The 144,179-nt window shown below is 43.7% G+C and overlaps 1 protein-coding gene across 1 annotated transcript; it reads right to left on the minus strand.

The window, feature by feature from the left end:
* Window positions 1-40,781: 40,781 nt before the first annotated feature.
* Window positions 40,782-115,493, minus strand: LRRC32 (leucine rich repeat containing 32). The gene is made up of 3 exons (XM_082246171.1): window positions 115,356-115,493; window positions 75,791-75,881; window positions 40,782-43,055 (listed from the first exon to the last, which is right to left on the minus strand). Exons 2-3 carry the CDS (start codon window positions 75,875-75,877, stop codon window positions 41,166-41,168), a joined length of 1,977 nt encoding a protein of 658 aa, XP_082102297.1. The 5' UTR covers window positions 75,878-75,881; window positions 115,356-115,493; the 3' UTR covers window positions 40,782-41,165.
* Window positions 115,494-144,179: the final 28,686 nt, after the last annotated feature.

Genomic DNA, 144,179 nt, shown 5'->3' on the forward strand with positions numbered 1-144,179 from the left:
GAGTGTCTACTTTGCAAAATGGGGTCATTTGGGGGGGTTTTGTGCCATCTTGAAATTTCAGGGCCTCTGAAACTGTGACGGGTAGTCAGGGGTAAAATCAGCAATTTACGCCATTAGAAAACCTGAAGATGTGGATTGGTTTTCGGGGGCGCGTACACAGCTAGGCTCCCAAAAAGTCTCACACATGTGGTATCCCTGTACTCAGGAGAAGCAAAAGAATGTATTTTGGGGTGTCATTTCACATATACAACAATTATATTCCCATGGCATGCATGAGCAATATATCATTTAGTGACAACTTTCTGTAAAAAAACAACAAAAAAAAAAAAAAAATAATAATTTTCCCGAAACTTGTGGCAAAATATAAAATACTCCATGGACTCACCATGCCTCTCAGAAAAAAGCTTTGGGTGTCTACTTTTCAAAAAGGGGTCATTAGGGGGGTGTTTGAACAGTTCCGGCATTTTATACTCAATCTTATCCACACATCACCCACTCTTCTAACCACTTGAAAACCAAGCCTTTTCTGTGCCTTTTTGTTTACATGAAAAAATATTTTTTTTTTACTAGAAAATTACTTTGAACCCCCAAACATTATATATTTTTTTAAAGCAGAGGCCCTATAGAATAAAATGGTGGATGTTGCAAATTTTTTTGTCACACGGTATTTGCGCACAGATTTTCCAAACGCAATTTTTGCGAAAAAAATACATTTTTTTTTAATTTATTGCACAAATACACTATATAATTCCAATTTTTTTGGTAAAATTTAAAAGATGATCTTATGCCGAGTTCATAGACACCTAACATGACATGCTTTAAAAATTGCCCATGCCTGCGCAGCGACAAAAACGTATGTACATTTTTGAAAACCTTTAAAAGTCTCTACAGGTTACCACTTTAGACTTACAGAGGAGGTCTACTGCAAGAATTACTGCACTCGATCTGGCGATCGCGGCGATACCTCACATGCATGCTGCAATTGTGGTTTACATATGACACTAGACCACCGCTTGCGTGCGCCATTGCGCACAAGCACCGGGGGTAAGGGGGGGGGGGCTCAATTTTTTTTTTTTTTTCTTTTTTCTTTTGCTTTTTTATGTTATTTTGACACCTTTCCTTTAATTTTTTTTTTTTAAATCATTTTTATTGTTATCATAGTGAATTTAAATATCCCCTATGATAGCAATCTGTAGTGACAGGTACTCTTTTTTAAAAAAATTGGGGTCTTTTAGACTCTAGATCTCTCCTCTGACCTTAACGCATCTGACCACACCAAAATTGGTGTGATAAAATACTTTCCCAATTTCCCAATGGCCCTGTTTATTTCTGGCGAAACAGAAGTCATAAAATGCTCGTAGCCTCCGGCATCTTAGGCCATAGAGATGATTGGAGCCATTCTCATCTCCAATTAGCTCTATGGTTAGATAATTGAACCACCGGCTGCACTCTCGGGTTAACCGGTGGGACAGGAGAGCCCGAGAAAAACCATGGAAGGCTGCGGAAGGCGGCGGTGGGGGGGGGGGGAGGCCCCTCCCACTGCATGTAAAAGCAGTCTAGCGGCCAATTACCTGCTAGAATTGCTTTTACATGTAAGCCGACCGCTGGCTGTAAAAAACGATACCAAGATGATGCCTAAATCTGCAGGCATCATCCTGGTATAACCACTCAAAGTCCAGCAACGTACCAGTACATTGCTGGTCCTTGTTTGGCATATAGGTTTTTTTTTTTTTCATGCAGCCTGTGGGCTGAACGGAAAAAAAGAGAACCTATCAGAAATCAGCACAGGAATAATGCGTAGTATTACTCATCATTAACCGCCCAAACAACCACCCACTGAATTTAATGATGGGTATACACGACACTATCCACGTATACCAAAATAGGATTTTAACTGCAGTGCTGAAATCAGAAAATCACCACAGCTGCTATCAGCAAAGGTATCCATATATGCTGAGCGCAAACGCTGTTTGTGTCAGAATATATAAAATCAATGCGTGGTAGCCGACGAGGGACCTGCAAGAGAAACAGGTCACAAAAGAATGAAAAAACAAACAAAGGACATTGAAAAAAAGTATAGTAGGAAGGAGTAGAAGGACATATAAAATGACTGACAAAAACAGTTTTTGGATCTTCATCATTAACCGCCCAAACAACCACCCACTGAATTTAATGATGGGTATACACGGCGCTATCCACGTATACCAAAATAGGATTTTAACTGCAGTGCTGAAATCAGAAAATCACCACAGCTGCTATCAGCAAAGGTATCCATATATGCTGAGCGCAAACGCTGTTTGTGTCAGAATATATAAAATCAATGCGTGGTAGCCGACGAGGGACCTGCAAGAGAAACAGGTCACAAAAGAATGAAAAAACAAACAAAGGACATTGAAAAAAAGTATAGTAGGAAGGAGTAGAAGGACATATAAAATGACTGACAACAACAGTTTTTGGATCTTCATCATTAACCGCCCAAACAACCACCCACTGAATTTAATGATGGGTATACACGGCGCTATCCACGTATACCAAAATAGGATTTTAACTGCAGTGCTGAAATCAGAAAATCACCACAGCTGCTATCAGCAAAGGTATCCATATATGCTGAGCGCAAACGCTGTTTGTGTCAGAATATATAAAATCAATGCGTGGTAGCTGACGAGGGACCTGCAAGAGAAACAGGTCACAAAAGAATGAAAAAACAAACAAAGGACATTGAAAAAAAGTATAGTAGGAAGGAGTAGAAGGACATATAAAATTACTGACACCACAACAGTTTTTGGATCCTTTTATTTTTCTTTCTAACTGTTCCTTTACTTCTTGATTTGGGAGGGACTGCGATCATCTGCGATCTTCTCTTCCAGCTTGGGTCTCTCAAAATGTCGATGGACATCCAACATCCTTCGAGACCCTGTGTTTATGTGCCCTACACTGTGTCGTGCTGTACCCTACGCTAATAATCCACTAGTGTATGGTAGCGCTCGAAACATTCCCCGATGCAGAGACCAGGTTGGTCAGGACATTTGGGACAATAATAACGGGTGTCACGCCTAAATCCGCGCTTGCTACAGACACGACATCTTCTTTGGGGCCATCTTTGGGTAGGGGTACTCGGGAGGACATGTGAAAAATGCCTCTCATGCAGCCGGCTCACTGCATCTGGAAGGGGAAGTTGGGCAGGCATGCCTCCTGGGTACAGGTAGGCAAGGATGATCTCTTCCTGGAATTCCCGGAAAGATCCAGTTCATCCTGACGCCCTGTATAGGACAAAGGCGTTCAGCATAGCCAATTGGTATAGGTAAACAGACACTTTTTTGTACCAGCGTCTGGCTTTACGGGCAACTAAATACGGCGCCAAAAGCTGGTCGTTAAGGTCCACCCCTCCCATGTTAAGGTTATATTCGTGGACACAGAGGGGTTTCTCCATAACGCCAGTTGCCGTAGGAATTTGGATCGTCGTGTCTGGGTGAAGGGAGGACAGAACATAAACATCCCGTGTATCCTTCCACTTCACCGCAAGTAATTTGTCCGTTTTCAAGCAGGCTCTCGCCCCCCGACTAAGACGGGAATCTACAAGCCGTTGGGGGAAGCCCCGGCGATTAGGTCGCACGGTGCCACATGCGCCAATTTGTAAATCGAGAAGGTGACTAAATAGTGGCACGCTTGTATAAAAGTTGTCCACGTACAAATGGTACCCCTTTCCGGATAAGGGTGACACCAAGTCCCAAACGATCTTACCGCTGCTCCCTATGTAGTCTGGGCAGTTGGGGGGCTCCACACAGCTATCTTTTCCCTCATAGACCCGGAAACTAACTGTATAGCCTGTGGCCCTGTCACACAATTTATACAGTTTGACCCCGTACTTGGCACGCTTGCTGGGGAGGTACTGTTTCATAGCAAGGCGGCCAGTAAATTTAATCAGGGACTCGTCAACGCAGACAACTTGTTCGGGGGTAAACAAGGCTGCAAACCGCTGATTGAAGTGGTCTATGAGGGGCCGAATTTTGTGGAGCCGATCGTATGCAGGGTCTCCCCGAGGACGACAGAGTTCATTGTCGCTGAAATGCATAAATCGCAGAATTTGCTCGTATCTCGTCCTGGACATAGAGGCAGAGTACATGCGCATATGGTGAACTGGGCTAGTGGACCAATATAGCCGCAATTCACTCTGTTTAGTTATGCCCATGTGAAGGGAAAGGCCCAGAAAGATCTTAAATTCGGAAACCGTTATAGGTTTCCAGCCGAATTGTCTGGCAAGGTGTGAATTTGGGTTGGCGGCGATGAACTGTTGTGCATATAAATTTGATTGATCCACAATAGATCTGTAAAGATCTTCCGTGAAGAACAGCTCAAAAAAGTTCAGGGGCGTAAAACCAGCTGTCTCCACGTGGATTCCAGGTTGGGCGGTGAATGGGGGAAGTACTGGCGCTGTAGTATCAGTGGGTTGCCAATTAGGAAATGCCAGCGCATCAGGGAGGGCACTATGGGCTCTACGGGCCTGTCTTCGAATACGCGGTGGCCGCGGGCCACTACTTGTGCTAGTCACCGCACCAGCTTCAACTGCACTTAGGGGACTCGCCACGTCACCAGGTCTTACTGCAGTGCTGGTTGTACTAGGTCCAGGTTGTACTAGGCCGCTGGCGCTTGCCAGGTCGCCAGAAGGATGAGCGGCACTAGTACCCACACTCTGCTCCATACGAGCACCCTGCGATTCCTGCATCACAACAACTTCAGAATGGGGTCGGGTACGCCTGGGTCTAACAGGGACCCATCTGTCGTCGGAGCTATCTGTCAGGGAGCCGCTGCCGTCATCAGGTTCATATACTGACACTAATTCGGTCATTGTAGCTTCCCCTTCGCTATCAGATGACTCGGTCAGCATATAACTGAGAAGCTCTTCATCCCTGTACGAACGTTTGGTCATTTTGGTAACTAAATTTACTCGTACAGTGATGCGACTCACAGGTAATAAAAGCACCTGGTTGTCGAAGATTATTTCAAGCGCTACAAAAAAAACTGCTAATGCTAGCAGGGATCAGGCCTGACTCTGCTAACACAGCGGTTTTGTGTGTTGTGTTTTTTTGCAAGTGACAGTAATCTATTGATTACTACACTTGCCTGGGTGAAAGGGTTAAACGCAGGTGCTGGCCGGAATCAGTACTGATCGTGCAAACACCGCGTTTTGGGAACCCTAAACTATGGGGGCGCTAGTATAGTTCTGATCAGATCAGATATTGATCTGTTCAAACACTATACTAGAAATGGAAGTGTAGGTGCGTGTGTGCGTGCGTGCGTGTGTGGCAATCAAGCGGTTACTTCTAAACTATGCGCTGGGGATCTGGGGGGGGTGGCGGGGACCCTAAACCTCCTTTGGGAAAGAAACTAGCTAGCTAGCGCAACCTCAAGTCACAATGACACCAATACAAAATACAGTAAAAACAGTATATTATGTGTGTATTAGTGCTAATGTGACAGAGGGTGTAGGGGTTAACGGGATGTGATCAGGGGGGGATCAGGGGTTTAAATCTTTATTGGAAGGGACTGGCGGGTATCCTAAGGATAAAAGGAACGGTGGCAAGCGCTAAACCTGGTCACAAGTCACACTTATACGGGTATATAGAAAATGCTATATACTGTATACAGTGTGTGATGTGGCAGGGGGTGTAGGGGTGATCAGGGGGGGATCAGGGGATTAAATCTTTATTGGGCGGGTGGCGGGGACCCTAAACCTCCTTGGGACACAAACTTAGTCGCCTGCGCTAATTCTGATCACAATCACACTAATACAAAAATACAAAAACACAGTATATTACGTTTGTATTAGTGCTGATGTGACAGAGGGTGTAGGGGTTAACTAGCGGTGATCAGGGGGGGATCAGGTGGGATCAGGGGCTTAAATCTTTATTAGGGGGGGGTGGCGGGTAATTCAAGTGGAAAAAGGGGGGTCGCAAGCGCTAGACCTGACCACAAATCACACTTATACGGGTATATAGCAAAATGCTATATACTGTATACGGTGTGTGTTATGGCAGGGGGTGTAGGGGTGATCAGGGTGGGGTCAGGGGCTTAAATCTTTATTGGGCGGGTGGCGGGGACCCTAAACCTTCTTGGGACAGAAACTTAGTCGCCTGCGCTAATTCTGATCACAATGACACTAATACAAAAATACAATAACACCGTATATTGCGTTTGTATTAGTGCTGATGTGACAGAGGGTGTAGGGGTTAACGGCGGTGATCAGGGGGGGGTCAGGGGAGATCAGTGGGTTAAATCTTTATTAGGGGGGGGTGGGGGGTAATTTGAGTGGAAAAGGGGGGGTCGCAAGGGCTACACCTGTTCACAAATCACACTTATACAGGTATATAGGTATATGCTATATGCTGTATATAGTGTGTGTTGTGTCAGGTGCTGTAGGGGTTAATTGGGGGGGCGATCGGGGGTGAAATGTGCCTATCTAACTGTGTGTGGGTGCTTGGTGCAGTACTCACAGTAAGATGTGCTCTCCTCTCACGCTGGATCCAAAAAGACCGTTGTGGGGGGAGGGCACATCTCCTCTAAGCCTGTGTTTACATTTCACAGGCTTAGAGGATGATCTGATTGGGCAGGACCGATCAACAGGTCCAGACCAAAAATGATTGGCCTGGACCTGATGACTGATCGGTTCTGAACCCAATCGAGTCATCATCGGCGGCGGGGACGCGCGGGAGCGCGCACAGGGCCGGCAAATTGTGCTGACGTAGGCCTACGTCAGTTTGCCTGGCCGGGGCTGAGTGCCGACGTAGATCGTCGTGCGCCGGTCGTAAAGTGGTTAAGGGATGATAACTTGGATGGGGTAAGGGATTATGGGATGCCCAGTGTGACAACAATTAAACTTCAGACACACTTACTTTCTATTTACAGACTCCTCTTCTTCCTTCCACCTGCACAAACTTTGTTCCTCTTTGCACAGCTTCTGTTGGTTCACTCCTGAGGCCTGGATCACACCTATGCATTTTTTAGTGTGTATTCAGTTTTGCAGAAACATACTACAGTCCATTTAACATGGTTTTCTATGGGTCACGTTCACATCTGTGCATTTTATGGAAAGGACCGGGGACTTTTTTCTGGTTTTCAGTTCCAAAGACTTCAATGGGTCAAAAACATGTATTGAAAAACGCAAAATGCACCTGGAAAATGCAACCTGCAACCTGCATAGGTGTGAACCAGGCCTGAGGTAACTGACAGGCTTTTTGTCCGTACAGCAATAGCCCATTACAGGCAGGAACTCGCAGTCCCTTTGTGAAGTAGCACATGTGGTGTGAAACAGCATATCACATAACCTTCTGCTTCCCTGTTGCCACTGATCCCAGTTCCACTGCTTGCAGAAAATGCTAGCCTGCCTGGCTGCCACCAGCCGAACCTGGCTGTCTTCCTCTTCCCAGTCCTCCTGAGTCCTGGCTGACACACACATGGAGATTCCCCAGGGCAAGGCTGGATGAAGACTTAGCACACCGCTGTCTTCAAGAGAGCACTGCTACAGCTGGAAGTCTCTCCCCTTGTCTGTTCCTGCACTGTGCTGATCTACTTACTGTCTCTCCTTGCTCTCTCTGCTGCCTCTCAGGTTTGAATCCCACTAACTGCCTCTTGTGGTGGCCTTTCAGGCCAGCCCCCTGAGCTCCAGCCTAAGGTAAACCCCCCACCCCTGGTGGGGGTCCCTTAAGGGCTACCGACAGCCTCCCTCAGCACTGCTTCTCTCCATCTTCCACCTGGGCTCTCTGCTGACATTACTCATGTCTATTTAAGGGCTTCTTTAGCTCCCTTCCAGGCCCCCAAAGGCCCCTAAAAATTCAAGGCAACCCCCTCCTAGCCTTCCTCCTACTATCTTCTAGAACATTCTCCAACATTCTAGAAACAGGGGGAGGCACCAGAGAGCTGCCAGGATTAGTCATCCAGCCTCTAATAACCCTGTCCCAGATTTAGTGACTCAGGTTTATTCCAGAGCCTGGCTTTTTTTTTACCTGCACTACACTTCTAGTAGCACACACTAGAGGGTGCTACATTTTTATTAGAAAGTATGAAAATTCAATGTAGTGCAACTTTAATGTGACTTTACACTCGATTTACACTCGCGTAGCATCAAAGTCGCATCAAAAGTAGTGCAGGAACCTTTATGCGTCCAAAGTCGCATGTTAGGGTTAAGGGATAGAGTAGGGTTAAGGACTAGGACTAGGGTTAAATTTTAGGGTCAGGGTTAAGGGCAAGAATTACATGTTAAGGTCAGGGTTAAGGGCTAGGGTTAAATGTAAGGGTCAGGGTTAAATGTTAGTGTCAGGGTTAAGGGTTAGGGTTAAATGTAAGGGTCAGGGTTAAATGTTAGGGTCAGGGTTAAAGGTTAGGGTTAAATGTAAGGGTCAGGGTTAAATGTTAGGGTAATGGTTAAATGTTAGGGGCTAGCATTACATGTTAGGGCCAGGGTTAAGGACTAGGTTTAAATGTTAGGGTCAGGGTTAAGGGCTAGGGTCAAATGTTAGGGTCAGGGTTAATGACTAGGGTTAAATGTTAGGTTCAGGGTTAAATGTTAGGGTCAGGGTTAAGGGCTAGGGATAAATGTTAATGTCAGGGTTAAATGTTAGGGTCAGGCTTAAAAACTAGGATTAAATATTAGGGTTAGGGTTAAGGGCTAGGGTTCAATGTAAGGGTCAGGGTTAAATGTAAGGATCAGGGTTAAGGGCTAGTGTTAAATGTTAGGGTCAGGGTTAAGGGCTGGAGTTACATGTTAGGGTCAGATTAAGGACTATGGTTAAATGTTAGGGTCAGGGTTAATTGTTAGGGTCAGAGATAAGGGCTAGAGTTACATATTAGGGTCAGGGTTACGGACTAGGGTTAAATGTTAGGGTTAGGGTTAAATGTTAGGGTTAGGGTTAAGGGCTAGAGTTAAGCGTTAAGGTCAGGATTAAGGACTAGAATTAAATGTCAGGGTCAGGGTTAAGGGCTAGGGTTAAATGTTAGGGTCAAAATTAAAGACTAGGGTTAAATGTTAGGGTAAGGGCTAGGGTTAAATGTTAGTGTCCTGGTTGAGTGCTAAGGTTACATTTTAGGGTCATGGTTAAATGTTAGGGCTAGGGTTAAATGTTAGGGTCAGGATTAAGGACTAGAATTAAATGTTAGGGTCAGGGTTAAGGCCTATGGTTAAATGTTAGGGTCAGGGCTAGGATTAAATGTTAGGGTCAGGGTTAAGTGCTAAGGTTACATTTTAGGGTCAGGGTTAAGGACTAGGGTTAAATGTTAGGGTAAGGGCTAAGGTTAAATGTTAGGGTCAGGGTTAAATGTTAGGGCCAGGGTTAAGAGCTAAGGTTAAATGTTAGGGTCAGGGTTAAGGGCTAGGGTTAAATGTTAGGGTCAGGGTTAAATGTTAGGGTTGGGGTTAAGGACTAGGGTTAAATGTTGGGGTCAGGGTTAAGTGCTAAGGTTACATTTTAGGGTCAGGGTTAAGGACTAGGGTTAAATGTTAGGGTAAGGGCTAGGGTTAAATGTTAGTGTCCTGGTTGAGTGCTAAGGTTACATTTTAGGGTCATGGTTAAATGTTAGGGCTAGGGTTAAATGTTAGGGTCAGGATTAAGGACTAGAATTAAATGTTAGGGTCAGGGTTAAGGGCTAGGGTCAAATGTTAGGGTCAGGGTTAACGACTAGGGTTAAATGTTAGGTTCAGGGTTAAATGTTAGGGTCAGGGTTAAGGGCTAGGGATAAATGTTAATGTCAGGGTTAAATGTTAGGGTCAGGCTTAAAAGCTAGGATTAAATATTAGGGTTAGGGTTAAGGGCTAGGGTTCAATGTAAGGGTCAGGATTAAATGTAAGGATCAGGGTTAAGGGCTAGTGTTAAATGTTAGGGTCAGGGTTAAGGGCTGGAGTTACATGTTAGGGTCAGATTAAGGACTAGGGTTAAATGTTAGGGTCAGGGTTAATTGTTAGGGTCAGAGTTAAGGGCTAGAGTTACATATTAGGGTCAGGGTTACGGACTAGGGTTAAATGTTAGGGTTAGGGTTAAATGTTAGGGTCAGGGTTAGGGTTAAGGGCTAGAGTTAAGTGTTAAGGTCAGGATTAAGGACTAGAATTAAATGTCAGGGTCAGGGTTAAGGGCTAGGGTTAAATGTTAGGGTCAAAATTAAAGACTAGGGTTAAATGTTAGGGTAAGGGCTAGGGTTAAATGTTAGTGTCCTGGTTGAGTGCTAAGGTTACATTTTAGGGTCATGGTTAAATGTTAGGGCTAGGGTTAAATGTTAGGGTCAGGATTAAGGACTAGAATTAAATGTTAGGGTCAGGGTTAAGGCCTATGGTTAAATGTTAGGGTCAGGGCTAGGATTAAATGTTAGGGTCAGGGTTAAGTGCTAAGGTTACATTTTAGGGTCAGGGTTAAGGACTAGGGTTAAATGTTAGGGTAAGGGCTAAGGTTAAATGTTAGGGTCAGGGTTAAATGTTAGGGCCAGGGTTAAGAGCTAAGGTTAAATGTTAGGGTCAGGGTTAAGGGCTAGGGTTAAATGTTAGGGTCAGGGTTAAATGTTAGGGTTGGGGTTAAGGACTAGGGTTAAATGTTGGGGTCAGGGTTAAGTGCTAAGGTTACATTTTAGGGTCAGGGTTAAGGACTAGGGTTAAATGTTAGGGTAAGGGCTAAGGTTAAATGTTAGGGTCAGGGTTAAATGTTAGGGCCAGGGTTAAGAGCTAAGGTTAAATGTTAGGGTCAGGGTTAAGGGCTAGGGTTAAATGTTAGGGTCAGGGTTAAATGTTAGGGTTGGGGTTAAGGACTAGGGTTAAATGTTGGGGTCAGGGTTAAGTGCTAAGGTTACATTTTAGGGACAGGGTTAAATGTTAGGGTCGGGGTTAAGAGCTAGGGGTAAGGGCTTTTATTAAATGTTAGGGTCAGAGATAAATGTTAGGGTCAGGATTAAGATCTAGGGTTAAATGTAAGGGTTAGGATTAAATGTTAGGGTCAGGGATAAATGTAGGGTCAGGGTTAAAGGTTAGGGTTGGGGTTAAATGTTAGGGTCAGGGTTAAAGGCTAGGGTTAAATGTAAGGGTCAGGGTTAAATGTAAGAGTTAGGGTTAAATGTTAGGGTCAGGGTTAAAGGCTAGGGTTAAATGTTAGGGTCAGGGTTAAATGATAGATTCTGGTGCAAGGGCTATGGTTTAGGGTTAAGGGCTAGGACTAGGGTAAATGTTTACCAAAAATATGTAGCAGAAAACAAATTGGCCTAAAATGTTAAAAATTTTTGATTTTTGCATTATTATTTTTTTTGAGAGTGTTATATAGCAGAATGCGAAAAAATATGTTCTTCTTTTTTTTTTAGAATCGTCGCTCTTTTTTTGTTTATAGCACAAAAAAAATCGCACAGGTGATTAAATACCCACTTTACGTCTAGCCACGTAGACCTACATCGGCTGGCTTTGCGTGGTTATACCGGGATGATGCCTCTAGCTAGAGGCATCATCCTGGTACCCTTTTTTAGAGCCGGCGGTCGGCTTTTCGGCGGTAAAGACCAATGCGGCTCAGGAGCCGCTCGATCGTTACCCTGGCGAGCAGGAGGGGACGTCCCCCCCCTCCCGCTGCCTTCCGTGGCTTTGCCCGGGTCTCCCGTCCCACCGGGAGACCCGAGCACCCAGCCGGCACGTCCGCTGGCTGGTTGGAGTCCCGATAAAAGCTGGAAGCGGCTTCTCTGATGACGTAACCTGGAGGCGGCGTCCATGATGTCACTTCCGGGTTACTGTGCTGCTAAAGGCGGCAGATTAAAAAAGTGGCACTATTCAAAAATGCAGTTTTCGGCGTTTTGCATACATGGAAGTGTAGTGGAGGGGTCCGATCCCTCCATAAAGTGTACCTGTCACTGCATATTGCTGTCACAAGGGATGTTTACATTGCTTGTGACAGCAATAAAAGTGATCAGATTTTTTTTTTTTTTTAAAACCTGTGTTAAAATAAAAAAAAAATAAACTAAATAGGAAAAAAAAAAAATTTAGCCGCCCCCGTCGCCGTTAGCTCGTGCACGGAAAAAAACGTATATATGGAAGTCGCGCCGCAAATTAAATCGATGTTCAAATCACACATGTGAGGTATCCCTGCGATTGCCAGAGCGTGGGCAATAATTAAAAAAAAAGAGCTACACTCTAACTCTAAACTGGTAACCGTTAAAAATTTTTAAAGCGTCGCCTATGGAGATTTTTATTGACCGTAGTTTGTCGCCATCCCACGGGGGGGCGCAATTTTTAAACATGTTGGGTATCTATTTACTCGGCGTGACATCATCTTTCACAATATACAAAAAAAATGGGCTAACTTTACTGTTTAGTATTTTTTAAATGCAGTGAAATGTGATTTTTCGTAATTTTTCCCCCTCAAAAAAATGACGTTTGAAAGACCGCCACGCAAATACCACGTGACAAAAAATATTGCAATGACCGCCATTTTATTCTCCAGAGTCTTTGCTAAAAAATATATATAATGTTTGGGGGTTTTAAGTAGTTTTCTAGCAAAAAATACTGATTTAAACTTGTAAACAAAAAGTGTCAAAAATAGGCTTAGTGGTAAAGTGAATACCACCAAAAGAAAGCTCTGTTAGTGGGAAAAAAAGGACGTCAATTTTATTTGGGTACAGCGTCACACGACCGCGCAATTGTCCGTTAAAGTAACGCAGTGCCGAATCGCAAAATATGGCCTGGTCACTATGGGGGAAAATCTTCCGGTCCAGAAGTGGTTAATACAAAAAAACAAAAAGTATATCGGATACCAGATCCAATTCAATGATATATAAAATAATGACAGGATTCTCCTTTAAGTGTAGCGCACTCGGACTGCCATCATCTTTGACAGACGCCCAGATGAAGAGTTCCCATGCACACCCCTGGCTCAGCCAAGAGTTTGGCTCGGATAATTCAGTCTTACAACAGCTGTCAGCTGCCTTGTATTCCCTGTGGTCTGTGTCTGTAGATCAGTGCATCCCCTCTGTGCTCCTCCTGTCACTGCACCCCTCCATCACATCCCCCAACCAGCAGAGCTGGAACTGTCCATAAAGATACAGAAGATTTATAACTTGTATATACAGTCCATGATCAGCAATAAAGACCACTGACCCCATTCAAAGGCAGATCACAGACCCCTATAAACTGTGTCTTCTTCCAGGAAAAAGTCATAAAATGGGAAGATATCATTTTCCAGATTCCTGGATTTTATGTACTGAGATTTTCATCAAAAAGAATAGCAAGGCAAGTCTGAACCCTTTAGCTGCCAGAGCCGTTTTTGCGTGTTTTCTTTTTTTTTTGTACATGTTTAACCACTTCTGGACAGGAAGATTTTCCCCCTTACCGACCAGACCATTTTTTGGGATGCGGCACTGCCTTAATTTAACTGATAATTGTGCGGTCGTGCAACATTGTACCCAAATAAAATTGATGTCCTTTTTTCCCCCACAAATAGAGCTTTCTTTTGGTGGTAACTCTCTAACTTTCCTACAGACTAAATAATATACACTGATTTGGGTTATTTTCACCAAAGAAATGTAGCAGAATACATTTTGCCCAAAATGTATGAATAAAAATTATTATTTTTTAAATATTTTATTTATTCAAAGACTGATGTGCCAGTACAGATAAATACAGCAGTGAAAAAGTTCTCAATATACGGGCATACCATGTAAACAAAAGATATGTAACAATTAACCACTTGCCGACAGCCACCCGACTATATAAGGCGGCGGTCAGCCCCTCCCAGGCAAAGTGACGTACCGGTACGTCACTAGCCTGGGAGCGAATAGGGGGCGAGCGCGCGCCGCCGGAGGCGCGCTCCCGCCCCCGCTCGTACCCGACGTCCGCCGGTCACTCGTCGGGCAGAGAGGGAGAAAGGCAGGCGGCTAATATAAACAAAGCCGCCTGTCATTCTCCCCTGTGTAAAAACACCGATCACTCGGTCCTGCTATGTCGGACTGTTGATTTGTGTTATTACACCACTAGCCACATCCAATGACAGTTAGAAACACGCCCCTAGGGACACACTTAACCCCTCCCTCTCCAATAAAGTTAACCCCTTCCCTGCCAGTGTCATTTTTACAGTAACAGTGCATATGTATAGCACTGATTACTGTAGTAATGTCGCTGGTACCCCCAAAAGTGTCAAAAATGTCAGTCAAGGGTCCGATCTGTCCGCCGCAATGTCGCAGTACCGCAAAAAAATCACAGATCGCCGCCATTACGCGTTAAAAAAAACCCACCAAAAATTACAGAAATCTTTCCCTTAGTTAGTAAACGCAATAACTTTTGCGCAAACCAATCAAAATACGCTTATTGTGATTTTTTTTTACCAAACATAGGTGGCAGAAAACAAATTGGCCAAAAATTTTAAAAAATTTTGATTTTTACATTTTTTTTTTTGGGTGGAATTTCATATAAAAAAATGTTAAAAATATTGTTATTTTTTCAAAATAAACGCTCTTTTTTTGTTTATAGCGCAAAAAGTAAAAATCACACAGGTGATCAAATACCACCAAAAGAAAGCTCTGTTTGTGGGAAAAAAACGACATAAATTTCGTTTGGGTACGGCGTCACACTACCGTGCAATTGTCAGTTAAAGTCGCACAGTGCCGAATCGCAAAAAGTGGCCCAGACGTAAGACAGCAAAATCCTCCGGTGGTAAAGTGGTTAAACAGATAGGCAAAAAGAAGGCACGGGCTTTCAAGGCACAACAGTATAACAACTATGAAAACAAATGATTTATTTGCAAAATTTTATAACAGAAACAAAGAAAAACACTTTATGTTTTCAAAAACTTTGGTCTTTTTTTGTTTATTTTGCATAAAAAACCTCAAATAATAATAAAAAACAAAAAACAAAAAAAACCCCAGCGGTGATTAACCACTTCTGGACGGGAAGGTTTTCCCCCTCATTAACCTCCCTGGCGGTATGATTCTTTTGGATTTTAGGTGCTGAAAGCGGTACCATTATTTTGCATGTAATTCTTGTGAATGAGCAGCCCAAACCAACTATATACATTTATTATATATATAATGTATACAGTTGGTTTGGTTTGGGCTGCTCATTCACAAGAATTACGTATATATATATATATATATATATATATATATATATATGTGTGTGTGTGTGTGTGTGTATGTGTGTGTGTATATATATATATATATATATTTACATAAAAAGTACAGTAAAACTGCAGGAAAGGGCACTGGGGGGCAATGTAATGTGAATTTTTTTTATTTTGAATGGTATCAGTGTGTTTGGTGTGTTTTACATTTGAATTTGCCACCGGTTCCACCCCCAGCAAACGTCGCGTCGCCGGAGACGGAAGCCGGGGCTCGCAGACGATCGGGAGGAAGCTCCGCTGCCGCATACCGCCCGCATTCTTCGCTGGATCCCGGAGAAAAGGTAAGTAAAACCTCTACCAGGATCCAGCGATCTTCCTAGCGGTAACCCGAGTGTGGCTCGGGGTTACCGCTTTTGGCTCTAAAATCTAACCCTGAGTCACGCTCGGGAATACCGCTAGGAAGGTTAATGACCAGTCCATTTTTTGTGATTCGGCACTGCATTAATTTAACTGACAATTGCGCGATCATGCAACACAGTGCATTTGCCTGCATCGGATATGGTATAGATGCACCATGCGATTCAGTCATGTCCTACTTTTGTGGCTGTCCAGTGTGATTTCAGCTCATTCAAATGATTAGGCTGAAATCGCACTGCAACCTGGATCTTATGTGAATTTTACAGGAACGTATTCCTGTGTGATTCATAGTGTGAACCAGCCCTAAGAGAAAGGGGGGGATGGGGAGGAATCAGGGGAGCACACCCATGACTGAAGGTCCACTTTAACATACAATGCAAAAAAATTCAAAATTTTTAACCCTTTGTTAGGACAGAGTGTGTTCAAATCTAGTTTACAGCTGATACTGAAGAACTGCCAGCACAGTGCAGACAGGGCTTATTATGCTAAACATTACTCCACAGCCCCCTCCTATACATTACAGAGCAGGGAGAGCATGGAAGGATTTTTAACCACGTCATATGACATCCTGGGGTTTAAGTGGGGATATCTGAATGATGGGTGCAGCTGCAGGCATCATTCAGATTTAATTTATTTCAGTCGGCGATTCCCTTCACCATAAGAACCAATTATAGCGGCTATTCAGCCACTTGATCGTTCTTACAGGCGACGGGAGGAGACATCTCACCCCTCCCGCCGCTCTCCGGTGCTTCTACCGGCTCACCCGTGCGAGCCAAAGAAGGAATCGGCCGCCGGCGGAAGTGTCACCATAGAGACTGCGAGGACCAGATGGTCCCCGCAAGTCTCTATAAGACTCTTGGAGGCCCGGGCGCGATGTGATGACGTCACGCCCGGCCTGGCAGTTGTCAATACTGCTCTGATCTCGGCTGACTTATCGAGATAGTTTTTTTTTTTTAATTTCAGGCTTTTTAGCCTGTAGGAGAGATCTGAAGTCTTATTGACCCCAAATCTCCCCATAAAGAGGACTTCACTAATAATATTACAAGGGAAGGTCCCCGCGAGTCTCTATAAATCTCTCGGAGGCCCGGGCGCGATGTGATGACCTGGCAGCCGAGATCGTTTTTTTTATTTATTTTTTTTATTTCTGGCTTTCTAGGCTGTAGGAGAGATCTGAAGTCTTATTGACCCCAAATCTCCCTATAAAGAGAACCTGTCATTCACTATTTCTTTTACAAGGGATGTTTACATTCCTTGTTCTAGGAATAATAGTGATCAAAGAAAAAAAAAAAATTAGGGGAAAGTGTAAAAATAAAAAAAGTGCCCCCGTCCCCGTGTGCTCGCACGCGGAAGCGAACGCATGCGTTCGTCGCGGCCACATATGTAGACAGCGTTCAATCCATACATGTGAGGTATCGCTGAGAACGTTAGAGCAAGAGCAATAATTCTAGCCCCAGACCTCCTCTGTAACTCTAAACTGGTAACCTGTAAAAAATTTTAACCACTTAAGCCCCGGAAGATTTTACCCCCTTCCTGACCAGGGCCTATTCGGCACTGCGTGACTTTAACGGACAATTACGCGGTCGTGCGACGCTGTACCTAAACAAATTTGACGTCCTTTTTTTCCCACAAACAGAGCTTTCTTTTGGGGGTATTTGATCACCTGTGTGATTTTTACTTTTTGCGCTTTAAACAAAAAAAGAGCATAAATTTTGCACAAATAACAATATTTTTCAAATTTTTTTATATGAAATTCCCCACAAAAAATGTAAAAATCTAATTTTTTTAACATTTTAGGCCAATTTGTTTTATGCTACATATGTTTGGTAAAAAAAATTGCAAAAAGCATATTTTGATTGGTTTGCGCAAAAGTTATTGTGTTTACTAACTAAGGGAAAGATTTTTGTCATTTTTGTTGTTTTTTTTTTAACGAGTAATGGCGGCGATCTGCGATTTTTTTTGCGGGACTGTGACATTGCGGCGGACAGATCGGACCCTTGACTGACATTTTTGACACTTTTGGGGTTACCAGTGACATTACTACAGTAATCAGTGCTATACATATGCACTGTTACTGTAAAATGACACTGGCAGTGAAGGGGTTAACTTTTTTTGAGAGGGAGGGGTTATGTGTGTCCCTAGGGGCGTGAGTCTAACTGTGATAGGCTGTGGCTTGAGGTGTAGGAACAGTGATAAATGGTCCTACATAGTAGAACTGTATGATCACTATTCATACACAAGGGAGAATGACAGGCGGCTTGTTTACATTAGCCGCCTGCCTTTCTCCTGCTCTAACGGACGATCGCGAGTGACCAGCGGTCATCGGGTCCACCGGGCATACGTGCGGGGGGGTCCGTGACCGTGTAGGAGCGCAAGCGCGCCTCCGGCGGCGCGCGCTCTCTCCTTAGACCCTCGCAGGCTAGTGACGTACCCATACGTCGCTTTGCCTGTGAGGGGCTGACTACCGACGTAAATAGTCGTGCGGCAGTCGGCAAGTGGTTAAATCGTCGCCTATAGAGATTTTTAAGTACTGAAGTTTGGCGTCATTCCACGAGTGTGCGCAGTTTTAAAGCGTGACATGTTAGGTATCTATTTACTCGGCGTAACATTATCTTTCACAGTATAGAAAAAAATTGGGCTAGCTTTAGTGTTTTTTTTTTTAAATTCATAAACGCGTTTGAAAACATCCTGCGCAAATACCGTGTGACATATGAGCTGGGGGAGGAGAAACAGGAGTGCACTAAGCTTCTCAGTAAATGGCTGTGCGGGGGGGAGAGGGGTGTGTCAGGAAAAGTCTGATCATTGGAGCAAAGCAGGCCGAGTTCCCAGCACAGCTAAAGAACTGACCACAGTGTGTTCTCTGGGTAGCATGGTCAGTTTTTAATAGAAAAGCAGAGGGACTGGCAGGAACACCAGGGATTTCACACAAAGGAAGCAATACAAAGAGAACAGGAGACTTTCTCATACAAGTACATGGTATAAGGAATATAACATGTTGGGGTAACATATTCTTGAATAAATGAGACAAAGCTTCACTTTGCAAAGGATACCCAATCACATGCACGAAAATAATAATAATAATTTGCATGCGCATTATAGGATTTTGGAAGTCAGCAGAGCTTCCCCTAATTTACTAAGCTCTGGAGCAACTGCACTTGCAAGGTGCATAGTCACTTTGCCTTTAGTAAATTAACCCCTATGTTTGAAATATTGAGAGCTTTTTTTTTTTTTTGTTTGTCTCTTTCCTGCAATGATAGACAGTTCAGCAGTGCTGTGTCCAAGAAATACATTCTATTTTATTTATTTTGTTTAACCACTTTAGCCCCGCCTCACGACTATTTACTGCGGCACTCTGCCACTTACAGGCAAAGCGGCGTAGACCTACGTCTCTTGCCCATGAGCCTGTAGGGGTCAAGCGCGCGCCGACGGTGGCGCGCTCCCCCCTCCGATCGTTCTCTGGGGAGCCAACGCGTGTGATCAGCGGGTCTGATGGCTGCCGGCCACTCGCGATCTCCGCAGGAGAGGGAGAAAGCAGACGGCTGTGTTTACATCACATTCTCCCTGAAGTAAGCACAGAGGCTATGCGATCCTGCTATATAGGATCGCATGTCTCTGTGGTTACTTCACTAGCCACGCCCCCTGACAGTTAGAATCACGCCCCTAGGGACACACTTAATCCCTTGATCACCAATAAAGTTAACCCCTTTCCTGCCAGTGTCATTTTTACAGTAACAGTGCATATTTATAGCACTGATTACTGTAGTAATGTCACCGGTACCTCCAAAAGTGTCAAAAATGTCATTCAGGGGTCCGATCTGTCCGCCGCATTGTTGCAGCCCCGCAAAAAAAAGTTGCAGATTGCCGCCATTACTAGTTAAAAAAAAACCCAATAAAAATGACATAAATCTTTCCCGTAGTTAGTAAACCCAATAACTTTTGCACAAACCATTCAAAATAAGCTTATTGCGATTTTTTTTTTTACCAAAAATATGTAGCAGAAAACAAATTGGCCTAAAATGTTAAAAAATTTTGATTTTTACATTTTTTTTTTGAGAATTTCATATAGAAAATGTGAAAAATATATATTTTTTCAGAATTGTCGCTCTTTTTTTGTTTATAGCGCAAAAAATAAAAATCGCACACGTGATCAAATACCACCAAAAGAAATCTCTGTTTATGGGAAAAAAAGGACGTCAATTTCATTTAGGTACAGCGTCGCGCGTCCACGCAATTGTCCGTTAAAATCACGCAGGGCCGAATCTCAAAATAGGACCTGGTAATTGAGCAGCCAAATTCTCCGGGGCTAAAGTGGTTAAAAATGTCCTTTTTTTTTTATTGTAAATTGTTCATAGGTAAAGACAATGATCTGAGGCCTTATAGTAAGGTGGCACAGTTCATAGGTGCTTAGAAAAGCAAGGTTGTAAATGCTGTCGTGATTGCTCATGTCTGAACTTAGATGTCCCCAATATGGTCATCATGGTCATCTTTGAGAAGAGAAATCTGCTTCATCACATCTGTGTGTCACTTCCTAATACTTACAGTACTTCAGCTTTTCTGATTGAGCTTTTAAGTCAACAGTTCATGTATGGGTCAGCTTTATCCAAAAAGACGGCATTGAAGACTTTCCTTTTTGCTTATCCTGTTATTCTCTGACTAGCTGGGATATTCCGTATTATTGTTTTCATGGGCACAGAACTTAGGGCGCCAGACCTCGCTAATGAATGTTCTGAACAGGAAAAACGCTCCTTCTGAGTTCCCAAGATTCTTTTTTCCGTGTTTACCATTTAATGTTATGACAACGTATTCCAGAAAAATATATGTAAGCCATTCCTGGCCATTGGTGGTCTACTTCTGAGTTTCAAAACCAATTCTATTGGTGTTCTAGTGCAGCCTTTTTTAACCAGGGTGTCCAGCACCCCGGGGTGCCTTAAGGTTTCTTCAAGGGTGCCTTGGCAAAACGCCTAAAAACTGCCCAATAGTTGTATACAAGCCAGCGTGTGGAAGAAGCCTGCCTTTTAATTACACAAAGCTAGAGGTTTTCATTGTGCACCATTATAACCTTGTAGATCCTAACGACCGATGGAGTATTCTGTCCAGTTCTGGTCGCCAGTCCTCAGAAGGGATGTGTTGGAGCTGGAGAGAGAGTCCAGAGAAGGGCAACTAAACTAATTAGGGGATTGTAGGACCTTAATTATGAAGAGCGTCTGCAATCGCTTGATTTATTCTCCCTGGAGAAGAGACGCCTGAGGGGGGACATGATAGCAATTTTTAAATATCTCAATGGGGATCTCAGCTTAGAAAAAAAGCTGTTCAGTCGAAGGGATTGCATGAGGACTCGGGGGCATACAATGCGATTAGAGGAGAAGCGTTTTAATCTCAGGCAATGTGGAGGGTTCTTTACGGTTAGGGCTACAAGATTGTGGAATTCTCTACCACAAGAGGTGGTTTCTGCAGGTAGTATGGTGGCTTTCAAAAGACTATTAGACTTACATCTCAAGGATCAGAACATACAGGGCTATGTGAGATGATTACAGCCACAAACACCTACACAGGTTGAACTGGATGGACTATTGTCTTTATTCAACCTCACCAACTATGTAACTATGTAATGGCATCATTAGTTGATATGGAGGATGTCAGTCACCTGCACAGCATCCTTGTTTGACCCTCCCTTGCCCCTCTCTATCGGCGTTGAGGTAACATTAGCTGAGTGCTGGAGAAAAACTGAGTGAGAAGAGAAACATTGGAATACTAGTCAGTACCAGTTTGTAAAAGTGTAAAATATACAAAAGATACATATGCGGTACATCTCTGCTGTATAATTCCCTGCCTTTTATTCCTTTAAAGACCTCTGCAAGCACAAAAAATACCTGTTGGTTTGCCAGAAATCTGCTCATCTGTTAAACCCTATTACATTGTTACAACATAGTCAGGTTAAAAAAGACACACGTCGTCCATCTCGTTAAACCAACGGAATATATAATTAAATAAATAAATGGAAAACCTACTATACAGAATCCTATACTCTCCTTTCACAGTGCCCCCTCATTACACTGCCCCCCTCTTATGACACTGCTTCCCTCTTATCACACTGCCCCCTCTTGTCATACTTCCCAGGTACCCTTTTCCTGCCACACTGCCTCCTCTTGTCAAAATATTCCCCTGTCATACCGCCCACTCTAACACACTGCCCCCCTGTCATACTGCCCCCCATCACACTCCCCCATCATACTGCCCCCTTCTTTCACAGTGCCCCCTCTTATTACACTTCCCCTTCCTGTCATATTTCTCAGATACCCTTCTCCTGTCACACTGCCCCCCCACCTGTCACACTGCCCAACCCACCTGTCATACTGCCCTCTCCTATCACATTTCCCCCATCACACTGCCCCCTTGTTACACTGCCCCCCTACTGTTACAAAACCCCCCATCATACTATTTATCTGTCACACTACCACCCCTGTCATACTTCCCACATCTTGTCATACTACCCCCTTCTTGTTACAATAACCCCCTCCTTTCACAGTGCCCCCCTCCGGCCCCTTTTTTTTTGAATGGACACAGTGAGTGATCAGTACCGCATTTACTGTGTCCATTCATACACAGTTTTGAATGAATAGGAAGCTCTGTACAGAGCTATTCCTGTCCCTTCCTTCTGTTCAGCTGAGGCTGCAGAGATGGAGATTGAGGGCCCCGGACTCGGAGAAAAGGGCCTCTGCCTGGGTCGGGGGCACTTCATGGTTTCTTGCACCGGGGCCCTGAAGGTTCTAGTTACACCTCTGCTACCTATGCTGGTGACAATGTTGTCCCTAGACAGGAAGTGGGGAGAAAATCTTAAGCGGGAAACACAGCAATGTTAGTTGATGGCTATAGCTATAGCTGAGGACTTTAGTCCTTTCCTGTGGACCTCTTTAACAAATGTAATAAAAAGGTATGTAACATGCCTCTAGTCCACTATTTAAACAGGTTCATCTACATTGTAAGCCTCAGAATCCTGCAAGTACTTCTTTAGAACAGTGGTTCTCAACCTTCAGCCCTTGACTCACTGCTGGGCTGTAGTCTGCCCACTCCTGGGCCTTCAGCTAGCTACAGATCTCCTAACCTTTGTACAGCAACATGTATGAATTTAAAAAAAGGTTGCTTTTTCTTTCCTTCACCCCTGAGAGAGACGGTGGCAAGATGAACGACAGGGTCACTATTCAAATCTGGATCTTGGCATGTTACTGGCAGAGTTGTATAAAGTACTCAAAACCCATACTTGAGTAAAAGTACAAGTGCTCGATCAAAAAGTGACTTGAGTAGAAGTACTAAAGTATTCAACATTTTTTGTACTTAAGTATTGCAAGTAGTTTTTTTAAAAATGTTGCTACTCAAGTACTGAAAGTAAAAGTACAAGTACTGTGTTATGTAGTTATTAAAGAAAGAAGTCAAAAGTTTGAACATCATATTGTTTTTTATTATTTCAATTGCAGCTTTTATTTATACATACAGTAGCATTTATTTTCGTATATAATAATATATAATACACATGTTTTGAGCTTCATGAAACCTGCCATCTACTGTTCTGGCAGTGGTAATTTTTATAATTGTAACGAGTAACTATGCAGCACAAAAAAAAAAATATTGGAGTAGAAGTATTGAAATCATCGAAAAAATGTAGTGAAGTAAAAGTGGAAGTAGGAGAAAAAAATTCTACTCTAGGAAAGTACAGATACCGCCTTTCGGTGATTAAGTACAGTAGTGAAGTAGTTCTACTTAGTTACTATACATCTCTGGTTACTGGCCATTGTGTTGATCTTGACGGTTGTACTCTTCATTGTAGTTGTTTTATTGTGTATATCATATGCAGGGACCAGAAGGTGGTGGTGGATTCCACCGCAATTACCTATATGGTCATCTACAAATAAGCATTATTTTGTCTTATATCATTCCATCATGTTAACCACTTCCCGCCCGCCCTATAGGCAAATGACGGCGGGAATGTGGTTGAGTTATCCTAACCGGACGTCATATGACGGCGGCAGGATAACTCCGCTCTGGGCGCCCCCCGGGGGCGCGCAGAGCGGCGATCGGTGATGCGAGGTGTCAGTCTAACACCCTGCATCTCCGATCTCGGTAAAGAGCCTCTGACGGAGGCTCTTTACCATGTGATCAGCCGTGTCCAATCACGGCTGGTCACATAGTAAATAGGAACAGCCGTTGATCGGCTTTCCTTAGTTCGTGCCTGACAGGCATGAGTAAAGGAGCGCCGATCGGTGGCTCCCCTGACAGGTTGGCAGCCCATTCAGATTGAATGGGCCACCCTAAAGCAATGCACATTAATGTGAAAATTCCGCATCCTAACATGCATGCAATAATGTACCACAATGACCTTGCAAAGATCTGAAGGGACCATAGGAGTTGGCCATGAGTCCTGTTCAGTGGTTTGTAGCCAGCAGTGTTAGTGGTGTCAGCCAAGAAGGTGATCTGTGACAGGTTTTGGTGCATCTTTAATGGCCATACACACTATAAGATTCTCTGAAGACTTTTTCCTTCAGATTTACCTTTTCTATGTAGTACAAGGGCCTGCCAGATTGCATACAAATTGAAAGTATTTAGGTTTGACCTCATATTATATGGTTTTGGTAAATCTAAAGGAAAAAGTCTTCAGAAAATCTTATAGTGTGTATGGCCCATTAGTCTTGTGCTAAACATAAATGCCTGTGAATGCTTTCGGATTGGTGGACTCACATTTTCGCATGTATTGCCTAATAGATTTTCGGGGCCTGATCCATAACAGAGATACATGTCAGAATTTCTAAGTAAATACATATTGACTGACAACACAACTTGAAAATCTGCTCTTGCGAAACTGCAATCCACAATCCCTAGACTCCGATGCTACACGCCAATGATGTAGGACATCTGTAGTGTAATGACTTAAACAAGCAGTCTGAACAATTATCTTCGTTTTTATTTTCTGCTGGACTATATTTAGCAGGAAAACTTTCCCATGAATCACACAGAGTCTGTATTGTCTTCTCTTCATCCATTTTTAATGTCAGAAAAAATTCTGTATTCGCAATATGGCTGATGTTTGTCTGGGGCGTCCAACCAAAATAAACATGTCCGCATTTTATAATCAAAGGCCAAAGAGATATTTGCAAAGTTTACATTTAAGTGTTCTATGTCAAGTAAGTGGGAAAATGACTGATTTTCTGGTGTACCTGTAAGTTGCTTTATTTCGTGCAGTGTCTGTTAGCATGTTGCTTCTGGCATTTATATCTAGAAATAGGAATTCTAGTAGATATACTATATATATCTATATATATATATAGATATATATATATAGATATATATATCTATATATATATATACACTCACCGGCCACTTTATTAGGTACACCTTGCTAGTACCGGGTTGGACCCCCTTTTGCCTTCAGAACTGCCTTCATTCTTCTTAGCATAGATTCAACAAGGTGTTGGAAACATTCCTCAGAGATTTTGGTCATGAAAGCATCACACAGTTGCTGCAAATTTTTCGGCTGCACATCCATGATGCCAACCTCTCGTTCCATCACATCCCAAAGGTGTTCTATTGGATGAGATGTGGTGAGTGTGGAGGCCATTGGAGTACAGTGACCTCATTGTCATGGTGGAGAAACCAGTGGTGAGATGATTGGAGCTTTGTGACATGGTGCATTATCCTGCTGGAAGGAGCCATCAGAAGATGGGTACACTGTAGTCATAAAGGGATGGACATGGTCAGCAACAATACTCAGGTAGGCTGTGGTGTTTAAACGATGCTCAGTTGGTACTAAGGGGCCCAAAGTGTGCCAAGAAAATATCCCCCACACCATTACACCACCACCAACCTGAACCGTTGATACAAGGCAGGATGGATCCATGCTTTCATGTTATTTACACCAAATTCTGACCCGACCATCTGAATGTCGCAGCTGAAATCGAGACTCATCAGATCAGGCAATGTTTTTCCAATCTTCTATTGTCCAATGTTGGTGAGCCTGTGCGAATTGTATCCTTGGTTTCCTGTTCTTAGCTGGCAAGAGTGGCACCCGGTGTGGTCTTCTGCTGCTGTAGTCCATCAGCCTTAAGTATGGATGTATGGGGGGGGGGGGGTTCAGAGATGGTATTCTGCATACCGTGGTTGTAAAGAGTGGTTATTTGAGTTGCTGTTGCCTTTCTATCATCTCAAGACCGTCTGCCCATTCTCCTCTGACCTCTGACATCAACAAGGCATTTTCGTCCACACAACTGCCGCTCACTGTTTTTTTTCAGACTATTCTCTGTAAACCCGAGAGATGGTTGTGTGTGAAATTCCCAGTAGATCAGCAGTTTTTGCAATATTCAGACGAGCCGGTCTGGCACCGACAACCATGTTCAACGTCACCTAAATCCCCTTTCTTCCCCATTCTGATGCTCGGCTTGAACTTCAGCAAGTCATCTTCATCACGTCTAGATGCTTAAATGCATTGAGTTCTGATTAGCAATATATGTTACCAAGCAATTAAACAGGGGTACCTAATAAAGAGGCTGGTGAGTGTATATAAATATATATACCAATCAGCCATAACAGTATAACCACTCATCGTGACCCATTGAGGCATGGCCATTGACTCTATAAGGCATGGCCATTAACCTATGGTAGTTAGCTGTTGTTTTTGGCACCAAGCCAGTTCCTTTAAGTCCTGTAAGTTGTGAGGTGGGGTCTCCATGGATCGGACATGTTTTTTCCAGCACATCCCACAGATACTCATTTGGATTGTGATCTGGAGAATTAGGAGGCCAAGTTAACACCTAAAATTGATTGTTGTGTTCCTCAAACCATTCCTAAATTGATCAGACCAGGTTACCTTCTCCCATTGCTCTGTGGTCCAGTTCTGATGCTCATGTATCCATTGTAGGTGGTTTTGGCTGTGTACATGGGTCAGCATGGGAATCCTGACCAGTCTGCAGCTACGAGGCCCCATATGTAACAAACTGCGATGCACTGTGTGTTATTCCACCTTTCTAGTAGAACCAGCATTAACTTTTTCAGCAATTTAACCTACAGTAGCTCTTCTATTGGGTTGGACTACACAGGCCAGCTTTTGCTTCCCACGTGCATCAATGAGCCTTGGCCACCAATGTCACTGGTTTTCCTTAACTGGACCATTTTTGGTAGATTCTGATCACTGCAGAGCGGTAAAATCCCACAAGAGCTGCAGTTTTGGAGTTGCTCAGACCCAGTTGTCTAGCCATTGCAATTTGGCTCTGTCAAAGTCGCTCAAATCATTAAAGTTAGGGTTAGGCCCACCTTTCAGCACATCAAGTTCAGGGACAACATATTCACTTGCTGCCTAATATATCTCACCCACTTTCAGACTTTCAGATGCCATTGTCATGAGATAATCAATGTTATTCACTTTATTACAGTGTGTATATATATTTATATATATTTACATATATACTGTATATATATATATATATATACACACACACACATTATATTACCAAAAATACTGGAATGCCTGCCTTTACACGCACAGAACTTTAATGGTATCCCAGTCTTAGTCTGTAGGGTTCAGTACTGAGTTGGCCCACCCTTTGCAGCTATAATAGCTTCAACTCTTCTGGGAAGTCTGTCCACAAGGTTTAGGAGTGTGTCAATGGGAATGTTTGATCATTCTTCCAGAAGCGCATATAGGGAGGAGGTTGTTCCTTGTTCTGAACATTTCCAATTTTGTCATCCCATGATTCCTACCCCATCCAATTTTTTAACCCCTAAACCAACAAAACAAGCCAAGGATTGCTTTCTGCGTTAGAATGTGTGAAGGAAATGCTATGTGACTGACTGTGCAGCAGTGGGGAACCGGGACACTAGCGACGCGACTCCTACGGGGGTAGTGCTACATATGAATACACTGTATATATTCAGTATATACAGTATCTTACAAAAGTGAGTACACCCCTCACATTTTTGTAAATATTTTATTATATCTTTTCATGTGATAACACTTAAGAAATGACACTTTGCTACAATGTAAAGTAGTCAGTGTATTGTCTAAACCGCTGGCAACAAAAGTGAGTACACCCCTAAAGTACACATAGGGGTGTACTCACTTTTGTTGCCAGAGGTTTAGACATTAATGGCTGTGTGTTGAGTTATTTTGAGGGGACAGCAAATTGACACAAATTGTTATACAAGCTGTACACTCACTACTTTACATTGTAGCAAAGTGTCATTTCTTCAGTGTTGTCACTGAAATATATATATACAAAAATGTGAGGGGTGTACTCACTTTTGTGAGATATTGTGTATATATATATATATATATATATATATATATATATATATATAGCTATTGCATCCTCAACGGCCAGAGTTTGGTGTAAACAGCATGAAAGCTTGAATCCAGTGGTGGCCGGTCTATAGGGGGCGCAGGGGCGCCGCCCCCCAATCTGTGGCCAAAGAAATAAAAAAAAATTTACCATTTTCAGCCCACTAGGGGCGCCGGACATACTGGTGGCTATGGGGGGGGGGGGTGGTGGAGTTTTGCACCCCACGTGCGCCAGGCAGAGGCGACGATTGGCGGCCTTCTGGGGGTCATCAGGGCGTAGAGCAATGCGCCCCGACACTCCCCACTTTAGTGATGTCCTGGCTGTGATTTGTCCAGACTCCAGCCTGGACCAATCACACAGGAGGACATCCCGGGTGACGTGACGCGTGGGGGCGGTGCGTGCGTCAGTCACTCACCGTCCCGGCGTCACATCATCACCTTCCCGCCCGCCGGCGCCGTCAGACCAGAGAGGAGAGCCGGCGCGTGAGGAAGAAGACAGAAGAGGGACTCGTCTCGTGTTCTCGTCTGCGTCTCACAGTAGTCCCGGGCCAACTCCCGTCAGCAGCAGCACGCGGTGACGGCACTAGTGTGAGTGAGGTAAGTGAAGTGATGCCTCAGGTGGGGGGGCCCACACACTGCTTTGAAGGGGGCACGCATATACGCTGATCTCTGCATTGAAGGGGGCACGGCATGCTGTTCACTGCATTGAAGGAGGCACGCACGCTGATCTCTGCATTGAAGGGGGCACGCACGCTGATCTCTGCATTGAGGGGACATGTACGCTGGTCACTGCATTGAAGGGGGCATGTACACTGGTCACTGCATTGAAGGGGGCATGTATGCTGGTCATTGCATTGAAAGGGTGCATGTATGCTGATCTCTGCATTGAGGGGGGCATGTACGCTGGTCACTGCATTGAAGGGGGCATGTACGCTGGTTACTGCATTGAAAGGGGGCATGTATGCTGGTCACTGCATCGAAAGGGGGCATGTATGCTGGTCACTGCATCGAAAGGGGGCATGTATGCTGGTCACTGCATTGAAGGGGGCCTGTACGCTGGTCACTGCATTGAAAGGGGGCATGTACGCTGGTCACTGCATTGAAGGGGGCATGTACGCTGGTCTCTACATTGAAAGGGGGCATGTACGCTGGTCACTGCATTGAAGGGGGCATGTACGCTGGTCACTGCATTGAAAGGGGGCATGTATGCTGGTCACTGCATTGAAGGGGGCATGTACGCTGGTTACTGCATTGAAAGGGGGCATGTATGCTGGTCACTGCATTGAAGGGGGCCTGTACGCTGGTCACTGCATTGAAAGGGGGCATGCACGCTGGTCTCTGCATTGAAAGGGGGCATGTACGCTGGTCACTGCATTGAAGGGGGCATGTACGCTGGTCACTGCATTGAAGGGGGCCCGTTGGTCACTGTTTGGAAGGGGGCACACTGGTCACTGTGCATTGAAAGGGGGCACGCTGGTCACTGTGCATTGAAAGGGGGCACGCTGGTTACTGTGCATTGAAAAGGGGCACGCTGGTCACTGTGCATTGAGAGGGGGAACGCTGGTCTCTCTGCATTGAAAGGGGCACGCTGGTCACTGTGCATTGAAAGGGGGCACGCTGGTCACTGTGCATTGAAAGGGGGCACGCTGGTCACTGTGCATTGAAAGGGGGCACACTATACCTTAATTACTGAAGGCCCCTTTCACACTTTTGTGACCTCAAAGTCATGCAATTTTTTACAGTGTTTTTTGCCGCAAAGCAATGCCTATTACATTTTTCTGTTTGCGCCCCCCCAAAAATTTTGAGCACCAGCCGCCACTGCTTGGATCCATCTTGCCTTGTATCAACGGTTCAGAGTGGTGGTGGTGTAATGGTGTGGAGGATATTTTCTTGGCTAACTTTGGACCCCTTAGTACCAAGGGGCTTTTAAATGCCACAGCTTTCCTGAGTATTGTTGCTTACCATGTCCATCCCTTCATGACTACAGTGTACCCATCTTCTGATGGCTCCTTCCAGCAAGATAATGCACCATGTCACAAAGCTCAAATCATCTCACCACTGGTTTCTTCAACATGGCAATGAGGTCACTGTACTCTGATGGCCTCCACACTCACCAGATCAGGTCACTGTACTCCAATGGCCTCCACGCTCACCAGATCTCAACCCAATAGAGCACCTTTGGTATGTGGTGGAATGGGAGATTCCCATCATGGATGAGCAGCCCACAAATCTGCAGCAACTGTGCGATGCTATCATGTCAATATGGAGCAAAAATCTCTGAGGAATGTTTCCAACATTTTGTTGAACCTGTGTCACAAAGAATTAAGGCAGTTGTGATGGCAAAAGGGGGTCCAACCTGGTACTAGCAAGGATTACCTAATAAAGTGGCCGGTGAGTGTATATATCTCATAGCCCAGAGATAAAATTGATGTATAATGACACAAAATATATTAGTATTTAGGCAATGCTGTTTAAAGCTGAACTCCAGCCATCTCTTCAGGTTTGCACATTTATAGAGGCTCCTTTACTGTACTGTAAGTTACTTATTCTGATTTCACTGCACACTGTGAGCTTTCTACAATGTGCTTTAGCATGCCTCCTAATTGCCCTGGATTCCATGTGACTGGAGCCCAGTGCTAGAAAACACTTGTTTTGGCACTCAACTCCACTACTGTATTATACAGAGTGACACTGGTGTAGCACTGTCCACCAAAGGGCTTGATATGTGTTGACTTCTTGGGCCGCCCTCTGGTTACCTGTAGACAGTCACTAGGGGGGTTTCCTCACACATCCCTCCTTACTCCCGTTTGCTCATTCCTCAATAAACAGTCCAGGGTATTTGGTTTTGTATTTATTGTGGAACTTGGATGGGAGAAGGGAATAGTGGGATACTCCAACTGAACTAATTTCAGTAGATAAGGACAACTCTCACTTGGCCTCACAAGGTTATTTGTGGAAGCAGACATACTGCTTTAACCATACTGCCATTTGTATGGAAGAATTAAGTCTTCTTGCTCTCTCTATAGCAGCAGACTTGATGCAACAACATTATCTTCAGGACACTCTCTACCATCCCCTTGACTGACACCTGTCCAATGACTATTCCACGGAAGGGATGGCCCTCACATGAAAGGCCCCATGACACAGATCTGTAGGCAGAATCAGATTCTTTCCAGTGTCTTCCTTCCAGTCAGCTCTGCAGGACCTCTGGGTTCAGCTCCTATCTGACTTTTAGGCCCTCAGGTCGACTACCCAAGGCCACATGGCAATTTCTATAGAGGAGGGGCAGCTGCCCCCTCCCTCCAGGACCCCGCTCTCCAGCCGAAGACCCAGAACACATGTGCCCCTGGCATTTATATAGTTATCTAGTATGAAACAATGCACTTTCCTCTGCAAATTGCCAGGGCTGTAACAATGCCTGTGCCCTCACTTGTCAGGTTTCCTCCCACTGTTCAATATGCCTCCCTATTGGACCAGTGTGAAACATTCAGACAAGCTGAGCTGCACCTTAGCACCATGGGCCAACCCTACGAATGGATCCTGCTCCCTGGGAGGCACTCTTCCTGGTAAGCAGAAAGACCCAAAAAACATACTCTCTTCTAGCACCTACCTAGGAGGGTGCTACACTGGGAAAGATTGTCCCCTCCCCACTCAGGCCCTGCCCCATGTAGACAATACTGGCCACTACAGTCACTATTAAGCCACACCCAATATTATTGGGCTTTATCAGGTCAATGACGTCACAAGCATCCCTGACCCTTTGTGTATATGTAGCTAGGGACAGGGAATATCCCAGCTGCAGCTTATTGGCACAGGAACGGCAGTTGCCTTTTGGGTTCAGCTTAACGCAACTTCGGACCATACCCAGGCTAATCATTATTCAAGACAGATATAAAACTAAACAAAGCAAGTGAAAGCATCAGTCAGATACCATTTTTAACTGGCAAGACAAAGCCTCTCAAGTAAGTCGGTATCAGTGACATAGTAGGAGGTAGGCTGGGAAGATCTTCAAGTCTATAGGATGTCCATAGCCTGCTGTAGCTTCAGATGAGTGTGACCTATGCAAAAACCCCCAGTTATCTATCCCCCTTCAGACACAACTCTTTCATTAAGATCCAGCCAAACACATACAATTACTTTGGATCATTAGAAGAATAGGTTGAAGGATTCTACTATGTACCGAGCAGTCAAGAGCCCCTGCCACTATGGCTCAAGGGACATACATCTCTACTCCTCGGGGGCAACTAAGTGAGTGCAAAAGCTGAAACATATCCACAACCTATGTAATGCAAAGCTTTGTAAACTAAGCGCTGGACTGTATATACATTTTCTGAAATATGCTAAGCTGGCATTTCTCCAGTCAATTCTCTCCACATTTCATGTCAGATATGTATACACAAGAATAAAGTCAGCCCCTCTGGATTGCAGTACATAGGCTGCCTGTGCCCTGGAAATCTCTGAAACCCATCAAGCTGTCTTACGGTTTGTTTGTGTTTCTCTTACACTTCTGGTTGGTTAGGGATCAGAGGGATTAAACTATGTACATAACTGCAAAGGTTTGTGATGGTCTGGTGGAAGGTGGCTGGATCACTGAATCTCTTCTAAAGAGATATTTCTCTTACAATAAATAAATGCGGCGGGTTTCCCCTCACTAGCTTGACAAAGTTGGCTGCTCCTTCTAGGAAATCAAAAGTTCAGGGTTTAAAGTGCACCTCTAATTTTACCATAATAGGCAATGTAAAAGGTTTGAGAGTAGTGGGTACTAACTTTTAACCTGGAAATTGTTCTGAGCTCGTAGAAAAAACTCAATGGAATGCTCTAAACTACACCCCCCAGGCAATAACAATTGGGCTTATTATTAGCATTTATGGGATTTTACAGGATTTTACAAAATAAAGCAAGTACAGTTACAGTACAATTCAAGACAAGACAAGAGGGTTAGGAAGGCCCAGCTTGTAAGAGCTTTTAGGTGGGGTGCACCATGGTGCAGCGGCAATAACACACACAGTTTAATTGCAATTTAAGAACTTGTTTTGAAATAATGCAAAGACAGTTAACAATAAATCCAGTAGGAAGACAGTTCAACCGGGAACACTCATGGGTCCAACAGCATGTAGAGAGCAGGTTTAAGCCAAACTGACAGTGCCTGTTAGGAGGTGCAGAATTTGGCCTGGCCGTCTCATGCCCAATGGGAAGACATCCAGAGAGGTTGAGAGCCCTACACTTTCCCTGGTTGTCAAGAACCTTTCCTTGCTGCCAGTTCTGTCCCTACCAGGCGGCGTACCTGTCCCTACTCTACCCACTCACAAAAATGAGGGGCAAACCTGAGACCAGGGCCATAAATAGGCTCTGCCTTGCCAAAGATGACTGCTAGATTCACGTGGAGTGGCAGCATCCAACCATATAGCTTCTCCAGTGACCCAGGAAACCATAGAGGAACCATGTTGCTCTTGGCTTCCTCTCCAACTGCAATGCCACTGCGGATGAAGGCCATCTACAGTGGAGAAAGTAGAGTATACCTGCCTACAAGCTTGCAATCTAGATACTGTACTTACCATTTCCTTTGCAGGCTTGCGGAGGACCTTCTGGCCATGGAAAGGCCATCCACTGTCTACATTTGTATGTATATAAAAATTGCTATTTGTAGTTTAGTCAGTTAGGGTGGTTTTACCTTTACATAGTTACATAGTTACATAGTTTGTGAGGTTGAAAAAAGACATCAGTCCATCCAGTTTAACCTATGATGTGTGTGTGTGTTTGCTGTTAACCGTACATTGTATACCCCTGTATGTTGTGGTCTTTAAGGTGCCCATCTAATAGTTTTTTGAAACTATCGATGCTCCCTGCTGATACGACTGCTTGTGGAAGAGAATTCCACATCCTTGCTGCTCTGACAGTGAAGAACCCCTTACGTATTTTAAGGTTAAACTGTTTTTCCTCTAGTTTTAGTGAGTGGCCACGTGTCTTATTGTATTCCCTTTCTCTGAATAGTTTGTTCCTTATGCTAGGGTCACCAGTACAGTATTTGTACATTGATATCATATCCCCCCTCAAGCGTCTCTTCTCCAGAGAGAATAAGTTCAGTGCTTGTAGTCTTTCCTCATAGCTGATGCCCTCCATTCCCTTAATTATTTCTGTTGCTCTTCTCTGGACTCTCTCCAGTACCAGCACATCCTTCCTGAGGACCGGTGCCCAGAACTGGACAGCATACTCCAGATGTGGCCGGACCAGAGTCTTGTAGAGTGGGAGAATAATCTCTTTATTTCTTGTTTTAAATCCCCTTTTTGATACATACCATTATTCTGTTGGCTTTGCTTGCAGCGGCTCCTAGGTAGGTGCTACAGAGAGAGTAAAGTTTGAATCCTGTCTGCTTACTAGAGGGATTGCAGGTACATCTATATTGTTCTCTGCCTACCAGAGAGCAGGATCTGCTAGTGAGGTCTGCTCAATGTGCTCAGGTGCAATTTAGTCTGTCTGCAGAGTGTTTCACACTGGTCCAATAGGGGGGCATATTGGACAGTGGGAGGAAACCTGACAAATGAGTGCACAGCCATTTAGTACAGCCATGGTGATTTTGCAGAGGAAAAGTGCCTCAGAGCATGCTGGGATACTGTATAAATGCCAGGAGCAAATGTGCTTGGGGTCTTTCATCTGCTTAGCGGAGTCCCAGGGGGAGAGGGCGGCTGCCTCCTCCTCTGTAGAGGTGACATGCGGTCTCAGGTAGTTGACCTGAGGGCCTTAAGAGCTAGAGAGGAACTGAACCCAGGGGTCCTGTGGAGCTGACTGAGAGGGGAGACATCAAATGATCTGGTTCTGCAGTACAGTGAGTACAGATCTGTGTCAAGGGGCCTGACCTGAGGGGGGCAACCCCTGCAGCTAGAAGAGTCAGTGGACGGGTGTCAGTAAAGGGGATGCTAGAAAGTGTCCCAAAGAGAATGTAGATTACCAAGTCTATTGCTGAAGAAAGAGCAAGGAGACTTAACCCTTTCCATACAAGTGGCAGTATTGTTTAAGCAGTGTGACTGTTTCCACAAGCAACCTGGTGAGGCCAAGTGAGAGTTGTCCTTATCCAATGTACATAGTTCCAGTTGGAGTATCCCACTATTCCCTTCTCCCATCCAAGTTTAACAATAAATACTAAAAACCAATAACCCTGGACTGTTTATTGAGCAACGAGCCATTGGGAGTAAGGATGAATGTGTGAACTGTACCCTAACTGACTGTTTGCTGGTAATCAGAGGAGGCCCAACAAGTCATCATACAGCAAGACTTACGGGGACAGTGCTATATTAATGTAAATATCATGTATTTTTGTGCATTTTTAACACTTTAACCTCTTCAGCCCTGGAAAGTTTATCTCCCCCCTCTTCATGATCAGGCCATTGTTTTTAGATACAGAGGTGTAAAACTCACATTAAGAACATGGATAACAGGCAAATAAGGAAGATCCGGTGGTCGGAGGTTGCACTTGTCTGCCCTGCATCCTGCCGGCCAGGACAGCTCCACCAGCGGTGAAAATGGCCCTCAGGGTGGACAAGTGAAGCCTCTGACCACCGGATCTTCCTTATGTGCCTGTTATCCATGTTCTTAATGTGAGTTTTACTCTTCTTTCTCATTATTAAATATAGAACAGTCTACACTCAGGGGCTCCTGTCTTTCTTCTTTTTCTGCATGTCTGGAGACCGCTTCTGCTCCCCTCCCAGGCTGGCCCTGAGTTCCCTGATTGCGCATAATACATCCCATCAGCAGAGCTAGCAGCCCTAAGGATTGATGATGGACTCTGCTTTGCACTAAACGCACTCCTGTTTGCGCCACTATCTATATGTTTGTCCATTTTTTGCCATACAACACTGCGTTATTTTAACTGACAATTGTCTTGTGACGTTGTACAAAAATAAAATTGGTGTCCTTTGTTTCCCATGGATATAACTTTCTTTTGGTGGTGGTATTTGATAACCTTTGCGGTTTTTATTTTTTTGCGCTATGAACAAAAAAAGCCATCAATTTAGAAAAAAAACACAAAAACATATTTTTAACTTTCTGCTATAAAACACATTCATTAAAAAAAATGGAAAAAATTGAATTTCTTCTTCAGTTTAGGTCATAATATTTTCTGCTACATATTTTTGGTAAAAAAAAAAAAATCTCCCAATAAGGGTATATTGATTGGTTTGCATAAAAGTTACAAAATATGGGATATTTTTATGGATTTTTCATTTATTAATTTTTTTTACTAGTAATGGTGGCGATCAGCGACTTATAGACAAATCGGACACTGGGTGACACTTTTGACACTTTTTTGGGGACCAGTGACACTAATACAGTGATCGGTGCTAACAATCTGCACTGTCACTGCACTAATGACACTGGCAGGGAAGGGGTCAACATTAGGGGCACTCAAAGGGTTAAATGCATCCCTAAGGAGTGCTTTAGAACTGTGTGTGTGTGTGTGTGTGTGTGTGGAGGGGGGGGGGGGTGCTTGTACTGTAAGAAGACAGAGATCCGTGTTCCTGCTTACCATAGACACAAGATCTCTGTCTTCTCCTGTCACACAATGGCAATCTGCCCTGTTTACATAGGCAGACCGCCGTTCTGTCTGCCTCACGGACCCGTCCTGCTGATTGGTTCCCGCTGTGTCCAATCACAGCGTGCGTGCGCGCTCCAGATCAGGAAGAACTAAATCACATAGAGGTACCTGATTTCCTGCTGAGAGGCCGTCCCACTGCAGTAAATGTATGTGGGCCATTCCAGAAGCAGTTAACACATCAGTAACATTGAAAATCTCCATTCTGGATTATTTTCTCCAATAGATAAACAAAATGTACAAAAATGTGTGCTTCAGCCTTCATCCAATATACACTATTGATCTTACCTTTGCCTTCAAATCATTAAATAAAACTCTGGATTTTACACCCAATTCCCTGAATCATTAATGATTTTATTGCATAAAATAATTCTGATTTTTATTCCATTTAAAAAATAAATATCTTGACATGATCACATTTTTGATAATTGCACATTGTTTCTTCCATGTCAGGAGGAGACTGTTAAGACATTTGTGACAATTTATACTATAGACATATACATTCAGCTAAAGGAATGTCTTTAAAGGGTCAGTCCAACCCAAAATATTATAGATGGAGCCTGGTGGGCTGAGTTGGCCCCTTTCTTCTCTGGGACACTCCAACGGTGAGCCCTTCCTGCTGTAATTCCCAGCTCAGTTCTGGGAGTTTCTGGTGTTTCTGACCATCTTTGTATGTTCCAGCTCCTCCTTTTACAGTCTCCATAATATAAAATAATTCAATCATAACAGATACAAAAGGCTTGCAGACCCGGGAACTCATCACAAGAAAGTGCAAGGGGTAATCCTTTCACCATCTTCCAAAAACTGAAATATCAGCTTTGGGCGGCTTTTTAGAACAAACCCATCAAAACAATTTCTTTTATAGCAATGTTTTCTAATAGGTACCACAGTGAGAAGGCATGTTGTGTTCATAAATGATCATTTGTATGGTTTGCAATATCTCTTAATCCAACTGTGCTCAGCGGTTAGGGCTCGGAGTGGCCTCCAACTCTGCTATACCCCCATACATTCTTATTGTCCAATGTCTCTGCTCGGTCACCCAAACACACTGCAGCAGGACAGGGGCGCACACTGCAAAGCAGGTAGAATTGCCTCCAAATTCCAATCAGCTAAGAATTGTCCTAATCTCTGCAACACCCCCTTACCCTGTACATTCTCATTGTCCAATGTTCAGGTGCCACATTGCAGCATGGCAGATGCATGCGCTCCAAAGCAGGTAGGGCTTGGAATGGCCTTTAACTCTGCTACCCCCCATACATTCTTACTGTCCAATGTCTCTGCTTGAATACCTGACCACATTGTGAGATGGCTGGGGCACAAGCTCTAATGGAAAGCCAATGCCCTGTTCTCCAAGAATCTCATACAGCTAAGAAAATTAGTTTTTACAACTTATCTGAGAGGCAGAAATTGCCCATTTCTCAAGGAACCCCTAGCAACCTCAGGAGGAACCCTAGGGTTCCACGCATCCCTGGTTGAGAAACCCTGCTTTACAGTCTCCAATGGAGGAGCGTGTGACAGGGTGACAATGAAGTAGTATCTGGGAGATGGAGACAGAACGTTGTCATCCCATAAAAGGAAGTGGTTGAACAAGCATCTGCATGGCAAAGATTCTTTTAATGAAAGCTGCAAAATTCCAAAGAAAGAAAATATCAAAGCTTATGTGAAATTTTAGTCCACATCTACTTTAGGCTTAGTCGTCCTTTAGAAGACATCTCTGTCTAAAAGTGATATTTCAACTTTGAGTGGTTGTTGGCAAGTTGGATCACTTGCTGGCTACAGTTATATCTCAGGGACTTTAGTTTCAACAGTAATTCCACCAGAAATCCCAACTCCAGCCAAATGCCGTGGCCAGCAAAAAAAAAAGCGTTGGTGTCCCACTGGATTGAATATTCCAGAACAAATTGTGGGGTGGAAACTTAAAGGTCCTATGGAAAGTTTGTGCCAGTTTAGTCTATGATAAATCAGCATATCAACACACCACTGCCCAGCCAAAACTGAAATATCAGTTTTGGTCACAGTTGCCCTTTATGGTATATGTCAAAGGAATGCATTATAACAGCTTCAAGTAAGGTTTGGTTATCTTTGGTTTAACCATGTTGGTTGCATGTATGACAGCATTAATAGGGTTCTGCATACTAAAGAAATTAAAGTGAGCATTCCATGTCACACCAAAGATCCAGTCCCCCCCCCCCTCCCCCCCAACACAAAAAGCCAGCTGTAAACATATAGATCATTTGGGAAATAAAAATTACCTACCTCTGCCCTGACCTCAGATGCTTTCAGGAGACAAGGGGTGATGTCTCCATGCCTCGCCACTGCCTTCTGGGATAGCTGGGTGATTTAAATTTTATGGGAATCCATCCTTGCAATAGGCCAAGGGTCTTCAAACTATGGCCCTCCAGCTGCTCAGGAACTACAATTCCCATCATGCCTAGTCATGTCTGTGAATGTCAGAGTTTTACAATGCCTCATGGGATGTGTAGTTCCGCAACAGCTTGAGGGCCGTTGTTTGAGGATCCCTGCAATAGGCTGTAATGTACATTATTGGAGGATTTCAAGCTCAAAGCTCTGCAGTGAGGCACAGGGATTATTTTCCTAAAACTGGAGAATGCAAAATCTGGTGCAGCTGTACATGGTAGCCAATCAGCTTCTAACTTCAGCTTGTTAGATTGATTTCTATGCAGAGCTGCACCAGATTTTGTACTCTCCTGTTTTCGTAAATTAACCTACAGTGACATCACCTGCACCTCCAAGAAGTGTCAAAGGCCAGGGCCAAGGTAGAGCAAGTAATTATTTTTTCAGGGCAATTGGTTTGACATTTTAGACCACAGGTTCACAATGCCGCGACTTCAAAGCCGACATCCCAGCGTGACTTCGGCACGACTTGCATACGACTTCTTTAACAGAGGTCAATGTAAGTCGTGCCGAAGTCGGACCAAAAGTAGTGCAGAAAACTTTTTCTAAGTTAGAGCGACTCAAGTCACTCCTATTAGAATGGTTCCATTGCTCTAATTGGGGCGCAACTTCTTATGCGACATGTGCTCTCAAAGTCGGAGCGCATGTTGCATCAGTGTGAACTGGGGCTTAAAGCCGTTTGTGTTGGGTCGACAGGGGACTAGCGAAAAGGAACCTCCACTTTTGGCATGGGAGGTTTGCTTTTAAAGAGAATAATCTTTTTCTACCATTAAAAAAAATCACCTTAGATACAGTCAGGTCCATAAATATTGGGACATCGACACAATTCTAATCTTTTTGGCTCTATACACGACCACAATGGATTTGAAATTTTACAAACAAGATGTGCTTTAACTGCAGACTTTCAGCTTTATTTGAGGGTATTTACATCCAAATCAGGTGAAAAGTGTAGGAATTACAACAGTTTGTATATGTGCCTCCCACTTTTTAAGGGACCAAATGTAATTTGGCTGCTCAGCTGTTCCATGGCCAAGTGTGTGTTATTCCCTCATTATCCCATTTACAAGGAGCAGATAAAAGGTCCAGACTTAATTTCAAGTGTGCTATTTGCATTTGGAATCTGTTGCTGTCAACTCTCAATATGAGATCCAAAGAGCTGTCACTATCAGTGAAGCAAGGCATCATTAGGCTGAAAAAACAAAACAAACCCATCAGAGAGATGGCAAAAACATTAGGTGTGGCCAAATCAACTGTTTGGAACATCCTTAAAAAGAAAGAACGCACCGGTGAGCTCAGCAACACCAAAAGACCCGGAAGACCACGGAAAACAACTGTGGTGGATGACCGAAGAATTCTTTCCCTGGTGAAGAAAACACTCTTCACAACAGTTGGCCAGATCAAGAACACTCTCCAGGAGGTAGGTGTATGTGTGTCAAAGTCAACAATCAAGAGAAGACTTCATCAGAGCGAATACAGAGGGTTCACCACAAGATGTAAACCATTGGTGAGCCTCAAAAACAGGAAGGCCAGATTAGAGTTTGCCAAACAACATCTAAAAAAGCCTTCACAGTTCTGGAACAACATCCTATGGACAGATGAGACCAAGATCAACTTGTACCAGAGTGATGGGAAGAGAAGAGTATAGAGAAGGAAAGGAACTGCTCATGATCCAAAGCATACCACCTCATCAGTGAAGCATGGAGGTGGTAGCGTCATGGCGTGGGCATGTATGGCTGCCAATGGAACTGGCTCTCTTGTATTTATTGATGACGTGGAAGCACATCTTGTTTGTTTCATTTCAAATCCATTGTGGTGGAGTATAAAGCCAAAAAGATTAGAATTGTGTCGACGTCCCAATATTTATGGACCTGACTGTATGTGGAATGTTATTTAGGCCCTTTTTGCAGAAACTTGAATTGTTTTTTATAGATCTTAAAAAGGTATAGATTGACTTGATTCAGCCCTTATAAACCAGGTTTGTTGTTTTGTATAGCTTAGCTTCAACACACAAAGATTAGCACTTGGTCCAAAACTGTAGGAATTTTATAAAATCATTTTAATTTTTTTTTCTTTAAACAAATGTTTCTTTTATTTTGTTACCTGCCATAGGAAGTACAAAATAAAGTCAAAGGCGTCCAAGAATGCCTTTTTTTGCCTCATCATTATTAGTCTCACCAACATTGATGAAAATTAGATTTGAAATTGATTTTCTTTTATAAGTGTGTATAAATGAAAAATAAAGGATAAACTGTTGATTTTAAAACTGTTTAGGCTGAAGAATGTTCATTGAGTCCCGTTGGTTCATTTTCTTATGCATGTTGTAAGTCCAACAGAGCGAGAAACTGACAAAAAAACAAAAAAAAAATCCTTTATGCTAAGCCTTAAATTGCTGCTTAAGTTTTTGCCTACAGTAACAGGCCAAAGATCCGATGCCTACAACAGTCACCAATGAAACCAACACCACTGTTAAGATTATTACTGTATTCGTATTTTTTACATCATTTTTTTCACAGTTTTCCAAACTTTTCTGCTCCAGCATTATCTCCTCCTTGTGACCATTAGAGTTATGGCACGTTGTGGCATTAAGAGCCATGATAGTTACTGTGTTTCTTCGGACCATGTGGATGATCCAACCGTTTTCACAACAACTTAAAGGATTCCCAGTCAAAGAAAGAATCCGCAAGGTGTTTTCCAACACAGGAATATTGCTGTCTTTTAGATTACTGAAGCTGTTGTTGCTCAGGTCGAGCGTTTCTAATTGACAGTTTCTCTTCCACGTAGGCAACCATGTTAAATGGTTTCCTGACAAGTTCAAATATCTTAATTGGACTAGAAGAGGAAGTTCAATGTTCAAATAAAATATAGCATTGTCTTCTAAATGTAGAACTTCTAGAGAATTTTCTAATCCCTTCAAAGCATTTTTTGCTATAACAAGGCCAAGGTTCCTGGAGACATCCAGAAAAGTCAACGAGGTGCCATAAAATGCACGTTCAGGTATGACTTGTAGCATGTTCTCTCTGAGGTTTAAATGTTGCAGAGATGATATGTTGAAAAATGATATGCACCGCTGATTCTCCATATTTTGTGTGGGCATTTCCCTGTTCAGACCACACAACTCAACATTATTGTTTTGAAGATTAATATAGACAATGCTGGGTAGTCCTTGGAAGGTTCTAGATTCTGTGAAGTGCAGTTGGTTATTTTGTAGATGAAGTATTTTTAAATTAGGTAGGGAGAGTGCAGCGAGTGACATATTCTGCAAGGAGTTGCCACTTAAGTCAAGTTCTTCCAAAAAGTTCAACGTAACGTGTCCAAATGTAAAATATTCTATGCAATTCTGGCTCAGGTTTAAGAATTTAAGCATTGGCATACTACTAAAGAAATCTTCCGGTATGGAATTTATATTATTGTAACTTAAGTCTAAATGGGTAAGTGTGAGAAGATTAACCATAGTAGTGTTCCTTGATTCTTCTTCTTCCAACCATGCAAGTTCAATATGAGATGTGTTTTCATCAAAGCTTATAAGATTCATTGATAAATTTAATGTAATGAGATTGTTAACAGTTGGCAAAATAGGAAAATGTACAAGTTTGTTGTCACTTAGGTCGACATGTTTGAGATGGTATTCTTCTTCTGAATCTGACGTGTGGAATGTCTGAATACTATTTTTGCTGAGGTTGAGGCTTTCAAGCTGACGAAGGTTAAATCTGGATATGCAAGTGATGGAGTTCATGGCTAGATTAATTTTCCTGAGATGTACAAGGTGGTCAAAAGAGCCCTCCTCGATGTCCATGATAATATTATTGCGAAGGTCTACTTCTGACAAAAGAGGGGCTCCTGGAAAGGTTTCTGGATTAATCATTATGATGCTGTTACCTGCTAAAGAAAGGTAGCGAAGGTGAGGGGCATTTTGTAAAAAATACCACGTCACGTCTGTGTATAAGCTGTTTCCTGACAGGTCCAATTTTTGCACGTTTGGTAAAAGTCCTATTCCTGGTGACTTGGAGTAGTCAATCTTGTCCAAGTTGTTGTTAGAAAGATTGATTTCCTTCAAGTAGATCATGTTTGCGAAGGTGTGAGGTTCAATGAAACTTATTTTGTTGCTGCTAAGGTCCAGGATCTCGAGAGAGGAATAATAAGACAATGGGTTTTTAGTGATGTTCTTCAAGTTGTTCCTTGAAAGGTTGAGGGAACGAATGCCTAGTTGAAGCTCCACTGGAACCTGTGACAGGGACTTGTTCTGACATGATGCTACCATCTTTGTCTGGTTGGAAACAGAAATATGTAACAGTTAAAGCAACGCAATAATGACAGAATGCGTATGACAAATAATTTTATGCACAAATAACATAAAGCTGGACAGTCTGCAGAACGATGAAACTCAAAATTCTTCATTGTCTATATTCCGAAATTACACAATTCCCCTGTGACAAGACACATCACATATTCATCCAAATAAAGAACCAACACATCACATATTCATCCAAATAAAGAACCAACACATCACATATTCATCCAAATAAAGAACCAACACATCACATATTCATCCAAATAAAGGAGAAATCTATCCTTTTATCAGATATTACCTTTCCACTAGATATGCATTCTGGAGGAAAGAAACGGGTTTTCCCATATTAGGGGTTAGAGCTGGTGTCAGGAGGAATATTGGGTCTAGTAGAGGTTACAACTTCTTTGACCCAACATCAGTAGTGTAGCAGCTTTTAACCACTTTACCACCAGAGGATTTTGCTGTCTTATGTCTGGGCCACATTTTGCGATTCGGCGATGTGCGACTTTAACTGACAATTACGCGTTCATGCAACGCCGTACCCAAACAAAATATACATCCTTTTTTCCCACAAACAGAGCTTTCTTTTGGTGGTATTTGATCACCTGTGCGATTTTTAGTTTTTGCGCTATAAACAAAAAAAGAGCGACAATTTTGAAAAAATAACAATATTTTTCACATTTTTTTATATGAAATTCCCCCCAAAAAATGTAAAAATCAAAATTTTATTATCATTTTAGGCCAATTTGTTTTCTGCTACATATTTTTGGTAAAAAAATCGTAATAAGCGTATTTTGATTGGTTTGCGCAAAAGTTATTGCGTTTACTAACTAAGGGAAAGATTTCTGTCATTTTTGGAGTTTTTATTTTAACGAGTAATGGCGGCGATCTGCGATTTTTTTTGCGGTACTGCGACATTGCAGCGGACAGATCGGACCCTTGACTGACATTTTTGACACTTTTGGGGGTACCAGAGACATTACTACAGTAATCAGTGCTATAAATATGCACTGTTACTGTAAAAATTACACTGGCAGGGAAGGGGTTAATTTTATTGGAGAGGGAGGGGTTAATGTATGCCTGGTGCTTACTGACGTGTGTGGGGGGAGGTGACTGAGTGACACTGGGACAGATCGAGGGTTCAACTATGCTGAACCCTGCAATCTGACCCTGCCTGACACTTAGGAGATCTGCCCGCTTGTGTTTACACAAGCAGGCGGATCTCCACACTCGATTCCCCGACGATCGGGGAAGAGCGGTGGTGATCACCTACGGTGGCGGATTTACGGCCCTTTGTTCTAAGAACGTAATGAATAAAATATGTTTTTTTTTAGCAAGTAAAAAGTACTTTTTGTATGCCCGAAAAAGTGGCATTCCTCCAAGGATTCTGTGATAGTCAGCTGCATTCCTAAAATTTGCTGACTGCCCTGGATGTAATTATTATTGTGTTGTAATCATCATTTGCTGTATGTACCATCATCTGCTATCATGTGCAGCTAAGGGGCAGTAAAATCAGGCAGGCCACATTTAAAGCTTTTTTATTTATTTTTTGGACCCTGCAAGGTAATGTCATAATGTGCTAGTATTAAGTTAAACTTACCTTAAACTGAAGCATTCCAGCGCCGAGATGTCAGAGCTGCAGGCGCTCCCATCTTTACCCATCTTGCTTCTGGGTTTGCGGACTCCGGCTCTGTGACTGGCCGGAGGCACTATGACGTCACTCCTGTGCATGCGCTGGAGCCGCCTGTTTATGGCACCGGGCTCTTCAGAGAGCATGCGCCAGTGATGTCACTGGCTGCATGCACAGTGAATATCTCCTAAACGGTGCAAGTTTAGGAGATATTTACACTACCTAAAGGTAAGCCTTATTATAGGCTTACCTATAGGTAAAAGCCAGAGATAGAAGTTTACTTCCACTTTAAAACGGTTGTATCCCCTGTCTAAAAAGAAAAAAAAATGAAGGCCAATGGCATAATGTGCTAGTATGTATCACATACCAGCACATTATGAAATACTTACCTTTAGAACGAAGCCCCCACACGGTCGCCAGGACACCGCTGAGGGAGCTGACATGTTCCCTCAGTGTCTCTTAAGGGTTTGCATGCAGGGTGAATATCTCCTAAACCATGTAGGTTTAGGAGATATTAATTTTACCTATAGGTAGGTCTTATTATAAGCCTTATTATAGGCCTACCTGTAGGTAAAAGTTAAAAAGCGGAGTATACTACCGCTTTAAGAGGATAAAATCATTGTATTCACTGGGTTTGATTTACTAAAGACAAATAGGCTGTTCACCTTTAGGCCCCTTTCACACAGGCGGACCGTTCAGTTCTGCCTGTCTGTTTTTTTTTTTGTCATGCATCTCTATGGGGCATCGGATGTCAGCGGAGACATGTCTGCTGACATCCTATCCGATCCATCAAATCTGGACCAATCAATGGAAACCCTATTTTCCATTCCCATCCGATTCCCCCATAGAGATATATGGGGAACTGACCGCTGTGTCACAGTGCGGAGAACAGCTGTCATCCTCCTGCTCAGTGGGGGATCGGCGGATCTATCCTCCGCTTAGATAAACGGAGTCTGTCCGACGGATAGTGTGAAAGAGCCCTTACAAGCGGATTTATGCCTTGCAAGCGAATATTCTCCTAGAGCCTAGTTGATTAGATGAAGCACTGCTGGCTTCCATCATCCAATCATGTGCAAGCAAAGAACACTATTTTTTTTATTTTTCTTGCATGTGATTAGGTATTCTTTGCAAAGTGCATTTTCACGTCATTCACTTTATGGAGAAAATGCCATTGTAAAGGAAACAGCCTATTTACAACCCCATTACTTGATACTAAGATATAAATGAAGAGGATGTTTCGAGATACAATATATTACCAAAAGTATTGGGATGCCTGCATTTTCACGCACATAAAGTTTACTGGCATCCCAGTCTTATGCCTCGTACACACGTACCGATCGTCGGCTGAACGATCGGCCGTCTTTTGTCCAGGGCTGTCCTGTCTGTTGAAAACTGCAAAAGACTGCACACGAATTTTGTCGGCCAACAACAGCCGACTGCAGAAGTGATGTCATGTGATGGTTAACTTTCCTTGTCTTTTTTCTTTTCTGAGCATGCCCAGTCTTGCAAATCTGCTGTCTGTCGGCCAAAATCTGTACTGACTGGTGAACAATCAGCCGTTCTGGTGTTGGCCAACAAAAATTTTAATGCTTGCACGACAGATTCTGTTCGGCCGAAAGTGCGATGTCGGCTGTCGGAAGCATCATACTAACAAGCCTACTATCGGCCGATCGGTCGTCAGCCGAATATTTACGGCCGACAATCGGTACGTGTGTACGGGGCATTAGTCCGTTAGTTAAGCCCCGTACACACGTACCGATTGTCGGCCGTAAATATTCGGCCGACGGCCGATTGTAGGCTTGTTAGTATGATGCTTCCGACAGCCGACAGTGCACTTTCGGCCGAAAAGAATCAGTCATGTAGGCATTAAAATTTTTGTTGGCCGTCACCAGAACGGCCGATTGTTCGCCAGTCAGTACAGAATTCGGCCGACAATCAGCAGATTTGCAAGACTGGGCATGCTCAGAGAAGAAAAAACACACGGAAAGTTAACCATCACATGACATCACTTCTGCAGTCGGCTGTTGTTGGCCGACAAAATTCGTGTGCAGTCTTTTGCAGTTTTCAACAGACACGACAGCCCGGGACAAAAGACGGCCGATCGTTCGGCCGACGACGGGGCTTTAGACATCCCAGTCTTAGTCCGTAGGGTTGAATATTGAGTTGGCCCACCCTTTGCAGCTATAACAGCTTCAACTCTTCTAGGAAGGCTGTCCACAAGGTTTAGGAGTGTGTCTATGGAAATGTTTGTCCTTGCTTTGTGCACTGGTGAGCAGTCATGTTGGAATAAGAAGGGGCCATCCCCAAACAAAATTGTCCAAAATGTCTTGATATGCAGACAATTTAGAGTTCCCTTCACTGGAACTAAGGGGCCAAGAATAAACCCTGAAAAACAACCCCACAGCATAATCCCCTCTCCACCAAATGATTTTAGACCAGTGCACAAAGCAAGGTCCACAAAGGCATGGATGAGCGAGTTTGGGGTGGAGGAACTTGACTCACCTCAACCCGATAGAACACCTTTGGGATGAATTAGCGCGGAGACTGCGAGCCAGGCCTTCTCATCCACATCAGTGCCTTACCTCACAAATGGGCTTCTGGAAGACTGGTCAAACATTCCCATAGACACACTCCTAAACCTTGTGGACAGTCTTCCCAGAAGATTTGAAGCTGTTAAAGCTGCAAAGGGTGGGCCAACTCAATATTGAACCCTACAGACTAAGACTGGGATGCCATTAACCACTTTAAGATCGGAAGGATTTGCCCCCTTCCTGACCAGACCCTATTTTGCGATTCGGCACTGCGATACTTTAACGGACAATTGCGCGGTTGTGCGACGCTGTACCCAAACAGAATTTACGTCCTCTTTTTCCGACAAATAGAGCTTTCTTTTGGTGGTATTTGATCACCTGAGCAATTTTTATATTTTGTGCTATAAACAAAAAAAGAGCGACAATTCTGAAAAAAACAATATTTTTCACATTCTGCTTTATAACATTCCCCCAAAAAAATTTAAAAATCAAAATTTTTTAACATTTTAGGCCAATTTGTTTTCTGCTACATATTTTTGATAAAAAAAAAAAAATCGCAATAAGCGTATTTTAATCGGTTTGCGCAAAAGGTATCGAGTCTACTAACTACGGGAAAGATTTATGTCATTTTTATTGTTTTTGTTTTTATTAGTAATGGCGGCGATCTGCGATTTTTTGCTGGACTGCGAAATTGCGGCGGACAGATCGGACCCCTAACTGACATTTTTGGGGGTACCAGTGACATTACTACAGTAATCAGTGCTAAAAATATGCACTGTTACTGTAATAATGACACTGGCAGGGAAGAGGTTAACATTATAGGTGATCAAGGGGTTAAATGTGAGCCTAGGGGAGTGATTCTAACTGTGGGGGGAGTGTGGCTTCTGAAATGACCATAGAAACCTGTGATCCTATATAGAAGGATCACAGGGGCTCTATGCTCATTCTATGGAGAAGGACGGTCAGCTGTGTTTACAACAGCTGACCGTTCTTCTCTGTCAGCGGGGAGCGATCGCAGGTGTCAGGCGGCAATCGGAGCCACCTGCCCACTGCATCGGCTTCCCCGCTGACGAGCGGGAGCGACGCGTGCTAGCCCCCTAGCCTCCTGAGAGCGAGCGCCGTACATGTACGGTGATTCGCCCAGGAGCGGCTGCCTGCCGCATTATAACTGCGGCGGGGGGTCGTTAAGTGGTTAAAGTTCCTGTGCGTGTAAAGGCAGGTGTCCCAAAACTTTTGGTAATATAGTGTATATTCCTTCCCTCTTCAACATGTCTTTTCACTGATTCTGTTGTGTTAGGTAAAAAAAACAAGGATTGCACCCTTTGACACCCAGTAAGGGTGACTTCTCCCTGCAAAGTGCAGCTAACCCCCGTTTTCATGCGGTTAGTTGCGCTTTCCCATTAGCTTCTATTATGCCTTGCAGTTTTTGTCTGCTTTCTGAAAGCGAAATGCAGGACATAATTAAAGTCTATGGAAAAGCTCTTCGAACCTGCATGAGCACCATGAATTAGCTGCACTTTAGCCAAAGCACAGCGGAGCGGGATGAAGCCGTCCTACGTCTAGTTTTATTTTATTTTTTAAACATTTCAATGACATTGCGCTCTCTACAGAGGTTTTGCGTAATATGTACCATGCTGTATGCTTGTTCTTTAGTTTAACTTATTAAAATATTGCAACCAGGGCAGTTCTCCTTCCAAACACTCTTTTTAAATGTTGCGTTAATCTATGACGGGCTGATCATCAGTGCGTCGTACATCTGGAAGTGCCACAAAGGGACGGGTGAAATCCCGTGACTAAAGCTGGGGGAGCTTGTGCTAATTGTTGTAGCATTCTGCGAACATCTGTTTCACATGAATGCTCAGCACATGGAAGAGGAGCAGATGTTCTTGCGTAATGCAATCACATGTCTTACAGGGGATTTGACATTTTGCTGCAAAATGTAACAAGAAAAACAAGATGTATACAATTTTTTTGCTTGCACAGTGTAAAAAAGCAAACAAAGGCTTATTAAATGCATGTGCAGGAAAAAATAGTAAGCCATTTTAGACTGAGGCTAGCCACAAGATGGCCACAGACCGGCATGGGGGACTACCTATTCTTGGTTGCCTGAGTGTACCTGATTAGTTGAACAGAAAAGGGAGAAGCATATCTTTATGCAGAGAATGCAGTGGAGGGAAGGATTAATAGGGATCAGAGCAGGTTTTTTTTAATCCTGCAAGAGGGCTGATCAGTTGCCTTAGCACTGCAGTTCACACCTGCCCTAAACATTAAAGGCTAATTAGACTGCTGGACATTCAGCCTGTAACTAATCAAAAGGTTATGGGCCATACACACTATAAGATTTTCTGAAGACTTTTTCCTTTAGACTTACCAAAACCATATAATATGAGGTCAAACCTAAACACTTTCAATTTGTATGCAATCTGGCAGGCCCTTGCACTACATAGAAAAGGTAAATCTGAAGGAAAAAGTCTTCAGAAAATCTTATAGTGTGTATGGCCCTTTAGTTTGTCCGCTTATGCCCTGGATCCAGGTCTGCCTGACCTTATCTGTTCTTGCCCTGGAATGCTAATTAAAATAGTTTGGACTATGGTTGCTTATCTGTGCTTATCCTGGAGCTCAGTCTTTAATCCCTGAGATGGTCAGTCATTGCTTTGTCTACCTATCTGGAATCTGTTACTCTGCGGTTAGCTGCTGCCCCTGATCACACAGCGGATCAATGGGTCAAACTCTGTGATACCATTACCTGGTGTCTATTGGTAGCTACTGGCAAAAAAAAAAAAAAAAAATGCTTTAGCACAATGTGACTCTTGACTTACTTTTTATGTAAAAGTGGATTTAAAATACTCTCTGAGGGTGTATATAAAGAGGGGTTAGCAACAAAGGGTGTATATAAGGAGGTGTTAGTATCAGAGGGTGCATATAAAGAGGGGTTAGTATGGGGGGCACATATAAAGAGGGATTAGTATCAGAGGGTATATATATATATATATATATATATATATATATATATATATATATATATATATATATATGTAGCAATATTTTCAGACGTTGGGCCTGAGGTGGGTCTGCCATTGTTACCGGTAACACTTCCAACACATCTAAGTTGAAAACCCAAGTGTGAGAGCTGAGACAATGACCATTCCGGCATCTTTGGTTTGTTTTGTTTATTTTGTAATGGGGATGGGAAAAGGGAATGAGTGGGATACTCCTCTGGCTCAACAAGGTTTAACTGGGACACTTTGCAGAAAAATGCCTGTTAGCGCTGTCTTGAAGCCAGCTGGATGCCGACCAACGCTTCCTGGCGCTTAAAGATTCTGTTTTGCTGAACTGTGCTAGAACTTCGACTTTAACACTATGGTTAACTCAGAAGATCCAGGACTGTAGTACATTTGACTACTGATACTCTGTTTAGCTCAAAAGTCCAGTGAACAGCTCCCTCCAGCCCTTCACTGACTGAGGTAGCTCCTTGTAACTGCTTGTGCTGCTGCAACTCTTAACAATGTACACTTCACACTGCACACTGTACACTTTTCAGGGCCCAACTGTTGGCACCCCCTTTACACTTCAGGGTCCTCTGACTAGGCACCCCCTCTAACACTTCAGGGTCCTCTGACTAGGCACCCCCTCTAACACTTCAGGGTCCTCTGACTAGGCACCCCCTTTAGGCTAAGTTCACATGTAGGCATTTTGGGGCGTTTTTCTGCTCTAGGATCAGCTCAAAAAACATCCAACAAGACAAATCCTATTCATTTCAATGGCCCCTGTTCACATCTGAGTGTTTTGAGCTTCTTTTTGGGCAGATTACATTCATTTTTATTTTTTTCCATTGGTCACTTGTCAACCTAAAAATGCCTGCACAAAAACGCCTGCACAAAAACGCCTGTAAAAACGTCTGAAAAAATACCCATAAAAATGCCTGAAAAAACGCCTGTAAATAGCAATGCCAAGATGTGAACATAGGCTAACGCTAGCTGGCTCCTGGATCCCTGGGACCTTCACCGGAGTGGTCCCCTCTACACTAGGCAGACCCCTAGGGGCAGTTCACAGTACTCACGAACTTGGAATGCTTTCCTGGAACTGAACCCCTCTTCCTCCGCTGGTCCTCAGCGCACCGGATCCTCTCTGCAGCTCAGCTCAGCTCTCTCTGGACTCTCATGCAGCCAGCCGAGACACCCGATCCTTCTGACAGGAGGAGAGACAGCCATACTCTCCCTCCTGGGACTCTGCTTCCCGCCAAAGACGCTGCGTCATGTGCTCCCTTCAAACTTATACCCACTCCCAGAATCCTCTGCGGCAGAATCTGCCTTCTAGGGTAGTTACAGGCCTGAATGTGCCTCTGATTGGGTTTACTCCACTGCCCAATGAGAATCCTCTCATGGAGCACAGTGGGGAGACTCACCTGGGAGACATGACAGCCTAGCTGAAAATCCTGGCCCTTCTGTTAGGCAGCCAATGTCCACTATACTTTTACCTAACACCTACCTTGTAGGGTGCTACATATAAAAAATGAGTTAGTATCAGAGGTCACATATAAAGAGGGGTTAGTATCAGAGGTCACATATAAAGAGGGGTTTGTTTCAGGGGCACATATAAAGAGGGGTTAGTATCAAAGGGCGCATAGAAAGAGGGGTTAGTATCAGAGGGTATATATACAAAAGGGGTTAGTATCGGGGGGAGGGGGGATATAATAAGAGGTTAGCATCAGAGGGTGCATATAAAGAGCGGTTAGTATGGGGGCACATGTAAAGAGGGATTATAATCAGAGGGTATATATAAAAAAGGAGTTAGTTTCAGGGGCATATATAAAGAGGGGTTAGTATCAAAGGGCACATATAAAGAGGGGTTAGCATCAGAGGGTATATATACAAAAATGGTTAGTATGGGGGGGAATGAGAGGTTAGTATCAGAGTGCACATATTAAGAGGGGTTAGCATCAGAGGGTACATATAAAGAGGGGTTAGTATGGGGGGCACATATAAAGAGGGATTAGTATCAGAGGGTATTGTAAAAAAGGAGTTAGTATGAGAGGTCACATATAAAGAGGGGTTAGTATGAGAGGTCACATATAAAGAGGGGTTAGTATCAGAGATCACATATAAAGAGGCGTTAGTATGAGAGGTCACATATAAAGAGGGGTTAGTTTCCGGGGCACATATAAAGAGGGGTTAGTATCAACGGGTGCATATAAAGAGGGGTTAGTATCAGAGGGCACATTTAACCACTTTACCGCTGCTCACTAGAGCTCTACTGCGGCAAAGTGGTTTGATAACGCCTGGCGACGTAGACTTACATCGCCAGACATTCCCCTCTCTCACTGTATTCAGTCACAGCGGGAGTCGGGCCAGGGGAGGAGCAGCGGCGATCACCGCTGCTCTTCCCCGATCGTCGGGGTATCGAGTTTGGAGATCCGCCCACTTGTGTAAACAAAGCGGGCGGATCTCCTAAGTGACAGACAGTGACAGATTGCAGGGTTCAGCATAGCTAAACCTGCGATCTGTCCTTGTGTCACTCAGTCACCTCCCCCCACACACATCAGTAAGCACCAGGCATACATTAACCCCTCCCTCTCCAATAAAATTAACCCCTTCCCTGCCAGTGTCATTTTTACAGTAACAGTGCATATGTATAGCACTGATTACTGCAGTAATGTCACTGGTACCCCCAAAAGTGTTAAAAATGTCAGTCAAGGGTCCGATCTGTCCGCTACAATGTGGCAGTCCCGCAAAAAAATCGCAGATCGCCGCCATTACTCGTTAAAAAAAAAAACACCAAAAACGACAGAAATCTTTCCCTTAGTTAGTAAACGCAATAACTTTTGCGTAAACCAATCAAAATACGCTTATTTCGATTTTTTTTTTACCAAAAATATGTAGCAGAAAACAAATTGGCCTAAAAGGATAAAAAATTTTGATTTTTAATTTTTTTTGGGGAATTTCATATAAAAAAATGTAAAAAATATTGCTATTTTTTCAAAATTGTCGCTATTTTTTGTTTATAGCACAAAAAGTAAAGATCGCACAGGTGATCAAACACCACCAAAAGAAAGCTCTATTTGTGGGAAAAAAAGGACGTAAATTTCGTTTGGGTACGGCGTTGCATGACTGCGCAATTGTCAGTTAAAGTCGCACAGTGCCGAATCACAAAAAGTGGCCCAGACGTAAGACAGCAAAATCCTCCGGTGGTAAAGTGGTTAAGGAGGGGTTAGTGTCAAAGGGTGCATATAAAGAACATTTAGAATCAAGGGATGCATATAAAGAGGGGTTAGTATCAGAGGTTATGTATACAAAAGGGGGTTTGTTTCGGGGGGGGGGGGGGATATAATGAGGGGTTAGTATCAGAGGGCACATTTAAGGAGGTGTTAGATTTAAAGGGTTCATATAAAGAACATTTAGAATCAAAGGGTGCATATAAAGAGGGGTTAGTATTGGGGAACACATATACAGTGTATATATTATGGTATATGATGACTCTGCCATAAATATACTCAGTAGAGTTGACTTACTAAAGTATGAGTAACTTTGCAAAGTGAATGCTTAAAACTGAAAAGTAAATCTATGCTCACAGGTTTACCCACTGACTCAGGAGGAAGTTTAAACAGCAGGACTATAACTAGCACATTAGATTGATTGAAGCTTATTTACTCAATAAGGAGTCTTAATAAATGAACTCCATTAGGTTTACCCCTCATACGCCTAAACCATGTGATATGAAGCGCACAACGTCCTTTCCTTCATACGAGTCCTGATTTCCCAGCTCACAGTGCTGGAGGTATGCCCCTTTCCACTAGGAATTTCTCCCAGTTGGTTTGAAATCCTGTGATGGATTTAAATGTTACTTTATGTTCCAAGCTAAAATATTAATTGCTGTACTTTGTGTTGTGGGGGTGGGGGGGGGGGGGGGTGGGGGGCATGGGTTGGCTGAGATTACAGCACATAAAACACATTCCCCCGGTCAGTGTCTTCCTTGGGTCTTTGAAGTTCCTCGATGGAGTTGGCCCCATGGGAGCAGATGCTGGGAGAGAAGCAGCAGTGGCTGAGGAATGGTAAACATTTCCATTAGAGAAAAAAAAAAATCAAATTCCAACAGCAACACTTCCTAATGTACTCTCCGAAGAGATGATTGTGCACTTTCACAGGGAATTAGAATTGCTAGAAGAAGCTGTTAAATTGGAGATTATAAATGGTGTAAATGTCTCCTGCGCTCAAATGTTGCGTGAAAACCAAAGAGGAGATGGCTAAATAGTTGGCATCTTAAGTCTTGCTGCCCTCTCAGGATGATGGGTATCCACACAAACTGACAGCATAAAAAACAAGAGAAGGGCGCACTGACCTAGTGCAATACCATAAAACATTTATTGGAAATGGTTAAAAACCACAACATACATTATACTCACAAAAGTGTGCTGTGTATAGGCATAGAACCAAAGAATTCCTTCGGCTATCCAGAGACCTCAGGACCATATTCCCTAATTGTAACAAGCAAACTTGAATGTCTCCATATAGTTAGAGACCTGTATACAGTGCCTTGTGAAAGTATTCAGCCCCCTTGAACTTTGCGACCTTTTGCCACATTTCAGGCTTCAAACATAAAGATATAAAACTGTAATTTTTTGTGAAGAATCAACAACAAGTGGGACACAATCATGAAGTGGAACGAAATTCATTGGATATTTCAAACTTTTTTAACAAATAAAAAACTGTAAAATTGGGCATGCAAAATTATTCAGCCCCCTTAAGTTAATACTTTGTAGCGCCACCTTTTGCTGCGATTACAGCTGTAAGTCGCTTGGGGTATGTCTCTATCAGTTTTGCACATCGAGAGACTGAAATTTTTGCCCATTCCTCCTTGCAAAACAGCTCAAGCTCAGTGAGGTTGGATGGAGAGCGTTTGTGAACAGCAGTTTTCAGTTCTTTCCACAGATTCTCGATTGGATTCAGGGCTGGACTTTGACTTCGCCATTCTAACACCTGGATATGTTTATTTGTGAACCATTCCATTGTAGATTTTGCTTTATGTTTTGGATCATTGTCTTGTTGGAAGACAAATCTCCGTCCCAGTCTCAGGTCTTTTGCAGACTCCATCAGGTTTTCTTCCAGAATAGTTCTGTATTTGGCTCCATCCATCTTCCCATCAATTTTAACCATCTTCCCTGTCCCTGCTAAAGAAAAGCAGGCCCAAACCATGATGCTGCCACCACCATGTTTGACAGTGGGGATGGGGTGTTCAGGGTGATGAGCTGTGTTGCTTTTACGCCAAACATAACATTTTGCATTGTTGCCAAAAAGTTTGATTTTGGTTTCATCTGACCAGAGCACCTTCTTCCACATGTTTGGTGTCTCCCAGGTGGCTTGTGGCAAACTTTAACCACTTGCCGACTGCCTAACGCCGATCTACGTCGGCAGTCAGCCCCTCACAGGCAAAGTGACGTAGGGCTACGTCACTAGCTTGTGAGGGTCTAGGGAGCGAGCGTGCGCCCCCGGAGGCGCGCTCCCGCTCCCGCGTGGTCACGGACCCCCCCGCGCGTGTGACCGGCGGACCCGATGTCCGCCGGCCACTCGGCGATCGGCGGGGGAGAGGGAGAAAGTCAGGCGGCTTGTGTAAACAAGCCACCTGTCATTCTCCTCGGTGTAAAAACACTGATCACACGGATCTACTATGTAGATCTGTTGATCAGTGTCCTTACAGCTCAAGCCACAGCCAATCACAGTAGAAAGCACGCCCCTAGGGACACACACAGCCCCTCCCTCCCAAATAAAGTTAACCCCTTCACTACCAGTGTATTTTTACAGTAACAGTGCATATGTATAGCACTGATTACTGTAGAAATGTCACTGGTAACCCCAAAAGTGTCAAAAATGTCAGTCAAGGGTCCGATCTGTCCGCCGCAATGTCGCAGTACCGCAAAAAAATCGCAGATCGCCGCCATTACGCGTTAAAAAAAAAAACAACAAAAATGACAAAAATCTTTCCCTTTGTTAGTAAACGCGATAACTTTTGCGCAAACCAATCAAAATACGCTTTTTGCGATTTTTTTTACCAAACATATTGGCCGAAAATGTTAAAAAATTTTGATTTCTACATTTTTTTTGGGGGAATTTTATATAAAAAAATGTGAAAAATATTGCTATTTTTGCAAAATTGACGCTCTTTTTTTGTTTATAGCGCGTGATCAAAAAATCGCACAGGTGATCAAATACCACCAAAAGAAAGCTCTGTTAGTGGGAAAAAAAGGACGGCAAATTTGTTTAGGTACAGTGTCGCACGACCGCGCAATTGTCCGTTAAAGTCACGCAGTGCCGAATCGCAAAATACCCCCTGGTCAGGAAGGGGGTAAAATCTTCCGGGGCTTAAGTGGTTAAACAACACTTTTTATGGATATCTTTAAGAAATGGCTTTCTTCTTGCCACTCTTCCATAAAGGCCAGATTTGTGCAGTATACGACTGATTGTTGTCCTATGGACAGAGTCTCCCACCTCAGCTGTAGATCTCTGCAGTTCATCCAGAGTGATCATGGGCCTCTTGGCTGCATCTCTGATCAGTCTTCTCCTTGTATGAGCTGGGAGTTTAGAGGGACGGCCAGGTCTTCGTAGATTTGCAGTGGTCTGATACTCCTTCCATTTCAATATTATCGCTTGCACAGTGCTCCTTGGGATGTTTAAAGCTTGGGAAATCTTTTTGTATCCAAATCCGGCTTTAAACTTCTCCACAACAGTATCTCGGACCTGCCTGGTGTGTTCCTTGTTCTTCATGATGCTCTCTGCGCTTTAAACGGACCTCTGAGACTATCACAGTGCAGGTGCATTTATACGGAGACTTGATTACACACAGGTGGATTCTATTTATCATCATTAGTCATTTAGGTCAACATTGGATCATTCAGAGATCCTCACTGAACTTCTGGAGAGAGTTTGCTGCACTGAAAGTAAAGGGGCTGAATAATTTTGCACGCCCAATTTTTCAGTTTTTTATTTGTTAACAAAGTTTAAAATATACAATAAATTTCATTCCACTTCATGATTGTGTCCCACTTGTTGTTGATTCTTCACAAAAAAATTACAGTTTTATATCTTTATGTTTGAAGCCTGAAATGTGACAAAAGGTCGCAAAGTTCAAGGGGGGCCGAATACTTTCGCAAGGCACTGTATATGGACACTTTCAAGTTCACTTGTTACTATTAACCTCCCTGGCAGTATTCCTGAGTGTGGCTCGGGGTTAACTTTTAGTACCAGAAGCGGTAACCCCAAGCCACACTTGGGATTACCCTAGAATGTTACTCACCTTCCCTGCGCTCTCCCACCGTCCTCCCCGGCATCCTCCCTGGCGTCCTGACACTCTCTCCCCGCTCTGTGCATGGCCGATTGCCGGCACTTGCCTTCCGGTTCCCTTCCCTGCAAGCGTTGGGACGAAGGGGGTGGAACCAGCGGCAATTGAAAAAATGTAAATACACCAAATGAGATGATACAAAGCTGTGCCCTGCCTGTGCTTTTCCAGTTCTTCGTGCCTGGAAAATTGAGAATGACCATGGCGTCCAAAAAGCGTTCTTTTTGCGGAAAAGTGCTTTTAGACGAACTGGAAAACAGCGACAGCGAAACGGAGTTACTTGAAGAACTGAGCGATAGCGATTCGTGGGAAAATTCGTCATCAGGTACGGAAAGGGACGACAGCGACGATTCTGATGTCTCTTTCTGGCACATCGCTTGTGGAATTTGGGAAGAATATCAAATGATTCTTCGGAATTTCCAACGGAGCGATGTGCCAGAAAGAGATATCAGAATCGTCGCTGTCGTCACTTTCCGTACCTGATGACGAATTTTCCCACGAATCGCTATCACTCAGTTCTTCAAGTAACTCAGTTTCGCTGTCGCTGTTTTCCAGTTCATCTAAAAGTGCTTTTGCGCCCAAAGAACGCTTTTTGGACGCCATGGTCCAGGCACAAAGCACTGGAAAAGCACAGGCAGGGCACTGGAAAAGTCACCAGGTGAAATCCTGAGGTATAATGGCATGATACAGTGTAATCCGTTAGGATCACAGCTTTGTATCATCTCATTTGGTGTCTTTACATTTTTGAAATAGCTGCCGGTTCCACCCCCTGCGTCCTAACGCTTGCAGGGAAGGGAACCGGAAGACAGGTGCCGGCATCTGCTGAGCACACAGCAGGAGGACAGCAGGAGGACAGCAGGAGGATGGCGTGGGATCGCAGGGGAAGGTGAGTTTTAATATATAAAACAACAGATTTCCATGCAAAACAATGTACCGCTTTGAGCACAGAAATCCGGACATAATCAGACCGCCAGGGAGGTTAAGGAATATGGTCCTGAGGTCTCTGGATAGCCGAAGGAATTTAGGAGTATAATGTATGTTGCATCTTTTAACCATTTCCAATGAACGTTTTATGGTATTACACTTGGTCGGTGCGCCCTTCTCTTGTTTTTTATGTATTATTATTCAATTATTTCGATATATAAAAAGTTTAACGTGTGTTTTGTCCTTGCAAGTTCACTTTAGATCCCGACTGAACTTTTAGTTTAAGTTAGCCAGCTAAATATAATTGCGGAACCATTAACCGCTTGCCGACCGCCGCAAGTACATATACTGCTGCGGTCAGCCCCGGCCAGGCAAAGTGACGTGTATATACGTCACTAGCCTGTCACCGGCTTGTGAGCCAATAGCGGGCGTCGGTAGAGAGGGAGAAAGGCAGGCGGCTAATGTAAACAAGCCGCCTGTCATTCTCCCCTGTGTAAAAATGGAGATCAGATGGTTCTACTATGTAGGACCGTTGATCTCTATTTTTACAGTAGTAGCCATGTCCCATCACAGTTAGAAACACGCCCCTAGGGACACACTTAACCCCTCCCTCTCCAATACAGTTAACCCCTTCCCTGCCAGTGTCATTTTTACAGTAACAGTGCATATGTATAGGACTGATTACTGTAGAAATGTCACTGGTAACCCCAAAAGTGTCAAAAATGTCAGTCAAGGGTCCGATCTGTCCGCCGCAATGTCGCAGTCCCGCAAAAAAAATCACAGATCGCCACCATTACTCGTTAAAAAAAAAAAAAAAATGACAAAAATCTTTGCCTTTGTTAGTAAACGCGATAACTTTTGCGCAAACCAATAAAAATACGCTTTTTGTGATTTTTTTTTTACCAAACATATGTAGCATAAAACAAATTGGCTGAAAATGTTAAAAAATTTAGATTTTTCCATTTTTTTTTGGGAATTTCATATAAAAAAATGTGAAAAATATTGTTATTTTTGCAAAATTTACGCTCTTTTTTTGTTTATAGCGCATGATCAAAAATCGCACAGGTGATCAAATACCACCAAAAGAAAGCTCTGTTTGTGGGAAAAAAAGGACGTCAAATTCGTTTAGGTACAGAGTCGCACGACCGCGCAATTGTCCGTTAAAAAAAAACCCTGGTCAGGAAGGGGGTAAAATCTTCCGGGGCTTAAGTGGTTAAAACAAAATGTGTGCAAAGTTTTACAATTTGTTTCCTTAAAAAAACAAAACAGTCACAGCCTGGGTAGAAAAGCCTGTCCCTCGCCAGCATGCTACAAATTGGGACCCTTTCTCCCTGTGTGGGAACAGTGGTCTTTCTTCCAAGGTCCAACACACCCACTACTGATGTGTATATAATGGAGAAACATGGACTTTTTAGGCACACATGTAAAATCCCAAAAAGTTTATTCAAAACAAAACAAATTTCACATTGATAAAACCATATAAAATCAGATAGGTGTAATTGATTGAATAACTGACCAAACCACATGCTAACACTAGCTAGGGTCAACTGGCAACCCAGGGCCCTATGGTGATAGCCAACACAGTTTGGATTGGTCAGCATCAATGATAGAAGCTCAACATGTTTCGTGATTTTTCGCTTCTTCAGGAGATCATTTGATTATTCTAGATTTATCCATCTAGAATTTCACAACTGACTGTTATTTTACTGCATTTTATTTGCCGTTATTTAAATCTATTGAATTGACTCCTATGTCTCATGTAAAATTTTGACATGATGTAAGAAAAATTATGATTGGAGGTCTGAGGGGAGGTATCCATGAATGTAATATTGGGGAAATACTGTATATGGGGGCTTTACTAAAGTAATGCAAAAATGGGGGGGGGGGGGGATGGATTCTGTGTTCCTGCAAAGCCGGGACTAGAATCCATCTCTTCTCCTAGTGAAAGCAACACACTGTGTACACAAAAAAAACTGGCTAGGCACACAGTTAACCCTTTGATCACCCTAGATGTTTAACCCCTTCACAGCCAGTGTCATTAGTACAGTGACAGTGCATAATTTTTAGCACTGATTACTGTATTAGTGTCACTGGTCCCCAACAAGTGTCAAAAGTGTCTGTTAGGGTCAGAATGTTCGCCACAATATCACAGTTCTGCTATAAGCCCCCATTCACACTGGGGCGACCTGTGAGGCGACCTGGTCGCCTCACAGGTCGCCGCAGGTCGCCTCCCATAGGGAAGCTGCGGACCCGTTCTGATAGGAGTGACACAAGTCGCTCCGACTCAGAAAAAGGGTCCGGAGCTTCTTTGGGGCGACCAGGAGGCGACCGCCATAGACTTCAATGTTACGAAGTCCGTGGCGGCCGCTCCGAGGTAGCGGCGCGCTGCTCGCACCGCGACCTCGGAGGTCGCGGTGCGAAGTAGCGTCGCCCCAGTGTGAATGGGGGCTTAGTCGCTGATCGCTGCCATTATTAGTATAAAAAAATAAAAAAAATAAATACAAATTCCATAAATATATACTATAGCCTGTAGACACTATAAGGTTCACGTAAACCAATCAATATACGCTTATTGGGATTTTTGATTACTAAAAATATGTAGCAGAATACACATTGACCTAGGTTTATGAAGACATTAGATTTGTTTACATTTTTTGATTGGATGTGTTTTATAGCATAAAGTAAAATATATATTTCTTTTCAAAATTGATGTTTTATTTTTCTGTTTAGCGCAAAAAAAAAAAAACAAAATAAAAATACCACTAAAAGAAAGCTCTATTTGTGGGGGGGGAGATATACATTTTATTTGGGTACAGCATTTCATGATCGCGCAATTTTCAGCTAAGTTAAAGTAGTGCGGTATTGCAAAAATTGGCCTGGTCATGAAGGGGGTTAAATCTTCCAGAGGTCAAGTGGTTAACTAATATATATTTTTGTTTAATTCTCCTTTAATGGGGCGTAGCAGGGGGTGTGTCCTATAGCTACATACTTTTGCTAATAAGAGTCCCTTCGCTCCCATCTCAAAAAGTTGGGAGGTATGGAATTACATGGTTAATCAGGTTGAAATAAAAGACACAAGTCCATCTAGTCTAACCAATAGAAAAAACAAGAAACAAATAGAAAACCTCCTTTAAACCTCCCTGGTGGTCTGACAGTATTTTTGAATGTTAAAGCAGTACATTGTTTTGCATGGAAATCGGTTGTTTAAAGCGGAGTTCCACCCTGGATTTTTTAATTTTTTTTTTAATACCCCCGGGACAGTCAGGGCTAGTACATTCCACAATGGCTAGCCTCTGATCTGTCCCGGGTTGCACTTACCTGTTAGGACAAATACTTACCTTGCAAACGTCTTGTCCAGCGCTGCCATCTCAGATGTGGGCAGCTTGAAGCCAGCGAGATCCCCTTCGGCGTCTTCTTCCGCCTTCTTTGGTCCCACGATGCTCTGCGCCGGCCCCGACGTCACTTCCGGGTCGCGCGCGTCATCCCTCTACAGCTTCTGGGCATGCCCAGAAGCTGTTTAGAAGGGGATGACGCGCGCGACCCGGAACTGACGTCGGGGCCGGTGCAGGCGCAATGATTCCTGGGAGCTATGACGTTCAGCTCCCAGGAATCATTGCAGAGCCAGGAAGTGACGACGGGCCGCGGCCGAGGAAGGAGGAAGAAGGAAGTAAGGTAAGTATTTTTTCTTCGCTACGAGGTAAGTAAAAAAAAAAAAAATATGCGATTATCCATTTCTTTTTCAGGTGACCCGGAGCGAGAAGATGGAGGTAAGTATAAAAATAGGGTGGAACTCCACTTTAATATTGTAGGCCTTAGGAATAAAACAGTAAAAAAGAAAAAAAAATTATAACTTATAAATAAATAAATTTATAAATAATTAATAAATTAAATTAATAAATGAATTAATACATTAAATTATTAAATTAATTAATAAATTATTAATAAAAACATGTCATGTTTTGTTTATTTTTTTAAATTTTTTGAATTTAAATTTTTTTTAATTTCAGGGAAGATGGATGCCGACATCGGCTGGAGGACACAGCAGGAGGACATCAGGGGATCGTAGGGACAAGGTAAGTTTCACTACAGGGGTAACCCCGAGTGTGGTTTAGGATTACCGCTTTTGGTACTGAAAATTAACCCCGAGCCACACTCTGGATTACCGCCAAGGAGGTTAAAGTACCGTACACCCACAGTTGATCCAGAGCAAGTACAGCAAAACCCTATTAAGCATGGTCCAATTTGCTCAATCGGGTAAAAAAAAAATTCTTCCTGATCCCCTAAAAGTAATTAGATATTACCTGGATCAACAATCTCTTATTGTGAACCTGGGAAGTAAATGCCTCATCTATGGCCAAGCAGAGTGCACTTTAAGGCCTTTCCTGCATTCTGACAACCTTTCAGCGTGTTTAATAAGATCTCTTTCCCAGAAATCATGACGTTTTTTTTTTTGAGGTTCTCAAAGTTCTCCAGGCGTGACGGTTTTTTGGCATTTGTTTTCCATGTCCGAGTAAATATCTCTTCCACGAAAAGCGCACTTCATAATTTCTCAGGTCCTGGTGGATGGCTGAATTGTTCTGCTCTATAAAAAGCTGCAGCATTGCTGTGGAGCCGAACTTCCCAGAGGAAAAACTCCCCTCTCTTCCAGATTCTTGCAGGAACTTGGCACCGGTCAGCGTATTGTTATCTGCCCGACTTTCTCCGCTTGGAGATTCTCATCGAGAGGTCGCCGCAGATATGAATGGATATGTTCTGCCCAGCTTCTCCCCTGCTCACGTCAAACTTACTGCAAGATGAGCCTAAAGGGGTTGGGACGACTTCTGTCATAAAAATAATACTATTAAAATAAAGGCTTGCCAGGACAACTGCGTACATGCTACGGAAAACGGGGAAAAAAAATAATAATTAGCTTTTTCCAAGATGTTCTTGTGTGGAACAGAGCCAAATCTGAATCACAAAAGCTGCAAGACGTTCATTGCAACTTTGATTCTCTCCTTTATATCCACTTTCCAACCAGCGACGTACATTGCTAGAATGATTATACTGGGATGATGCCTGCAGCCAGGGCCACTGATAAGGCAGTACAACCAGCCCTCCTGTACTGGGACTGGACTCATCAATTCAAAAGGGGGGCCCTTCTGAGCAGGAGGGCCAGCTGTACTGCCTTACTGCAAACACCGATCCTCTTCTGCCTTCCCCTGCAATGCTGCCAACTTCTACTCCTCTCCCTCCCTCCCTCCAGCTGTGCTGCAGGGGGATCAGTTCTAGCATCCGCATCCTGAGTCAGCACGCCGCCGTGCCCCAGGACGTCATATGTGACGAAATGCGTCGGATCATGATGTGCTGACGTCACCTCAGTGATCCCGGAAGGATGGGCAGAGCTGCAAGCCAGCCGGCTTTATTCTACTTTTAGCAAGATTTCTTATACACAGTGTAAGTGCAATTTTAATTTCTTAATAAAGCATTAAAGGTTTTTACACTATGAAGCCTTTTTTTTTTCTTTGTGGCTTTCTAATGGCGAGTTTTGCTTTCTTGAGTGCGGGATGAGCATTGCACTCACCTTCCTCCTTGTGGCACCTCCACCTCAAGGCTCCCCTTATCTCCTCCATTCGTTGTGGACAATCTACAGGGTCGCAGGATTACCTGTTTATAGGATTGGTTCCTATTATCTTCCCCATATGGCCATTTGACTCTTTGTCTTTTTTATCTGGTAAGCAGAATTTATATACGGTGGCGGATTGAAACACTGGCGGTGGAGGATATCACATCACATGTGATTATTTTTTGTTTGAAAGAATATTTCCCATTTCTCATTAGTTGAGTTTATAAGAAGATTTGTAATTCACTTTTCACAACTTCTGGGACATTTTTTAGACACTTTATTTGTGTTTGATTGATTTATCATATTTTTTTTTTTACTTATGTAGCACCCTACAAGGTAGGTGCTAGGTAAAGTATAGTGGGCCTTGGCTGCCTAACAGCAGGGCCATGATTTTCAGCTGGGGTGTCATGTCTCCCAGGTGTGGCTGTTGAGACTGGGGAGTCTCCCCACTGTGCTCTTTGAGAGGGTTCTCATTGGGCAGTGGAGGAAACCCAATCAATGGCACATTCAGGCCTGTATCTACCCCAGAAAGGCAGATTTTGCCGCACAGGGTTCTGGGAGTGGATATAAGTTTGAGCGGGAATGCATGACGCAGCGTCTTTGGCGGGAAGCAGAGTCCCAGGAGGGAGAGGACGGCTGTCTCTCCTCCTGTCAGAAGGATCGGGCATCCCGGGCGGCTTGCCTGAGGGGACAGAGATTAGAGCTGAGCTGAGCTGCAGAGAGGATCCGGTGTGCCGAGGACAAGCAGAGCAGAGGGGGTCCAGTTTCAGGAAAGCATTCCCAGTTTGTGAGTACTGTAAACTGCCCCTGGGGGTCTGCATAGTTGAGAGGGGACCACTCCGGTGAAGGTCCAGGGGATCCAGGAGCTAGCTAGCGGTAAAGGGGGTGCCATTATTGACCCTGAAGTGTAAAGAGGGTGCCTAGTGAGAGGACCCCGAAGTGTAGAGGGGGTGCCTCGTGAGAGGACCCTGAAGTGTAAAGGGGGCGCCAGCGGTTGGGCCCTGAAGTGTTAAAGTGTACAGCGTGTAGTGTACAGTGTTAAGAGTTGCAGCAGCACAAGCAGTTACAAGGAGCTAACTCAGTCAGGAAGGACTGGAGGGAGCTGTATCCAGGACTTTTGAGCTAACCAGACTGTCAAGAGTCAGTTCTCAGTAGAGTCCAGGACCTTTTGAGCTAACCAGAGTGTCAAAAGTCAAGTCCAAGTACAGTTCAGCAAGTCAGTAGTTTTCAAGCACCAGCAAGCGTTGGTTGGCATCCAGCCGGCGTCAAGACATCGATGAAAGGCATTTTTTCTCCAGAGTGTCCCAAGTTGTATCTAGTTGAGCCAGAGGAGTATCCCACTCATTCCCTTCTCCCATTGCCATTATCAAATAAACAAAACAAACAAAAGATGCTGGAATGGTCATTGTCTCCAATCTCCCACTTGGGTATTCAGCTTAAATGGGCTGAAGGTGTCATGTCACCGGTAACCATGCCAGACCCACATCAGGCCCAATGCCTGGAAAACCTGCTACACTTATTTACACATTTATATGTAGTCTTGCTTATTTTTTTATCACTATTTTAGCGCAACTTGTATTATTATACTAACAGCAGCCCCGCCTGCAGCTGTACCGTATTTTTTTCCGGCAGTCGTCTCTCTTTTAAAAGTAATTCTAGCGGCTAACTAGCTGCTGGATTGCTTTTACAAGCAGTGGTAGGGGACGACCCCCCCCTCTTCTAGCCATCTTCCACAGCTTTACTAGGATCTCCTATCCCACCAGGACTTCCGATTGAACAGTTGGCGCTTCCCCCAGATGATTGGAAAACCGAACAAAGAACGGATCGGCTTTGTTCGGCTCTCAGCTATGGTAACCTGGGAAGTGATGACTTCACGTCGCTTCCGGTTTACCCGGATGTCAGCGGCGCCGTTTTGAAAAATCAAAAGCATTCAAACACACCGATCTTAATGTGATTATATGCTTTTAAGGGTAGAAGAGGGATTTGGGGTGTTGTAGACCCCAGATCTCTCCATAAAGAGTACCTGTCACATGCCTATTGATGTCACAAGGGATGTTTACATTCCTTGTGACAGCAATAAATGTGATTAAAAAAATTGAAAGCGACAGTGTAAAAAAGAAAAAAAAATGTAAGTGCCCCTGTGCTCGTGCGCAAAGACTAACGCAACTGCCAGTCCAGCACACATGCCTACAGCGATCGTCCTACACATGTGAGGTATCACTGCAAACATCAGTTCATTGGCAGTAATCCTAGAACCAGACCTCCTCTGTAGATATAAAGTGGTAACCTGTAAAGGCTTTAAAAGCATTGCCTATGGATAGTAAAATGTACCTTGTTTGTGGCTGTTGCACGGGCGTGGGCATGTTTGGTATCTATATATTTACTCAGGGTGGCATGTTTGGTATCTATTTACTCTTTTATATTTTACCAAAAAACTTTTGGTTTTGTATTGTGTTTTTTTCAAAAAAATGTTTATTCTCTAGGGCCTCTGCTTTAAAAATATATATAATGTTTAGGGGCTCAAACGAATTTTCTAGGAAAAAATACTGATTGTTACATGTAATCAAATTTAATGAGATAAAAAGGAATAGACCATTAAAAGATAGAAAAGCTGACTTTGGCTGAAATATTCAACTTCCATCCAAAGATTTCCCCACAGTAGGTTTCTTATCTGCCACTAGATGTCCTCATTCTGATGGCTAGCATCATTCACCCACTTCCTCTGAGCACAGGTCGTCCTGCCCCTAGCCTGTGACTGGAAAGCAGCACAGTGATGAGCTCACTTTTCTATCACCTCCTATCAGCATGCTTCTTGTAAGCCCATGAATTGATTGGCTTCTTGCGCTGTTTGTTCCTCTCATGCTCCAGCCCTGCTGTACACGGACTGCAAGAGGCTGATGTCAGGTCTGTCCTACCAAACATTACATTTTTGTTGCAGGGGATGCCCAATCTCTGATTTGTATCTTAGTGCAGGAAGATTAGTAGGCCAATCACAGAAGCAGTGCGTTCACTACGCACTCCCAGCACCCTGACAAAGCTTTCACAGACAGCTCTTGATCACAGCTTCTTATCTGGAGCCTGCTCCGGTACGCTATACAACTATTTACGCGAGTACCGGCATATACCTGAGCACAGCCGCACACAGTCATTCATGACTATGGGCGGCTGTGCGCAACACCTAGACTTCATGAATGGGAGAAATACGTTGAATATTGGGTTGGAAGTATTAGGAGTTTTTGATAGATTGAGTTTGAGGAAGTGGGGTGGCATCCAGGCTAATATGTCTGTTAGTAAATTAGTGATGTGAGGTGGGAGACTGATGACGTGAGCTGAGATAGATTTAGGTGTCGTCAGCATAGAAATGATATTGAAAGCCATTGGAGGCTATCAACTGACCCAGGGAGGAAGTGCAGATTGAGAATAGGAGAGGTCCAAGAACCGAACCTTGGGGGACCCCAATGGAAAACGGAAAAGAAGAGAAGGCAGAATTCTTATTGGCACCGAAGATATGGTGGAATAGATAAGATGAGTATCAACATAGAGTCCAGTCATGGAGACCAAAAAAGTGGCCTTTTTTGAGGAGGAGAGGGGCTGGTCAACTGTATCAAAAGCAGCAGAGAGGCCCAGGAGTAGAAGTACAGAATAATGACCATTCATTTTAGCTGTTGGTAAATTGTTTGTGAGTTTTAAAGGAACAATTTATGTGGAGTGTTGAGGTCAAAATCTAGACTGAAGGGGATCAAGAAGGTTGTTCTTAATAAGGTGTTCACTCAGTTGGTTGTAGACCAGACATTTTAAGATTTTGGAGGTAAAGGGGAGCAGAAGTTGGGGTGTAGTTTGTTAAGGTTGATGGGATCCAGTGAGGGCCGTTTAAGTATAGGGATGACTAGTGCATGTTTCAGAGAGCTAGGGAAGATCCCAGACGAAAGGGAGAGATTGAAAATGTGAGTTAGCAAGTGCGGGATAGAGCCAGGATAGAGCCAGAGAGTAACTGTAGTATTTCTGGGGGAACAGGGTCTAAAATGTTTAGCAAACCCATCTATAGTGGCAGGGTTGAATGAGGGAAGTGGAGATCTCATCACAAATTGTATCAATCTTATTTTTGAAGTGATTGGCGATCTCCTGGGCAGTGATTGCATTGGTGGTTGGAGCCAGTGGAGGATAAAGTAGAGAGTAAAGCCTCGTACACACGCGTCAAAATTCAGCCAGGAATTTTCGTCCGACGACCGATCCGCCGATTTTCGGCTTGTTAGTATGATGCTTCCCACAACCGACTCCGACTCGGCCGAAAAAATTCTGGTGTGCAGGCTATATCATTTTTGTCCACCGTCAAAACATGGCTGATTTTCATGCAGTCAGTACTGATTTCGACAGGGAAAAAATTGTGTGCAGTCTAGAGCACATTCCAACCAACAGACACCACTCTGGACAAAAGACGAACGACCGGTCGGCGGAAATTCGTTGCATGTGTACGAGGCTTTAAAGGTAGAGAAGAGTTGACAGTGACTGGATGAGAGGGTGTTAATGAGATAGATACTGTAGAAACAATATTATTGATAGGCTGTATATTGAGCTATAAGTATGGAAACTATTGAAATTTCTTTTTTTTTTTTCTTTAGACTGGAGACCCCCTGTAATTTCTTTACACCACCTAGAACTTGGTACATATATTTTTTTATTTTAGTTATATTTTATGTGTAATAGTCTTTTAATAATGAGCAGGTAATCAAATGCCAAACTCCTGTTACAAAAGCACATTTATATTCTATTCATAGTTCAGTTGCGATAGATCAGTTACCAGTCAGTTTCTATGCTATATAACTGTCCCCCCGAGGGAAACCAATATAAATGATAGTGTGCCTTGGAATAAATCACACAACAGACAGTATGTGCAACGAATATCCCACTGTGCTGACAATGAACTGACTAAGGCATGGTTTATATTATCAATCTCATCACTGTGTCCTAAAGAGACTCTTTAGTCAATGAAAAGAATTTAAAAAATATTGTTATCAAAGTGCAAAACCCTTACATTAATCAATGTATATGTAACCACTTGCCGACTGCCTAACGTAGGTCTACGTCGCTAGCCTGTGAGGCTCTGGGGAGCGAGCGTGCGCCGCCGGAGGCGCGCTCCCGCTCACTTACGGACCCCCCCGCGCGTGTGCCCGGTGGACCCGATGTCCCCCCCCCCGTGCGTGTGGCCGCCGGACCTGATGTCCGCCGGGCACTCACGATCGTCCGTTAGAGCAGGAGAAAGGCAGGCGGCTAATGTAAACACAGCCGCCTGTCATTCTCCCCTGTGTAAGAATGAAGATCATACGGTTCTACTATGTAGGACCGTTGATCTTTGTTCTTACACAAGTAGCCACAGCCAATCACAGTTAGAAACAAACCCCTAGGGACACACTTAACCCCTCCCTCTCAAATAAAGTTAACCCCTTCCCTCCCAGTGTCATTTTTACAGTAACAGTGCATATGTATAGCACTGATTACTGTAGTAATGTCACTGGTAACCCCAAAAGTGTCAAAAATGTCAGTCAAGGGTCCGATCTGTCCGCCGCAATGTCGCAGTCCCGCAAAAAAAATCGCAGATCGCCGCCATTACTCGTTAAAAAAAAAACAACAAAAATGACAAAAATCTTTCCCTTAGTTAGTAAATGCAATAACTTTTGCGCAAACCAATCAAAATACGTTTTTTGTGATTTTTTTTACCAAACATATGTAGCATAAAACAAATTGGCCTAAAATATTAAAAAATTTAGATTTTTACATTTTTATTTGGGGAATTTCATATAAAAAAATGTGAAAAATATTGTTATTTTTGCAAAATTGATGCTCTTTTTTTGTTTATAGCGCATGATCAAAAAATCGCACAGGTGATCAAATACCACCAAAAGAAAGCTCTGTTTGTGGGAAAATAAGGACGTGAAATTTGTTTAGGTACATCGTCGCACGACCGCGCAATTGTCCGTTAAAGCAACGCAGTGCCGAATCGCAAAATAGGCCCTGGTCAGGAAGGGGGTAAAATCTTCCGGGGTTTAAGTGGTTAATAATTCAAATACTAATAATAATAATAGTGGTGATAATAATAATCATCACGATAGAAATAATATAATAATAATAATAATAATCATCATCATTATAGTGATAAAATAATAATTATAATAATAATAGTGATGATAATAATAATAATCATCATGATAGTAATAATAATAATTATAGTAATAATAATCATCATCATCATCATCATTATAGTGATAATATAATAATAGTGATGATAATAATAATCATCATCATGATAGTGATAATATAATAATTATAATATTAAAAATATCAATATTATTATAAAAATATTATAATAAATATCAGCCTGAAGTGATCTAGCAGGACTTAAAGGACAAGTTCATTGTTCTGAAGACTCCTGTTATAAACTCAGGTTTTTACCTCATATCGCGCTTGTTACCCCTGTAGGGGTGCATAGCTCCGGTGAGTGCGGGCATTACTGAGAGGGGAGCACTTGTTTCCTCACCTGCACATCCAGATTGGATCACCTCAAGATTCACCCAATTAATCTTTTGGACTTTATATCAACAATCACTCTATGGACTCTTGCTAATTAATTATTTATCACCCCAGTCACTTATCCCTTCAGTAGTTATTTTACCCATCACTAATCAAGTTTGGTTGCCTTAACTGTGTAAGCAGTTGCATATACACTGGTTTATGTTGCACCAGTCACTTTATTATTTTTCTATTAATGAACTATTTTTATTACCTCACATTATTTGTGGTTATTTATGCACTGTGGAATAATAGGATATTCCACCAACTGAGCTATTTATTTTATCCAACTACCTCATTTTTCACTTTGTGTCACATTTATTCTTATATGTGTAGCACCCTACAGGTAGGTGCTAGGTAAATGTATAGTGGGCCTTGTCTGCCTAACAGCAGGGCTGTGATTTATTTAGCTAGGGTGTCAGGGCTTCCAGATGTGCCTGCTGAGGGGAGAAGTATCCCCACTGGTCCCTGTGAGAGGCTTCTCATAGGGCAGTGTGGGAAGTCCAATCAGGGGACACAACCCAGCTTGTAACTACCCCAGAAGGCGGATTATGCTGCAAAGGATTCTGGGAGTGGGTATAAGCTTGGGGGGAAGTGCGTGGCACGGTGTCTTTGGCGGGAGCAGAGTCCCAGGAAGGAAGGTGGATGTCTCAGGGTGTCGCCTGAGTGCCCAGAGAGTGCTGAGTGAGCTGAGTGGATCCGGTGTGCCGAGAGCCTGCAGGGACAGAGAGGGGTCCAGTCCCAGGAAAGCCTACACAGGTCGTGAGTACTGAGGATTGCCCCTGGGGGGTCTGCCTGAAGTTAGAGGGTACCACTTCGGAAGAGGTTCTGGGATCCAGTGCCAGCTAGCTGTAAAGGGGGTACCTAGGTTGAGGACCCTGAAGCTACAGAGAGGGTACATAGTCAGTGGACCCTGAAGAGTTCAAGGTAAAAAGGGGGCACCTGCAGTTTGGGCCCTGAATTGCACAGAGCGTGCCAGCTAAAGTGACAGCTATACAGAGTTCCACTATACTGTATACTACCTCAAGCTGTGCCAGGCAGGGGAAAGTATTCAGTGACTTTCATTGTACAACAGTGTCAGAAGTTCTACAGTTCTATGTCTTGGATCTTCTGGACTATAAGTCGAGGGCGGCACTTTGCAGGGGGGGGGGGGGGGGGTCAGCAAAAAGCTGTACCCTGCAAGCTACACCCTGCACAAAAAAAAAAAACAGCCTCCTTCCGGCACGAAAAGGGTCCCCGCCGGCTTGCGCTACACTTTTTGTATGGTGCCAGTCTTATGTGGTGAATTGGGCCGGAGGGCAAGGTCCAGGAGGCAAATCAGTCGGGTAACCCCATAAAGCGGTCACACTGCTACCTACCAGTATGATAATACTGGACGGTCAGGACATTCGGACAGACTGCAGGCCGCTGACTACACTTAATACAACTGGCCCGCCAATGCTAATAAGTGTGGCACTGCAGCCAAATGCTACTCTCCTCTGCCCCCAGGGACTGATGGGCACTCATATGCTGCACTGATGGGCGCTAATAGGCTGTACTGATGGGCACTAATATGCTTCTCTAATGGCCACTGATGAGGCGACCATAGTGGGTACTAATAAACTGCACTGATGGGCACTAATGAGGCTGCACTGATAAGGCAGCACTGATATGCTGCACTGATGGGCACTGATGAGGCTGCACTGATGGGCACTGATGAGGCTGAACTTATGGGAACTGATGAGGCTGCACTGATAGACTGTGGTTGTGGTCTGTGGTTTACAGATGACAGGGAGGATCATAAACAGGAAGGGGTGTGGCCTTTATGGGAAGGGGTGGGTCATATTTAAATTAGGGGGTGCACAAGTTCAGTCAGGCCTAGTGCAGCACAAAACCTAAATACGCCACTGGCTCCAACGGGCATTTCAGAAGTAAAGTCCCAATTGTAATTAGTTTGAGCCTTAAGGAGTATCCCACTCATTCCCTTTATTCCAATAAAAACCACAAACAAAGATGCTGGAGTTGTCGCTGCTTCAGTTGTCACACCCAGGGTCACAGCTCACATGGGCTGGTGAGATTACCGGAGCTAATGGCAGACCCACATCAGGCCATAGGCCTGGAAACCTTGCTACATATGTACTGTATATGGCTATTAATTATAGTACACCCAGATAACATGTGATAAAGGACACCTCCCACAGAGCACTTTATATATTTATACTATATTTATACTTTTTTTTTTAATCCCTGCACTGCATTATAGCACTTTGTTGCACCTTTGGCACCTAGATTGATTTATGTCTGTACATATTGAGTAGATGTGATGATGTATTGAGGTATTATCACTTTATGATGTTTTTTTTTTTTCTGTTTAGAGTTTTTGGTTTGTGTGACCTTGTTCAGACATATTAACCACTTAAGCCCCAGCCCTATTTCGGACACTTTTTGTTCACAAGTTAAAACCAGTATTTTTTCCTAGAAAACTACTTAGAACCCCCAAACATTATATATATTTTTTTAGCAAAGACTCTGGAGAATAAAATGTCGGTCATTGCAATATTTTTTGTCACGCGGTATTTGCGCAGCGGTCTTTAAAACGCCATTTTTTTGAAAAATTTAGAAAAATCACATTTCACTGCATTTAAAAAATACTTAACAGTAAAGTTAGCCCATTTATTTTTGTATATTGTGAAAGATGATCTCACGCCGAGTAAATAGATACCCAACATGTTACGGTTTAAAATTGCGCCCCCCCCGTGGGATGGCGACAAACTATGGTCAATAGAGATCTCAATAGGCGATGCTTTAAATTTATTTAATGGTTACCAGTTTAGAGTTACAGTGTAGCTCTTTTTTTTTTAATTATTGCTCACACTCTGGCGATCGCGGCGATACCTCACATGTGTGGTTTGAACAGCGATTTCATTTGCGGCTCGACTTCCGTATACATTTTTTTTTGTGCGTGAGCTAACGGTGACGGGGGCGGCTGAATTTTTTTTTCCCATTTATTTTATTTATTTTTTTAACTTTAATACAGTTTAAAAAAAAAAAAAAAATCTGATCACATTTATTGCTGTCACAAGCAATGTAAACATCCCTTGTGACGGCAACATGCAGTGACAGATACACTTTATGGAGGGATCGAGGGTCTAAAAGACCCTAGACCCCTCCACTACACTTCCCTGTATGCAAAACGCCGAAAACTGCGTTTTTGCATACAGCCGTTTTTCAAATTTGCCGCCTTTTGCAGCACAGTAACCCGGAAGTGACGTCATGGACGCCGCCTCCGGGTTACGTCATCGGAGACCCGGTCGAAGCCGTTTCCGGCACTGATCGGGACTCCATCCAGCCGGCGGACGTGCCGGCTGTGTGCTCGGGGCTCCCGGTGGGACGGGAGCCCCGGTAAAAGCCACGGAAGGTGGCGGCTAGCTAGAGGCATCATCCCGGTACACTACCGAAAATTTACCAATGTACCCATACGTTAGTATGCGGTAAGTGGTTAACATAGGCAGCGCCATCTACCTCGTACCCCCCTCTTTCTTTTACTGCAATGCACTTGTGTTGTGACCTATATGCAGGGCTGCTGTTAGAAATCGCGGGCCCCCGTACAGACTACCTGGCAGGGCCCCCTCAAGAAAATATTAAAGATATATTTAGCTAAAATTACAACAAAATCACTATTATCAAACACAAATATAACATAACTCGCATAATTCCTGCTGAATCTAAAAAAAAACTATGTTAAATAAAGCGGAGTTCCGGGCACAGAAGTAATTTTTCACTGAACATACCCCCGGGACAGTCAGGGCTAGCACATTCCACAATGGCTAGCCTCTGATCTGTCCCGGTTCGCACTTACCTTTTAGAAGAAATACTTACTTATAAAATTTCTACCACAGCGTTTCCATCTCTCTTGTGGGCAGCTGAAGTTGGCGCGGTCCTCTTCTGTGTCTTCTTCCGCGTCTTCTTGTCCCAGAATGCGCCCGCACCGGCCCCTCTCGTCACATCCGGTGCGGCGCCGCATTCCTCCACAGCTTCTGGGCAAGCCCGGAAGTGACGAGCGGGGCCGGTGCCGTCGCATTGATTCCTGGGAGCGATGACGTTCAGCTCCCAGGAATCATCGCGAGACAGGAAGTGACAGCGGAGCCGCGGCACTGAGGGAGGAAGTACTCTGAGGTGAGTATTTACGATCTTCATTTACAAGGTGAGTAAACAAAAAAAAAAAAACCTAACTATCCAATTCCTTTTCAGGTGATGTCTAACTAGCGGACGGGCACAAAAAAAATATCGATTTTGTGCCCGGAACTCCGCTTTAAATAAAAAAGAAGATGAGATGAGAAAAATATACAGGCTGGGCTCAGTGATCAGAGAGACAGAGGGAGAGAAACAAAGTTACAATTTACAAATAAACTCCTGAGCAGAGATAAGTGCTGGGAGGGGGGGCCACACAAGGGAGGGGGATTAGTGAGGGATGACTGTCTCTTTCTCAACAGAAAAAGCTGATAGCAGGGAAAGGGACAGATCAGATTCAGGTGCTGGAGGAAGATTTCTGTATTTGTTGTCCATCACTAATCCCCCTCTCTGTGTGGGCCCCCCTGTGTGCTCGGGCCCCCTACAAGAGGGCTGGTGGTCCCCCCCTATCAGCGGCCCTGCCCATATGCTTTGGAAATTGTGCTGCAGTGGTGCAGGAGCTTTTTTTTTTTGCATAGACAGCCCATTCATTATAAATAGGGTACTCAATGCAACGTTCCTCATATGAAAATGTGTTTTCCCTGTGAACAAGCCCTTGCTGGCATACTTTCAGAGGCTGGTGGATATGTTGCTCAGCAATCCTCATTTGTTAGTGTGTGCTCTGTATGTGTGTATGTGTATGCTGTCTTAGGGAGCACGGGAGCAGTATGACTACATAGTAAATACTGTAGGATTATGTCTTGCAGGTCCATTTTGTGGATACATCAAAGCATATGTTTCCATTCCATAGTAAAAAAGGCCCAGTAACTGCAGACTGACATTACAGAAGTGCTTTGTGGCTGAAAATAACACATCTTTTGGGTGCGGAGAAAATAGATTATGCATTTAATGAAAAGGTCACAGGACAAATAAAAACTTGAGGATCTGCACTCAGAATGCTTTCCGATAGTCATTTACTTCATACCGTTACACAATGAGATTCCTCTAGGGGGCGGTAGCTTGGGGTGCCTTGCTTCACCACTGCCAGTAACACGATGAGATAATGGAGCATGGCTCTGTTTCGGGAAAAACAAACATGAAAGTAAGCAACATTTTGCAATTTTGTTACAATACAAGCCCACAAAAAAGTATAGACTGTTTTAATGTTTCAAAATCTATGCTGAACTGTAAACGCATTATGCAGCTCTGTAATCATTAATCCATCATTGAACATATTTTTTAACCTCCCTGGCGGTATGATTCTTTCCGATTTTAGGTGCTGAAAGCGGTACAATTATTTTGCATGTAATTCTTGAATGAGCAGCCCAAACCAACTATTTATATATGATTTTTTTTTTACTGTGCGTTCTTCTTTATAACATCTCGGGTATAATAAAGTTTAAAAACACAAAATCATAAATTATAATATAATAAATAACTATAAATAAGTTAAAGTATGTATGTATATATAGATATACGTGTATATATGTACATATATTTATAGATAGATAGATAGATAGATAGATAGATAGATAGATAGATAGATAGATAGATAGATAGATAGATAGATAGATAGATCTCTATATATAGATATACATACATAAAAAGTACAGTAAAACTGCAGGAAAGGGCACTGGGGGGCAAACTAATGTGAATTTATTTTATTTTGTAATGTATCAGTGTGTTTGGTGTGTTTTACTGTTTGAATTTGCCGCCGGTTCCACCCCCCTGCGAGCGTCACATCGCAGCAGACGGAAGCCAGGGCACAGAGCATTGGGAGGAAGATCCGCAGCCGCACACCGCCGGGATACATCGCTGGATCTCGGGAACAAGGTAAGTACCCTCTCTTCCAGGATCCAACGATCTTCCTAGTGGTACCCCGAGTGTGGCTCGGGGTTACCACTTTTGGCACTGGAATTTAACCCCGAGCCACCCTCGTGAATACGGCTAGGGAGGTTAAATAACATTTGACCTAGAATTAGCTAACACAGCAGGGCTGGAGTATAAAAGGGGAAAGCCGTTCAAGAAGCCAATCAGCTCATCTGCTGACAAGAAGCATGTTGAATGGAGGAGAGCAGAGGGACAGACAGCTAAACCTATCACTGTGTTGCTTGTCCTTTCACTGTCTAGTCATAGGCGGAAGTTGGGTCCTGGAAATGGATCCAGCCATGATCTGCCTGCATTGCATTGAGAAGCACAGAGTCCCTGTGATGACCTGACTGGGTCTAAAAGAAGGTTTGTATAAAAAAAAAGGAAAATATGTATTTAATATTTTTTATTAGCCTGCTAAAGCGGATTTCCACCCAAAAGTGGAACTTCTGCTTTAAATACTGCTGACCCCCTGACATGCCACATTTGGCATGTCATTTTTTTTTGGGGGGGGAGTACCTAGATTTGACAGGTACCTGCTCCCACTTCCGATTGGGCCAACTAGGCCAGGGCCGTAGATAATTGTTTTTCCTGGGGAAGGGGGGGGGGGGTGCAGCCTTGAGTACCCAGAGAACAATGTTTATCATGCCTACAACGCTGTGACAAATTGTAGTGTGTAAATATATACAGTATATACAGCGCCCCCAGCAGGCACATCTGTTATTGAAGCAAATAGTAAACATGGCTTCAATGTAAGCCAGGCCCTGCCTGTCAGCCTCGTGGATGAGACAGGTGGTCTTTCCAGTTGCAGTGCGGCTCCCGCAGCTGATAGGCTGCACTAGCCTAGCTGCTGTGAAATTGACCAATGCTCTGGGGGGGGGGGGGGGTGTGGGTTTGGACCCCCCTGACCCTCCCCTTATCTACGCCCCTGGCCTAGAAGTTCTCCTCTCCCCCTCCCTCCCTGCAATATTCTGGGACACGTCACAGATCCCAGAAGATTGCCCGGCCATTCACAGCGCACAGCGTGACTCGACCATGCGCAGTGCGCACCCGGCTGTGAAGCCGCAAACTGTCACAGCCGGGTGCCCACACTAGAAATGCCGGTGCCAGGGAGAAGGAGAGGATCGAGGCTTCAGGTGGCCACATCGCTGTGTTTATTAAAAGTCAGCAGCTACTTTTACTTTTTTTAGCTGCTGACTTTTAATAAACACAAAAATGAGTGGAACCCCACTTTAATGAACGGGGAAAAGAGGAACCAGAGAAGGCAAAATATAAGAAACATAAAGAAATTTAGAAGGAATAAAAGCTGATTAAATGGCAGCTTTAAAAAAATGTAAAACAGCTTCTAAAACAACGCTAACATGTTAAAGCGTATATGAATGGAGGGTTTTATTTCCTAAATGATTATCTGGGATGAGTCACTTCATTCAGCTGCCAACCTGACATATCACCTGATCCATCCATCCAAGATAAACCTATTATTATTATGTATCTATGTTTAGGTTGCAATGAAAAATATTTTTTCTTCTTATTACATACATAGACATAGCAATGCTGCACTTTACCGATTCTCCCCCCCAATGTAAGTGTATAAAGAAACACATCTGTGTTGTAGAGCATGCCATCGCATAGTAGTGTGTCCAATTTTCGGCATTTTGGGGTGCATCGGCATCACATTCATTTTAGTGGCCTGCTCTAACCTCCCTGGCAGTATTCCCAAGTGTGGCTCGGGGTTAATATACAGTGCCAAAAAACGGTAACCCCGAGCCACACTCAGGATTACCCCACAATCACACTTACCTTCCGCTAGGATCCCCCGCCGTCCTCCCGCTGTCCTCCAGCCATCCTCCCGCTGTCCTCACTGTGTGCTCCGGCCGATGCCGGCACCTGCCTTCCCTGCGAGCACCGTGACGCAGGGGGGTGGAACCGGCGGGAATTTCAAAGAAAAAATAAAAACAAATGACATGATACAGGGTAATCTGTTAGGATTTTGTATCAAGCCATTTCCCCACAGATTTTCACCTAAAGGCTTTTCCAGTGCCCTGCCTGTACTTTTTGCAGTTCTTTGTGCATGGAAAATTGAGAACGACCATAGCATCCAAAAAGCGTTACTTTTAGCTCAAAGGCAATTTTAGACGAACTGGAAAACAGAGACGGTGAATTGGAATTATTTGAAGAACTGAGCGATAGCGATTAGTGGGAAATTCGTCATCAGGTACTGAAAGTGACGACAGCAACGATTCTGCGACTGAGCTCAGCGATGTGCGGATTTGGTGCTCTATGTACTGCGGTACGGATGAGGCAGCTCCCCAAGATTCCCATTTACTGGAGCACCTGGTATGAAACTTGACGTTGACCATGACAACCCCTTGGCATACCTACAATTATTTCTGACCGATAAGGTTATTGAAAAAAAAGTTACCAAGACAAACCGGTACAAAGAGCTACAATGCACTACGCATCTGAGGTTTGCAAGATGCAGAAAGTGGGAACCAGTGACCAAAGATGACATTTGGAAATTTCTGGGTCTAATAATTCTTCAGGGAGTGGTGGGGAAATCCCTTGCAGAAGTGGTATTGGACAAACAATACCAGTGGCGGCCTGTCCATTGGGGGCTCAGGGGCACCGCCCCCCCCCTATCCATGCATCTGGCCTCCTAAACCTACATGCAGGGTACCGGATGCATGGATTCCAATGGGTTTTTTTTCTTTTTAAGCACCTGATTACAGCCAGAGGCTCTAATAGGCCCTGAGCCCACCCAGCTGTGTGACAAATAGTGAATGAATATTCGCTATTGCCACACTGATTCTGCCCCCGGCCAATCAGGAAGTGGGTCCTGAGACCTGTTTCCCGATGGGGCGAAAGGAGAAGGCATGCTATTGGACAAGAAGGGGGGAGGAGACGGCCACCGAGAAAGGACATTAGGAGCCTGAGGGGGAAGCCGCCGCCGCCACCACTGCGGCCGCCTGTCAGTCCGGAGGAACAATTTAAGTAAACTGGCGGGGGGGGGAGATGTTGTGGGGCAGGCTGGAGTGATATAGAGGGGGGGGGGTCAGCGGTCAGGTCCGTGGCCAGGTCCATCTGCCACCTTCCCCGAATGATGGAGCACCAGCCGCCACTGACCAATACATTACTTGCCACTCCATTCTTTGGCACTTCGAAAATAATGAAGAATTTGATGAAACTACTCATCCTGCACCACAACTAAAGAAAATTTGGGAAGTATCATACCCGGGTTGTCTACTAGACTCTTGTTTGGACAGATTTAAGTGAATTATTCCTAAGAATTACAGGCCTAAAATATAAAACAGATTTCCATGCAAAACAATGTACTGCTTTGAGATCAAAAATTCGAACATAATCAGACCGCCAGGGAGGTTAATAAATAATCAGCAGAAAGAACGCTTCTTACATTGGTGATTAGTGGGAAGAACGTCCCTTACATTGGTGGCTAGTGGGAAAAATGCCCCTTGCATTGGTGTATAATGGGGAAAATGCCCTTACATTGGTGGTCAGTGGGAAGAATGCTCCCTACTTTGAGCTTCAATGGGAAGAATGCTCTTTAAATTGGTGGGCAGTGGGAAAAACGTCAATTACATATGTCATTGGTGAGAAGAATACTTCTTACATAGATCTTCAGTGGGAAGAACGCCCCTTACATTGGTGGTCAGTGAGAAAAATGCCCCTAGCAATGGTGGACAGTGGGAAAAATGCCCTTTACTTTGGTGATCAGTGGAAATAATGTTCCTTTCATTGGCGGTCAGTGGGAAAAATGCTCCTTACATTAGCGGCCAGTGGGAGGAATGCCCCTAAAATTGGTGGCCAATGGGAAGAATGCCCCTTACATTGGTGATCAGTAGGAAGAATGCTCCCTACTTTGATCTTCAGTGGGAAGAATGCCCCTTAAATTGGTGGCCAGTGGGAAGAATGCCCTTAAATTGGTGATCAGTGGCAAGATCACCCTTTACATTGGCGATTAGTGAGAAGAATGCTCCTTACATTTATCTTCAGTGGGAAGAATGCCCTTAACCATGGTGGTCAGTGGTAAGAATGCCCTTCTTACAGCGATGATCAGTGCTAAGTATGCCACCCTTAGGCTCCATTTATACGATTGTAGTGCTACATTAGGCATTGCACTTATTTGCAATTTTTTGGTATTCATTCAATGAGCTGCCCTATGTGTTTCAAATGCGGCAAAGAATCGATTATACCTATTTGAGCATTGTTCATTCCTCTCTTTTTAGTACCACATGTTTTTCACATTTTTTGATTGGTGCGCTTGCAGTGCCATTACCAATGAATGGCACCACAAACACAACAAGCATCTTTTGTGCATTTTGTGTACACTAAGGTGCATGGGGCTTGCAGACAGCTGTAGCAGCGTTGAACCAAAAACTATACAGGCACCATTGGATGGGAGGTCGATCATCCTCAGTTCAAGGAACCATTAGCAACCTCTGGAGAGTTCTGGAAGCTCCTGGCTGAGAATGTATGATATAGCATGGGAAAAATTCATCAAAATATAGTAAACGATACAATCAAAACTCACATTTTTTAGTGGCTGTAAATAGTCATAACTAAAATATGTGAATTATTTTCATTTTGTTTATTTGTTTTTTGACCTGGATGTGAACCAAGAGATAAATAAGAAGGGGGGGCCTTCTTCATTATGTTGTATTCATAATGAAAGTCATGTTTATCATTTTTTTCCTTTGTTTATTGTACACCCTTTATGGAGTGCTTTTGTTTCAGTATTATGTTATTTTCCTCTTGCAAAGTTTCCTTTACTTGTCACTTGTTTTAAAGAAGAATGAAAAAGAATCTGAGCACCACAAACTGAAAATACTATTCATTTTTAATATTCAAAGCAAATTCATCTATCCATCCATCCATCCATCCATCCATCCTAGTTTCCATGCATTTATTTTGTTGGGAAATCACCTTGAACCCCCCCCCCCCCCCCGGATTGTAGCCTGTATTTTGAGTAAAGGCAGATGATTCATGTAGCATGTACCTCCTGGAATCTAAATCTATCTGCCTTTAGCTCAGGCATGCAGGCAGGAGGGTGTGCTTAGCTGAGAAATCCCTTCCTCCCCTTGTAAAGACTCCTGGGATGCATGACAACTTTTGGCCTAGGCCAGAAACCAGGAAGCAACTGAAGAAATGTAAAAACAAATAAAAAAAAGTAACTATAATATACCTTCCTATTTATTTACTAATATTAGCAGCATAATAATTATCAATAGTTAATGCTGATTGAGGGAGTTTAGTTCTGCTTTTAGGGCCGGGACAAGGGGTGGGCAGAAGGTTGGCTGTCCTGGGCACCGTGGTATCATGTGAGGTAGGGGAACACCACAAGAATATTGGGGAGGGGATTTTTGTTGGGAAGGGGAATTTGAAGGGGGGGGGGGGGTGAGATAGGGGTTAAGAATTGTTCTAGGAGAGCAAATTAAGGGAGGTGTGCGTTTGGGGGGATTGTGTGGTGATTTTGGGGATTTGTGTTGGGAGGATGGATAAGGAAAGAGGATTTGTGCTAGGAAGGGGAATTTGGGGGGTTTGTGCTATAAAATTAAAATGTTTTTTTAGGGGGGTATATGTGCCAGGGGGATTTGTGCTAGAATGGGGGAGGGGACTTGTGTTGGACATGGAGGATTTGGAATTGAAGAAAGGATTTGTGCTTCGAGGGATTTTTTTTTTTTTTTTTTTGGGGGGGGGGGGGGGGGATTTGTGCTGGGAGCATATGGGGAGAGGATTCGAGCTGGTGGGGACAAACAAAGATTTGTGCTGGGAGGGGGGAATTTCAGCAGGGGGCATATTTGAACTGGGAGGAGGGGGAATTTATACTTAGGTGGTGAGCATTTAGATTAGTGTTTATTTATTTATTTATTTTTGGGGGGGGGGAGGGGGTTTTCGCTGTCATATAAAGCCTATTCATTTTATTTTTTATTTTTTAGGGTGGGGGGTGCAATTTGACATGTTCACCCTGGGCTCTATGTGATCTTGTCCCGGCTCTGTCCGCTTTAATGGGGGAATTCCTGTTTGTATGCCAGCCTTCCCTTCAATCTTGCACAGTGGTATGGGCTCCTCTCCTGTACAACTGTGCCACAGAGAAAATAGGCTATAGCTACACACCAAATATTGGGCATGGTCTGAAAGGGCATAATTAAATAGAGTCTAAACCTACTTATAGGATACACTTTATATAGTCTGCAGTCTCTGGAACCACATCAAATGCTAGGGATGAGCTCCTGGTACATTCAAAGAGGGTTCTAGATTTCAATAAGCCCCGTACCTTCAGACCCCCCACAGCCACCAAACCAGGGCTGTGAGAAGATGCCCTTGCCCCAAGCATGATGAGGACAAAATACCTTGGAGGAAAGGGTGCCCCCTGGAAAGGTACCCTACTAAGTTTGAGGGCATGTGGCCTGGTATGATTTGGGGATGGAAAGGGCCACCGGTAAGGGGGTACCCCCTGTACACCTGTATGGGGCCTGAGCACACAGGGGGGCATTGGATATGAGCAAGATAGGGAAGATGATTGGTACTGTGGCAATTACAGGAATGATGCCCTGTGCAGTTCTCTGCAGCAGCTGAAAGCCAGTTTCTCCCCACCTTCCTCCCATTGGCTTTCAGCTGCTGGAGGGAGAAAAACACAGGGCATAGTTCCTGTTGTTGCCCCCTAGTGGTACCGATTCCCCCTCCCTGTCCTGCATACATCTGATTCCCTCTGCAGGCTGCTACGTGCTCGCCTGTGTGCCCCCCTGCAGCGCTGCCAGCTTTTCTCTCCTGCCAGCTGTTGTGGGCACAGGGGGAGATGTTCAGGATGGAGAGCAGAGCAAGGGGCCGGTAAATGTGTAATTTACCAGGCCCTTTAGTGAATGAACTCAGTGAGTGGTCAAACACTCACTGTGTTCATTCATAACGGAAGCATAGTAAACTGTGTTTACAGTGCTTCAAGTTTATGAATGAACAGGAGCCTCTGTCTGCTGTTCATTCATCTTCAGATGCTGCAGAGAAAGGAAACAAAGAATCTGTGTCCTCAATTCCTTTTTGTGTCTCAAGAGGAGATGTCAGGTGTCTGTTTTGACCCCGATATTTCACCCACTGTTATCTATTACCATCTATATGGGACCTTCATCTAGGATAATAAATGACCAATTGCTTTAAATAACATGTTTGGGGGTATACCCTAAACCTGCCTGTGAAGTGGCAAGCATGTGCGATGTATACAATGTACTATGGCTACTACAGCAAAAGTGACATTTACAAAGAAAAAAAAAAAGGATTCCCTGAGTGAACTGTGAGTTAGCCATGTCCAAAGTCTGGCGAGGGATGCTAAGGGCCAGGACACCCTGGAATCCTCACAGTCAAGCCGTCCTTCCCTCTTCCTTTCAGACAGCGACTCAGAGACAGAAGATCCTTGTCTGGGTTTTCGATTTCGGCCTTGTTCCCCCCTGGTCAGGGTAGCAAGAGAAGCCCTAAACTGGGAAGATCCAGCGGTCTCTCCTCCCAAACAGAGAACATTCTTTAAGCAACTGAATAAAGATTGTCTGAATTTTCCATTCCTAGGAGAGTTGGGAGAGGTTATTATGGATGAATGGAGTAAGGTGGAGAGGAAAAATTCCATGCTCTGAAAAATGTTGCAGCTCTATCCCTTTAAGGAAGAAGAGGTGAAACTCCTGGAGTCCCCACCTCTGGTGGATGCGGCTGTGATGAGACTCGTCAAGCATGTGACCCTTCTGTTGGAAGATACAGTGTCTTTTAAGGACACTTTGGAAAGATGGATTGATACTGATCCTAAACTAATCTATCTAACTGCAGGTATGGCTTGCAAACTGGCCTTAGCCCTAGCAGCAATGTCCAAAGCAATGGAGATATGGGCGGAATGCATGGATAAGACCCTTAGGAGTGTCTTGGAAGAGGTGGCCAGAAGATCCCCCATTCAAGAGCTGAAAATGGCATCGGCTTTCTTGGGAGAGGCGTCCATCAAAATCATCAACCCTGTGGCCTGGGTTATGCTATCCTCTGTCACCACTAAGAGCGCCCTCTGGCTTCGACCCTGGTTAGCTGATCCTGCATCAAAGCAGGTGTGGTGCCGGATTCCATTTGAGGGCTCTTCCCTCTTCGATAATAAGCTAGATAACGCTATAACCTGGGCCACAGGTGGTAGGTCGGGGTTCCTTCCCTAAGACAGATGCCTGCTAAATCAGAAACGGGCTCACCCCAGGAAGCAAAATACAGACCGTGCTAGGGAGGCATGCAGCTATAAGCCCAGCAGAGAGTTAGTCAGAATTTGGAAGTCAAGAAAATCCTCCTACTGGAAAACCCCTAAGGGTAGTTCTACTGGTGGCCGGGAGGCCACTAAGTCCTTTTGAGATTAGGCCCACTCAGAGATGTCAGGTGGGGGCTTGTCTTCTCCACTTTCAGGATGTCTGGGCGGTCTCAATCCAGGACTGTCAGAATGGTCTCTTTGGGGCATTCCTGGGCCTTCAACGGCGCTCCCAGGCTCAGGTTCGTGCCCACTTCCCTCCCACCTTCGGCAGAGAAAAGGCAGACGCTTCTTGTCCTATGTAGAATCCCTGATAGCTCAGGGCGCCGCTGTTCCTGTCCTGGAGGTCGAGAGGGGGCAAGGAATCTACTCCCCTCACTTCATGGTACAAAAAAAGGATTGTGCCTGGAGGCCCGCCATAGATCTTACACATCACAGACATGGATTTTCAGGAATTGCTTAAAGACGGGGCAGAGTAGGAAAGAGCCAGACAGATGGGGTAGGGAGTTTCAGGGGATGGGAGAGACTTTTGAGAAGTTTTGGATGTAATCATGGGAGGAGGTGTCCAGGGAGCTAGACAGCAGGAGGTCTTTGAAGGACGAGTGGATGGTTTGGATGGCCTTTTAGATGAGGTTGGTGATGTAGCTAGGGACAGAGTTGTGTGGATGACTATGTATGTTGTTAATATGTTGAATTTAAATCCATGGGCTTCCCTTCATTCCTACATATCACAGTTCTTTACCTACAACCTCCCCCATTAAATGCTTTCAATTATTTTCACAGCTCCTCTGCTGATGCTATTTTATGTTACGTCCGCCAACCAAAGATACTTTGGAGTCCTGCTGTGAGATATTTTCTAAGTAAAATCTGTTTATCTGACATTCACACCAAGAAAGCCAAATGGACGGCCATTTCCTCCAGCATTGCAACAAAAGAAACTTTAGATGTTTTCTTTGTTTTTCAGCCGTACCCATGAAATTTCCTGTTTTCAAATAGCTTTCATTCCTCGTATGCTAAAGAGGAAAAATCCTCAAAAGGAAATAGAAAAAAAAGAGATAGCATCTACCTATTGTTTGTTAGAGGACCAGCCTGACCATGGCAGGGGCCTTCAAGTTTGCTATGCCAAAATCATGGAAAAGCAGCCTGTTTGCTAAATTAGTGTGGACAAGACGTATCCCATAGCCATAAGTGCCCCAGTCTATCAGCCCCAGTGAAAGAGCGCCTACGATGCATGGGAACAGCAACAGAACATGTCTTTTAGCCTATTGCTGTTGCCTGGCTGGCTATGGGATGTGCATGCCTGGTGAACGGCATGTGGTTTTAAAATTATTTTTTTTTTTATTAATTGAATTTATTTTAAGCTTACTATCACAATTTCTGCAGTAGCCAGCTGTCAATCCAAATGACTAAATAGATGGGTGGTTAATTCACATCTGTTAGCCATGTGTATAGCCTGTTTAGCCTTTCCTAAGAGGGATATGTTGGTTTTAGGGGGGAGTCGGTGGATGTAAAAAGGGGAAGTGCTCATGTCTTAAACAGTATGGTGTCTGGTTCCAGCTTGAAGCTATGTGAAAGCTTCCCCTTTGGGGTATCCTGTTCTCACATGTGCAGCCCACCAGGAGAGCTGGAGACAGCCTAGAAAGGAAGGACTTGGCATAAATAACCCCTGGGGCAAGTGATGGACCTGGACGGTGTCAGCCACGAAAGATGGAGTCCTTTTTTAAAAAAATACAATGGTGAGCATTGAGCTGTTGCATATACTTTCTGTTAGGTAACGAAAATGTTTAGGTTGAAATTGGACTGAGGTTCTCCCTATTGTCTTGGAAATAGAGAGCAAGCCAATGCCAGGATCAGGGCCGTTTGAAGGAATTTGGAGGCCCCAAGCAAAATGGACATGGAAGCCCCCCCCACACACACGCAAAGCCTACAGGAACCACAGCATAGCCATACAGTTTAAGTTCACCCACACTTTATATGAATAAAAAATGAGTACAGTGCACGGAAAAATGGAGTGACAGACTGTCAGTGTGATCATACCTGTCGCTGGCCTGGTCCGGTCCACGTGTGTGAGGAAGATGTGATGTGATGTGATAACTTTTGGTGTGTCTCTCTCTGGCGAAGGTTGCGGGCCTGGTGGGGTGGCGCCACTCCCGCGCGTGCTTTAGGCCGCCTAGGCTGGGGCGGGGCTGGTGCGCACTGCGCAGATGCACGCCGCTGCCGTGCACTCTACCCCTAGCGAGCCTGCGCCACGTGACGTCATGCCGCTCCTCCGCTGTGCGCCCGCCCGCCGGCCTGTCACAGGCCGCCTGTGTGTGAGGCCGGCCTGTGTGTGTGAGGCGCGGCGTGCGGCTGCGGCGTTTGTGTTTTGGGTTTTTGGGATAACGTCAGTCTGTGTCTAGGGTCTTGGGGCCCCAGGCCAGCTCGGGGCCCCAAGCAATTGCTTGTTTTGCCTGCCTTGACGTGACGGGCCTGGCCAGGATGGCCTTGTATGTTGTGGTTAGTGTTTTGAATTTTATATGGTGGGATAGAGGAAGCCAGTAAAGGGATTGGCAGAGATGGGCAGCAGTCATGGATTGATTAGTAAGGTGTATGAGTCTGGCAGCAGCATTCATAATAGACTATAGGGGGATAGCCTGTGTAAAGTTACTCCATTGAGGAGAAAGTTGCATTAATTAAGGCGGGAAATAACCAAGGAGTGAAAAAGTAGTTTTGTGGTGTCGTTAGTCAGAATGGGGGCGAATTCTGGAAATGTTGTGGAGGGTAAGGCAGCATGGTTTAGCCAGTAATTGTATGTAGGGGTGGAAGAGAGTCCAGGATTACACTCAGCACCCTGGAATGTGTGGAGGGACCAATGGTTGTGCCATTTATCTTACATAGTTACATAGTTAGTCAGGTTGAAAAAAGACATCCGGTTCAACCAAAAAAAAAAAAAAAACAGTATTGAAAACCCAACCATACAATCCCGTATACACAATCCTCTACCCACTGTTGATCCAGAGGAAGGCAAACATAAACCCCAGCAAAGCATGATCCAATTTGCTACAGCAGGGGAAAAAAAATTCCTTCCTGATCGGATAATCCCTGGATCAACTTTACCTAGAAAAAAATTATATTACCCATTTATATTATGTACACCTAGGATAGAATCCATGCCTTTTTTTAAAGCAATCTACTGAGCTAGCCAGAACCACCTCTGGAGGGAGTCTATTCCACATTTTCACAGCTCTTACGGTGAAGAAACCTTTCCGTATTTGGAGACGAAATCTGTTTTCTTCTAGATGTAAAGAGTGCCCCCTTGTCCTCTGTGTTGACCTTAAAGTGAACAACTCAACACCAAGTTCACTATATGGACCCCTTATGTATTTATACATGTTGATCATATCCCCCCTTAATCTCCTCTTCTCAAGAGAGAATAAATTCAGTTCCTCTAATCTTTTCTCATAGCTGAGGTCCTCCATGCCTCTTATCAGTTTGGTTGCCCTTCTCTGCACTTTCTCCAGTTCCCCGATATCCTTTTTAAGAACTGGTGCCCAAAACTGAACTGCATATTCCAGATGAGTTCTTACTAATGATTTGTACAGGGGCAAAATGATATCTCTCTCTCTGGAGTCCATGCCTCTGTTAATACAAGAAAGGACTTTGCTTGCTTTGGAAACAGCAGCTTGGCATTGCATGCTATTATTAAGCTTATGATCTACCAGAACACCCAGATCCTTCTCCGCTATGGATTCCTCCAGTTCTACTCCACCTAGTATGTATGATGCATGCATATTCTTAGGCCCCAAGTGCATAACTTTAAACCTTAAACCTCATTTGCCACATAGTTGCCCAATGAAACAGTGCATTGAGGTTGGCTTGTAAATTGGAGACATCCTGTAAGGAAGTTATTCCACTGCAAAGCTTGGTGTCATCTGCAAAGACTGAAATGCTACTTGTAATCCCAGACCCTATATTGTTTATAAAGATATTAAAAAGTAAGGGTCCCAACACTGAACCTTGGGGTAAACCACTGATAACTTTAGACCATTCAGAGTAAGAATCATTAACCACTACTCTCTGAATTCTATCTTTTAGCCAATTTTCTATCCAATTACAAATTGATCTTTCCAAGCCAGTAGACTTTACCTGACACATTAACCGTGTGTGGGGAACTGTGTTGAATGCTTTTGCAAAATCCAAGTATACTACGTCCACAGCCAACTCTCTGTCCAAGGTTTTCCCAAGTTGTCCTTGTTTGACAAATTCTGTCTCTCATGAATCCATGCTGTATGTTGCTTAAAATATTTTTTTCCAGCAAGAACTCATCTATGTGGTCTTTTATTAAACTCTCCAATATCTTCCCGACTATAGAAGTTAAACTAACAGGTCTATAGTTACTTGGCAAAGACTTTGATCCCTTTTAAAATATAGGCACCACATTGGCCCTACGCCAATCCCGTGGTACTATTCCAGTCCTTAACGAGTCCCTAAAAATTTGAAACAAAGGCTTAGAAATTACAGCGCTCAATTCTTTTAGGATGCGTGGGTGGATGCCATCTGGTCCAGGCGCTTTATCCACCCTTATTCTGTCTAAATATTTCTGGACCATATCAATCTTCAGCCATTGTGGATCATTTGGCGCTGTGTCAATACCGTCCTCATTATGGTCATGAGCTCCCCCATGCTCCTTTGTATACACAGAGCTGAAGAAAGTATTTAATAAATTTGCCTTCTCTTTGCCCCCAGTCACCCACTCCTGATTATTTTGTAAAGGGCCTACATGCTCAGACCTAACCTTTTTACTGTTAATAAATTTGAAGACTTTTTGTGGGTTTGTCCTACTATCCTTTGCAATCTGTCGTTCAATTTTGAATTTTTGCGTCCCTGATTTCCTTTTTACATATTCTGTTATATTCTTTGTAACAATTAAACAATGATAGTGTTCCTTCATTTTTATATTTTTAAAAAGCTCTTTTCTTTTTTATCTTGATGGTACATTAATGGGGAGGGGACTGGGGAGGAAGAAATATTACAAACTCAGTTTTAGAAAGATTGAGTTTTAGAAAGTGGTGTGACAGTGGTAATCTACTGTTGGGAGTGGGAGCAAGGGAAACTAGGTCACTGTTGGGATGGGGACCAAGGAAAGCTAGGTCATTGTTGAGAGAGGGAGCAGGGAAGCTTGGTCACTGTTAGGAGAGGAAGCAGTGAAGCTGAGTATTTGAGAGGGGGGACAGGGGAAGTTGAGTTACTGTTGAGAGGGGGGATGGGCAGGAGAGCTGAGTCACTGTTGGGAGAGGGGGGAGAAGCCGAGTCACTGGTGGGAGAGAAAGCAAGGGAATCGGGATTGGGAGGGGGAGCAGGGGAAGCTGGGTCATTGTTGGGAGAGGAAGCAGTGAAGCTGGTTATTTGAGAGGGGGGCCAGGGGAAGTTGAGTTACTGTTGAGAGGGGCGGGGGGGCAGGAGAGCTGAGTCACTGTTGAGAGAGGGGGGAGAAACTGAGTCACTGTTGGGAGAGGAAGCAAGGGAATCTGGATTGGGAGGGGGAGCAGGGGAAGCTGGGTCACTGTTGTGAGAGGAAAAGGAGAGCTGAGTCACTGTTCGGAGGGGGGAGGGAGGAAGCTGAGTCACTGTCGGGGAAGGAAGCAAGAGAATCTGGACCACTGTTGGGAGAAGGAGCAGGTGAAGCTTACTCACTATTGGGGAGCAGTGCTGCTAAGGGAACAGGGAAAGCTGAGTCACTATTCAGAGGTAGTAAGACTTCACTTCTCCATCGGACTGGGTCAGATTGAGCTGATTCTCTCATAAAATACTTTGGAATTTGTGCTGTGATCTTTGAAGGTGAATTACATCACAGTACCTGCAGCTGTAGAGATGACTGAGAACCTATTTCAAAGCTCACTTCTCACTTATTCTGAATATGCAAACAGTTGAATATCCATAGCCAGAGCACAGGCTCAATTTAGGAGAGAGCGGGACTTTGCATACAATATGCGTTATGCTTTATTTGTAATGCACTCACATTACGGATCTGAATGTTAAATGATAAAAGGGTGACAAATCCCAGAAAAAAGAAGACGAAAACCATAACATGGGGGGAGAGCCCTGCCCGAGCTTCCACAGTGCTCACAGTTTATATTATTAAATGATAAGAATATTGTGTTACATCTGTGGAATGTCACCTGTCCCTGTTCTCAGGGTTTTGTCACAGTGGCGGTAAAGACCTGTGTGACAGGATTCGGTTTCTTTGTGGATTTACCCAACATTTTAGGTGGTTTCCAGCAGGAGTTAAAACTATGAGAGATAAAAAGGCCATTTAGGAATCAAATTGCCTCTGCCTTCCAAAAAACTGATAAGGAGAAAATGCTGGAAACTTTCAGACTAATCTAGTAAAGCAGTGCAAGGGGTCAGAGCGTTGTACAAAGTGCAGCATCCGATCATCATTCAGCCTGATATAGTCAGTTCAGTGGAAATAGAAGAATAGAGTAGAATAGTAGAATATGGATGTTGATATGTTTGGTTTGAGTTGCAGGTTGGCAATAAGCATCTTCAGAAGGAGATCGGCACTGGATCAAATGGAAGGGTTTAATCTAAATGGGCTTTCCATTTTCAACAGGAAAGAAGGAAGCCCCAGCACTGGAACCCCGATGTAGGTCGGTGGAGGGTCTCTGCTCATTATAGTAAGGTTCAACAAAAATGGCCAAGTAGTTGCACATGAGGCAACCAGCCTCAAGCTGCTCTCTCCAGCTTGGTTCCAAGCACACAAATGGTGCTTTTCAACTGCATGGAACCGAATGGTTTGGCTCGCTTTTGTGCTTTTCCACTGCTGGTACCTCATGGTACGGTGTAGGAACGGTTCGGTACGGTACGGCGGCGCTTTTCCACTGCATGGAACCGAACGGTACGGCTCTCAAAAACAGTACCACCCCGATTGTGGTTCCAAGAGGTACCATACCCTGTACCATATCCCACAATCCTTTGCATGCAGTCACTACTAGCCACTGATTGGTCAGAGAATCGCTGTTATCCCACCCACATCCCACCCACTTAACTTTAGTACTACTTTAGTGGAAAAGCAAACCATACCGTACCGTACCGAACCGCTCCAACGCCGTACCATGCGGTAACAGCAGTGAAAAAGCAAACCGGGCCAAGAAGGGCCAAGCAGGGCTGAGTAGAGCTGAGCCGGTACTTGCAGTGGAAAAGTGCCAAAATATGCTCCACATTAGAGGCAAGATTTGAGGGTTCTTGTTAAAAGTGAATGAAGACGTGGGAGCTTCTGCTCACCAACAGAAGATAACATAAATGCAAACCTAATCACTAAAATCTCATATAAGCCTTAACATGTGAATATAATTTCAAAACCTGTTACATGGTGATGTTGCCATGAAGATCATGATTTAGAGACTTCCTGTCATGGGATAACAACTGTCTTCCAATTCTTGCGTTGTCACCCAATCACGTGCACCTCCGATAGACTCATGCCAACACACATGGTCCATCATTGTCACCATCAAAAATCCAGTCCAGAACAAAGACAAGTAGCCGAAGCTTGGACGACCGTGGACGGAGGAGGGGTGCCCTATCCAACCTCACAGCTAGCCTTAGATAACTCCTAAGAAGATGGGATGGGAAGTTGGATAGGGGTGCCATATCCAACCTCACAGCTAGCCTTAGATAACTCCTAAGAAGATGGGATGGGAAGTTGGATAGGGGTGCCATATCCAACCTCACAGCTATCCTTAGATAACTCCTAAGAAGATGGGATGGGAAGTTGGATAGGGGTGCCATATCCAACCTCACAGCTAGCCTTAGATAACTCCTAAGAAGATAATGTACTTGTCCCAATATTAAAAATGAAAGTGAAGCTTATTCTTTTTCTGAAATTTTATTGAAATTTTTCCAATATATTAAGAAATATAGGGAAAAAATTGTATAAAAACAAGAGTAGCCATAGAATATCAGTACATCTTGTGCGAAGAATGCTCCCCAAATACGAAGCGATAGTGGCAGCAGCCTTATACTATAAACAAACATGAATAAAGCAAGACTTGCAGAGCATCAATTTATAAGAGCAAGTTGAACGTCTAAGGCATAGAGGTCCCTTGGTTCGCAAAAAGTGTCAAGAAGTCAACGCTCGGGCAATCAAAACATTATCATACACTCCATGCCGCTGGTGGCCTAATGTCTCTGTGATCTAACTGGCAGATATGAGCAGAAGGCCTGGCGTAAAAAAAAAAAACCCAAAAAATATTTAACAGCCACAGCCTTCACTGCCAGAGCCTACGGGAGCTCAACAAAATAGAAAGAAAGCACAGAGACAAGAAACAAAGAAGAAAGAAAAAGATAAAAGGAAGGGAAGGGGATTGGAAAAGGAGGGAATTGGGGACAAAGTGATGCTTCTTCTTTAAAAAAAATACCATTCTGGACTTGTATACGTGGAGTGGTGCTTCTTTTTCTTATGCTATATGTACGAGGTGTGACGATTTAATTACCAGGAATGCCCACGATGTAGCACTATGGTGGTGAGTCAAACAGCCATTCGCAATGTCTTCTGACATGTTCTTGATTGCACTCGCCTGGGTCGCAGACCAGCTGACTCAGTCTTTATGGAGTAGTAGAAGAAACAACACGTGTGTGCATTGCGCTGTTGGTCGAAAATGAGTGACAGGAATCTGAAGCAGCGAATTAACATCAAATTTTGTGTGAAAATTGGCAAAGGTGTGAGTGAATCTTTGTTACAACAGGCTTATGGTGGACATTCCATGGTGAATCAAGTGTTTTTGAGTGGCATAGGCAGTTTAAGGAGGGGTAGGATGATGTCCACGATGACGCAAGAAGTGAGCAGTCAAAAACGCAAAGAACGGATGCAAATGTGGACAAAGTGCGAACTCTCGTGCACTGTATTACGCTCATGCCGGTGTGTTTTTTTGATCATAGGGGATAGTTCACTATGCATAGAACCTGGTACAACAGTAAGCCATCAGTGTTACCTGGAAAATCTAAAAAGGTTACGGGAATAAGTTCAGAAGAGAAGGCCAGAACTCTGTCCAGACAAGTGGATTCTCCCCCACGACAATGCTCCTGTTTTTGTTTACAGTCTATTCTGGGAATAAAATTGGCACACCTCGTACTTTTCCCTATGGATCGCCTACAGAAGTCCTTGGACAAAATACAACCAATTGACTCCAATATATCTTTTAAAACATTTCAAGGAGCCCAAAACTCCTTACTATTGGAAGAATTATTGGGATATTGAAGGCAGAGAGAGATAAAAATAGGGAAAGAAAAGACAGATGGTGATAGATAGATAGATAGATAGATAGATAGATAGATAGATAGATAGATAGATAGATAGATAGATAGATAGATAGATAGATAGATAGATAGATAGATAGATAGATAGATAGATAGATAGATAGATAGACAACTGATAGGCTCCAGCTGTCATTTTTCTGGCAAAGTTTAGAAAATGAAAGGTCTGGATAGTTTCAGGATATTTCTGTTCTCTACAGTAATGCAGCCATTCTAAGCCAGTATTTCATAGAGCCCTATGGTTCTTCTAGAGGTTTTTAGGGGTTCCTTTAGCAATGGCTAATTGACCTACCATTGGATGGTGCCTCCATAATTTCAGAGTGAGTGCCACCATGGGCGTCCGCAGAACTTGTTTCGGGGGGGGGGGGGGCATAATTTTAAGGTCACCCATGCTCCACTCATTTTCAACAATGTCATGAAGGGGAGGGGTTTAGACATTATTCTTATTTTGAGTATTTATTTTTAAAGAGCAAATAGCAGCATTTATTTTTAAAGCATTTGTTAACCTAAAAAAAAAAAAAACTGATCCTGAAATAGTATAAATTACCAGGTGGGTGGTCCTGAAAATGGGGATTTAAGTGTGCCTATATTAGAAAGGTACAATGCAAAAAATGAAAGAAAAATACAGATAAAATCAGTTTATTGGAAAAATTCATACAATAAAACATATCAGTATTTGTTTCTTTATTCTTCAGTAATCATATGAATATAACAGTACATGTCTGGAATCCATCACATAATCGATCTATAAGTGGTTTATGTGATGGATTCCAGACATGTACTGTTATATTCATATGATTACTGAAGAAAAAAGAAACAAATACTGATATGTTTTATTGTATGAATTTTTCCAATAAACTGATTTTATCTGTATTTTTCTTTCATTTTTTGCATTGTACCTTTCTAATATAGGCACATTTAAATCCCCATTTCCAGGACCACCCACCTGGTAATTTATACTATTTCAAATTTACTACGGGGACGGTGCCAGTTGATCTTTATATCCTTACTCTCCATACATATTTTAGTAAATAATTGATCCTGTTCCATTAAAGCATGTTATACAGCACAGTGCTTTGCTGTGTAATTTGGCCCCTTCTATCACCTAAAATACCTGGCTGATCCTGCCTGGCTATGTCCTCCCCTCTGTAAACTGACCACGGTATATCATGGCTGCCCTGCCCTGACACCGCAGTCAGTTTACGTGCCTCTGTCATCCACAACTTACCTGTCCTCCTCTGTCCTCTCTCCCCCCTCCCTCCCTGCCTGTCTGCTCCTGTGTCAGTGCCCACCCCCCTCCTCTCCTGCTGCTGTAGCTTAATTTAAATTTTCATATCCTGTCTACAGTCTGTTTAATAATTCTGTGTGCCCCTGTGTCTGTGTTTTATAAAAATAAGCCACTCTTTACAAGTTACAAGTTCTTTACAAGTTTTCAGAGTGCCACTCGCCTCCTCTCCTCTTCCCATCCTCCTCCCCTTCTCCTCCCCTCCCAACTGACATCAGTGAGGAATCCTCGGCCCCGCCCACTGCAGGCAGCTGTCAGACGGGAAGAGGAGAGAACCCACGGGTCACGTGAATGGCGCTCGGCCCTCTGAAAACTGGTAAAGACCGGCTTATTTTTTAAAAACACAGACACACAGGCACACATGATTATTAAACAGACCAGACAGGATGGTATAAAGTGGCTTAACAACCACTTGAAAGGGGAAGTTGAGATTCCAGGGGGGGGGGGGCATTTTCCCCCCCTTGCCCCTACCTGCGGACGCCCATGAGTGCCACTTGACAGTGCCATCTGTCTGAACCCAGTGATCTTGGATGTCTGTAAGGGCGGTATTCTTCACAATAGCCACTAATGTACAGTAACAGGCATTTTTCACACTGACCTCTGATGAATTGGTTTTAGCAGAGGTTCCCTAGGACCTGAACATTTTTTTGAAGGTTCCTTGGGGTAAAAGGGTTGAAAAAGATTTCTCGACTGACTTGGATTTGATACGGATCCTTGACACGGATTATAATGATTACAGACAGTACATTGTACCATACTGCTTATGGGCTGCTGATAGCACAGGTGTCAACTGTTATTCAAACTTGTTTTTCCTGCAGTGGGAAGGTGAAAATCACTGCGTGGGTCTGTTTGCTCGTTTTAATGAGGATGATTTATGATGATTAATAGGATAACAATAAGATGAGTGTCTTTGAATGTAACGTTTCTTATTGTGTGTACTATTCTCATGGTTTAGCATGCCCTGAGGATTTTTCTGCAGGTTCAGTAGGAGGACACCTGTATGTGTGTACCTGCCTTTACCCATTGCATTTATCAATGCCTCCTCCCTGCATATTGCTGAGATCAGCACCTTCTCTAGTTTTATTGCTGTTTAGATTTCAGTGTAATAAACCCTGCCTGTTCTCTGCAGAAAATTAAAAAAAATCCTTATGGTAGATGTATTTTTCCCAGGATTAGTGAAGTTGATAAATTTTCTAGTGTATTTAAATCTGGTAGTGCATCTAACACTCCCCTTCCCCCCAGACTGACAATGCCACTGTCCAAAGGTGCCCCCTGTGCTCCTTCATCCAGAGTTGTCTCTCTCTAATACAGGAGGTGTGTTACTGGCCAGATCACCAGGTGAAATCAGAGGGTAAAAAGCCTAAAAAAGTTTTTCGGTTTTGGGTTCAATATTGCTTTTCATTTTATTCAGTAAAGTCTTCATAATAGTTCTGCAATAACCCACAGCATTCAGTCACAATTCACTTGGCTGAAGTTGGACCAGTACAAGATGGATTCCAATTGGTTGCTTTGAGTGACTTAACCACTTAAGCCCCGGAAGATTTTACCCCCTTCCTGACCAGGGTTTTTTTTTGCGATTTTTTTACTGCGTGACTTTAACGGACAATTGCGCGGTCGTGCGACGCTGTACCCAAACGAATTTCACATCCTTTTTTTCCCACAAACAGAGCTTTCTTTTGGTGGTATTTGATCACCTGTTCGTTTTTTTGATCATGCGCTATAAACAAAAAAAGAGCGTAATTTTTGCAAAAATAACAATATTTTTCACATTTTTTTATATGAAATTCCCCCCCAAAAAAATGTAAAAATCAAAATTTTTTAACATTTTCGGCCAATTTGTTTTATGCTACATATGTTTGGTAAAAAAAATCGCAAAAAGCGTATTTTGATTGGTTTGCGCAAAAGTTATCGCGTTTACTAACAAAGGGAAAGATTTTTGTCATTTTTGGTGTTTTTTTTTAAACGAGTAATGGCGGCGATCTGCGTTTTCTTTGCGGTACTGCGACATTGCGGCGGACAGATCGGACCCTTGACTGACATTTTTGACACTTTTGGGGGTACCAGTGACATTACTGCAGTAATCAGTGCTATACATATGCACTGTTACTGTAAAAATGACACTGGCAGGGAAGGGGTTAACTGTATTGGACAGGGAGGGGTTAAGTGTGTCCTAGGGGCGTGATTCTAACTGTAGTGGGACATGGCTACTGGTGTAAAAACAGAGATCAATGGTTCTACATAGTAGAACCCTCTGATCTGCATTTTTACACAGGGGAGAATGACAGGCGGCTTGTTTACATAAGCCGCTCTGCCTTTCTCCCGCTGTACCGACGATCGCCGTGTGACCGGCAGACATCGGGTCCGCCGGTCACACGCCCGCACTCCTCCCTGAACGAGCAGAGGCAGACGCGCGCCTCAGCGGGCGCGCTCTCGCCCGCTATTGGCTCAAATGCCAGTGACAGGCGAGTGACGTAGATCTACGTCACTCTGCCTGGCCGGGGCTGACTGCCGCAGTAAATATACTGTGCGCAGTCGGCAACCGATTAAGAGTTAGCACTTAAAATGTATTATATGTATGATACACACATTCACTTTTTATTCTTTTGCCTAGACACAGACCTTTAACCACTTGCCCACCACCCACCGCAGTTATACTATGGCAGGCTGGCTCTGCTGCGTGAACCGCCATACCAGGAACCTGGGAAGCCGATACACAGGGTCGGCGGCCGCGATCGCTCCCGGTAAACACACCAGACCGTTGTTCTCTCAGGAATCAATACAGAGCGCCTGTGTTCCTCCTATTTAGAATCACAGGTCTCTGTGTTGATTTCACAAGCCCATCCCCCATACAGTTAGAAAACACTCCCCTAGGCTCACACTTAACCCTTTGATCTCCCCTTGGGTTAACCCCTTCCCTGCCAGTGTCATTATTACAGTAACAGTGCATATTTTTAGCACTGATTACTGTAGTAATGTCACTGGCCCCCCAAAAGTGTCAAAAATGGCAGTTAGGGGTCTGATCTGTCCAACGCAATGCCGCAGTCCTGCTAAAAATCGCAGATCGCCGCCATTGCTAGTAAAAAAAAATAAAATAAATAAAAATGACATAAAACTTTCCCCTAGTTTGTATACCCGATAACTGCTGCGCAAACCAATCAAAATATCGCTTATTGGGATTTTTTTTACCAAAAATATGTAGCAGAATACAAATTGGCTTAAAATTATAAAAAAATTAGATTTTTAATTTTTATTTTTGGGAATGTTATATAGCAGAATGTGAAAATTATTGTTTTTTTTTTTTTTTCCAAATTGTCGCTATTTTTTTGTTTATAGCGCAATAAATAAAAATCTCACAGGTGATCAAATACCACCAAAAGAAATCTCTATTTGTGGGAAAAAAAACAGGACATCAATTTTATTTACGTACAGATTTGCACGACCGCGCAATTGTCCGTTAAAGGAACGCAGTGCCGAATCGCACAAAATGGCCTGGTCATTATAGGGGGCAAAACCTTCCGGTCCTTAAGTGGTTAAAGTAAGTACATAACTAAAATATGTACATAAGTACATAAGTAAAATAAGTACATAACTAAAACATAACTAAAAAAAAAAATAAGTAGATAACTTTTTCATCTTGGTCATGTAATTAAGATGCTGATTGCAATGTCTATAATCCTGATAGCCACTAGAGGGCACAGTGCATAAACCAAATAAAAAGTCCCATTCATTTAATTATCCGGCAAAATTTCAATAATGATTTTGATTACTTACTAAGTTCACGCTCATCCACCTTTAGGCACCTCTTCCTTAACTCCCTTGTATTATGAGCAGTAGTTCTTTTAATGTTTGGGTAATGTTACTGGCAATGAAAGCTGATTAATGACTCTGGTGATTTCCACATCGCCTGTATAGCTAAAATTGCTTTCATTTCTCTAGGTGTCACTGGTATCATGCCTCTATTGTCCTTGAATTGAATGCAGAAATATATAATTATCTCGTAGTGTGGGAGGGAACATGAACATTTCCCAACCACTCTGCTGATCACAGGCAGACCGGTATTTTATCTAACCTGGTCAGACATGGAAGGATCACGTTGTCTGACCCTTGCATAGGCTCACATATTATATGCACAATTTTTAAATCTGAACTCCCGGCACTTGCAAAATGTCCTACTTACCAAAAGATTGGTAATTCTGTCTGGCCAGTCGTGTGATCCAAGTGCCCCTAAAAGACGGTAAAGGGATGTCTATGCTGCCGGCTGTAGTTATAGTGCACCGGTGACCAGGTTATGGATGTTAACATGTTTAAGCATTCAGTTAAAGCACATTAAAACAAACTCTCACTGACCTTTGTAGCTATAGGCATTGTGGAGAAATGTATCTTTAAAGTTTGCAACAGAGCCATCTCATTTCATCACTGGGATTACACCAAAAGTCCCCAGGAAGTAAGGGGAATCATTAGGGATTTTAACTCTCCAGCATCCAGATCAGTGGTGGCTGGTGTATATGGGGCGCAGTGGTGCTGCCCCCCACCCTAACCATGCGTCCGGCCCCCTAATCCTGGCCCCAGATGCATAGAGTTCAATGGGGATTTTTTTTTTACCATGTGATTAGAGCCAGAGGCTCTCACAGTCTAAAAAAAAGGGTGGGCTCGGGGCGCAGAACACTTATTGGACAGTGGAGAAAACCCAGTTGTGAGACAATAGCGAATGAAAATTCGCTATTGTCACACGGATCCTCCTCCTGGCCAGTCAGGAAGCGGGTCATGAGACCTGTTTCCCGATTGGCCAAAAGGAGAGGCCATGCTATTGGCCAATGAGGAGGAGGAGGAGGGAGGAGACGCCAGGGAAGCCGCCGCCGTCGCTGCCAGGGGAAGCCACCGCCGGAGATGAAGCTGATGGGAGGCTTCTAATGTGGCCAGGCAGGAGTGTTCCAGGGCATCTTTAGCGCTTTATTGTAAGTGAGCCGGCGATGGGGGGGGGGGGGGGGGGTGGTGTTGTGCGAGCTGGTGTGGTCTGGGGGGGGGTATGGTGTGGTTCCCCTGCCCCGCCCCCCAGGCCCATGGAGCACCAGCCGCCACTGATACTACTGAAATTTCAGTTTTTGGTGGAGTGATTCTTTGAAGGTGATGCTCACCCATATAGATGGATGCTGGCAGATCACTAAAGATTCATTCACATTCATGGTTGCAGCACAACCCCATTTAGTTAGATGGGTCATGCTCAGTGGGCAATAGTGCCCACCAAACGTGACACTTAATTCCTGGTGCAGCCATAAAGCAGAGCACCACAGTCACAGCATGTGTACACACCCGGCGACTGCCTTTGCAGCTAAATTACTTTAAGAACAGTCCCTTCCTGACACTTTTACAGTAAAAATCTGTATTTTTTGGTAAAGACTTAGAAACCCCAAACAATATATATATATATATATATATATACAGTATCTCAAAAAAGTGAGTACACCCCTCACATTTTTGTAAATATTTTATTATATCTTTTCATGTGACAACACTGAAGAAATTACACTTTGCTACAATGTAAAGTAGTGAGTGTACAGCTTGTATAACAGTGTAAATTTGCTGTCCCCTCAAAATAACTCAACACACAGCCATTAATGTCTAAACCGCTGGCAACAAAAGTAAGTACACCCCTAAGTGAAAATGTCCAAATTGGGCCCAAAGTGTCTTGCATGGAGTTCACCAGAGCTTCGCAGGTCGCCACTGGAGTCTTCTTCCATTCCTCCATGACGACATCACGGAGCTGGTGGATGTTAGAGACCTTGCGCTCCTCCACCTTCCATTTGAGGATGCCCCACAGATGCTCAGTAGAGCTTAGGTCTGGAGACATGCTTGGCCAGTCCATCACCTTTACCCTCAGCTTCTTTAGCAAGGCAGTTACATAGTTACATAGTTAGTGAGGTTGAAAAAAGACATCAGTCCATCCAGTTCAACCTATGATGTGTGTGTGTGTTTGCTTTTAACCATACATTGTATACCCCTGTATGTTGTGGTCTCTAAGGTGCCCATCTAATAGTTTTTTGAAACTATCAATGCTTCCTGCTGATACGACTGCCTGTGGAAGAGAATTCCACATCCTTACTGCTCTTACAGTGAAGAACCCCTTACGCATTTTAAGGTTAAACCACCTTTCCTCTAGTTTTAGTGAGTGGCCACGTGTTTTATTGTATTCCCTTACTCTGAATAGTTTGTTCCTTATGCTAGGGTCGCCAGTACAGTATTTGTACATTGATATCATTTCCCCTCTCAATCGTCTCTTCTCCAGAGAGAATAAGTTCAGTGCTTGTAGTCTTTCCTCATAGCTGATGTCCTCCATTCCCCTAATTATTTTTGTTGCCCTTCTCTGGACTTTCTCCAGTTCCAGCACATCCTTCCTGAGGACCGGTGCCCAGAACTGGACAGCATACTCCAGATGTGGCCGGACCAGAGTCTTGTAGAGCGGGAGAATAATCTCTCTATTTCTGGAGTGAATCCCCTTTTTTATACATCCCAGTATTCTGTTGGCTTTGCTTGCAGCGGCTTGGCATTGCATGCCACTGCCAAGCCTGTTGTCTACCAGTACCCCCAAGTCTTTTTCCATCCTAGACTCACCCAGAGGTTCCCCCCCTAGTGAGTAGCTTGCTTTCTGGTTTCTGGCCCCCAAGTGCATTACTTTACATTTTTCAACATTAAACCTCATCTGCCATGTAGTTGCCCACCCCGTTATTTTGTTCAGGTCCGCTTGTAAGGTTTCCACATCCCGCATAGAAGATATTGGCAAGCCTAGTTTAGTATCATCCGCAAATACTGAGATTGTACTCGATATCCCCTCCTCTAGATCATTTATGAATAAATTAAACAGGATTGGTCCCAGGACCAGTTGTTGTCTTGGAGGGGTGTTTGGGGTCGTTATATTGAAATACTGCCCTGCTGCCCAGTCTCCGAAGGGAGGGGATCATGCTTTGCTTCAGTATGTCATAGAACATGTTGGCATTCGTGGTTCCCTCAATGAACTGTAGCTCTCCAGTGCCGACAGCACTCATGCAGCCTCAGACCATGACACTCCCACCACCATGCTTGGCTGTAGGCAAGACACACTTGTCTTTGTACTCCTCACCTGGTTACCGCCACACACGCTTGACACCATCTGAACCAAATACATTTATCTTGGTCTTATCAGACCACAGGACATGGTTCCATTAGTCTATGTCCTTAGTCTGCTTGTCTTCAGCAAACTTTTTGCAGGCTTTCTTGTGCATCATCTTTAGAAGAGGCTTCCTTCTGGGACAACAGCCATGCAGACCAGTTTGATGCAGTGTGTGGCGTATGGTCTAAGCACTGACAGGCTGACCCCCCACCCCTTCAACCTCTGCAGCAATGCTGGAAGCACTCATACAACTATTTCCCAAAGACAATCTCTGGATGTGACGCTGAGCACGTGCACTCAACTTCTTTGGTCGACCATGGCGAAAAAAAGTTTACATCCTCTGTACACTGGACGTGACATCATGACGTTGCTCCTGGTCTCCTAGATCACAGCAGTAATGAGAGACAATCTGATCTCTCCTCACCTCTCTGGCCAGCTGTGCGCACCACCGGATCATTTCCCAGGCTCACCGGTGAAAATGGTAAGCCCGAGAAACACCGACGGGAGGGGGGAACGACCTCACCTACTGCTTCTAAAAGCGATCCATCAGCTAATCAGCCACTCAGATCGCTTTTATCAGAAAGAGAATTTCCAGCTGAAAAAAAAAATACCCGATCATTTCCCAGGATCGCCGGTGAAAATGGTAAGCCTGGGAAACACAGACGGGAGGGGGGATGACCCCACCTGCTGCTTCTAAAAGCGATCCATCAGCTAATCAGCCACTCGGATCGCTTTTATCAGAAAGAGAATCTCCAGCTGAAAAAAAAAATAATTCTTGGATCATTTCCCAGGCTTGCCGGTGAAAAAGATAAGCCTGAAAAACACTGACGGGAGGAGGGACAACCCCTCCTGCTGCTTCTAAAAGTGATCCATCAGCTAATCAGCCACTCGGATTGCTTTTATCAGAAAGAGAATATCCAGCTGAAAAAAATAAACAAATACCAGGGTTATGGCTGACCCACTTCAAAGCTGTCACGCATATATAGGTATGGTGGTCTTGAGGTGCTAAGGGAGTGGTTGAGGGGTTGTAAAAATGTGACTCTACAGCGTGTTTTTACCAACCCACCAACAGCAATTGTTAACTTAAGCTGCAGAGACCTCTGGACGGATGTTGTACACATGCCACAATGTTTTACTTTGTGACACAGTAAAAAATATTCCCCCTGTTACGTTCAGTGGGCAGTACCACCACCAAACGCAACCCACTCAAATAAATGGGGACTTACTGTATTGGCGAGATAGAGGCTTGCGATTGCAGGGCAGTATTCCCATTCATAAAACCCATTCAACTGTCATAAAAAAACAGGCATTCAGGAGGTGATACCACCGCAGGTGTAAAGAAGACCTAATGCACTAAATTGCACGAAAAAAGTTGCATGTTCTTTTTTTTTTTGGAATCTATTGTACCACAGTGCATAATCCCATGTTTTGGTATGCTAAAACACACATGTGTGGGTGAGGCACAATGGGGTGCAATAAGAATGAAGAACACCACGTGTGTTGCGGTAAATCGTGTGTTCCTGCAGCGCAAAGGTGTGAACCAAGGACAAATGGCTTCTCATTTTGTTTTTCGGAGGCTGAATGCCTCTCTAAATGAGGACCATTCTGCTCTCACTGAAGAAGCGTATCCTGACGCCGCTCACATGACGGCCAGCACAGGCTGTCAGGAGCTGATTGGAAGCTTCCATGTGGATTTCGCATTATCCGTGTATTATTCAGAAGGCAGCATGCCTGAAATATAACAGGACATTATTAGCAGGATACAGAGCCTCATTCATAGCCAGGCTGCTCTTATCTAATGTGCCCTATCTGTGTCATCTGCTGAAAACTTTACAACCCACACGGCTGATAACTTTTCCTGCAGAAGCCGCCTGCTGTGATTGTTATCTCAGCTGAAAGAGCGAATGTCCGACAGAATTTCCTCTGCATCCCTGTTCTGGCTATTTTATAGATAGACAACTCCTATTCTCATATTGATTAGTGGTTCCAAATTAAAGTGGAGTTCTACTGTTCCTGAAGATGGAGCCTGACGTGGAAAGGAAGGCGATCTCTTACACCTCCAGCCTGGTACCCCTGATAATGTAAACAGGAGGCCTAGAGTGGCACGAGTGCCTAGAAGTTCAGATTGGGAAGTATCCATATTTGAGGTCTGTGCATACTTGGATGCAGGCTGGATCATGACGCAGGGCAGCAGGTGTTTGGCAGGCTGGCGGCTGGCAGACAGCAGGTGCTTGGCAGACAGGTGGGTGGAAGACAGCAGGTACTTGGCAGGCTGGCGGGTGGCAGACAGCAGGTACGCAGGGAAGCAGGTGTTTGGCAGGCTGGCGGGTGGCAGACAGCAGGTACGCAGGGAAGCAGGTGCTTGGCAGGCTGGCGGGTGGCAGACAACAGGTACTTGGCAAGCTGGCGGGTGGCAGACAGCAGGTACTTGGCAGGCAGGCTGGTCACAGGCAGCAGATGCTTAGCGGGCTGGCAGGTCACAGGCAGCAGACACTTGGCAGGAAGCAGACAGCAGATATAAGAATGACCGGTCACACAGCACGGTCAGGCAAGCCGGGTCAGTAACTAGCAGGCACGACAGGAACAGAGCAGAAGGCAGCAGAGTAGTCAGTTTCAGGCTGGAGTTGGCTACGGCAAACAGGCAGACAGAGGGATAAAGCAGAGACATGGTCGAAGAGCAAGCCAGGGGTCGGTTCAGGCAGAGTACAAGTGTGGTAAGACGGATCAGGATGGCATCAGAGTTTAAACACCGGGAACAGGTAGCAGGTAGCAGAACGCTGTAGACCATAAGGCAAGGTCCTAGTGCAGCAGGAGGCACAGAGGCCTAGAGTGGCATGAGTGCCAAAAAGTTCAGATGGTGAAGGCTGCAGATGTGAGGTCTGAGCGTACTTGGATGCAGGCTGAATCGTGACGCAGGGAAGCAGGTGCTTGGCAGGCTGGCGGGTGGCAGACAACAGATACTTGGCAGGCTGGCGGGTGGCAGACAGCAGGTACTTGGCAGGCAGGCTGGTCACAGGCAGCAGATGCTTAGCAGGCTGGCAGGTCACAGGCAGCAGACACTTGGCAGGAAGCAGACAGTAGATATAAAGATGACCGGTCACACAGCACGGTCAGGCAAGCCGGGTCGGTAACTAGCAGGCACGTCAGGAACAGAGCAGAAGGCAGCAGAGTAGTCAGATTCAGGCTAGAGTTGGCAACGGCAAACAGGCAGACAGAGGGATAAAACAGAGACGTGGTTGAAGAGCAAGCCAGGGGTCGGTTCAGGCAGAGTAATAGCGTGGTAAGACGGATCAGGACAGCAACAGAGTTTAAACACCAGGAACAGGTAGCAAAATGCTGTAGACCATAAGGCGAGGTCAGTACAGTAGTGCAGTAGAGGTGTTTATATAGCACACTTAGTGGTGGGCATGAATGCTGTTTGCAAGTCACGTGAACAGGAATTCTCTGTCCATAGGTTTGGCTAATAGGCTTTCTCCACTGGCTAACAGACATTCTCTGTCTGCACATAACTATGTGCCTGGGCTTATTTCTTCTTCCCTGACACCCACCCAAAAGTGGAACTTCCGCTTTAAGGACTCCTCACCCCCTGATTTTTTTTTTTTTTTGGGGGGGGGGGGGGGGGGAGTGGGTACCTAGATTTGACAGGTATCCCCGCTCCCACTTCCGCTCGAGCCGCCCCCCTCCCTCCCTCCCTGCAATCTTTTGGGACACGTCACAGGTCCCAGAAGATTGCCCAGCCATTCACAACGCGCAGCGCGACTTGCCCATGCACAGTGCTCACCCAGGCTGTGAAGCCGTAAGCTGTCACAGTCGGGTGCCCACACTAGAGATGCCGGCGCCACCGAGAGGAGAGGGAGAGAAGCGAGGCTTCGGCCACCGCATTGCTGGGTCGTGGGAAGGATGAGTGTGTGTTTATTAAAAGTCAGCAGCTACACTTTTTATAGCTACTGACTTTTAATAAACACAAAAACAGCTGGAACTTCGCTTTAATAATAACTACTGCAGTAGGGAACAGACACAAAAGATACACTCAGCATCTTTCCAAAATAACTGTTCTGCTTTATTTGACGCAATTGAAGGTTTTTATACACATGATTACGTAAGTATCACATTAATATTACCATTGTACTTTTATGGTAACAAGGGGCGTAACATAGGCAGGCTAATTCTAATCAGGACCCAAAGAAATGCAAACATGTAATGTAAACATTATACATCATACAATACAATAATATACAGAACTTACACATTTCCTTTAGTGCCCATTCACACTACTGCAACTTGTCAGGCGACTGGTCAGCCTGACAAGTCGCGGTCCATTGTGTGCTACGGGAACCGTTCTAAAAGGAGCGACACAAGTCGCTCCGACTTAGAAAGTAGTTCCTGTACTACTTCGGGGCGACATCGGAGCGACTTGCATTGACATTCATTATATGAAGTCTGTGCAAGTCGCGCCGAAGTCGCGGTGCACAGGACTTCACAGGTCGACCCCGAAGGCGCGCCGCGGCAGTGTGAACCGGCACTTACACTCTCCTCTCTTTTGATCAATATTTTGATCACTAACCATACCTGCCTGTCACCTTCTAACTGGATCTAAACCTAGGTTCACACTGAGACGGGTTTGAGTTCAGCTGAACTCGCACAATTTCAAACTGGCATTTTTAGTCGACTTCGGGGGTAGATTCACATACATCTGTGCGGGTTCCTGCACAGATGTCTATTGAAATCACCCCCGGAGTCACCAAAAGTAGTGCAGAAAGTCGGCGATGCACCAATTCGGGCGGTGCCATTGCCAGCAATAGGCTCCGATTTGACGTGCGATTTGACTTGTCAAACCGCATATCAAATATTCAATATATAGGGGGTTGTATTGCCCTTCAGGGGTTGCTAAACAGGAAACTTAAAACTTATTAGTGTTGTCTTCACTTCATATCAAATATTGGCCCAATGTGCAGTGCCATCTTAGGAGCATTAAAGGGCCCCCGGGCAACCCAGTGCACTGCCTACACAATCACCCACAAGAATAAAAATGCAAAAGATCCATAAGGCGATATTTATTGGTACAGCAGTGCCAGGCTAATGACAGCTTCCAAGTTGGGAGGCTGGGTCCGGTGAACACACACACGGACGGGAGTCAGACTCAACTGTCCTGTGTGTGCCTGTTCCCATGAAGGCGGACAGGCATTCCTGCAGTTGTGGGCTCCCCCTCCACGGCCCAAGTGGCCTGACAGCAACGCAGGGCCAACAGGTGCTTGCCACCTGCTAAGTTCCGCAACTGGATGCACATGGGGATTGGGACAAATGCTTGGCTGGGGCTGGGTCGCTGGGTAGGTGGGGCCCCCCGGGCAAGTGGGGCTCTCAGGCAAGTTCGCAGCGTGCCCTTTGGGTAAGATGACCATGCCAATGTGAATGTGGGCTAAACCCAAGAACAAAACATTTCCTAGATTGCAGATTACCAGTTCATAGGTGTATTTTATTTTTTAAGTGAAAAACTACTAAAAAATTAATTATTATACAAAAATGATTAATAATTAATGAGGTGAAGCAGCTTCACTCACAAAACAGTGTTGCGCTGCCATATATTTATAATACACAACTCAAACATGTATAAATGTTGTATAAACCAATAAATATAACAGTAAATCAAATGGCCACATTTTATTTTTGCCTTTGTTGTCACCTGGTGATCCTGCCAGTTGCACACTTACAGTGACAACGCTAGCAGTACTTATGGAGGAACAGTGTTGTCACCCTAGGGCAGGACTACAGAACACCTCCCCTCTCCCCCTCTCCGTGATTTAGGATGGAGGTGTTCTGTAGTTCACAGAGACCTGTAAACAATGCTAACTTATAACAGCGCAGCACAGGCAGAGAGCACAAGAAGTTGTCAGCACACAAGATTTCTGGCAGGAAGGTTTTTATTTGAACTTATCAAAGGGATATAACACAGCACTTGCAACGGTTTATTTAACAGACTAAAATGGGACAAATAAGAGAAGTTCATTGTTGGGGTGTAAAACCCGACTCAAACCGATTCAACTTACCGACCAGCCTGCAACCAACCCATACGGGGCTTCTGCTGTAGCCACAAGAGCCAGAATTGCTTATTTTGGTCTGCTCAAGGCTGCACAGGCTGGAAGTTTGATTACCTCCTCTTTGCTCTAGAAGAAGCTTCTGGAGATTAGGGCGGAAGTATTCTAAGACCCAGCAATAATATTTAGTAGAGCCTGCCCAATTACTGGGGAGGTGTGCCCAGATGGTTGATGGGTTCCTGAGTCCAGAGGACAGTGTTTTTTCCCTGTGTGGAAATGGATCTGTGAGCTCCGGGGGCTGCTTACCTGGAGCATTCCTGAGCTGGACACTGGACCTTTTCTTCAGGTCCCTGCTCATGGACTGTGTATGCTTCGGGACACCCTGAGTAAAGTTCCCTCTCTTATGCTGAAGTTTTCATGGTCTCCTGCCACAAAAGTGTTATACCTCAGTATTAAGATATTCTCTACATTTTTGGTGAATGGCCCCTAACTGTGCCAGTATGTGGGCAGGTGCAGCATAGTACAGAGGCAGAAAAAACACTGAGAGTCCCAGTACAGAGAAACAGAATTATATGGTAACTAAAGTTAAACAGGCCCGGCGGGAAGGCAACCCAACCAGAAGAACTCACAGCATATAACAACGATGTGTCAGTAGAAGTAGGCCTCAGATGTGCGGAAAGCGTCCGTTTTGAGGGTGAAATGCGGCCTGGCCAGTCTGGACCCAAGTGTGGAGTTTTACAGCAGGATGGCGTGTCCCTGCCCTTTCCCTTCTCCTCCAGAACCTCTCCCTGACGCAAAGCACTTTCCCTGTAGCCATGCGCAAAATGCGTGCCGAATTTGAGAGCCAGGGCACTAAATAGACTCTACCTGGCCCAAAATGGCCGCCAAAGTCACATGGGGTGCCAAAATCCATATGTATGCTGCCTCCCTGTAACCAAGGAAACCATAGAGGAAATAAGTTCCTCTCGACTTTCTCTTTCACCTGCACTGCCGCTGCGGACGAGCACCACCTGCAGTGGAGAAAATAGACTGCACCTGCCTACAAGTGTAGACTGTTCTAGCTGATTAAAATCACTTCAGTGATTCCTTGTGCTACTATCAAGATAAAAGTGTCCTCCATTAGCAGTCTGTTCCATCTTGGAGTAACCGGCTTCACTCTCAGATCCCCCCTCCCATGTTTTACCAGCCAATAAATAGAATAAAAAAAATACACCCCTGGACTGTTTAGTGAACCAGAATGAATGGACGAGGGCTGTGTGCCTGGCTGTCCTGCACTGATTAGAGAAAGGACCTGTATGCGTCTACAACAGCTCCTGCGGGAGTAGCTCTACAATAATAATAACAAAACACTTTCAATGGTATATTTACAGATCAAAAGGGAGCAGATAAAAGAAGCTCATTCTTAGGGTTTACATACCCTTCAAACCATCCACTCCCAGAGATAAATGTGGTCAACCTATTCACTGCTGGAGCACCAACAGATACATTTTAGCCTTTCTAAAAACATCAGGAACATCATGCTTGCCCTTAATAAACAGTTATAATTAAACACGTTCATTGGTATATTTAACAGACCAAAATGAATAAATAAGAGAAGTCAGGGTTTACGTACACTTTAAAGGGAATTTATAGTCGCTTCAAGTTATTGGTGGTTGAACGAACTGGTGAACAAACACAGATGCCTGAAGGTACTGCACACAGTGGACTGATTGTAAAGGTGCCTCAGACACAAAAGGGCAGTTGGTTGCCAGCGAGTAGGGATGATCGAACTTTTCAAAAGTTCGGTTCGGCCAGAACATCCAAACTTCCCGAAAGTTCGGCCCGGATTTCAGAACCCCATTGAAATCAATGGGACCCGAACTTCGGTAATCAAAAAACACAATTTTGAAGCCCTAAAACCCAATAAATGCCCCTAAAAAGTGCCTAGGGTTCTGGGTCATACCCCAGGGACTATTAATCACACAAAAAAAAGTTCTTAAAAATAGTCATTTTTGATAGAGAGCCAATTATTGAAAAAAAAAAAAAAAATTCTTTGGATTTAGTATCTGGGGTGTCTAAAAAGCGTACCTGTGAAGTTTCAGCTCTGTAGCATGTCCAGAACCAGAAAAAAAAATATCATTTGTATTAGGTCACTTATAGAACAGGATAGTGGCTTCTCGCTTTTCACACCTTGCCGGTTTAATAGCAGGCGTTTTTTTGGGCATTTTTTGGGTTCTTTGGAGGCAGGAAAAACGTCTGAACTTGTGTGTGTATAGTGATATATATACACACATACTTATATGTATTTTACACTTAGACATATATAGGTGTTATAGGAGCGTAACCATATTAGTGTAAATGATTTCATTAGCGCAAGCATATATTTCTGCTACTATCACACCTATATATGTCTAGGTGTATATACATATAAGTATGTGTGTATATATACCCATATACACAAGTTCAGATGTTTTGCCTGCCTCCAAAAACCCCCAAAAAATGCCTGCAACAACACACCTGGGCGTTTTTTTTTTTTACGCTAGCGTTTTTTTGGGCATTTTTTTGGGTTCTTTGGAGGCAGGCAAAACATCTGAACTTGTGTATAGTGATGTATATACACACATACTTATATGTATTTTACACTTAGACATATATAGGTGTGATAGGAGCATAACTATATTGGTGTTAATTATTTCATTAGCGCAAGTAGTTTTTTCTGCTCCTTTCACACCTATATATGTGCAGGTTTATATATACAGACATGGGTGTGTATATATACCCCCTATACACATGTTCAGATGTCATGCCTGACTCCAAACATGTGCTCAAAAAATCACTATCCAAATCAGCCAAAAAGCAAGCTGACAGGGGCGAAGCCATATTACTGCAGCGAAAGTGACTTGAGAGAAACTAGCTTTTCTCTATAGCGGTCACCCTGATATGGAAGGGTTTGGTCACCCTGCCATAGCAGTCACTGTCAGTTCACCCTACACTACATTACGGTCACCCTGATATGGAAGGGTTTGGTCACCCTGCCATAGCAGTCAGTTAACCCTACACTACATTACGGTCACCCTGACACTTCACACTTTCCCTACAGAAACTACATTTTTGAAGCTAACTAAAGTGTAAAAGAGCACCCTAACTACACTAGATATCCCTTTCCTCACACTAATAAATGCTAAATGACACTTTTAAAGTAAAATTAACAGAACTGCTTCCACTCTCTTCCATGTCCAGTATAACAATGCTAGGAATTTGGCGGGGGCTATCTTATATACTGGGGGGCGTATTCACTAGTGATTGGCCTATGGACCCCCTAGTCACTCCAATCACATTCCCAGCATTCTCCTGCCCCCTCAATTGGCTTTTGCTAATGGTTCTGGTCCAATCACAGGCTTTTAAAGCCCATTTCCTGAACCATTGCATTTTGGTCGGTTCTGGTTGCCCGAATTCCGAACTTTTTGGGGAAAAAGTTCTAAATTCAGCCGAACCTCGAACACCCAATGTTCCGGTCGAACCGATGGTCGACCCAAACCTTTCGATCATCCCTACCAGCGAGACAGCTTTTATCCTAAGGAAGGCCATTGGAAGAAAGTGCCCACATCTCTCTCGGGACATGAAGATAGATGAACCCCAGGGTCAGCAGTTACCCTGGGGACAACCATTAGGTGCTGAAAGTTGTGCTGTTTTGGAGATATTACCCCTTGCTCCAAACTAAAGTCCACAAGCTTTATGATGTCCAGAGGTGTCAGTCTCAAGGATACTTGGTCAAAAACCCCAGGTTTACGATTTAGGTAGAGACTGTATCTGAATATGAGTATGTGCCATGTTTAAATGAATACGGTAATACAGATAATTAACATCTAACTCTTCCAGAACCCCTGATGGGTCCAACCTCCCCACTATGTCATGCTAGTGACTGACAAGGGATCCCTCTTCCCCATTATATCATGCTGGTGATTGGTCCATTATCCTAGTATATAATGTTGGTGATGGGTCCATGTTCCCAACAATGTCATGCTGATGATGAGTCAATCTTCCTACTAAATCATGTTAGTAATGGGTCCATCTTCCCCATTTTATCATGCTGGTGATGGGTGCATCTTTCCAACTATATCATGCTGGTGATTGGTCCATCTTCCCCACTATGTCATGCTGGTGATGGATCCATCTTCCTCACTATATCACGCTGGTGGTGGGTCCATCTCAACCACTATATCATATTGGTGATGAATCCATCTTCCCTACTATATCATTTTGGTGATGAGTCCATATTCCCTACTATATCATGCTGGTGATGGGGCCATCTTTCCAACTATATCATCCTGGTGATTGGTCCATCTTCCCCACTATGTGATGCTGGTGATGGATCCATCTTCCTCACTATATCATGCTGGAGATGGGTCTATCTCAACCACTATATCATATTGGTGATGAATCCATCTTCCCTACTATATAATTTTGGTGATGGGTCCATATTCCCTACGATATCATGCTGGTGATGGGGCCATGTTTCCTACTATATCATGCTGGTGATTGGTCCATCTTCCCCATTATGTCATGCTGATGATGGATCCATCTTCCTCACTATATCATGCCGGTGGTGGGTCCATCTCAACCACTATATCATATTGGTGATGAGGCCATCTTTCCTATTATATTATGCTGGTGATTGGCCCATCTTCCCAACTAAGTAATGCTGGTGATGGATCCATCTTCCCTATTATATATTGGTGACAGTTCCATCCTTTCCATTATATCATACTGGTGAACAACTCAGCTCAGGCAGCAGTAGAAGAAAGTTCCTACTGCCCTACTGAGGAAGAAAATAATGTTTTCCTGGAAACTAAATTGTAATTTTTACAAAGGTGCTTGGCCGTTTGCAACATGGGGAACCACATGGGGAACCATCCATGAACTCTACTTTTAAGTTAGCCATGGACCTCTAATATGACCCACCACATCACACACCCAAAACACAAACATTACATGTTTATCTTCTACAGAGTCTACTACCAACTTTTGGGAAGATTGCATCCATTCTTGATCTGTAAGAACTGGAATGACTGGCGTTTATAGTTTTTAGACAAGTAATGTCACAGATTAGAACTTTGTAGTGTGGAGGAACAAGGGAAAACACAATCTGAGATCTATCAAGAATGAGGAAAGGAACAAAAATGACAGTTCCTGGTAGAGGAACACCAGTACATTTGCAGTATCTACAGCCAACATCTATATCCAGCTTGAGTGTTTCTCTTTACAAAAAACACTTTTCCAATTTATCATAACTATTCAGAATGCTGAAACATAATTGTATTATCCATTCTTGTTTTTAGATATCTGGACTAATTTGTAGGTCAAACACAACATCTCTGCTTGGCCAGAGCTTTTGCCTTACAGCTAAACACCAGATTACATTTTCACAATTGGTGGCCGAGTTTTCCCACTTTCGAAGAATACGCACATGACCATGGATGAGGATAGCAAAAGAGGTTTGCAGGGTGGACCAAGTTCACATGTGTACTGAACATGGCCGATTAATATCTTATACTAGCAAAAAAAGAACATTAAAAAATTGTTTTATGTCTAATTAAAAATTCCATATTTTCTGGTAATGGTTGCAGGTTTTCTTTGCTAAAAGGATCATAATATTATCCATAGGCAAGACATGCAAAAAGTCTGTCTATCTATCTATCTATCTATCTATCTATCTATCTATCTATCTATCTATCTATCTATCTATCTATCTATCTATCTATCTATCTATCTATCTATCTATTCATCTATCCTCTACCATTATTACTAAGTAGCAGTAATTCCATAGGTTTAATTTAGAAGAACTGGAAGACATCCTTTGATTTAAAGTTCTACAGCATATCTATCTATCTATCTATCTATCTATCTATCTATCTATCTATCTATCTATCTATCTATCTTCCAACATTAAGACTGAGTAACTATACACCCATGAATTAGTTTGGAAGATTTTAAAGAAATGCTAGAATGTATAGTTCTGCCCTATCTATCTATCTATCTATCTATCTATCTATCTATCTATCTATCTATCTATCTATCTATCTATCTATCTATCTATCTATCTATCTATCTATCTATCTATCTATCTATCTATCTATCTATCTATCCTCTACCATTATTACTAAGTAGCAGTAATTCCATAGGTTTCATTTAGAAGAACTGGAAGACATCCTGTGGTTTATAGTTCTATCTATCTATCTATCTATCTATCTATCTATCTATCTATCTATCTATCTATCTATCTATCTATCTATCTATCTATCTATCTATCTATCTATCTATCTCTGGAAGACATGCTGGAATTTGTAGTTCTATATGATATATAAGATACTTCTTGCATTCTAGAATAATTTGGATTATCTCCCCAGATCATTGCAGAACAACATAAATATTTACAGTAGTAATGTGCTCTTCCCACACGCCTTTCCCCTCAATATCTATAGAAGCAACAACTGCATATAAAACAGCAGAAATGTCACCGACAAATCCATCCAATCCATCAGAACATTCTTACTGGTAAGGATCAGGGATTGGACAAGGTATCACTTTATACAGTCCAGCTGCAGGTTTCAGTCCTGAGATTTAAAGCTCAGCATTTTTTTTTCTCTGCATGTCATGAAAGAATTAGCTTTGCCTTTTTACCTTATCTAAAGTAGGAGTTGGCCGGGTCCCTTGCTTTGGTATGGAATAATTTTTGACGTTTCTTGGAGTCACTCATCACTGTGGCTGCTGTTCCGAAGTGGGAAGCCGTGACTGGAAAGTTTGCAAACTGAACAGGAACTAAGACATTTTAAGGGAAATATCCTGATATCCTTATATGGGACTCTGCCTGCTTTAATTTATGTTAACTGCAGGATGGGAGCTAGGTCTTAGTGCTAGCAGTGTTATTAGGATCATAGGGGTTAGGGGGTGGTATGCAAATGAGCAATTCAGGAGTGCTACCTCCCCTGAAAATTACAATATTCATATAACAATGAATATCTATCTATCTATCTATCTATCTATCTATCTATCTATCTATCTATCTATCTATCTATCTATCTATCTATCTATCTATCTATCTATCTATCTATCTATCTATCTTTCTATCTATCTATCTATCTATCTATCTATCTATCTATCTATCTATCTATCTATCTATCTATCTATCTATCTATCTATCTATCTATCTATCTATCTATCTATCCATATACACTGCTCAAAAAAATTTAAGGAACACTTTGAAAACACATCAGATCTCAATGGGGAAAAATATCATGCTGGATATCTATACTGATATGGACTGGGTAATGTGTTAGGATCTATACTGGTATGGACTGGGAAATGTGTTAGGATCTATACTGATATGGACTGGGTAATGTGTTAGGATCTATACTGATATAGACTGTGTAATGTGTTAGGATCTATACTGGTATAGACTGGGTAATGTGTTAGGATCTATACTGATATAGACTGGGTAATGTGTTAGGATCTATACTGGTATAGACTGGGTAATGTGTTAGGATCTATTCTGGTATGGACTGGGTAACGTGTTAGGATCTATACTGGTATGGACTGGGTAATGTGTTAGGATCTATCCTGGTATGGACTGGGTAATGTGTTAGGATCTATACTGGTATGGACTGGGTAATGTGTTAGGATCTATACTGGTATAGACTGGGTAATGTGTTAGGATCTATACTGATATAGACTGGGTAATGTGTTAGGATCTATGCTGATATGGATGGGTAATGTGTTAGGATCTATACTGGTATGGACTGGGTAATGTGTTAGGATCTATGCTGATATGGACTGGGTAATGTGTTAGGATCTATGCTGGTATGGACTAGGTAATGTGTTAGGATCTATGCTGGTATAGACTGGGTAATGTGTTAGGATCTATACTGATATAGACTGGGTAATGTGTTAGGATCTATACTGGTATAGACTGGGTAATGTGTTAGGATCTATTCTGGTATAGACTGGGTAATGTGTTAGGATCTATACTGGTATAGACTGGGTAATGTGTTAGGATCTATACTGATATAGACTGGGTAATGTGTTAGGATCTATACTGGTATAGACTGGGTAATGTATTAGGATCTATTCTGGTATGGACTGGGTAACGTGTTAGGATCTATACTGGTATGGACTGGGTAATGTGTTAGGATCTATACTGGTATGGACTGGGTAATGTGTTAGGATCTATACTGGTATGGACTGGGTAATGTGTTAGGATCTATACTGGTATAGACTGGGTAATGTGTTAGGATCTATACTGATATAGACTGGGTAATGTGTTAGGATCTATGCTGATATGGATGGGTAATGTGTTAGGATCTATACTGGTATGGACTGGGTAATGTGTTAGGATCTATGCTGATATGGACTGGGTAATGTGTTAGGATCTATGCTGGTATGGGCTAGGTAATGTGTTAGGATCTATGCTGGTATAGACTGGGTAATGTGTTAGGATCTATACTGATATAGACTGGGTAATGTGTTAGGATCTATACTGATATAGACTGGGTAATGTGTTAGGATCTATGCTGATATGGACTGGGTAATGTGTTAGGATCTATGCTGGTATGGACTGGGTAATGTGTTAGGATCTATACTAATATAGACTGGGTAATGTGTTAGGATCTATGCTGGTATGGACTGGGTAATGTGTTAGGATCTATACTGATATAGACTGGGTAATGTGTTAGGATCTATACTGGTATGGACTGGGTAACGTGTTAGGATCTATACTGATATAGACTGGATAATGTGTTAGGATCTATACTGGTATGGACTGGGTAATGTGTTAGGATCTATACTGGTATGGACTGGGTAATGTGTCAGGAATGAAAGGATGCCACATCGTTTGATGGAAATGAAAATTATCAACCTACAGAGGGCTGAATTCAAAGACACCCCCAAAATCAAAGTGAAAAAATGATGCAGCAGGCTAGTCCATTTTACTGAAATTTCATTGCAGCAACTCAAAATGGTACTCAGTAGTTTGTATGGCCCCCATGTGCTTGTATGCATGCCTGACAATGTCGGGGCATGATCCTAATGAGACGATGGATGGTGTCCTAGGGTATTTTCCCCCAGATCTGGACCAGGGCCTCACTGAGCTCCTGAACAGACTGAGGTGCAACCTGGTGGCTTCAGATGGACCAAAACATAATGTCCCAGAGATGTTCTATTCGATGTAGGTCAGACGAGCATGGGGGCCATTCAATGGTATCAATTCCTTCATCCTCCAGGAACTGGCTGCATACCCTTGCCACATGAGGCCGGGCATTGTTGTGCACCAGGAGGAACCCAGGACCCACTGCACCAGCGTAGGGTCTGACAATGGGTCCAAGGAATTCATCCCAATACCTAATGCTAGTCAGGGTGCCATTGTCTAGCCTGTAGAGGTCTGTGCGTCCCTCCATGGATATGCCTCACTGACCCACCACCAAACCAGTCATGCTGAACAATGTTACAGGCAGCATAACGTTCTCCATGGCTTCTCCAGACCATTTCACGTCTGTCACATGTGCTCAGGGTGAATCTGCTTTCATCTGTGAAAAGCACAGGGTGCCAGTGGTGGACCTGCCAATTCTGGTGTTCAATAGCAAGTGCCAATTGAGCACCACGGTGCCGGGTAGTGAGCACAGGGCCCATTAGAGGATGTCGAGCCCTTAGGCCACCCTCATGAAGTCTGTTTCACAGGTCTCTGTGTTGATTCCACAAGTCCCCCCCATACAGTTAGAAAAAACCCCCTAGGCATACACTTAACACTTTGATCACCCCTGGGTTAGCCCCTTCCCTGCCAGTGTCAGTATTACAGTAACAGTGCATATTTTTAGCACTGATTACTGTAGTAATGTCACTGGTCCCTCCAAAAATGTCAAAAATGTCAGTTAGGGATCCGATCTGTCCGGTGCAATGTCGCAGTCCAGCTAAAAATCGCTGATCGCCGCCATTACTAGTAAAAAAAATTAAAAAATAAAATAAAAATGTCCCCTAGTTTGTAGACGCGATAACTTTTGCGCAGACTAATCAAAATACGCTTATTGGCATTTTTTTTTACCAAAAATATGTAGCAGAATACAAATTGGCCTAAAAGGATGAACAAATTTGATTTTTTATTTTTTTTTTTGGGAATGTTATATAGCAGAAAGTGAAAATTATTGTTTTTTTTTTTTCAGAATTGTCGCTCTTTTTATGTTTAAAACGCAAAAAATAAAAATCGCAGAGGTGATCAAATACCACCAAAAGAAAGCTCTATTTTTTAGAAAAAAAGGACATCATTTTTATTTAGGTACAGCGTGCACGACCGCGCAATTGTCTGTTAAAGTAACGCAGTGCCGAATCGCAAAAAATGGCCTGGTCATTAAGGGGGCAAATCCTTCCGGTCCAGAAGTGGTTAACCTTTTCCCTTTACCTGCCTTTACCAACTTTATTTTGTGAAAATAAGATTGTTTTTACCAACTGGCTTGGGGCTTGTGTTATTTAAGTTCTAGCATTATAGTTGGGTACTGGTGTTACTGTCAGGAGTTCCTCTGTGATACTGTGGAGTTGATTTACTAAAGGCAAAAAGACTGTGCATCTTATATGAATGTTTTATTATACAATTGCCATATTCAAAGTCCACCACTCAAATAATATTAGTAAATAAAACAATATAACATATATAAAATAGGATAAATGTCCAGTGGACCACAAAACAAATCAATACTTTGTATATACTGGTGATAAATAAATGTCCAAATGTGATTAAAAATATATATTCCACTTCCATGATACACTTCAATCCACATTGGATTATGTAAAAAAAAATATATACTATGCACTTCCACCTCTGCTGGTCACCTCAGTGCTCACAGAACTTTCCCTTTTTCTAAACTTAAATGGGCCATAATGTGAAATCACATTAAAGCGGAGTTCCGGGCTCAAAAACAACTTTGGCCCATCCGCTTGCTGTGAATGCCCTAAAAATTAAATGGATACTCCCAAATTTTTTTTTCTTTACTTAGCTTGTTTTTGAAGAAAGTATACTTACCTTCCTTCTACTTCCTCCCTCTGCGGCCGCGGTCCGCGCCATCTCTTCCTGCTTGCGATGACTCCTGGGAGCTGAACGTCATCGCTCCCAGGAGTCAATGCGCCTGCACCGGCCCCGCTCGTCACTTCCGGTGCAGGCGCATCATTCCCTGCTAAACAGCTTCTGGGCATGCCCAGAAGCTGTGCAGGGATGCCGCGCCGGCCCCGGAAGTGATGAGCTGGGCTGGTGCAGGCGCATTCTGGGACGAAGAGGACACGGAAGAGGACGCAGATAAGGACGCACTGGCTTCAGCTGCCCACACCCAAGATGGCAGCGCTGGAGAAGAAGTTTTCAAGGTAAGTATTTCTTCTAAAAGGTAAGTGCGACCAGGACAGTTCAGAGGCTATCCATTATGGAATGTACAAGCCCTGACTGTCCCGGGGTTTTTTTTTATCTAAATTTAGTCTCCGAGGCCGGAACTCCGCTTTAAATAGTCTTGTCTCCCTCAGTTGGAAGTATTCTCCTTGTCCTCCCAAGTGGACTGCTCAGGTTGGGTTCTGATCCCTTTAAAACACCGTTACATCAACGTGTTTGGATAAAGCATATATAGTGCCTCCCATAGTGTAGTGGTTTAAAATCTCAAAATTATTTAATTAAAATGCTGCTTACATCAACAAACTGTTAAAACCGCATTCAAATGGTAAAATATTCGGCAGCATCTGCCTCTCACATCACTTCTGGTCCTCTGTCTGCTCCGAGATGCCCTACGTGTTACGTCACATCACGTCACATGACTTCTTCAGGGGTCACTTTCTATTCACTCTGCAAGTGCATTTGCTCCAGAGATTATTTAATAAGCAGAAGCTATGCTGACTTCCTATCTATGATAATGCATATCATCCAATCATATGCAAGCAAAAATGCTGTTTTTTTTATTTTCCTTGCTCGTGATTGGGTGCTTTTTGCAAAATGAAGTCTTACCTAGTTTACAAAGTCCTGGAGCAATTACGCTTTCTAAGTGCACAGTCTATTTGCCTTTAGTAAATCAACTCCTGTGTGTGTGGGTGTACTCCCCCTGGTGTGTCAGAGAGGCTGAGAACTTTGATGAGGTTGAGGCCAGCAGCAGAGGACCCATCTTAACTAACGGCTCTTTCAGGGGTAGAGCTACAAACATATGTCAGCACATCTGGTGTGAATGGACCCTGAAATGGAAACACAGAGTTACAAAAAATACAATTTCCCCATTGACACATGGACAGTAACAGGACAAAACTTATCAATGGGGTCACAGAGAGAAATAAAAACTTGACATCATTTTCACAGATTTATTCCACACACAATCTAAAACTAAAAGAAAAAAGTGTTGTTGTAGTTAGACTTTTTTTTTTTTTAAATAGTTTGTAGTTAGATTTTAATAATGCAGTCAGAGGTCTTTATCTTGTTGAAGAATTATTATTACTGCTAACAGGGCCGTCTTTAACACAGGGCAAAAGGGGCAGCTGCCCTGGGCCCAGTCATTGTTGAGGGGCCCAAAGCAGCAGCCCCTTGAGCCCGCACTGCCTGCAAATAGGTACTAAGTGGATTTTGGAGGGCCCAAGAAAATATTTGCCCAGGGTCCAATCAATAATAAAGACAGCACTGACTGCTAACAAATATTAATATAGCCGTGTCTTCGGCCATAGTGTTGTACAAAGGAGCAACACATGAGGGTGAACTATGCCCATAATACACATCCATAAAAACTCTGACAAATACATACATACATACAGGAAGACATACACGGTGATAACAAGAAACCATGGTAAAGAGAATCCTATTCATATAAGCTTACTACTGAACCGACCAAAATGTGATTATTGTATAACCAGCCCAAATGAGTAAGTAAGTTGTATATGAAGCAACAGTGTGTGGAGTTAGATATTGGAGAAGGAAGCTGTGCTGAATCTACAGGAGAAAATCTTGGCCATCTTGTTACCAGGTAAGGTGAACAAACAGTACGGGTGCTTCTCACGTTTTTAAAGGTTACGGTGAACCTCTGTGTAATACCACTTGGTGACCCGCAATGTACCGGTACGGCGTTTTTACTTCAAATGGTTATACTGGGATGATGTCTGCAGCTGCAAGCATCATCCCGGTACTGTTTTTTAGAGTCGACCTAGCCGTTGGATTGCTTTTACAAGCAGCAAGTTGGGATGCCCCCCCCCCCTCCACTCCCGCTGCCTTCTGTGGCTTTATCGGGCTGTCCCATCCCACCGGGACGCCTGATCAACCAGCTAGAGCTTCCACCGGCTGATCATAGAGGGGAACGTAGATCAGAACTGCTCTGTTTGCCTCTATGATATAGGAGCCCGTAGCGATGACCTTGCATCATTTGTGGTTTACCCGGATGTAAATGGCGCCATTTTTAAAAATGAAAAGCATTTAATCACACCGATGTTGGTTGGATCAAATGCCTTTGAGGGCAGAGGGATCTGGGGTCTTATGGACCCCAGATCTAAAGAGTACCTGTCACATGCCTATAGCACCTTGTGACAGAAATAAAAGTGATATAAAAATAAAGAAATGAAAGCGAGAGTGTAAAAATAAAAATAAATAAGTAAATGATTTGAAAAAAAATTAAAGTACCCCCGCCCTGTGCTCACGCGCAAAGGCAAACGCACTTGTTGGTCCCGTGCACACGCAAAAAACGATCATCCCACACGGAAGCCAGATCATGGGCAGTAATTCTAGCATCAGATCTCCAGTGTAAAGTTAAAGTGGTTACCTGTAAAGACTTTTAAAACGTTGCCTATGGATAGTAAAATTTACTTAGTTGTTTCGCCGTTGCGCAATTTTAAAGCATGACTTGTTTGTTATGTATTTACTCGGTGTAACATCATCGTTTATATTTTACCAAAAATTGAGATTCAAAAAGTGTATTTTTTCCATGACAGGAAAAATTTCAACACCCACCAATCTATTCTCTAGGGCCTGTGCTTTAAATCAATATGTAATATTTAAGGGTTCTAAGTGCCGCACTGATATGCGCCACTGATGAGCACTGATAGGTGGCACTGATAGACGGCACTGGTGGGCACTGATAGACAGCAATGGTGGGCGGCACTGACAGACGGCACTGATGGGCACTGATAGACGACACTGACAGACGACACTGATGGGCATTGACAGGAGACACTGATAGGCACTGATGGGCAGCACAGATGAGAAGGCACTGATGGGCACTGACTGGCATCACTAATGGGCACTGATAGAGGTCACTGTGGGCACTGATTGATGTCACTGATGGGCATTGATTGGGCATTGTTTGTGTCACTGATGGGCATTGATTGGGCACTGATGATCAGTGCCCTGATTACCTTACCTGGACTTCCCTCTGAGGAGGAACTGCTGATCGGCTCTCTTCGCCACACACTCTGACAGTGTGAGGCGAGGAGAGCCAGTAAATGGCACTTTCTCATTTACATGTGACTGACTGTGATTGGACACAGCTGATCACATGGGTAAAGAGCCACGTCATTGGCTCTTAACCAAGATGGGGGTCGCACTGTGTCCTAATAACACGGCGCGGCCATGAGGGTCATATGACATCGTCCCAGAACGAGAGCCGTACCACTCCACCGTCATTTGACGGTGGGCGGGTGGCAAGTGGTTAAAGTGGTTAACAAGTCTAAAGATAATTTAACTTTTGAAAAGTTTGATTAGTCGTGGTTCATCCAAACTTTTTTTTTTTTTTTAAAGTGGCAAACCTGCAAAATTTGGAATTTCCAAACCAGAAGTCCCTTCAAAGCCAATGATAATCCAAACCAGGCTCCAGAAAAAGTGTGTATTATAGAAAAGCACATGATGCTCCTGACAGCTCTGTTTTATGAGATCGGACTATAAAACAGCCTAAGCTGCCTACTAATGCTACCAGAATTTCTGCAAAAGAAGAATGGGACAGGGTGGCACTGACAGTCGAGTTAAGAGTGACCAGGCAACAGCAGAAGAAAATATAAGGCAGAAAACACCTTTGGAGCAGTGCTTAGTTAATTTTTCCCTGAAGCCTTTTGGAAATCGGAATTGTCAAAAAAACACACATTTTTTTTTCTACTCTCTGATTTTTTTTTTAAATATTATAATTGCATCTCACAATTACAGTATTAAACAGAACACTGCCACCTTCAGTCTGCAATGGCATCTGGAGTGCCACTTGCAGGCTAAAGGCTTATCTTGTCAATGGATCCTCCAGCCTGCATGTGATCACTAAAGCTGACTACATGTTAATCATGTGATTGGGAAACATTGTTTAATTCAGGGATCCTCAAACTACGGCCCTCCAGCTGTTGCGGAACTACACATCCCATGAGGCATTGTAAAACTCTGACATTCACAGACATGACTAGGCATGATGGGAATTGTAGTTCCCGAAAAACTGGAGGGCCATAATTTGAAGACCCCTGGAATTGATTCCTGATCATCAGTGATAGTCACGATTGAAAGCCACCAGGCACTCACTTCTCCTCTAATAATTAGGGATTCTACACAACCCGTCTTTTCTCCTTGTGCAAAAAATTCCATAGGCTGGTGGCATTTGAAAGGCTTTAAATATGTCTATGTCCTCAATCAATCAATTTCATCAAATATTTCCAATACCTTAGAGAACATTGGAAACTGCCCCACACAGAAACTTTATGATCTATGCAACTTAGACACCCTTTAAAACATTGCGCACATCTGACACATCTGATCTCTGCCTGATGGCCCCCTACTCCACAAACCTTTTTTCTGACCTATACACAGCCCTTACTGACTTAATGAGTTTGTAAAAACTCCTATACATGGAGAAAAGGAAGAGGGACATAGGAGAATCCTTAGACATAAATGACTGGAACAAAATCTAGACTGCTGCATGGAAATGCTAACCTGCATATCAGCCTAATAAAACTTTTACAAGTTGCTTTCCTGCTGGTACATGATTCCTGAGCTTCTTCCTAATCCCACCCCCAATGCCTCCTATGCCTGCTTTTGAGGCTATGTAAAGCGTGGTACTCTAATACACATATGGTGGCACTGCCCTTGCTACAGTCAGGTCCATAAATATTGAGACATCGACACAATTCTAATCTTTTTGGCTCTATACACCACCACAATGGATTTGAAATGAAACAAACAAGATGTGTTTTAACTGCAGACTTTCACCTTTAATTTGTGGGTATTTACATGCAAATCAGGTGAACAGTGTAGGAATTACAACAGTTTGTATATGTGCCTCCCACTTTTTAAGGGACCAAAAGTAATGGGACAGATTAACAATCATAAATCAAACTTTCACTTTTTAATACTTGGTTGCAAATCCTTTGCAGTCAATTACAACCTGAAGTCTGGAACGCATAGACATCACCAGATGCTGGGTTTCATCCCTGGTGATGCTCTGCTAGACCTCTCTTCTTCAGTTTCTGCTTGTTCTTGGGGCATTTTTCCTTTAGTTTTGTCTTCAGCAAGTGAAATGCAGGCTCAATCGGATTCAGGTCAGGTGATTGACTTGGCCATTGCATAACATTCCACTCCTTTCCCTTAAAAAACTCTTTGGTTGCTTTCGCAGTATGCTGTGGGTCATTGTCCATCTGTACTGTGAAGCGCCGTCCAATGAGTGCTGAAGCATTTGGCTGAATATGAGCAGATAACATTGCCCGAAACACTTCAGAATTCATCCTGCTGTTTTGTCAGCAGTCACATCATCAATAAATACAAGAGAACCAGTTCCATTGGCAGCCATACATGCCCACGCCATGACACTACCACCACCATGCTTCACTGATGAGGTGGTATGCTTTGGATCATGAGCAGTTCCTTTCCTTCTCCATACTCTTCTCTTCCCATCACTCTGGTACAAGTTGATCTTGGTCTCATCTGTCCATAGGATGTTGTTCCAGAACTGTGAAGGCTTTTTTAGATGTTGTTTGCCAAACTCTAATCTGGCCTTCCTGTTTTTGAGGCTCACCAATGGTTTACATCTTGTGGTGAACCCTCTGTATTCACTCTGGTAAAGTCGTCTCTTGATTGTTGACTTTGACACACATACACCTACCTCCTGGAGAGAGTTCTTGATCTGGCCAACTGTTGTGAATGGTGTTTTCTTCACCAGGGAAAGAATTCTTTGGTCATCCACCACAGTTGTTTTCTGTGGTCTTTCTGGTCTTTTTGTGTTGCTGAGCTCACCAGTGCGTTCTTTCTTTTTAAGGATGTTCCAAACAGTTGATTTGGCCACATTTCAAATCCATTGTGGTTGTGTATAGAGCCAAAAAGATTAGAATTGTGTCAATGTCCCAATATTTATGGACCTGACTGTACATTGGTCAGTCTCATGCCTCTCCAGGTGCAAAAGAAAACTAGTGGACTTCTTATTCCTTGCTAAGCAAATGCTGTCCAAAGCTTTAGAGCAACTGGCCCTTAACTTTATGGAGGTGAAAGACAGAGTGATAGGCACTATGGTTCACAAGACACTCACCACAATTCTTAATGATACCCAGCCTAAAATTCTCAAAATGTGGTCCCCATGGCTAGATAATAAATACCATAAAGTATGAACTGGGATTCCTTCTCTTGCCCTGAAACTACTCTCCAAAAAACCATTGTTGCTATGCATCTTGTTGGGCCCCACATGACTCTAACTCCATTTGCAGAAATGCAGCCCCAAACTTGCACCATGCTTCACTGTTGCCTACAGACACTGATTATTAGACTGCTTTTCAGCCCTTTGGCAAACAGATTGCCTTGTGCTACAGCCAAATATTTCAAATGTTGATACATAATTTTTCTGCACCCCAGTTCCTGTTTTCGTGAATAGTTTAGTTGCTTAGCATTGTTTCCAAATCGGAGGTATGGCTTTTTGGCTACAATTCGTCCATGAAGACAATGTCTGGCCAGACTTCTCCAGACAGTAGATGGGTGTACCTGGGTCCCATTGGTTTCTGCCAGTTCTGCGCATGATGTGTATTTCATCTGCTGTAATAAAGTAGAACTATAGGCAAAACTTTTTTTATATTGGAGTGCAGAGGAGGGTTATAACCCCTGTCATTTTTTTTTTTTTTTTTGCCATCTGTGTCCCATTGCAAAGAATTTCCTTCACTTCCTAATGCATAGCCAAACAGAAAGTGAAAAGAAATCCCTGCAATATACGGGAATTTCATGGGGCCCTCAGGTCACCAGAACTAGTGTCTTCATTGAAAGATTTCCCCTCTATTACTTTTCTGGGGACAACCCAAAATTTGAGATTTTCTTTTACTTTAACTTTCAATGATAACGGTAAACAGGACAAAGAGAGGGTGAATCTCCCTAATGGGGGAACAGACAGCAATAACAACGAATAAGCCTTCTAATCCCTTCCCGCTCTATCTAAAAAAAAAAAGTTTTGCCTTTAGTAAAAATTTAGGTTTCCTTGGCTGACCACTGCTCCTCCGGTCCTCAATGTTGCCCGTTTCTTTGTGCTTCTTCAAAAGAACTTGCATAGCACATCTTGAAACTCCAGTCTGCGTTGAAATATTTGTCTGGGAGCAGAGATGTAAAGTAACTAAGTAGAACTACTTCACTACTGTACTTAAGTACCGAAAGGCGGTATCTGTACTTTCCTAGAGTAGAATTTTATTCTCCTACTTCCACTTTTGCTTCACTACATTTTTTCAATGATTTCAATACTTCTACTCCGATATATTTTTTTGTGTGCTGCATAGTTACTTGTTACAATTATAAAAATTACCACTGCCAGAACAGTAGATGGCAGGTTTCATGAAGCTCAAAACATGTTTATTATCAGAGCATACGAAAATAAATGCTACTGTATGTATAAATAAAAGCTGCATTTGAAATATTAAAAAACAATATGATGTTCAAACTTTTGACTTCTTTCTTTAATAACTACATAACACAGTACTTGTACTTTTACTTTCAGTACTTGAGTAGCAATTTTTTTTTTCAAAACTACTGGCACTTTTACTTTCAGTACTTGAGTAGCAAAATTTTTTAAAAAAACTACTTGCAATACTTAAGTACAAAAAATGTTGAATACTTTAGTCACTTTTTGATCGAGCACTTCCACTTCTACTCAAGTCACTTTTTGATCGAGCACTTGTACTTTTACTCAAGTATGGGTTTCGAGTACTTATACAACTCTGTCTGGGAGAGACCTTGTTGATGCAATATAACTACCCTGTGTCTTGTCGCTGTGCTCAGTCTTTGCCATTGTGTATGACCTGTGACTTGAAACTGTCTTTCACAGCCCCACCTTAGTAGCAGAGTTGGGCTGTTCCTCACCCATTTTTAGGCCTCCTACACAACTGTTTATGTTTCAAATAATGACTATGTTTCAACCTACATATAAAATTGATGATCATTAGCACCTACCTGGTTTAATGGGTAATCAAACACCTGACTCTAATCCTACAAAATCCCCGACTTTTAGGCAAGTGTACAAAGTGTGCAAGTGTAAGAATTGATGTTGATTTGAAGCCAAAGGATAGTCACACCAAGTATTTGATTTGATTTAGAATGTTTTTCTGTTTGCTCACTTTGCATTTCGAAAAATGATAAAAAAATATATATATATTAAATTATGTATTTTTGAAAGCATTTGTACTTTAAAGAATTTTCTCCCTGTATTTTTACTGTACTAATTATTCTGCTTTCTGTATGCCTTTTTCAACCTTAAAAAAAAAAAAAAGAATAAACTAAGAAATTCCAGAGTATGGGTAAGGCATATAAAATCTTAAATACATAAATGTGAGGAAGTGATCGGAGTAAAGGATGGAAAGGTCATACGAGGAACAAAGATTGAAGGTTGTTTTTAGTATCATATCTGGAATTTATTGAGGAAATTTACGGAGGATCCAGACTGTAGAAAGCTTTGTAAGTTTGAACTTTGAACTGTATTCTTTGTTTAAGTCATTGCCAAAACAACTCAACTCTGTTTACATTTTGGCCAAGAACGGGCAAGGCTCCGCTCTGCTGGGTTAGCCCTTGGTGGTTAGTAGAGATTATCTCATATTGGGAAAGATTCTTTGAGGTGGTTCCTCGTGGAATCCTTGTTGGAGGTCATACCATATTTTTACTCACAATGACATCCCAGTTACTCAGACTCATTATTCTTCGAAGAGGTCATTGTCCGAATGCCAGTGACCCGACTTGAGAATGGGAGGTGTACAGAAAGAATAAAATTTTGGCTATTACCAAGCAGCAAACAGCTCATTATTATATACATGAAACAAGGATTCCACTTCTGCACAGTGTTCCATGTTAAAACCACAATGTTGATTTTGGAGTGTTTCATCCAACTCTCCTTATCTCTCAATAAAGCCGCTCTGCTCAGATTAGCAAGGGCTGAACATAATGAAAAGTTTTGAAAAACAGCTCAGAAATCCAGCTTCCTAGAATATCAGGCAGCTAGTGAATTCCTGAGGTCCGTCACAGAACACATGGGGAGAGGTGGAAGAAAAAGAGCTCTAAGTATAGACCAACCTTTCTCAAGAAGGGTTCCTACAGACCAGCCTTTCTCAACCTTTTCAACACAGTGGAACCCTACAAATAACTTTACGGTCTCAGAGAACCCCTGCTAAAAGTTACTATGTCTACAATAGGGATGATTGAACTTTTGAAAAGTTTGGTTCGGCCAGAACATCCGAACTTCCCGAAAGTTCGGCCCGGATTTCAGAACCCCATTGAAATCAATGGGACCCGAACTTCGGTAATCAAAAAACACCATTTTTAACCACTTTACGACCGCTCACAGTAATATTACTGCGGCAAAGTGGCTCGTTATCGTCTGACGACGTAGTACTACGTCGTCAGACACTCCCCCTTCTGGGCGGCGCTTGCGCGCCGCCGGAGGCTCGCTCCCGCTGTTTTCATTCACAGCGGGAGTCGGGCCAGGGGAGGAGCAGCGGCGATCGCCGCTGCTCTTACCTGATCGTCGGGGATCGAGTCTGGAGATCCGCCCGCTGTGTGTAAACACAGCGGGCGGATCTCCATAGTGACAGGGAGTGACAGATCGGACTGTTCAGCATAGCTGGACATCCGATCTGTCCATGACTCACTCAGTCACCTCCCCCCACACACGTCAGTAAGCACCAGGCATACATTAACCCCTCCCTCTCCAATAAAATTAACCCCTTCCCTGCCAGTGTCATTTTTACAGTAACAGTGCATATATATAGCACTGATTACTGCAGTAATGTCACTGGTACCCCCAAAAGTGTCAAAAATGTCAGTCAAGGGTCCGATCTGTCCGCCGCAATGTCGCAGTCCCGCAAAAAAATCGCAGATCGCCGCCATTACGCGTTAAAAAAAAAAACACCAAAAATGACAGAAATCTTTCCCTTTGTTAGTAAACGCAATAACTTTTGCGCAAACCAATCAAAATACACTTATTGCGATTTTTTTTACCAAACATAGGTAGCAGAAAACAAATTGGCCAAAGATTTTTAAAAAAATTGGTTTTTACATTGTTTTTGGGGGGAATTTCATATAAAAAAAATGTTAAAAATATTGTTATTTTTTCAAAATAAAAGCTTTTTTTTGTTTATAGCACAAAAAGTAAAAATCATACAGGTGATCAAATACCACCAAAAGAAAGCTCTGTTTGTGGGAAAAAAAGGACGTAAATTTCGTTTGGGTACGGCGTCGCACGACCGCGCAATTGTCAGTTGAAGTCGCACAGCGCCGAATCGCAAAAAGTGGCCTGGACGGAAGACAGCAAAATCCTCTGGTGGTAAAGTGGTTAAGCCCTAAAACCCAATAAATGCCCCTAAAAAGTCCCTAGGGTTCTGGGTCATGCCCCATTAACTATTAATCACACAAAAAAAAGTTCTTAAAAATTGTCATTTTTGATAAAAAAAGAGATTTTTTGGATTTTGACTTTGGATTTAGTATCTGGGGGGTCTAAAAAGTGTACATGTGAAGTTTCAGCTCTGTAGCATGTCCAGAACCATGAAAAAAAAAGATAATTTTTCAGTAGAACAGGGATGTGGGACCCTCCTTTTACACCTATATGATCTTTTTTTTCTGGTTCTGGACATGCTACAGAGCTGAAACTTCACAGGTACACCTTTTAGACCCCCCAGACACAAAATCACACAAAAAAAGTTCTTAAAAATTGTCATTTTTGATAAAAAAGCCAATTATTGAAAAATTAAAAAAAAAAAAAATATATATATTTTTATTTCGTATCTGGGGGGTCTAAAAAGTGTACCTGTGAAGTTTCAGCTCTGTAGCATGTCCAGAACCATAAAAAAAAAGATTGTTTGTATTAGAACACTTTCAGCTCAGGGGGTTGGCTTCTCTTCTCGGTTTTCACACCTTGCCGGTTTCAAAGCAGGCATTTTTTTGGGTTCTTTGCAGTCAGGAAAAACATCTGAACTTGTGTATAGTGGTACTGTGCACAAGTTCTGATGTTTTGCCTGCCTCCAAAAACCCCCAAAAAATGCCAGCAAAAACACACCTGGGCATTTTTTTTTGACGCTAGCGTTTTTTTGGCATTTTTTTGGGTTCTTTTGAGGCAGGCAAAACATCTGAACTTGTGTATAGTGGTATATATACACACATAATTATATGTATATAGACACCTAGCCATATATAGGTGTGATAGTAGCAGAAATATATTACTGTAAATGATTTCTTTAGCGCAAGCATTTATTTCTGCTACTATCACACCTATATATGTCTAGGGGTATATATTCAGACATATATGTCTATATATACCCCCTATACACATGTTCAGATGTCATGTCTGACATCAAACATGTGCATGAAAAATGCTTGGCTGGTGAGAAGCCATATTCCTGTCCCAAAGCAACTCAGAAAAATGATCATTTCTCTATAGCGGTCACCCTGCTATGGAAGGGTTTTGTCACCCTTCCATAGCAGTCACTGTCAGTTAACCCTACACTACACTACGGTGCCCTTACACTTAACACTTTCCCTACAGAAAGTAAATTTTTGAAGCTAACTTAAGTGTAAAGGAGCACTCTAACTACACTAGATATCCCTTTCCTCACACTAAAAATAGCTAAATGACACTTTGTAACACATTAGAACAGAACAGCATTCCACTCTCTTCCATGTCCCGTACAAGAATGCTAGGAATTTGGCGGGGGCGATCTTATATACTGGGGGGGCGTATTCACGAATGATTGGTCTAGGGACCCCCTAGTCACTCCAATCACATTCCTAGCATTCTCCTGCCCCCTCAATTGGCTTTTGCTAATGGTTCTGGTCCAATCACGGGCTTTTAAAGCCCATTTCCTGAAGCATTGCATTTTGGTCGGTTCTGGTTGCCGAATTCCGAACTTTTTGGGCAAAAAGTTCTAAATTCGGCCGAACCCCGAACACCCAATGTTCGGGCCGAACCGATGGTGGACCCGAACCGTTCGATCATCCCTAGTCTACAACTCATGATACCTTAGTGTTATGGTCAGTGGGAGGAATGCTTCTTACACGTGTGGTCATTGGGAAGAATGACCCCCTACAGATAGCTAAAAAGACCAATGGTGTCAGTGGGAACTTATCTAAGAGGCAGAAATTGCTAATTGCAATCAAGGAAGCCCTAGGAACCCCTGGAGGAACCTTGGTTGGGAAACCCTGCTCCAGAGGCTGCTAAGGGTTCCTTGATAAGAGAGCATTAGCAGATTGTTTTCCAACCTACACTGACCACCAATGTAAGGGGTTGCTACAAATTTCACTGTCTGTGTTTCTTTTCTGGGCATTATTATTATTTATTTCAATTCATCATCATCATTAAGTAGACCCCATTCCTTATTTTTTTATTTAAAGTCTCCACAACTTACTGATCAAACTAATGCTCCATAAGCTGTAGGTCCAATAATTCAAGTGGAGGTTCCCTGAAACCTAAAAACTATTTCAAAGGTTCCTCCATGGTGAAAAGGCTAAGAAAAGCTGGTATAGATCAAAGTCGTTCACCTTGTACAAGATCATTTGAAATAGATAGTAGATATGATACCAGTAGGGAAGGTTAAACCACTGTCAGTTTTTTTTTTTTTTTTTTGGTTGGTTTCTCTGTTAGTGGATAGTGTGTGGACAGTGACAGTAGGGCAGTGGACAGTGAGTGAACAGTGACAATAGGGCAATGGACAGTGAGTGGACAGTGTCAGTAGGGCAGTGGACAGTGTGTGGACAGTGACAGTAGGGAAGTGGACAGTGTGTGGACAGTGACAGTAGGGAAGTGGACAATGTGTGGACATTGTCAGGGAGGCAGTGGACAGTGTGTGGACAGTAACAGTAGGGAAGTGGACAGTGGCAGTGGCCAGTGTAAGTGGGGCAGTGGACAGTATGTGGACAGTGTCAGTGGGGCAGTGGACAGTGAGCAGACAGTGACAGTGGGTCAGTGGATAGTGTGTGGACAGTGACAGTAGGGCAGTGGACAGTGAGCAGACAGTGACAGTGGGTCAGTGGACAGTGAGTGAACAGTGACAATAGGGCAATGGACAGTGAGTGGACAGTGTCAGTAGGGCAGTGGATAGTTTGTGGACAGTGACAGTAGGGAAGTGGACAGTGGCAGTGGACAGTGTAAATGGAGAAGTGGAAAGTGTGTGGACAGTGACAGTGGGGCAGTGGACAGTGTGTGGAGAGTGAAAGTAGGGCAAGGTACAGTGAGTGGACAGTGAAAGTGGGGCAGTGGACAGTGTGTGGATAGTGACAGTGGGGCAGTGGACAGTTTGTGGGCAGTGACAGTAGGGCAGTGGATAGTGGAAGTGGATAGTGTCAGTAGTGCAGTGGACAGTGTGTGGAAAGTGACAGTAGGGCAGTGGACAGTGGGTGGAGAGTGAAAGTGGGGCAGTGGACAGTGTGTGGACAGTGTCAGTGGGGCAGGGGACAGTGTGTGGACAGTGTCAGTGGGGCAGTGGACAGTGTGTGGACAATGACAGTGGGGCAGTGAACAGTGTGTGGATAGTGTCAGTGGGGCAGTGGACAGTGTGTGGACAATGACAGTGGGGCAGTGAACAGTGTGTGGATAGTGTCAGTGGGGCAGTGGACAGTGTGTGGACAGTGTCAGTGAGGAAGTGGACAGTGTGTGGACAGTGTCAGTGAGGAAGTGGACAGTGTGCGGACACTATAAGTGGGGCAGTGAACAGTGTGTGGATAGTTTCAGTGGGGCAGTGGACAGTGTGTGAACAGTGTGCGGACAGTGTCATTGGGGCAGTTGACAGTGTGTGGACAGTGACAGTAGGGCAGTGGACAGTGTGTGGACAGTGACAGTAGGGCAGTGGATAGTGGCAGTGGATAGTGTCAGTAGTGCAGTGGACAGTGTGTGGACAGTGACAGTAGGGCAGTGGACAGTGTGTGGACAGTGACAGTAGGGCAGTGGACAGTGTGTGGACAGTGACAGTAGGGCAGTGGATAATGGCAGTGGATAGTGTCAGTAGTGCAGTGGACAGTGTGTGGACAGTGACAGTAGGGCAGTGGACAGTGTGTGGACAGTGACAGTAGGGCAGTGGATAGTGGCAGTGGATAGTGTCAGTAGTGCAGTGGACAGTGTGTGGACAGTGACAGTAGGGCAGTGGACAGTGTGTGGACAGTGACAGTAGGGCAGTGGACAGTGTGTGGACAGTGACAGTAGGACAGTGGACAGTGTGTGGACAGTGACAGTAGGGCAGTGGACAGTGTGTGGACAGCAACCGTGTCAGAAGAAAAAAAGGGCCATGTCAAGAGGGATAGGAACAGAATTTCTGTTAATGGGAGCCGTGAATGCCCCGAAACGCGCTACCCACAGAAGTGCCGTGATAGTTCATTGAAAACAACAAGCCGCCAGCCGCTAAGAAAGTCGGGGCTTGTAGTTCATTCAGGCACGCAGAGCTGTGTGTCTGAATGACGCAGCCGTGTGCGCGGAGCCCCGCATGGCTGCACTGTTTTTCTAAAAGTGACAGCTAGTATTGGGAACTTCTTTCCATACTACTGGGGGGGGGGGGGGGGGTCGGGTGATTAGCGGGCAGTCACTGCAGCATAGGGAACTCTTTCCCAAAGGTGAACTTATCCTTTATTTCAGCTAATTATATTCCATGTGCATCAAAACAGAAGGTGTGAAAAGTTTTAGTGCTCTTTCAGATGGGCTGATGAGTGCGGTAAAAACAAGCTGCTGAGTTGAGTTTTTACCACTCTTTTGGCTGCAAGGTCTACGTCGCTCGCTCTCAGGAGTCTAGGGGGCGAGTGCACGCTGCAGGCAGCGCGCTCCCGACCCCGCTCGTCAGTGGGGAAGCCGATGCGTGTGTCGAGGCAGCTCGATTGCTGCCTGACACCCGCGATCACTCCCCGCTGAGAGAGAAAAACGGTCAACTGTTGTAAACACAGCCGACTGTCCTTCTCCCTGAAATGATCATAGAGATCATGTGATCCTTCTATATAGGATCACATGTCTCTATGGTCATTTCAGAAGCCACGCCCCCCCCACAGTTAGAAACACTCCCCTAGGCTCACATTTAACCCCTTGATCACCCAAAGTGTTAACCCCTTCCCTCCCGGTGTCATTATTACAGTAACAGTGCATATTTTTAGCTCTGATTACTGTAGTAATGTCACTGGTCCCCCCAAAAGTGTCAAAAATGTCAGTCAGGGGTCCAATCTGTCTGCAGCAATGTCGCAGTCCTGCAAAAAATCTCAGATTGCCGCCATTACTAAAAAAAAAAACAATAAAAATGACATAAATCTTTCCTGTAGTTTTGTAGACACGATAACTTTTGCGCAAACCAATCAAAATACACTTATTGCAATTTTTTTTTCCAAAAATATGTCGCAGAAAACAAATTGGCCTAAAATGTTAAAAAATTTAGATTTTTAAATTTTTGAGAATGTTATATAGCAGAATGTGAAAAATATTGTTTTTTTTTTTTTTTTTTCAAAATTGTCGCTCTTTTTTTGTTTATAGCGCAAAAAATAAAAATCGCACAGGTGAGCAAATACCACCAAAAGAAAGCTCTGTTTGGGTACAGTGTGGCATGACCGTGCAATTGTCCGTTAAAGTAACGCAGTGCCGAATCGCAAAATAGGGCCTGGCCATTAAGGGGGCAAATCCTTCCGGTCTTAAAGTGGTTAAGTCAGGGTGCACCCGGTACCACCAGTCAAGCTTGCCCACTGAGTTTAATGGGGCGGTGCCACAACCCCCTGTTTCACTGAAAGACTTTACACAACCAATTATATTAAAAAACTTTTTTTATGGTAATAAACTATCTGGAGCATTTTTTATTCTTCATACCCTGACCGGACCCTGTGGACAGAGGCTATCCAGGAGGAGCATTGTGGTACTACAAAGCCCAGCGGTATCTACTCTGGCCCAGGCGGCCAAACAAGCGCTAATAGGTCTTAATACCATAAGGTATATATGACCCACATCATCTGGTGAGTGTGTTATTATATTACCCCCCACGGTGACACCAAGTACCAGCACTGGATCATTGGAGGATTCAACACAGGGCACCTGCACATTTTTTTCACATTCTGCACTCAAGATTTACCTGCATATTTGCACCTAAGTCACTTATGAACTATTATTTATGAACTATTTTTGCAAACATTTTTTTGCACCTTTTTGATAGAATCACCTTAACCACTTGCCGACCGCCGCACGACTATCTACGTCGGCGGTCAGCCCCTCACAGGCAAACTAACGTAGGGCTACGTTGCTTGCTTGTGAGGGTCTAGGGAGCGAGCGCGCGCCCCCGGAGGCGCGCTCCCGCGTGGTCACGGACCCCCCCGCGCGTGTGACCAGCGGACCCGATGTCCGCCGGCCACTCGGCGATCGGCGGGGGGAGAGGGAGAATGTCAGGCAGCTTGTGTAAACAAGCGACCTGTCATTCTCCTCGCTGTAAAGACACTGATCACATGGATCTACTATGTAGATCCGTTGATCAGTGTCCTTACAGCTCAAGCCACAGCCAATCACAGTAGAAAGCACGCCCCTAGGGACACACACAGCCCCTCCCTCCCAAATAAAGTTAACCCCTTCACTACCAGTGTATTTTTACAGTAACAGTGCATATATATAGCACTGATTACTGTAGAAATGTCACTGGTAACCCCAAAAGTGTCAAAAATGTCAGTCAAGGGTCCGATCTCTTTGGATTTAGTATCTGGGGGGTCTAAAAAGTGTACATGTGAAGTTTCAGCTCTGTAGCATGTCCAGAACCATGAAAAAAAAAGATAATTTTTCAGTAGAACAGGGATGTGGGACCCTCCTTTTACACCTATATGATCTTTTTTTTCTGGTTCTGGACATGCTACAGAGCTGAAACTTCACAGGTACACCTTTTAGACCCCCCAGACACAAAATCACACAAAAAAAGTTCTTAAAAATTGTCATTTTTGATAAAAAAGCCAATTATTGAAAAATTAAAAAAAAAAAAATATATATATTTTTATTTCGTATCTGGGGGGTCTAAAAAGTGTACCTGTGAAGTTTCAGCTCTGTAGCATGTCCAGAACCATAAAAAAAAAGATTGTTTGTATTAGAACACTTTCAGCTCAGGGGGTTGGCTTCTCTTCTCGGTTTTCACACCTTGCCGGTTTCAAAGCAGGCATTTTTTTGGGTTCTTTGCAGTCAGGAAAAACATCTGAACTTGTGTATAGTGGTACTGTGCACAAGTTCTGATGTTTTGCCTGCCTCCAAAAACCCCCAAAAAATGCCAGCAAAAACACACCTGGGCATTTTTTTTTGACGCTAGCGTTTTTTTGGCATTTTTTTGGGTTCTTTTGAGGCAGGCAAAACATCTGAACTTGTGTATAGTGGTATATATACACACATAATTATATGTATATAGACACCTAGCCATATATAGGTGTGATAGTAGCAGAAATATATTACTGTAAATGATTTCTTTAGCGCAAGCATTTATTTCTGCTACTATCACACCTATATATGTCTAGGGGTATATATTCAGACATATATGTCTATATATACCCCCTATACACATGTTCAGATGTCATGTCTGACATCAAACATGTGCATGAAAAATGCTTGGCTGGTGAGAAGCCATATTCCTGTCCCAAAGCAACTCAGAAAAATGATCATTTCTCTATAGCGGTCACCCTGCTATGGAAGGGTTTTGTCACCCTTCCATAGCAGTCACTGTCAGTTAACCCTACACTACACTACGGTGCCCTTACACTTAACACTTTCCCTACAGAAAGTAAATTTTTGAAGCTAACTTAAGTGTAAAGGAGCACTCTAACTACACTAGATATCCCTTTCCTCACACTAAAAATAGCTAAATGACACTTTGTAACACATTAGAACAGAACAGCATTCCACTCTCTTCCATGTCCCGTACAAGAATGCTAGGAATTTGGCGGGGGCGATCTTATATACTGGGGGGGCGTATTCACGAATGATTGGTCTAGGGACCCCCTAGTCACTCCAATCACATTCCTAGCATTCTCCTGCCCCCTCAATTGGCTTTTGCTAATGGTTCTGGTCCAATCACGGGCTTTTAAAGCCCATTTCCTGAAGCATTGCATTTTGGTCGGTTCTGGTTGCCGAATTCCGAACTTTTTGGGCAAAAAGTTCTAAATTCGGCCGAACCCCGAACACCCAATGTTCGGGCCGAACCGATGGTGGACCCGAACCGTTCGATCATCCCTAGTCTACAACTCATGATACCTTAGTGTTATGGTCAGTGGGAGGAATGCTTCTTACACGTGTGGTCATTGGGAAGAATGACCCCCTACAGATAGCTAAAAAGACCAATGGTGTCAGTGGGAACTTATCTAAGAGGCAGAAACTGCTAATTGCAATCAAGGAAGCCCTAGGAACCCCTGGAGGAACCTTGGTTGGGAAACCCTGCTCCAGAGGCTGCTAAGGGTTCCTTGATAAGAGAGCATTAGCAGATTGTTTTCCAACCTACACTGACCACCAATGTAAGGGGTTGCTACAAATTTCACTGTCTGTGTTTCTTTTCTGGGCATTATTATTATTTATTTCAATTCATCATCATCATTAAGTAGACCCCATTCCTTATTTTTTTATTTAAAGTCTCCACAACTTACTGATCAAACTAATGCTCCATAAGCTGTAGGTCCAATAATTCAAGTGGAGGTTCCCTGAAACCTAAAAACTATTTCAAAGGTTCCTCCATGGTGAAAAGGCTAAGAAAAGCTGGTATAGATCAAAGTCGTTCACCTTGTACAAGATCATTTGAAATAGATAGTAGATATGATACCAGTAAGGAAGGTTAAACCACTGTCAGTTTTTTTTTTTTTTTGGTTGGTTTCTCTGTTAGTGGATAGTGTGTGGACAGTGACAGTAGGGCAGTGGACAGTGAGTGAACAGTGACAATAGGGCAATGGACAGTGAGTGGACAGTGTCAGTAGGGCAGTGGACAGTGTGTGGACAGTGACAGTAGGGAAGTGGACAGTGTGTGGACAGTGACAGTAGGGAAGTGGACAATGTGTGGACATTGTCAGGGAGGCAGTGGACAGTGTGTGGACAGTAACAGTAGGGAAGTGGACAGTGGCAGTGGCCAGTGTAAGTGGGGCAGTGGACAGTATGTGGACAGTGTCAGTGGGGCAGTGGACAGTGAGCAGACAGTGACAGTGGGTCAGTGGATAGTGTGTGGACAGTGACAGTAGGGCAGTGGACAGTGAGCAGACAGTGACAGTGGGTCAGTGGACAGTGAGTGAACAGTGACAATAGGGCAATGGACAGTGAGTGGACAGTGTCAGTAGGGCAGTGGATAGTTTGTGGACAGTGACAGTAGGGAAGTGGACAGTGGCAGTGGACAGTGTAAATGGAGAAGTGGAAAGTGTGTGGACAGTGACAGTGGGGCAGTGGACAGTGTGTGGAGAGTGAAAGTAGGGCAAGGTACAGTGAGTGGACAGTGAAAGTGGGGCAGTGGACAGTGTGTGGATAGTGACAGTGGGGCAGTGGACAGTTTGTGGGCAGTGACAGTAGGGCAGTGGATAGTGGAAGTGGATAGTGTCAGTAGTGCAGTGGACAGTGTGTGGAAAGTGACAGTAGGGCAGTGGACAGTGGGTGGAGAGTGAAAGTGGGGCAGTGGACAGTGTGTGGACAGTGTCAGTGGGGCAGGGGACAGTGTGTGGACAGTGTCAGTGGGGCAGTGGACAGTGTGTGGACAATGACAGTGGGGCAGTGAACAGTGTGTGGATAGTGTCAGTGGGGCAGTGGACAGTGTGTGGACAGTGTCAGTGAGGAAGTGGACAGTGTGTGGACAGTGTCAGTGAGGAAGTGGACAGTGTGCGGACACTATAAGTGGGGCAGTGAACAGTGTGTGGATAGTTTCAGTGGGGCAGTGGACAGTGTGTGAACAGTGTGCGGACAGTGTCATTGGGGCAGTTGACAGTGTGTGGACAGTGACAGTAGGGCAGTGGATAGTGGCAGTGGATAGTGTCAGTAGTGCAGTGGACAGTGTGTGGACAGTGACAGTAGGGCAGTGGACAGTGTGTGGACAGTGACAGTAGGGCAGTGGACAGTGTGTGGACAGTGACAGTAGGGCAGTGGATAGTGGCAGTGGATAGTGTCAGTAGTGCAGTGGACAGTGTGTGGACAGTGACAGTAGGGCAGTGGACAGTGTGTGGACAGTGACAGTAGGGCAGTGGACAGTGTGTGGACAGTGACAGTAGGACAGTGGACAGTGTGTGGACAGTGACAGTAGGGCAGTGGACAGTGTGTGGACAGCAACCGTGTCAGAAGAAAAAAAGGGCCATGTCAAGAGGGATAGGAACAGAATTTCTGTTAATGGGAGCCGTGAATGCCCCGAAACGCGCTACCCACAGAAGTGCCGTGATAGTTCATTGAAAACAACAAGCCGCCAGCCGCTAAGAAAGTCGGGGCTTGTAGTTCATTCAGGCACGCAGAGCTGTGTGTCTGAATGACGCAGCCGTGTGCGCGGAGCCCCGCATGGCTGCACTGTTTTTCTAAAAGTGACAGCTAGTATTGGGAACTTCTTTCCATACTACTGGGGGGGGGGGGGTCGGGTGATTAGCGGGCAGTCACTGCAGCATAGGGAACTCTTTCCCAAAGGTGAACTTATCCTTTATTTCAGCTAATTATATTCCATGTGCATCAAAACAGAAGGTGTGAAAAGTTTTAGTGCTCTTTCAGATGGGCTGATGAGTGCGGTAAAAACAAGCTGCTGAGTTGAGTTTTTACCACTCTTTTGGCTGCAAGGTCTACGTCGCTCGCTCTCAGGAGTCTAGGGGGCGAGTGCACGCTGCAGGCAGCGCGCTCCCGACCCCGCTCGTCAGTGGGGAAGCCGATGCGTGTGTCGAGGCAGCTCGATTGCTGCCTGACACCCGCGATCACTCCCCGCTGAGAGAGAAAAACGGTCAACTGTTGTAAACACAGCCGACTGTCCTTCTCCCTGAAATGATCATAGAGATCATGTGATCCTTCTATATAGGATCACATGTCTCTATGGTCATTTCAGAAGCCACGCCCCCCCCACAGTTAGAAACACTCCCCTAGGCTCACATTTAACCCCTTGATCACCCAAAGTGTTAACCCCTTCCCTCCCGGTGTCATTATTACAGTAACAGTGCATATTTTTAGCTCTGATTACTGTAGTAATGTCACTGGTCCCCCCAAAAGTGTCAAAAATGTCAGTCAGGGGTCCAATCTGTCTGCAGCAATGTCGCAGTCCTGCAAAAAATCTCAGATTGCCGCCATTACTAAAAAAAAAAACAATAAAAATGACATAAATCTTTCCTGTAGTTTTGTAGACACGATAACTTTTGCGCAAACCAATCAAAATACACTTATTGCAATTTTTTTTTCCAAAAATATGTCGCAGAAAACAAATTGGCCTAAAATGTTAAAAAATTTAGATTTTTAAATTTTTGAGAATGTTATATAGCAGAATGTGAAAAATATTGTTTTTTTTTTTTTTTTTTCAAAATTGTCGCTCTTTTTTTGTTTATAGCGCAAAAAATAAAAATCGCACAGGTGAGCAAATACCACCAAAAGAAAGCTCTGTTTGGGTACAGTGTGGCATGACCGTGCAATTGTCCGTTAAAGTAACGCAGTGCCGAATCGCAAAATAGGGCCTGGCCATTAAGGGGGCAAATCCTTCCGGTCTTAAAGTGGTTAAGTCAGGGTGCACCCGGTACCACCAGTCAAGCTTGCCCACTGAGTTTAATGGGGCGGTGCCACAACCCCCTGTTTCACTGAAAGACTTTACACAACCAATTATATTAAAAAACTTTTTTTATGGTAATAAACTATCTGGAGCATTTTTTATTCTTCATACCCTGACCGGACCCTGTGGACAGAGGCTATCCAGGAGGAGCATTGTGGTACTACAAAGCCCAGCGGTATCTACTCTGGCCCAGGCGGCCAAACAAGCGCTAATAGGTCTTAATACCATAAGGTATATATGACCCACATCATCTGGTGAGTGTGTTATTATATTACCCCCCACGGTGACACCAAGTACCAGCACTGGATCATTGGAGGATTCAACACAGGGCACCTGCACATTTTTTTCACATTCTGCACTCAAGATTTACCTGCATATTTGCACCTAAGTCACTTATGAACTATTATTTATGAACTATTTTTGCAAACATTTTTTTGCACCTTTTTGATAGAATCACCTTAACCACTTGCCGACCGCCGCACGACTATCTACGTCGGCGGTCAGCCCCTCACAGGCAAACTAACGTAGGGCTACGTTGCTTGCTTGTGAGGGTCTAGGGAGCGAGCGCGCGCCCCCGGAGGCGCGCTCCCGCGTGGTCACGGTCCCCCCCGCGCGTGTGACCAGCGGACCCGATGTCCGCCGGCCACTCGGCGATCGGCGGGGGGAGAGGGAGAATGTCAGGCAGCTTGTGTAAACAAGCGACCTGTCATTCTCCTCGCTGTAAAGACACTGATCACATGGATCTACTATGTAGATCCGTTGATCAGTGTCCTTACAGCTCAAGCCACAGCCAATCACAGTAGAAAGCACGCCCCTAGGGACACACACAGCCCCTCCCTCCCAAATAAAGTTAACCCCTTCACTACCAGTGTATTTTTACAGTAACAGTGCATATATATAGCACTGATTACTGTAGAAATGTCACTGGTAACCCCAAAAGTGTCAAAAATGTCAGTCAAGGGTCCGATCTGTCCGCCGCAATGTCGCAGTACCGCAAAAAAAATCGCAGATCGCCGCCATTACGCGTTAAAAAAAAAAACAACAAAAATGACAAAAATCTTTCCCTTTGTTAGTAAACCCGATAACTTTTGCGCAAACCAATCAAAATACGCTTTTTGCGATTTTTTTTACCAAACATAGGTAGCATAAAACAAATTGGCCGAAAATGTTAAAAAATTTTGATTTTTACATTTTTTTGGGGGGATTTCATATAAAAAAATGTGAAAAATATTGCTATTTTTGCAAAATTGACGCTTTTTTTTTGTTTATAGCGCGTGATCAAAAAATCGCACAGGTGATCAAATACCACCAAAAGAAAGCTCTGTTTGTGGGAAAAAAAGGCCGCCAAATTCGTTTAGCTACCGCGCAATTGTCCGTTAAAGTCACGCAGTGCCGAATCGCAAAATACCCCCTGGTCGGAATGGGGGTAAAATCTTCCGGGGCTTAAGTGGTTAAAGATAGCACCTTCCATCACCTTTTATAATTTTAAGATTTATTGTCTCAAATTGCACTTTATTATATTCATTTATTTACAGGGCTTTTTTTTTCAGTGGGAACACAGGGGAACGCAGTTCCGGCACCTCCAGCCCTGAATGTATGTAATGGCAAGGAGTGCTGGGTTGTGCTACACTGTCTATTGATGCTGGCTGCTGAGGAACCTATTGTTGCTGGAGGGGATCTATTCCTGCAGGAGGATTTATTGCTGCTGGGAATATCTAATGTGGCTGCTGGGGGATCTATTGTCTCTGGAAGAAATCTCGTTTTGCAGGGGGGTCTATTGTTGCTGGGGTGGGTCTTATGTTGCTGAGGGGTCAGTTGTTGCTGGGAGGGATCTACTGTTTAGGCAGAAGTTTATTGATGCGGGCTGCTGGGAGATCTGTTGTTGCTGCTGAGGGCCCATTGTTTCTGGCTGGATCTATTGTTGCTGGGGGATATATTATTGTTGGCTGCATGGGATCTATTTTACTGCTTTTTTGTTATCATTAACAAATTCCATACAAATTACTTAGTACCACAAATGTTACTTTGTTCTGTATTTTCTAAAAGGGATGGTACTGGGAGGTGGGTGGAACCAAGGAACGTTTCACGGAGGTAGGTAGGGGCGGAGACAAGGGGTAAGTCCAAAAGAGGGAGTTCCTGCACCTATTCTCTGAGAAAAAAAGCTCTGTTTATTTATATATATTTTTTTTTTAGCTTTGCACATTTATATTGTGTTACCTACCCCAAGCAACACTTTAAGGTTATTGATATTTTTTTTACCCATTGTGTATACACATTTATATCTCATCTTTGCACATTTTATATTATTTATATGGGTGGCACAGTGGTGTAGTGGTTAGC

The sequence above is a fragment of the Pelophylax lessonae genome (assembly GCF_965119305.1).
Source record: "Pelophylax lessonae genome assembly, chromosome: 2".
Lineage (NCBI taxonomy): Eukaryota > Metazoa > Chordata > Amphibia > Anura > Ranidae > Pelophylax > Pelophylax lessonae.

Coding starts and splice junctions, on each gene's coding strand:
- LRRC32 (XM_082246171.1), bottom strand. CDS start 75,877: ATGCTCCATTATCTCATCGTGTTACTGGCAGTGGTGAAGCAAGGCACC. Junction 43,056..75,790: donor AGGAATCTCATTGTGTAACG/GTATGAAGTAAA, acceptor GTTTCCAACCAG/ACAAAGATGGTAGCATCATG.